The 117,485-nt window shown below is 48.4% G+C and overlaps 2 protein-coding genes and 1 pseudogene across 4 annotated transcripts; 1 reads left to right on the forward strand and 2 right to left on the reverse strand.

Annotated features, from left to right (window-relative positions):
* Positions 1-7,627: 7,627 nt before the first annotated feature.
* On the reverse strand, positions 7,628-17,643 carry NPFFR1 (neuropeptide FF receptor 1). Its single transcript, XM_043980267.1, has 5 exons — positions 17,607-17,643; positions 17,404-17,501; positions 15,109-15,424; positions 9,703-9,802; positions 7,628-8,519 (listed from the first exon to the last, which is right to left on the reverse strand). The coding sequence occupies exons 1-5, from the start codon at positions 17,641-17,643 to the stop codon at positions 7,628-7,630; spliced, it is 1,443 nt and encodes a 480-aa protein (XP_043836202.1).
* Positions 17,644-39,670: 22,027 nt separating this feature from the next.
* LRRC20 (leucine rich repeat containing 20) lies at positions 39,671-117,100 on the reverse strand. 3 transcript variants are annotated; one of them, XM_043988711.1, is made up of 5 exons: positions 116,987-117,100; positions 109,935-110,102; positions 81,782-81,931; positions 57,210-57,377; positions 39,671-42,968 (listed from the first exon to the last, which is right to left on the reverse strand). In XM_043988711.1, exons 2-5 carry the CDS (start codon positions 110,014-110,016, stop codon positions 42,811-42,813), a joined length of 558 nt encoding a protein of 185 aa, XP_043844646.1. In that variant the 5' UTR covers positions 110,017-110,102; positions 116,987-117,100; the 3' UTR covers positions 39,671-42,810. The 3 variants fall into 3 exon arrangements, with proteins under 3 accessions (XP_043844646.1, XP_043844647.1, XP_043844648.1); XM_043988712.1 differs by having other exon boundaries at positions 109,935-110,099; positions 116,987-117,080; XM_043988713.1 differs by lacking the exon at positions 81,782-81,931.
* LOC122741397 lies at positions 82,065-84,983 on the forward strand (annotated as a pseudogene).
* Positions 117,101-117,485: the final 385 nt, after the last annotated feature.

Genomic DNA, 117,485 nt, shown 5'->3' on the forward strand with positions numbered 1-117,485 from the left:
TATTGTATAATATATGATAATATATTATATAATATGTGATAATATATAACAGCCAGCATTTCTATAATACTTAAAGGTTTGCAAAGTGCTTTACAAATATTATCTCATTCCATTCTCACAACAGCTCTGAGAAGTAGGTGCTACTATGAGCCCTATTTTACAGAAAGGAAACTGAGGCAGACAGAGGTTCAGTGACTTGCCCAGGGTCACACAGCCAGTAAATATCTGAGGTTAGATTTGAACTCAGGTCTTCTGACTCTGACTCTAGTAGCACTTTATTCACTAAGCCAAAAAGTGAGAGAGAGAGAGAGAGAGAGAGAGAGGGAGAGAGAGGGAGAGAGAGAGATGTTTCTTTGACAAATGTTTAATAAAAATTTAACAAACAAATAAATGCAGATACAATAAAAGCAACAAAGCAATTACATGAATGCTAGTGTGGTAAGGAGAGAACTAGCAGGTGGAAACCCAAGAAGATGGTACCTAAGCTTCATAGTTCTGTGAGGCAGAGGAAAGAAGGGAGTGTATTCCAGGCATGGGGATAGGAAATGGAGCATCAAGACTCAGTGCCTTCGTTACTGCACTCGAGTCACTTCATCTTGTTTCCCTACACCTCAGTTTCCTCATCTATAAAATGGGAATAACAGTCTCTGTGTCTCCCTCCCAGGCTGTTTGCAGGGACAGAGTTTTGCAAGTCTCAATGCTCTATGGAGACAGTGATGGAGTGATGGCTATCACAAAAACTCTGGAGTCTGGACTAGCCAGGAGGATCCAGACCTTCACTGGGGAAGATGACCTTCCTCTTGGTCTGGGGGAAAACCAACCAAAGATGGTAGATTTATGGTGTTGTAGAAAACAGGAGACCAAGAAACACCAATTGACTTTTGTAATGAATTTTATTGACTGTAAAGTGCAACATGAAGACACTATGGGAAGAAGATGCTGTCAGAGTGAGAAGGCAGGACTTGGGGGGGTTTAAAGGGTCAGCTTGCAAAGGAAACATGAGAGTTTTCTCAGAAAGCAGCACAAATGTACCAGAAATGTTCTTCTTTGGATGGGGAGCATTTTAAAAAATCTCACATAAATGTTAGGTACTTATTTCCAAAACCACTGAACAATAGATTTTTAACTTAACACGCATTCGTTAATAGGTATTGTGGGTGGGCAAAGTGATAGGCACTGGAGAAGACACAAAGCTTTGATAAAACACAGGATTTGCCCTCCCTGGCAGGGAGTTACCACATAAACACAGGAACTATAATATATACTATTACACAATATTTGAAACAGAGAAATACAGAACAAGGTGTGACACAAGGGACAGAGTCCTTACAGGTGACTAGAGAAAGCCTCTTGGAGGAGGGAGCATTTGAAACAGATTTTAATAGATAGATAGGAACGTCATAAATAACTTGGGGGAGGAAAGGCACCCCAGGCATAGGGAACAGCACGAGTAAAACTATGGAAGCAGGATATCACAGGACATATTCAAGTGACAGTTTGGTAAGAGTATTGGGTTGGAAGTAGGTCATATGAGAAAAGGATGGAAAGGTAGTAGACACCGGACTGTAAAAGGCATCAAATGCCAAGTGAAGGAGAAGACATTCTCCTCTGTTGGGTATAGAAAAGTTGGTCTGAGCAAGCAGAAGAAGAAACAATGAGAAAGACCACTGGAGGAGCGGGTATAGGCTGAATGGAAGGAAGAATGATTTGATCATTAGAGCGATCTAAAAATGGAATATGCTGCCTCAGGAGATGGGGGCCACCCTTCACTGAAGGCCCCCAAGTGGAGGCTGGAGGACCACTTGTCAGGCATCCAGTTGAAGGGGATACTGTTCAGGCATGAGTTGGCACAAATCAACTCAGAATTCCCTGCCAGCCCTGAGATGCTGTGACTCCCTGGAGAGCTTTGAGCACAGGATTAATTAAGACCCGAAAGGGTACATTAGGGCATTCTAGATGATGGTGATGATGAAGATAAGTAAGTATGGTGTTGGGAAAAGATGGACTGGAGTGGAGAAAGAATGGAGCTTTCAACAACTTTTTATAAAGGAAGTCAGGGGAACAGGGAAAGCAATCTTCTCCTCACACAGAGTGACTTAATAGGGTCATTGGCCATTTGACAGAAAGACTAATTTACCCAAATTACCAATGGTGGTTTTTTTTTTTCCCCACAACCACCATCTGTGAACCTCTGACAGCAGCTGGGTTTTTTTGTTGTTGTTTGTTTGTTTGGGGGTTTTTGTTTGTTTGTTTGTTTTTTGCTAAAAGTATAAGGCCTGGGTCCAAGCTCTAAACTACCTTGACAGGGCTGACAAGCTTCCGTCTTACAATGACAACTGCACAGAATGGAGAGCATTCTTGGTTTTGACAGTTCAGTTCTGTGTAGTAGCAAACCATTTGCACTTTCTCCTGGTTCCTAGCAATTTAAAATGAGTACTATATGTTGTGAGGATCAAATGAGATAATGTTTTAAAAGGGCTTTGCAGATCTTAGAGTGATATATAAAGATCCTCCTCCTCCCCCTCTTCCTCCTCCTCCTCCTCCTCCTCCCCACCAAGCCAGGAAGGCTTGAATTGTGGGTTCAGAAACCCTCTGGGCTAAGTCTGGAGAGCCTCCTGCCTCCTAGCAGAATGGAAGCTCCCTGAACCCCAGGACTGGTTGCCTCCCCCCTGCACACCTCCACCTCTCTCCCCTCCATATGCAGCTCAAACTGGACCTTTTCCTTGCAGCTTTTCCTGATCTCACTGTTTTTGTTACCCTCCTGTGACCTTATACTTAACATTTTTTCTGGACATACATACATATGTACTGGTCATCCCAACTGTTAGGATGCAAGGACTGTTTCATTCTTTGTATTTGTAGCCACAGCCTGGCCAAGATAGGGCCTGAACCTGAGTCTCCACTGGTATAGGTACTTCCCATGTGAGAAAACTCCTTTTACCATTGCAAGTTGGCACCTTCTCTGCAACTCTGACTCCTGAGTAAGAACAATGAAAAACCTTTCCCAGAGTCACGCAGTCGGGATGTGTTTGGGACAGGACTTGAACCCAGGCCTGCTCTCTATCTACTACATCACACTGCCTCTCCCGTGGGAGATGCTTGATCAAGCTTGTTGATTGGCTGACTGCCTCAGTTTCCCCAGGACCTAGCACAGTGTCGGGTGTATGGAAAGCCCTTAATGATGCCCATTGGATAGAAGTGAAATCGATGACCAGGTGGGCTTAGCCTCAGGGGATGGCACCTCTCACAGGTCACTTGCCAAGGCAGAGAGGAGACTCAGTGCATCTGCATTGTTGCCCAAGCTGATGAAGTTGGGGCTCTTGGGCAGCCAGTCCTGAAGACGTCTAAGCGCCCAGGACAGCCTCTGGTGGATTTGTTATGTTCATAAAGCCCCCAAAGAGAACTGAACGTGTCCGAGGAGCGAAGTAAGGGTGCTCTGAGGCTCTCAGCCATGCCCTAAAGAGAGATCCCTCCAGAGCAACAGAAGCAGGTCAGTATTTGGGCATCCAACAGTGAAGCAGTCATTGTGAAGTCAACACAGCTCTTCCACAATGCTGCTCATTCGAGCTGCCTCCTCCTCTATCTGTATTGGTGTGGTTTCGCTTGGGGTGAGTTAAGGAAAGGGATGGGAGACAGGACGGTTGAATAGGAAATGCTTTGTCCATAGGAGCACTTGGCTTGGCTCTCTCTTGGCTTTGGCGATGAATGGACAGAAGCCCCGTGGTTGGGGTCTCTGCCTCGCCTGCTCCTCCCTCTATCCCAACTCCAATGCAGCCCTGTGGCTTCCTTTCCCAAAGAGAAAGATCTAAGCTGTTGGGTTGGGTTGACTGTGGTTTGTGGGGCTGGGGGTGAGATGGGTGGGGGCCTGGAGGTCTGTCACCATCCTGCTTTGGGCTGGGGTGGTTCTGTTTGTCCTGGGTGAAGCGGAGAGTCACTCACTAGCCAGGGCCCAGAATGAGAATAACCCTTTGTCCTGAATCAGACGCGGCGGGGATTCAGAGAATCATTGAGGCCACTGTTGGTGGAGCCACCTGGGGCCTGTGACCTTCTCTTCCACACAACTCCCCCTCGAAGGTTTCTGCCCATGAAAAATGTTACCTTAGGGAACCTGGCCCATCCCAGCCAACTTCCCATAAATACTTCACCGGAAGAAAAGCATCTTGGGGGAAAAACAACACTCGGTCTTGTTATCTTGCAAGGGCTTAGCACAATGCTTGGCACATCGTAGGTACTTAATAAATATTTGTTTCCTCCTTCCTTCCTTATTTCCCTCTCTCTCTTCTTCCTTCTTTCTCTTTCCTTCCTTCCCTTCCTCCTTCCCTCCCTCCTTCCTTCCTTCCTTCCTTCCTTCCTTCCTTCCTTCCTTCCTTCCTTCCTTCCTTCCTTCCTTCCTTCCTTCCTTCCTTCCTTCCTTCCTTCCTTCCTTCCAAATGCAATATAAGCTACCTCATGCTAGGGAATCAGTGCTAGGAGAAGCTAGTCCGATATAATCGCATGATCTAGTTTCTTTTCTTGCCGCTGTAGAACAAGGTAAGAGTGTCTGGGCAGCTGCCCAGGGCAGGGATAGTGAACCCTGGCAAGAAGTTATGACAGTTTTTATAACTGGGAACTTAGAGACCATAAGAGCTGGCGTTCTTAACCCCATCTGGTGCCTCCATTCCTAATAATGGAAGGAAATGCCAAATCTCCTTTAGAGTTTAGTGAAAAACAGAAGATGTGATTTTTTTCCCATCCAAGTTCACAGACTCCTGAAATGTATTTATATGCAGGGGCCTCAATGACCTGCTCTTGTTACAGAGAGGGAAATAAAGGCCCAGGTGAGTGACTTGCCCAAGGTCCCACAGTGAATAAATGGGGCCAATCAAGATTTGAAGCCTCGCCCGTGCTTCTGAATGCATGGTTCCCTCCTTAAGGCGGCAGGGTACAGGAGCTGCTAAAAAAAAGTTCCTCTCCCAAGCAAAGCCGCTGGAGTCTCTGCCAGGTCCTGGCTGGAGGGAGGCCTGATGTGACTTTTCCTCTGGCCTATTTTTAAAGCACTGAACCAGGGCTCTAAGAATAAACAGCCAGGACCCAGTGCTGTTTCCCCTGAAGCACAACTGTGATAGAGTCAGGAAGGAGACTTTTGTATATCACACACTTCACAGCAGGGGCTGGTGTAGGCCCAGGAAGGAGAGGAATCGCATGGGCCTTGTCCCTAATTCACAAAGAACTTTTCTCTTCCCAGCTGATGATGGGGTCACAGGATCTCGGAGCTGGAAGGCAATGCAGAGGCCATTTCATCTAACTCATCCCTGAAGAAGAGTCCCCTCCATAACATATCCAGGGAGTCATCAGACCTTCCACTGCAGATCCCCAGGGACGGGGAACTCACCTCCCTTAGTAGCCCACTCTGCTTTTGGGACAGCCCCAAATTGGTGTTTTCTCTCTCTCTCTCTCTCTCTCTCTGCAGGGCAATGAGGGTTAAGTGACTTGCCCAGGGTCACACAGCTAGTAAGTGTCAAAGGTCTGAGGCTGGATTTGAACTCAGGTCCTCCTGAATCCAGGGCTGGTGCTTTATCCACTGCCCCCCACAGCCCCAAATTGTTAGGAAGTCTTCCTTATATGAAGCTCAAGGCAGCCTATACCTACCCACTGTTCCTGGCCCTGTCCTTGGGAACCAAGCAGAAGATGTCTGAGTGACTCTCCTTCCAACGATGACCTCAGCATAGGAAGCCCTGGCTAGGCCAGGGCCTTGGGCTCATCAATGTCATACATATTAATAGTTCACATAAGAAACTAGTAGTCCCAAACTGGGGAACTTAGAGAATGGGGGTTCTAGGTCAGGGAGATGTTAGCCAAAGCAGAAAAACAAAATGGTTAGGAATCTTTTTCCAAGGGCTAAGCCCACTTTCCTGCCTCTGGAAGCAAAGCAAGGTGAATATCATGACCGGGCCTCTGGTGGGCTCCATGGTGACCAACTTTTACACCAACAAACAACCGTTCTCCAGGACTGCAGGTAGAGAAGTTGTGGGTGATCCTTCTAACTTGGGTTACCCCAAGACACCACGGGGGACAGGTTTTCTTTGACTAAATCTCACTATCCCATGTAAAGTTCTACTCTCAGACCTTACCAGGTGGTGGAGAGAACCCTGGATAGTCCAAGGCAATGGAGGTGGATTGCAAACCTGGATGGGTTTGCTGAACCTGTCTGAATAAGCTACTAAACTGAAAAGGTTCGAGTGTCGGCCCAGGGACAGGCTGCATGTCTGTTGTCTGGAGACTGGCCCAACTGAGTCCAAAGGGGGTCCACACCAGACGTCTGATCGCCAGATGTTTCAGAAATACATCTACTAGGTCCTGGAATAAGTAAAGTCTCTGGAAAAAGTAAAATGTTACCCTATGACCAAATCACAGGTCCCTGAAATATTTCGAGCAAAACTCTCTAATTTCCATTTTTTCTTAAATTTTCTCTTTCACACAGTTAAATGCTGATAAATTAAGGGTTCTGGTTCATTGAGGTCTTACTTTCTTCAAAACCAAGGCTCGATGCCCGCCATCCTGGGACTCTGATCAGATGGAGGTACAAATTCCTTGAGGCTGGGGCCTTTTTAAAAAAAAATCTTCATGTTTCTCATTGCCTTGCACATATCAGCCATTCAATAAATGTTGGTTCACTCGAGTGATACATTTTTGTTGAATTGAAACCCATCAGCGAAACCCTCCTGGGAGAGAAATCCCCTTAGAATACAAACAGGATGTCTTAGCTCAAAGCCCAGGCTGAAGATGATGAGAGCAGACGAGGGAATTTCTGTGTGTTTCTCTTTAGAGCAGACTTTGGGCACCCTCCAGGATGGATTATTAGGTCATCAGTCCTTCAGGGACTCTCCAAGGATGGGTGTGTAGGCACCAGGGCGGAAGTACTCCAGCTGGCTGACGTGGTGCCAAAACCCAGGGATTTGTAAGAAAAGGCCCAGATTCTGGGAAATGGCTGTGGACCAATGAGCTTCAGAGATTCCAGGGGAGTTAAATCAATTCCCTTTGCCTCCCAATCACAAATCTAAAAGAATAAGCAGAAACCCTACAGGATTTCTGCACACAAGCTATTGTTGGCTTTTCTCTTCCAATGGGGGTGGGGGTGAGTCTGGATGGCAGGGTCTGACAATAGCTCTCCCAGCTCTGGTTATGGGGTTCAGAACAGAGTTAGATCCCCTCTCTCCTATCTCTGGTCTCAACTGGACAGCCTGGAAACCTCAGCACATTCTCTGGGCCCCAAAGTAGGTGTCACTGGTGTGGCAGAGCTCTGATCTCAAGAGACCTAGGCTTGAATCTCAGCTCCAGTTCTGAGTGTGTATCTTTGGGCAAAGCTGTTTGCCTCTCCAAGATTCTCTGCCTCTGTCAAGATGAGATAGAGTACTTTTAGTATGAAGAGACCCAATCCAAAGGATGACACAGGGGTGTAACCTACAGCAAAGGGGCCAGGCTGCTCCCCAATAAGATACAATAAAATATCTCTTTTGCTTGAGGAGGAAAACGCTTTGTAAACTGTAAAACGCTATGGAAATGTGAGTTGTTTTCCATTCAAGTCTGTTGGCCTCAGAGTCTGTCTCTGCTGTTTCCTGCTGCCTGCTGCCTGCTGCTGCTGCTTCCCTTAGACATCCCAAGCTGGAATACTGAGGGGTACATGGGAACAGCCTTGATCCCGCAGGTCCTCCTTTGCCAGCTGGTGATGGGCCATCCAACCATTCCGCAGGGGGAAGTGTCCCATCCTCTGCACGTCACCACTCTGCCCTGACTCGGTGGGCAAGGCTGAATCACTGGGCTGCACCTCCACAAAAATTCGGTTGCGTGGGCAGCCAGCCAAGAGTCCAGCCGGTCTCTCAGTGTAGGTCTCCCTGTGATTTCCCCACTTGAGGGAGCAAAGCTGGGTCTGAAAGACGGCTTGGAAGCCTCTGCGGAAATTCCTATTGAAGTAGCCGTAGATGATGGGGTTGGCACTGCTGTTGAAGAAGGCTAGCCAGTGAGCGAAGGGGAAGATGTAGACGCTGACCAGGTGCAGCTGCTGCTCGCTGAGGTGGCCGTAGTCAGTGAGGAGCAGCAGACACCACAGAGGGAGCCAGGACAGAGTGAAGAACAGCGCCACGATGATGAGCATGTGCACAACCTTGGCCTTCCGCCGGGACACGTGCTGCCTCTCCACGGCGGCCTCGTCTGCATGGGGGTCTCGGGACTTAAAGAGCTTGAAAGCGATGCGGGTGTACATGATGAGGAGGAGGAGCAGGGGGGCCACGTAGATGTGGGAGAAGAGGACCGTGGTGTAGATCTTCCGCATGTCCTTCTCAGGCCAGGCCTCCCAGCAGGAGAAGAGCGGGTACGAGCGATTCTGGGCATCCACCATGAAGTGGTGCTCCTCCTGAGTGACGGTCAGGGTGATGGCAGATGGGCACATGATGGTCAGCGCCAGGACCCAGATGATGGTGATGGTGACCAGGGCCTTCCTTGGGGTCAGCTTCTGGCGGAAGGGATGGACGATGCAGCGGAACCTGTGCAGAGGGAGGAATGGAAACAGTTGGTGGTGGCAACACCTGAACAACAACCATGAGTGATGATCGCTCACTTCTGTATCTGCCCTTCAAGGCTTATGAGGAGCTTTTCTCACAATAACACTGAAATGGGTTAGTGCCTTTAGCATTTTGATCAACCTTAAAGCGGCAGGTAAATGTCAGCTATGATGGCAGTGGTGGTGGTGGTGGTAATGGTTGTCATCCCCATCCCATCCCCATCTTCATCTCAATTCCCATCCCCATCCCCATTTCCATCCCCATTCCCATCTCCATCCCCCATCCCCACCCTCATCCCCATGCCAGTATCTCTCCCTTAAGCTCAGAGATTTAACTGCTATTCTACTCCTACCCATTGGGAACTAGACTCAAACCCTCTACTTACCACCAAGCACACTGAAGACACTCTTGCCATGAACCCATTTTTTGGGGGGTAAGGCAATGAGTGACTTGTCCAGGGTCATACAGCTAGTGTCAAGTGTCTGAGGTTGAATTTGAACTCAGGTCTTCCTGAATCCAGGATCAGTGCTTTTATTTTATTTTTTTTTATTTTTTAGTTTTTTTGCAGGGCAATGGGGGTTAAGTGACTTGCCCAGGGTCACACAGCTAGTAAGTGTCAAGTGTCTGAGGCCGGATTTGAACTCCTGAATCCAGGGCTGGTGCTTTATCCACTGCACCACCTAGCTGCCCCAGTGCTTTTATTTTTTAATTGGCTGTCTTTCTTTTTTTGTGAAAAGACATTGGCTTTCAGGTCTGTGGGTGCCAGCTCAGATCCCATATCTACAACTGATGTGTGTATTTATCTGTACAGTTCACTCTCATTCTCTTAGGCCTCAGTTTCTGGATCTGTATCATGAGTGGGGACTATTTGTCTCTAGAGCTCCAATCCCAGGCAAGTCCCTGAACCATTTAGGGCTCCAGACAATTCTCTAAGATTGCATACTCTGGAGCAGATGCCAAATTCCACTGGTTATTAGCACTTCCTCATGGGGACCCCCCCCCCCCCCCCGTCCCGACCAAGGGAATCAGATCCTGATGAAACAAACGGGCCTTATGAAGCCCAACATCTGGACTGCAGCAGCAGTCTCTCCTCCCAGGAGAGTCGTCAAGGGACGCTCATGATGGGAAATGGTTTCTGCATCTCTGGGATGGCCACCCCACTCACCTTTCCACAGCGATAGCCACTAGAGTGAAGACTGAAGCTGAGACCGACATGCCTTGGACCAGACCACTTATCTTGCACGTGATGTTATCAAATGGCCAACCTGGGATGACAGAGATCACAGGAGTGGGGGTTTTAGAGCTGGAGGGGCCCAGACACCACCCAGTCTAACCTCCCTCCATTTTACAGATGAGGGAACTGAGCCAGGGTCATAAAGCTAGTGTCAAGTGTCCAGAAGGAAGGGAGGGAAGTCCAGAAGGCAGGAAGGAACTGGCAGGGATGGCTAATACACTGAGCCACCGGATAGGGGTCCAGAAAGTAAGCAGCGTGCTGAAGAGCACCAGCTCTGAGGTCAGAAGACTTGAGTTCAAATCCCATCTCTGATGTGAACTCCTTGGGTGACCTTATACAAGGTTCTAAGCCTCCTAGGCCCCAGTCTCTTCATCTATAAAATGAGATTGTATTAAAGGACTCTGAGGTCCCTCCCAACTCTAGTTCTAGAAAACTCTGGATTCTGAGCTGAATCAGTTAGGATGATGTTTAATAGGGATCAATGGGACCACTAAGTGGTGTAGTGGATACAGCGCAGGGCCTGGAGTCCAGAATCTTCCTGAATTCAAATCTGGCCTCAAATACTTCCTAGCTGTATGAGCCTGGGCAAGTCACATGTAAAGTCTTACCTTGGGGGTCACAAAACAAGCCAAACGAACATAGGAAAGGGGGAATATGGCTAAACAATAATTCATGAGAAAAAGGGGTCTTAGTGGCTGACAGGCTCAGGGAGAGTATGGTGTAACAGGGTCTAGGCTGCACTAGGATGGATGACACATTGTTCACAATGGGGTAGGTGAGGGAGGCTCATAGATTAAGAGGAACTTGGAAATCTTGGCAACAACTTTGTCACTTCATAGACGAGGAAAACATCTGAAGAGTGGTTTGCCTGGGGTCACACAGACGGGAAGTGGTAGAGCCAGGCTGGAGCTGGCTCCAAACCAAGGATGTTCTTGCCTCATCGTCCTCTGCCCCGAGCAGACCCTGGCTGCAGGTCGTGCTGAGCTCTGGGGCTGTGTTTTAGGGAGGGTATGGCTCGGTAGGCAGCAGAACACTGCGGGGAAGGGACCCAGAGGGACAGGCATGGGAGCTGGGCTAGAAGATGCATCCCGCGGAAGAGCAGACTTGGGGCATTCAGGTTTACAAGGGGAGGGGCTGTCACGTGGGAGAATCCAGCTCGCCCTCTGGGCTCCTATGTGCTAAACCAGGGGCTGAAGCTGCAGAGACCAATTTAAGTTGGGAAAAAGGAAAGATCTCACGACAATAAAAGAGGCTGCCGGGGTGGGGGCGGCTCAGAGAAGATCGAGGAGAGGTTTCCCCTTCGCTGGAGATCTTGAAGAAAGGGCTTCACGTTTAATTGGGAAGACTAGACTGACAGGGGGGCAGCCTGAAAAGGATCTGCCCCCGAGCCTCCCATTAAACTTGTTCCTCCTTCAGCTTGGAGCCTCAGCTAGGGCCTGTTGACATCATCAGTCTTCTTTGAAAAGGAAGGAGGGCCAACAGGAGTGAAGTGACCAGCGCTTGGTCCGAGGCAAAATGAAAGGGCATTCTTTCAGGACCAGGAAAGGAACTGAGCTCTTGGTTTGCATGAATAGTCAAAAAGCAAAATTCCCCGAAGGTCCCAGTCCAGCCTGGCCTCCCTGACTGCTTCAGAAGGAACAGTTCCTGCTTCAGGCCATTGGCAGGGCTTGTGTTACTTGCCCGGGGCACCAGAGTCTCTAGTTATGGCTCTGGCTCTGCCCACACTTTGCAGAGCACACCCCACCCCGATCCCCGAGCCTGCACCTGCCTCTCTCCTGGATTATGACTTCATTTATTTTTACATTATTATTATTTTTTTTTTAGTGAGGCAATTGGGGTTAAGTGATTTGCCCAGAGTCACACAGCTAGTTAAGTATTAAGTGTCTGAGGCCGGATTTGAACTCAGGTACTCCTGACTCCAGGGCCGGTGCTCTATCCACTGCGCCATCTAGCTGCCCCGACTTCATTTATTTTTAAGGAAAGCTAACCATGACCCTCCGGGGTAGCTGGCCTGTTCAGTGAGATCGAACCAGGCCAAATAAACAAACATGACGTGTAATGGGGTAAATAAATTGAAAGCAAGTTCTGTACACAGGTTCCCAAAGGCAAGTCTCAAGGACAAGCTGGGGAAGATCCAAACATTATTCAATGCTTAGTGCATGGGCTGAAGGGCTGAAGAGAACCCAACTGTAGATAAGATACAGTTTTCATCTCTCTGAGTTTGTAGCCTCCTAGGCAGGGCAGCTAGGCAATAAAGTGGATAGAGAGCTGGGCCTGGAATCAGGAAGACCTGAGTTAAAATTCAGCCTTAGATACTTGCTAGCCATGTGACCCTGGGCAAGTCACTTCACCTTGTTTGCCTCAGTTTCTTCATCTATCAAATGCGCTGAAGAAGGAAATGGCAAAGCACTCCAATATCTTTGCCAAGGATACAACAAATGGGGTCACAAAGAATCATTGTTGTTGTTTGTCCTTTGTTCCCTAAGAGGACCATGACATCGAGGTGATATCATGACTTGTAGTGAATTGGATTAAAGTGAGGGAGGGCTGTGCAAGGTCACCAAGCTCACCCTCTCCTCCAGAGCCATCTGGGTCCAGTGGCAAGATATGTATCAGGATGACTGGAGATGGTCCCAGATGTCTGAGGCAATTGAGGTTAAGTGACTTGCCCAGGGTCACACAGCTACTAAGTGTCTGAGGTGAGATTTGAATTCAGGTCCTCCCAACTTCAGGGTCAGTGCTCTCTATCCACTGCACCACCTAGCTGCCCCATCAAGAAGAGTCAGACTTGACTGAACAACCACAACAAAAGCCTTCTAGGGGAATAAGATGTATGTGTAGATAACTAGATTGTAAGAACCTTGAGGGCAAGGACTGTCTTTGGTTTCTTTTTGCATCCCCACTTAGCTCAGTGCCAAGCAGAACTTAATCAATGCTTGCTGATTGATTGGTCAGAGCACAAAGTAACTCAGAGGATCATCAATTTAGAGCTGGAAGAGATATTAGATTGTATCCAACCCAGTTAATTTTTTACATAATATTTTTCCAATTACACATAAAGACAATTTTTAACATCGGTTTTTTGCTTTTTGGGTTTTTTTGCAGGGCAATGGGGGTTAAGTGACTTGCCCAGGGTCACACAGCTAGTAAGTGTCAAGTGTCTGAGGCTGGATTTGAACTCAGATCCTCCTGAATTCAGGGCCAACGCTTTATCCACGGTACCACCTAGCTGCCCCCAACATTCATTTTTAAAAGTTTGAGTTTCAAATTCTCTTCATCCCTCCCACTCCTTTCTCCTCCCTAAGAAAACAAAGCAATTTGATGTAAGCTGTATATGTGCAGTCATCCAAAAAAATTCTTTCATGTTAATCATATGGTAAAAGAAAACACAGGTCTACACACACACACACACACACACACACAAAGTTAGGGGAAAAAAAGTAGATGCTTCGATCTGCATTCAGATCCCTTCAGTTCTTTCTCTGGAAGTGGATAGCATTTTTCCTCATGAGTCCCAACCCATTTATAGATGGATAAACTGAGGCCAAGAAAAGGGAAGGGCTTTGAATAATGCCTTATACATGGGCCAGGCCTGTGAGTTCATTGCTGTAAGGAGCTCCTAATAGGAAATCCCCTCCCCCCCCCCATATAGATCAACCCTCCTAGGCTTGGAGTCAATCAAAGGTTATGATCTGGGGCACATGGTCAAGTGAGTCTTAGAGACAGTGGGTGCTTAATGAATGCTTTTTAGATTGCTGAATTGAATTAGTGAGAAGTTCAGAGGCAGCTGAGAGCATGATCCAAGTTCAAATCTAGGCTCAGATACTTACTAGCTGTGTGAACCGGGGAAAGTCATTTAACTTTTGTCTGCCTCAGTTTCCTCAACTGTAAAAGAGATATAATCCTATTACCTACTTTCTAGACCTGTTGTGAGATAATATATGTGAAGCACTTAGACAGTCCCTGGCACACATTTGGCACTAAATAAGTGCTTATTGCTTCCCTCCTTCCGTTTAGAAAAGATGAATGCCTTCTTATGCTGTTAATTGAACCAGCAGTGTGGATGCTGTTCAGAATCGCCCACATGTCATCTCTGGCATGAGTGCCAGGATTGTCCCTCCCTGTCCCAGAGCCATCCTCTCCAAGATGCCCCCAACTCTGTGTGAATTCTCCAGTCATAGCAGGCTGGTCTGGAATACCCAGCTCTGAAGTGTGCGTGATTGTACCTCTAGAGGGCTCCATAATCCAAGCAACTGTTGGTGCATCACCCTTGCTCCAATGGGACCCAGCATCTGAGGTTAGATGGCACCTCTTCCTCTGATGTCTTGCTCTGGCTAAGACCAAGAATCTTACAGGAGGGGAGATTGGGGCAGGGGGACAGGCTGCAGATGAGCTTTAGAGGAAGGGAAAGGATTAACCCCTGTTACACAGCCAGTGTCAGAGCCAGGACTCAAGCCCAGGTCTCCTGATTCCAAGTCCTGTGTTCTCTCAAATGCTTCCTGTGTCAGTCAGTTAACAAGCATTTATTAAGTGCTTGCTGTATGAATTGAGTCTTGCAAGCAACCAGGCATTCTAAGGGGCAGAGAGGAGGGCTCAGACTATTCCAGGAATGAGTGACAGCAGGTGTGAAGATGGAAGATGGCAGAGGAAGTGTTGTGTACAAGGAAGAACCAACAGTTCTGTATAGCTGTATCATGGACTTTGTGAGGGGGGCCAAGACTGACAAGACTGGGAAGTTAAGAAGGAACCAAGTTATGAAGGGTCAAATGGAAAAGCTGATATTTGATCCTGGAGGTACTAGGGAGCTACTGGAGTTTATTGAGAGGGGGTGGTGGGAGAAGGGAGATCTTGCACTTGAGTTTCCTCATCTAGTTAATGAAAGGATTGCTGTTTGTCCTTCTTTCTCAAAGAGGACCGTGACATCGGGGTGATGTCATGACTTGCACTGAATTGGATTTAAGTGAAGGAGGGCTGTGCAAGGTCACCAACCTCACTCTCTCCTCCAGAGCCATCTGGGTCCAATGACAAGATAGAGATCAGGACGACTGGATATTTAAGGCAACTGGGGTCACACAGCTAATAAGTATCTGAGGTGAGATTTGAACTCAGGTCCTCCCAACTTCAGGGCCAGTGCTCTCTCCACTGCACTGCCCAGCTGCCCTCGATGAAAGGATGGGAGAAGATGGTCTCTACTGTCCCTTCCAACTCTAAATCCTGAGCCTCTGCCTTTGAGGTCAAACTCTACAGCTTCTGACCCCCCTTCGTCCATTCTAGACCTTTCTCTGCGGAGCCCAGCCCCTCACCATGCTCCTGGAGCGCCCTGCCCTCCTCACTCACCTGTGATCAGGTTGTCCACAAGGGTTGTGGGCATGCAGAAGATGCCCACCAGCAAGTCACTGACGGCCAGGTTCAGGATGAACATGTTGGTGACCGTCCTCATCTGCCGATTCTTCACCACAATAAAGCAGACCAGGCTGTTTCCCACCAGGCACATGAGGAAAATGAAGATGTAGGCCAAGATGAACATGGTGGCCACCGGCCAGGAGTGCTGGTAGTAGGACGAGAAGGTGAAGTTCCGAGGAGAGGGGGCTTGGGTGCCGTTCTCATCGTTGGCAGAGGATGAGGCATTGCCCAGCTGGGTGGTTCCCTCTAGGACCAAGGAAGTGCACGCAGGTCAAGAAGTTGGACACATGAAAAAACCAAACCAAACCTCAGGGCACATGACCTCTGTGGTCGCCATTGTATTGGGGGTCTGAGGGAGAGACATCTCACAGCCCAGAGCAGTTGAATCTCTCCCCACTTCCCAGCACAACCCTGACTGTTTAGCCCGTCCTGAACACGCTCTGCCAATCTACCCCCAACCTCTGGCCCTCTCCCTCAAATCACAGGCTCCTGGATTTAAAGTTGGAAGGACCTCAGGGGTCATCTGACCCAACTCCCCCATTTTACAGATGAGGTAGCTGAGGCCCAGAGAGGCCACATGGTCAGGGGCAGAGCACTGCTCTGATTCCATTTCGGTGTTGACCCCATCATGCCTCATTGATGCCTCATTTGCTTGGATTCACTCAAAAACCATTAACTAAGCCCCTATCACAGTTCTGGGCTCCCCAGTGTAAAAAGAACAGTGATAAACTGAAGAGCATCCAGGGGAGGACACACAGCACAGTGGACGGCCTGGAGTCTGTGTCATCCAAGAAACTGGGGATGTTTGGCCAGAGGAGAGGAGACTGAGTGAGGACTCAGTGTGCCCAGTCATTAGAACTCAGAATAGGGCAGAACCCCATCTCTGTAAGATCTCAAATTTGAAATAACAATAGCTAACATTTCTATAGCATTTACTAGATGTCAGGCACTATGCTGAGCACTTTACAAACATCTCCTTTGGTCCTCATAGCAACTCTGGGAAGCAGGTACTATTAAATGTACCCATTTTACAAATGAGGAAACCGAGGCAGAGAGGTTAAGTGACTTTCCCAGAATCATACAGTTGCGCAGTGTCTGAGGCCGAATTGGAATTCAGATCTTGATTCCAAGCCTGGTATTCTATCCACTGCACCAATTAGATGGAGTAGGCCCAGTGGTGTGCTGATAAAAGTTTAACAACCAGCTCTCAAAAAAAAAAAATATATATATATATATATACACATATACAGAGACTTTAAAGTTTAATCTGCATTCTTAACATTTCCCCTATCACTTTATTACATCTAGACAATCGACAAACACTAAACCAAGCTCTGCTTGCAGCCTGCCCACCTCCATACCTTGTGAGGAAGCTAGTAGATAAAGATCTGGGCTTAGAATCTTGGAAGAACTGGATTCAAATTCTGCCTCATATCCTTACTACCAGTAACATCCAGGTTGGGTTATTTAACATCTCTCTGCCTCAGTTTCTTCATCTGTAAAATAGGGGGTTGGACCCAATGGTGTCCAACTTTGAATCTATGATACTTTGCCCCCAGACCACGTCCCCTGCCTGGCCTGCTCTCCTTCTCCCGGTACCCCTAACTAACTCCTTAGTGCTCAGCTCCACTACCACTTTGAAATTTCTTCAGATTCATTTTCCATTGACATCTATGCACACGATGCCTCCAGCCATTAGAATCAAAAGCAGGGACTATTTTGTTTTTGTCTTTGTCTCTCTAATGCCCAGCCTGGTGCCAGGCCCTTCATCATCTAATCTAATGAGTTAATATCTAAAGTACTTTGCAAATCCTAAAGTGCCTATTATCATAATGCATATTAATAATCATACTAATCCTTGCTGAGTGGAATGAGCTGCTGCCCCCCCCCACTACAAGAAGAGTGGGGATGGGGGTGGGCATGGGGAAGGTTTCGAGTTTCCTTTGTGCCTGGATTATATGAGATGAGACCAGGGATGGGAGCTCCAGGGAGGGTGGCAAACCGTCATTTTGTAGACTAGGGAGAAGTTGCCTTGAGCATGTCCAGGGGCTGCAGGGCCTTCCTGAGATGCCAAGAAAGAGGAAACCCCCAAGCACTGAAAGAGGGGACTTCTCCCAACCTAGATGCCCTGACCCAAGGAGAACTTGAAATCCTTGGTTGCCCCCTCCCTTTCTCTCAGACTGCCCTCCTTCCCTAAAGCCAAGTGCCCTCCTGGCTGAGCTTCTATACCTTCTTAAGGGTGAAATCAGCTTTGGGGGTAGAGCGGGTCCCATCCTTTGGTACCCCCAGGACTTCTTTGAAATCCAAATGGGAGCAGACCTCAGAGGCTGCAAAGGGGATAGAGGAGGCCAGGGAAGGAGCAGGGGGTGGCATGCAGGGTGGTAGGATGGGGAAGGAGGTAGGATTCTTTTGCCAGCCCTGCCCCGACTCACCCCATGGCACAGAGCTGTAGTCATTCTGCTGTCCCATGACTCAAGTTTCCTCTTTAATGGAGAGAGAATTTCCCATCTGCAGGGCAATGACCAGTCCAGGAAGCATCTACCCCCGTTCTATAGCATGAAAAAAGAGAAAGAGATGGAAGGGCTGAGGTTAAGAGGAGCAAGAACCTGCAAAGAAAGAATTCCTATGTTCCTTTCCCTGGGGGAACTTCACAGGAACATAACAGGTTAGATCTGAGAAGGAATTGAGCCCATGCACCTGAGTGTACAGAGGAGAAAACCCAGGCCAAGAGAGACCTAAGAACATTGGTTATAGAATGTCAGAGGGGGAAGGGACCTTTGACGTTACCCTGTCCAACCCCCTCATTTTACAGAGGGATAAACTGAGACTCAGAGGACAGAAGGAACTTGTCCAAGGTCACGAGGATAGTTAACAGCTAAGCTAGAATTTAAATCCTGCTCCTTTGACTTCAAATCCAGCGATATTTTCACTATACCATACTGTTTTTTTTGTTTGTTTTGTTTTGTTTTGCGGGGCAATGGGGATTAAGTGACTTGCTCAGGGTCACACAGCTAGTAAGTGTCCAGTGTCTGATACCAGATTTGAACTCAGGTCCTCCTGAATCTAAGGCTGGTGCTTTGTCCACTGCACCACCTAGCTGCCCCCCTACACTATACCATACTAATTAAGGAATCAATCAATCAACAAGCATTTATTCGACATGGACTGTGCACCAGGTGCTAAGGAATACTAAGACAAAGACAAAAACAGTCCCTGCCCTCAAGGAGCTTAGATTCTTTTTTTTTTTTACTTTTTAAAAAGATTATTCATTCATTCATTCATTCATGTTTGTTTTTTTAGTTTTCCACATTCATTTTTATAAGACTTTTAGTTCCAAATTTTTCTCCCTCCCTCCCTTCCCTCCTTCCCAAGACGAAAAGCAATCTGATATAGGTTATGTATGTACAATCACATTAAACATATTTCTGCATTAGTCATGTTGTGAAAGAAGAATCAGAACAAAAGGGGAAAACCTCAAGAAAGAAAAAAAAAAGTAGAAACGTATGGTTCAATCTGCCTCCAGATAAGGAGCTTCCATTCTAATGTCAGAGACAGCACACACATATGTAGATGTATACAAAGCAGATACAAGGTAAGCTTTTGAGGATGATGACTGCAGCCTGGGGGACCAGGAGAGACCAATACAAGATAGTATCATAGAATCTCACAGCTGGAAGGTTCCTCAAAGGTCATCTACTCCAACCTCTGTTTGACTGGGAGCTGATTCTACAACATCCCCAATGGGTCATTTATTCTTAGAGACCTAAAGGGACAGAGCATCCTTCTGTGTGGCCCATTTCTCTTAGGGATAGCTCTACTGACCCCATAATTAACCAGTTGAACTAGGGACCACTCTCTACCCTTGAGTCTCTTAGTTCCTTGTCCTTCTCATGTTTACATCCTACCAATCCTCCACTCCTGACCATGTCCATCTACCTTCTCCCATCCAAGCTGCTAGACTGTAGCAGGAAAATGGCAAACCCATCCAGGCTGTATCCCCTACAAGTTTATGTTTTCACCCCATTTGGACTCTTGGCATTTGAGTCACAACCCTGTTTGCCTCAGTTTCCTCATCTGTCAAATGAGCTGGAGAAGGAAATGGCAAACCCCTCCAGTATCTCTGCCAAGAAAACCCAAATGGGGGTTGTGGAGAGTTAGACCCACCAGAAAAATGACTTAGCAGCAACAGCAGCAGCAGCAACCACCACCACCACAACTCCTTTGATTCTATCACACCCTCTGAAGAACCTTTTCTAAACTTTCTCTTTCCTTCTTAAGTTGCCAAATCCACACAAACTCCCACATCAGATGACATTCCCTCCTACTCTACTGAGAAGCCTGAGGCTATTTTCTCAGGCTTTCTCATCTTCTTATCTTTATTTGCTACTATCTTCTCCCTAACTAAGCCACCACTGGCCTCAGACCAGAAACCATTCCCTGGAGGACTTAATCCTTCCTGGTGGAGAACTCCTACCCTGAGCCCCAACCCTGCTCGAAATAGTGGCTCACCAGGCTCACTACATCCAAGTCAGCTCCAGTCATGTTCTATTTTATTCCTTGCTAACCTTGCCTCAGTTTCCTCATCTGTCAAATGAACTGGAGAAGGAAACAGCAAACCACTCCAGTATCTTTGCCAAGAAAACCCCAAATGAGATCGTGAAGAGTTGGACACAACTGAAAAATGACTCAACAACAACGAACCATATTCTCTCCAGGTGCCCTGCCACACTGTATATATATCCTCTCTTCTCCATCCCCCTTTCCATTTCCACTTCTGGAACCACAATCAAATAAATAGTGCCATTTTTTGGGAGGCAATTGGGGTTAAGTGACTTGCCCAGGGTCACACAGCTAGTAAGTGTCAAGTGTCTGAGGCCAGATTTGAACTCAGGTCCTCCTGAATCCAGGGCCAGCGCTCTATCCACTGCGTCACCTAGCTGCCCCTAATAGTGCCATTTTTACCAAGAAGAGGATATCAATTCACTCACCTGACCAACCCTGTAACCTTCAAAATCAAACCTTCAAACCTACCTGGTCAATACACCCTATATATCTTGTCTCCTCCCTTAGAATGTAAAAGCCTTGAGGACAGGGACTATCCTCAGTCTTGTATTTGTATCCATAGTTCTGAGCATATAGGAAGTGCTTCATAAATGCTTCAGTCCTTCCTACAAATCCTCTCCTCCATACCTAATGAACTCTCCACATAATCAGCCTTTTGTTCCAGCCTCAGGGAATGATGTGGTCCTTCTTGCAAAGGAGAAGCCTTCTAATTATGTCCCTGATCCCCTCCTCTTCCATTTTCCTTAGGAGCTTGTCCCATCCATCATTCCTTTTCTTTCATTTTTTTTGTCTCCCCTTTTCTACCGGCCCCTTCTCTGCTGTCTAAAAACTTGCTCAAATGCTATCAACCCATTATACAGACAGTAGACTATGAACACCTTGAAAGCAGAGACTGGTATTTGTTTGTTTGTTTGTTTTTTGTTTTTGCCTTTGTACCTGTAGTTCCCCCACAGAACTTGGCATATAATCAGTGTTTATTAAATGCTCACTGAGTGATTGAAAGCCATTGTGCTTGTATTCTTAGCCCTCCTGATTCCTAACTGAAGGATCTTTTCCCTCCTCCCCAAGGTCTGTGAGAGGAAGTTGATCCTGGATTTGGAGAAATGAAGCAATCAGCCTCATGCCTCAGATCCTTGCAGTCAGAGGGCCCAAGGGGCTGTCTCTAACCTCCCTTAGGGAAGGAAACTCTTCAGTTGCACAGAATAGGCATGAAAGTCATGCTAATACCCACCAAATGGATAAAAGGATGGCTTAGAAATGATTCTGTGCCTTGGGGGAGACCTTCGTGTTCTAAGTTACATAATTTTTCACTTATTCCCCTTCACCACCACCTCCTCCCCAAAACTGGTGAACTTTTATCCCCAGGACCCTGCCTCCCCACCCACCCAGGACACAATGGTGATCACTGTCATAGAAATGTCAGAGCTGAGCTGAAAGAGAGCTTAGAACATAGAACACAATATCAGGGCTGAAAGGGACCTTAGAAAAGAGAGCATAAAATGCCAGAACTGGGAGGAAACTTCGAGGATATCTTCCCTCATTTTACAAAAGGAGAAACTGAGGTCCAGTGAGGGGGTGTGAATTGTCCAGTGTCCCACCAGTCACTGAGAGGAATCTCCGGGTAGAAGGAAAGAATCAGATCTGAAGTCAGAAGCCGCTGACACTTATTAGCTCTGCTACGTTGGACTAGCACTTTGCCCCTCTGTGCCTCGGTTTTCCTATCTGTAAAATGGAGACATTCATGATTGTGTCACCCTCTTCAGACATTTCAAAGCTCTTCTAACTCTAAGCTCCTCCGGGCTGGGCAGCACAATTTCTTTCTCCCCTTAGCCCGTTATTGTCGCGCTTCCCCGCCCTCCCCCCAGTCCCCACTTCTGCAGCCTGAGTGAGCCAGAGCCTGGGATGAAACCAGAAGGGAGAGAAAGCCACTAACCTTTCATCGTAGTCTGCCTTCATAGAGCTGGGCTCCGCCTTCCCACGCTCCGCGCTCTCCTCTGTTCCAGATGTTGCTTGGGCAGAAGGATTTGGAGGCGGTGGGGTGGGGGAGGGTTCCTTTGGGAGGTCCTCCCAGTCTTTGAGACGGGGAGGGGGCAAGGAGTGCCCCTCCCCAGAGACCCTCCCTGACCTTCCGGATGGAGAATCTTTTGCTGCCCTCTTCTCTGCCTCTCTAATTGGGTTACGGGAAGAATACCATCCCTACGCAAGCAAGAAGTTTGGAGCAGGTCGGGAGACCCCAGTTACTCTTTGGCAGCAAGTGTGCAGCGCCCCGGAGCTCTTTGGGGATCCCTGCGTCTGGAGGCACCCCGAGAGAAGAGAAAGTCCCCCGCCGTCCCCGCCGTCAAGGGGCGCACTGGGCTGTGTTGGGCAGCAGGCAGTTGCCGAGCATCTGGACTCGGGATCTTGCCTTCGCCCCTCGTCCTCATCCATCCATCTCCCTGGCACCTCCTCTCTCCGAGCTGTCTTAGATCCTGCCCTGTGGCGCTTGCGGTGATGGGACTGTCCAGCACCTTCCCCGCGCTTTGACAGAGCTCACCTCCCGGGTGCACCCTCCTGGGGCTACTGCGTTCTATCGTCTGCCCGGGAGTCTCGCGGCGTGCGCTGGGTCGTACTCCGCCGCTCCCTAGGGCGCAGCAGACTGTGCGCAGCAACTAGCCTTTCGCCCGGAGAGGAAAGGGGAGTCGCGGGGCCCCGTCGTCATGGTTACCTGCACACCTGTCCGCAGGCAGATGGGCCAGCAGATGGAGGGGAACTGGTGGGACCTGCAGGATGGGCCGAACCCCCAGCAACTCCTAAAAGACTGGAGGCTTCCTGCCCACTGCCCTCCACATCCAATCCAGGGGAGTTCTGAAGACGAAGCAAAATTAAAGCCTCTTTCTTCTCCAATCCCTACTAGCCTCCCCATCTCTATTGGCTGCTGCTAGCATCTCACTCTCTCAAGGGGGCTTTCTAATGGCAGGACGTAGAGCTGCAAGGAAGATTAGAAACCATCGAGTCCAACCCCTTCATCATCCCTCCTGGGGAAATTGAGGCCCAGGCTGGGGAAATGACTTGCCCAGGGTAGCGCAGCCTAGGTCTTCTGACTCCATATCTAGGGCTCTAGCCATTAGAACACATTGCCTCATTTAAAACCACACATACACCAGGACTATATTGATGGAACTCGAGGTGGAGGGGACTGTGGACTTAGGAGAAAGAATACTTGCACAAACAAGCTTTGGAGTCAGCTTACCTGGGTTCAAATCCTGGTTCTGCCACTCATTACCTGTATGAGTTTAGAGGCATAATTTAACCTCTCTGTGACTCAGTTTCCTCATCTGTATCACAATAGCATTAGATTAAATGGCTTGAAGTTTGCTTCAGCTCTAACTTTGCAATCCCCCCCCCTTTTCTCTCTCTTATTTTTACATGGCAAGAGAATCCAGAATAGTTTTCAGATCTAAGGGAGGTGGCTTTCTGCTCAATAAAAAGGAAGGACTTTATAATTATGAGAACCCTAGTCACAAATGGAAGGGCTGCCTTGAAATCCCTGGAGATCTCCAAACAGATGCTGGATGACCACATGGTTGGGCAGGTATAAAGGAGATTCCTGGTGCAGACTGGAAGTGGATTCTGATGAGAGGCAGCAGGATTGACTGAAAAATATGCTGGCTTTGAAGTTAGGGGGTCTAGACTCAAAGCCCAGCTTTGTTGGAATTTTCAAATCTCACTTACTTTTGTGAGCTGGGAGAAACTAAGCTCTCTGGGCCTCAGTTTTCTCATCTGCAAAAGGAAGGAATTGGACTAGATGAGTACTAAGGGACTTTTCTTGATTCTAATCCCATGATCCTCTGAGGTCCCTTCACCTCTGTGCCAGGATAGGATCACTGAGGATCATAGACCTGAAAGGGCTGTATAAAAGTGGGTTATAGGAATCCAACTTCTTTGCTGCGCAGGAATTCCCTCAATCATTCAGCCTCTGATTGAATTCCACCCTGCCTCCCCCGGGGACAAGGAACTCACCTTTTGAGTAAGCTTTCTCTGCTGTTGGACAGCTCCAGTAATAAAGTTCTTATGTTCGTCTGACAAAACTAAAAAAAACAACCAAAAACCAAAATAAACAAAACAGAACAAAACAAAACACCTCACCTCTCTGTAACTTCCAACCTAGGCAGGTCTTGAGAATAATACGGAGCAAGTCCAGACTCTTTCTCATGACAGTGCTTCCAGGGCTTGAAGACAGAGCTCCTTGCACTGTGCTCTCATCTCCAAGTTAGTGCCTTTAGCCTGGGCAACCTTGGTGCCTTCAATGGCACCTCATCTGAAATTATTCCCAGGCCTTTCTTCCAGTCACCTTCTGAGGGACTCTCTCTAGTGTTAATATTTCTCTTAGAATGTAATTTTCTAGACTTCTATCATGGTTTTGCAGGTGTGGGCTGTCCAGGGCAGAGGGCATTGTGGGGCCAATGCTTCATTCATTCTGGGCCTCTCCAAATTCTTGTTAGTGAATTGCTTTTCTAGCAGCCACAACACACATTGTTGGCTCAGATTCATTTGGAAGGAGACAAACACCCCAGATCCTTTGTGCATGAATTGCTTCTTTTCATCATTTTCTACTCTCCTCCTTCATCTCCCCTGACTCTTCCTAGTCATTTTCACCCATCTTTTCTTCCTCACTCACCTCTTCCCTCAATTTTTCCTTCATATTTTCCTCTTCTTCTTCCTCCTCTTCATCTTGCTTACCTTCCATTTCCTCCTCCTCTTATTTCCTTATCCACCCTTCTCTTCCTTTGCCCTTCCTCCATGTCTCCTCCTCTTCCTCTTTCTCCTTTCCTCTGACATTTCCTATTCTTTCCTTTTGATATGGGGAGAAAGCATGTGGGTCCTTAGGATTCCTCTGTAAAGAATTACACTCTTACACAAGACCTAATTAGGAATAAAATAACAGGTTTATTGGGGTACAAGAGAAACTGACCAAGAGGAAGGTTTTGGAGAAACAAAAAGCTTTCCTCCCCAACTAGCTCAGGGAGCGCCCTTTTATAGGGTTTAGATGGCAATCTGGTGGTGGGCATTAACTTTGTCCTGATGGGTCTAAGCAGTCTGCTGGTGGGTGGTTCCAGGTGGTCTTCTCCTGGTGTGGTCTCTCCCAATGGATTACCTCATCCAGGTGCTCAGGAGGACTGGAATGCAGGGTGGTGGTCCTGGAGCTTGCTCAATTTGGTCTGGTGCCGTGTATCTCTTTTGGGTGTGTGTCCTTGATTGAGTTCAAGGAGAGGCCTACTTGATTTCTTTCTTTCTTTCTTTCTTTCTTTCTTTCTTTCTTTCTTTCTTTCTTTCTTTCTTTCTTTCTTTCTTTCTTTCTTTCTTTCTTTCTTTCTTTTTTGGTGAGGCAATTGGGGTTAAGTGACTTGTCCAGGATCACACAGCTAGTAAATGTTAAGTGTCTGAGGCTGGATTTGAACTCAGGTCCTCCTCTGACTCCAGGGCCGGTGCTCTATCCACTGTGCCACCTAGCTGCCCCCAGGCCTACTTGATTTCAAGGGAAAACCCCTGAGGTTTCAAGGAAAAGGTTCCTTGAACTCCCCAGGGAATTGTTGGGGTAACTGGGGCCCAAAATCCTCCCATGACATCTTCTTCATTTCCTTCCACCTTCCTTTTCCTCTTTTCCTCCTGCATCTCCCACTGCTATTCTCTTCTAGCTCCTCTTTCTAGCCCCCCTCCTCTAGCTATTCCTCCCTCCTACATCTCTTCCATTTCCATGTCTGAAGAGGTTGGACAAGGTGATGGACTAAGGTCCCTGCCAGCTCTAAATCCTATGATCATCCAGAATTTAAGGTTCAGTGCCCGGAGGCCTTAGAAGCCAAGAGGACTTTGGCCTTGATACATACAAAAGGGGAAATGATAGAAGGTTGGCACTTGAGGTTTTAAAAAATGCCCTGAGACCTTCAGCGGAGAGAGCATTCTTCCTTCCTTAAAACCTCAGGGCATTTTGACAAATATGACCTCCTTCATCTTCATAGTAGCTTCCCTGCGTCAGGGTATGGTTGGGCCTCTTTACTGATGGGGGAAGGCACGAAAAAAGCAGCAAGAAGCCCCAGGCTGGGGCCTGACTTCCCTTCCCTACCAAAGCACGCGCGCGCGTGTGTGTGTGTGTGTGTGTGTGTGTGTGTGTGTGTGTGTGTGTGCTTAGAGAATCATGGAATCAGTGAGTCCAGAAATGGAAATCACTATCGCTCTGAAGGCATCAACTCAGTATTCTGGAGAGATATCTGGGAATCCTGGGTCCAGACAGTTCAGAGCACAAGCACTGGCTGCTTAGTAATATACGAGTCAGAATCAGATTCTCTTGGCCTTCTTGTTTCCCCAGATTCCGTAATTGGCTGACCTTTGTTTTCTGGGAGATCACTGTTTTTCCCTGAGGGGTGGCCCCCTGCCCTAAAGACATGCTGTATTCACTCTCTACCCTGATCTTTTCCTCCAGAAAGCAACAATAATGAACAGTAGGGGTGTCTTATGCTGTGGACAGAATTGCAAAAGCTGGTGATATCTGAGCTGCATGAGCAGAAAAAGACTACAAGGGGTGAGGGGGGTGGGCAGGCAGAGAAGACAACAATAATAACAGCTCACGTTTCTAGAGTGCTCCAAATATTGGTAGCAGAGGACGGAGGGAAGGAAGGAAGGAAAGAGGGAGAGAAGAAGGAAAGAAGGAAGAGAGGAAGGAAAGGAGGAAGGAAGGAAAGAGGGAAGGAGGGAGGGAGGGAAGGGAGAAAGGAGGGAAGGAGGGAGAGAGGAAGGAAAGGAGGAAGGAAGGAAAGAGGGAAGGAGGGAGGGAGGGAAGGGAGAAAGGAGGGAAGGAGGGAGAGAGGAAGGAAAGAAGGAAGAAAAGGAAAGGAGAAAGGAAGGAAGGAAGAAGAGAGGGAAGGAAGGAGGGAGGGAGAGAGGAGGGACAGAAGGAAGGAAGAGAGGAAGGAAAGGAGGAAGGGAGGGAGGAAGGAAGGGCGGGAGAGAGGGAGGGAGGAAGGAGGGAAGGAAGGAAGGAGGGAGGGACAGAAGGAAGGAAGAGAGGGAGGGAGGAAGGAGGGAAGGAAGGAAGGAGGGAGGAAGAAAGGAAGGAAGGAAAGAAGGAAGAAAGAAAAGAGGGAAAGAGGGAGAAAGGCAGGAAGGAGGGAGAGAAGGAGGAAGGAAGGAGGAAGTGAGGAAGGAAGGGAATGAGGAGAAGGAGGGGAGGATCGAGGAATAAGCATTTATGTAGCATCTACTCTGTGTCAGGTATCGAGTGTTTTATAAATAGTATCTCATTTAATCCTTACAACAACCCTGGAAGGTGGATGTTATTATTATCCCTATTTTTTCAGTTCAGGAAACTGAGGCAGATAGCAGTAAGTGATCACAGTAAGTCGTGCAGTAAGCAGCACCGGTCATATAACAAGTAAGAGTCCGAGACCAAATTTGAACTCGGGTCTTCCTGACTCCAGACCCAGCGAAGGTTTACATGATGAATCTCAAGGTGTGGGAGAAGGAAATGACAGTGGAGGGGCTGGAGATGGTGAGCTGGCTCAATCCAGGGCTCTGCATGCTGTGGCTGTTGAATTGCCTAAGTTACACCAGCAGCCATCAGCTCCATGACTAACAGCCTGCATGGCCAGAGCGACTGCCCTACAATGAGGCTGTGAGAGAGGCGGTCCCGGTGTGAACGGCCGTCCTCACTTCCTAGAGGAGGAAGCGGCGGCTCCACATTCCAAGCCGCTCTCCCGACTCCAGGCCTGATGGATGCTCTTCACACTAAGATCTGCTGCCTCCCTCCCACGCAGCCAGTCTGTGGTAGTGAATGCAGGTGTTTGGCCCAGAGCTCTGTGCCTGCCTCCAGTCACTGTGTGCAAATTCCCGGACCTCTTTCATTCTTCTAGCTTCCGCCCCCTCCTCCCTCGGCTTGTGCTCCGTCGCCCCGAGGGCTGGTTATTGTGTGCCCAGCCTGCCCTCAACGGGAGAAAATGGCTAGTCCTCCATCTCTGCTCATGTGACCCAGACATCCCAGATGGAAAAACCCAAGACTCGGTGCCCTCTTGGCTGGCTCTGAGCATCAGCACACCCGGAGGGGCGGTGAGACGCTGAGCAAAGCCTCCTCTCGCGACTCCTAAGTCACCCCCCCCCCCGGGCTTGCCCAGCAAGGGGGAGCTCCAACACACAGCTGCTTTCAAGGCCGACCTTACCGCCATAGGCCCAGACAGGCCCACACACGGAAAGTGCTCCACAAACCTTAAAAGCACTAAAGAAGCTCAGTTATCCAAATGACCATCATCCCGGGCACCGGCCGCGGAGGAGAGGATGCAGAGTAAGGCAGAAAGCCCGGCTCGGCTCTTAAGGATCTCATCATCTGCTGACCTCTAGAGATGAGAGTCAGTGTTCATTCCAAAGGGCCCATGGCTTCCCCTATTGGGCTGCACTGATCAGGGAGAGGGGAGTTCTGGGGCTCTTTGGGGAGGTAGAAAGACTGGGCATGGGGGAGGGGGTCTTACACACTAGGCTGTGCTCTCTCTCCAGGAGTTAGCTTGGATTCTCCCCAAGTCAAGATTGAACTGATGATAGCATGGAATTCTAGAATACTTTGGGGTTCACAAAGTGCTTTTCGCACAGATTCTGAGACGGATATTGCCTGTATTATACTCCTCATTTTGCAAATGGAGAAACTGAGACTCAGAGAGTTGAGGTGATTTCTCGTAGGCCACAGAGTCAGGGGACCCCATCAAGCCACCACTGGAACTCAGGTCTTCTGATACCAAAGGCATCATCAGGTGGGAGGGAAGACTGGAAGCAGAAGCATAGGTGGAGCTCACCAGGGGGAACTAACCCCAAATACAGTCATTTCCTGGGCCAGATTAACTTTCACTCCTCTTAAATGTCATCGCCTTCCCTTTGAGGTTATCTCCAATTGATATGCCTCATTTTTACCTGCATGTGCATGTTGTCTCCTCCATTAGACTGGAAACTCCTTGAGGGCAGGAACTGTTTTTGACTTTCTTTGTCTCCCTGGTGCTTAGTGAAGTGCCTGGCACATAGTAGGTGCTTAATTAATGCTGGCTGACTTCCTGGGTAGCATGTGAGCCCCTGAATGAATCTCTGGTACCCTTGACTTCAGTGAATTGGCAGGGTTACCCTGCACACAGGACTCTGTGCCCACCACTGGCATTCACCACAGGCTCTGCAGGGGAAAATCAGGTCTGGAATCAGGAGAGCTGTGTTCAAATTCTGCTAGTGACACTTATTTCCTGGATGGCCCTGGGCAAGCCTCAGTGTGGTACAGTAAAAATCATTCTAGATTTGGAGTCGGGGGACCTGAGTTCCAATCCTGGGCAAGTCCTTCGACCTCTCTGGGCCTCAGTTTCCTCCTCTGTAAAAATGAAGTGGTTACCCTCTACAGGGCTGGCCCTGAGGCCCTGACCAACAAATGGCCTCCTTTGCCCCAAGGAACTCCAATGTGCCCATTTCTGCAGCAACCGGAGCCTTGACCTAGAATTTGCTGATATAATTGCTCCATCTCAGAGCTCATCACGATTACTAGGCATTAGTGTAATTTTCTGAACTTTCAAAGCAGCACATCTTCACTGAAAGCACCCCTTGTCAGAATTCCAATTTCTTATTTTCATCAAACCCTGGCATTTCCCATAATGGGTGAGAAGGGTACTGAGTGGTAATTTAGCCCAACCCCCTCATTCTACAGAGCAGGCCCAGGATTTGGCTGAGGTCATACAGTAGGGAGTGGCAGAGCTAGGGTTTGAACCCACATCCTTGGAGCCAAATCCAGGGTTCCTTCCTTTGTACATACAGAGTCTTATACTGAGTAGCTTGCATTTTCTCCTGGAAGATGTGGCCTGGACTTCCTCCTTTTTAATCTGCTTTATTCTCACTGTGTTCCCTTTCTACATTTGTGCCATAATTTCCTTAAGCTCACTTTTCATAGATGTTCCGCCTCCCAACCAGGAGTGTGTTGATACATGTTTAACTACCAGCTCCCCAGAGGAAAACGTGTCCATACTTTTAAGCTGAATCTGCATTATTAGCATTTTCTTCACCGATTTCTAAGTCTAGAAATCAATAAAACAACCATCAAGCCCTGACTTGTAGTGTTTGCTGATTTCCAAGGTATAAATGCTCGTACTGAAAATTGTAAAAATTGTAAATTTTATTTTATTTTTAATTTGTTGAATAAAATATGCATCTCCATAAATAGCATAATCAAAAGAAGACTGCATATGAAACTGCAAATCTTTTATGTGCAACTTTGCTGTTCCTTTTAAATATATAACTAAGTTATCATATAAATTTCTTTTTTTCTTCCTTCCCCCCAGCCCTAGAGATGCTATCATTAAACATAAATATGTACATATATGTTAAATCCAGTCTATACATACTTCTATTTATTAGTTCTTTCCCTGGGTGCAGATAGTGTTTTCCTTCATGTGTTCTTTGTAATTAATGTGGGTATTCATAACACTCAAAATGACTTATTCACTCAAAGTTGTTCTTAAAACAATATTGCTGGGGCAGCTAGGTGGCGCAGTGGATAGAGCACCGGGCCTGGATTCAGGAGGACCTGAGTTCAAATCCGACCTCAGACACTTAACACTTACTAGCTGTGTGACCCTGGGCAAGTCGCTTAACCCCAATCGCCTCACTAAAAACAAAAAACCAAAAAACCAATATTGCTGTTACTGGATACAACATTCTCTTGGTTTTGCTCATTTTACTCTTCATTATTTTGTGTGAGTCCATCCATGTTTTTCCAAGATCTCTGAGCTCATCATTTCTTATAGCCCAGTAGTATTCCATCACAATCGTATGCTACTTGTTCAGCCATTCCACAATTGACAGGCATCCTCACAATTTCCAGTTCTTTGTTACCACAAAGAGAGCTGCTATAAATAATTTTATAACATATAGGTTCTTTTTCTTCTTCCCTAAACGTTTACTCTTTGGAAATAGACCTAGTAGTGGTATTGCTGGGTCAGAGGGTAGAAGCAATCTAATAACTCTTTTGGCATAATTCCAGATGGCTCTCCAAAAAGGTTAGATCGGTTCACAGTTCCACCAAAAATGAATTAGTGTCCCAGTTTTTCCACATTCCCTCCAAGATTTGTTGCTTTACCCTTCAATCATCCTAGATAATCTGATAGGTGTAAAATGATATCTCAAGGTTGTTTTAATTTGCATTTCTCTAATCAGTAATGATTGAGAGCATTTTTTCATATGATTATAAATTGTTTTGGTTTCTTTAGCTATAGGCTGCCTGTTACATCCTTTTGACTACTCATCAGTTGGGGAGTGACTTGTATTCTCATAGATTTTCACACCATAATCTCTCATGAGTATTCCTCTGTTGCCATCACTCTAGCTGAGAGCTAGCTTTCCATTATACCCTAGCCTCCCTGCTGGTGTACTTGACTTTAAGTTGGAAGCTCTCATGGACTTCCTTAGAATCATAGGTTGGAAGGACCTTCAGAAGTCATCAAGTCCAACTTGTCTTTGAGACATCAGTCCTCCCATGGGGCCAAGAAGAGCGAGTCTTCTGTGCAATAGCTCATCAAAAGCTTGGAGACAGTTCTCGTGTCCCACCCCAACCTCCCAGTCTTCTCTTTTCTGGACTGACCACTCCCATTTCCTTTGTCTCCTCCCTACATGAAATAGTCAACTATCACTTTCCCATCCTGGTCGTCTTCTGGACACTCTCCAACCTGTCCACGACCTTTCTAAAACATGGTGCTCATCACTGAAAATGTTCCTCCAGATGTGTGCTACTGTGGGACCAGCATGTCTCCTTCTCTCCATCTTCATATCCCCATTAACAAGGGCTAAGAGTGCACTAGCTCTTTGGCTACCATGACACGCTGTTGACTTACAATGAGCTTGAAGACCTCGTCTTGTCACGTCAACTGTGGTTTAACCATAATTCCCCCATCCTGATGTTATGGACCCAAGTGGACTTTGTTTTCCATTTGGTACAGAACTGTACACAATTTAGAGATCTTGGTTTGATCATGCTGTGACTATTATCAATCAAGGCATCAAAGAGGGAAATCTATGCTTGCCAAAGATGCTTGCCACTATCACGGTGGGGTGCATTTGGTGGTTGGAGTTTCCATCCTGAGAGTTCTCCCACAAGACTCCCCTTCCCCAAAAAGCACAGGGCACTTACTTCCCTGAGCATACAAAGATGAACACGGATCCCAAGTCTGCTTTCAAAGGACTTAGTAGGATTAGAAGGGTACAATATGACACCTGCAGAAGGAACATGGTTTGGTGAAAGGGCTGCAGAACTTGAAGACACAGGGACTGAGTTCAAATCCTGACTGTCACCTACTCCTTGGGTGATTTGGGGCAAGTCATTTCACCTCTGGGCTTCTTTTTTTCTCATCTGTAAAATGAAGGGGTTGGAGGTGATACACACACACACACACACACACACACACACACACACACACACCCATGGCAGAATATGATAAAGGCAGAGGAGAGCTAGACAAAGTGTAGGCCCAGAATTTGAGGCATGATAAAGGAAGGGGTCATATTGGAGGTGGTGGTGGGGAAGGGGAGGCTCCTCCACCCTTCCTTGGCCTTCCAGTGTCACTTGGTTTGCAGGCAGATTTGACGTGGCTTATTAGTGAGTCCAACAGCAACGAGAAGGGGCAGCCTGCTCTCCTCACTTTTTAGCTGAAGAGCTTGGTAATAGGCTGACTCACTTCTGGGAACAGCTCACTACAAACCCCATGGAGGGAGGCCAAACCTACCGACTGGCTGACAAAGAGTCTGTCAACAGACAAAAGGGTCTGTTGAACTTTGCCAACAAGTTTAGCCCAATCAACTCAATGTCGTCATTTATGAAGGCAACAGACTGAGCACTGAAGAACATGAGGATGAAACAGGAAACAGGCTTGTCTCAGTGAGCTTAGAATCTAACAAGGGAGGCAAATGGCCAGAGTCCTAGATTTGAAGTGGGGGCACCAAACCTTGGTTCCTAGCTGTCACTTAACTGCTGCTGTGACCTTTGCCAAGACACTGCCTATTTGGGGGCCTGAGGTTCCTCAGTTAGCAAACAAGCATACATGCATGCATGCATTTAACCATCTGTCTGTCTGTCTATTTATTTATTTAATTATTTATTTAGTTGTCTATTTATTTGTTTATCTATTCATTCATTCATTCTTTTATTAATTTGTTTGTGGGGCAATGTGGGTTAGGTGACTTGTCCAGAGTCACACAGCTAGTAAGTGTCAAGTATCTGAGGCCAGGTTTGAATTCAGGTCCTCCTGAATCCAGAGCTGGTGCTTTATCCACTGTGCCACCTAGCAGCCCCCCGAATAAGCATTTATTAACTGCTTCCTATGTGCTAAGCCTTGAATATAAAGAGAAATTGCCCCCTCTGCAGGAGCACAGTCTAAAATGGTCAGTGCATGCAGTGAGTGATCTGTCATTTTGGTGTTGAGGTTTAGGAGTTACATGTGAGAGAGAGAGGATAGGAGCAGGATGTATGAATGTACTAAGGGTCCTTCTGGAGAGACTAGAAAATTAAGAAGATAGGGAGGGGGAATTAGTGGGAAAACCCCTGGCTGCAAAGTCAGAAACACTGGGTTCAAATTCTACCTCTGATGCTTACTGGCTGTGTGACTTGAAACAAGTCTCCTCTCTGGACTTTAGTTCTCTTGAAATGCAGAAAGAAAGTCATGAAATGAGGGTGTCACTGTGGAGAGCAAAGTTGACTCACTGGGCCTCCCTGGAGGTAAGAGGCTGCCGACTACCATGCCTTACCTATTCCACATGGGGACCGGTTGGAGGCCAGTTTACCCACTTCCCTTCGGACAAGGGATGGAGACTTTGCCCAAGGGTCTATGCCATGCTCTTCTCTACTCTTCCTTTCTGGATTAGAATTGGATTTCTTAGCTTCACAGTGTTATTGTAGGCTAATGACTCTGGAGGTAGAAGAAGAACCCCAGATTCTATTTGAAATTCTACCTTTGGAAAATTTAGAATCAGAGATTGATTAGGAAATGGCTAAACATGCTGTGGCTCATGAATGCCATGGAACATTATAGTGTTGTAAGAAACAATATGATGAATGCAGAATTTTTTCTAAAAGAAAGAAAAAAGGCCAACAAAACCACATAATACATCAAAAGAATCTGATGTTATCTTGAATGGGTGTTCCTTCCTAGTCTCTGGAGCCATCGTCCAGAGGAACAGCCCTAGTGGAAATGTTATCTGGTCACTGCTTCTTCAGGTGGTGCGCCCCCCACCTTCTTTTTCTCCTCCTCCTCCTCTTCCTCCTTCTCCCCCTCCTCAGCAGCCACAGCTGCTGGTGACTCAAACAGTTCTTACCACCAAAGTCGATGGCACCATCAAATGGCTCAGGGTCAGAATGATTAGGGTCTACTACCCATGGAAGTGACACTAACAAGGCCTCCCTGCTGCTTGACCACTGTTCCCTAAGGACCACTGGGCCTTTCCATCCACCCTGCAGTGGCACTCTCCTGCATGGGTCATTTCTCTCTGACGACGGGAGCTGCACGACAGCAGGGACTGTTTGCCTTTCTGTTTTTATCTCCAGCCCAGCCCTTGGCACATGGTAAGTGCTGATGAATAAATTCTCATCCTCTCCCTCCTTCCTTCCTTCCTTCCTTTCCTTTCCCTTCCCTTTGCTCTCTCCCTCCTTCCCTATCAGATCTGTACTCACAGCTTTGGCAGCTTGGCTGGACCAGCCACTGCTTGACCCCCAACTGGAACAGCCTTAGGAACCCACGGTCCCTTCCACACTACAATGAAGGCATGAAAGCCAAGTCATTGAAAAATTTTAAAAGGCACAATTAGCTTAATAGGGACCAGCCACTGACAGTAAGGAAAGGCACAATACAGTAAAAAATAGACTGGATTTGTAATCTGATGACCTGAGTTTGAATCCCAACTCTGTCTCTTACTACTTTGTGACCCTGGGCAAATCACTCACCTTCCCTGGACCTCAGCTTTTTCATCAGCACAATGAGAGGTTTAGACTCCAGGGCCTCTGATTCCTTTTGGCTCTAAATCTATGGTTTTAGGTTCCACAAACAGGGTCTCAATGTTTTGTTTTTCAGAAAAACACATTTTAATATATGTATATATCTATAAATATTTATAATACTGTAGATGTTCAATGACATCTTTTAAATAATAAATAATATTCATTATATTAATAATATTTATATTTAATCATGTTATTCTATATTAATAAATAATGTATATAATATTAAATAATAAATAATATAGCTTTGGGTTCCAATTTTTATCCCTCCTTCCCTCCCTCCCATCCCCCTTCCCTGAGGCAGCAATCAGATATGGGTTATACAGGTATGATTATTTTTTTATTTTAAAATTTTTATTTTTTTTTGGTGAGGCAATTGGGGTTAAGTAACTTGCTCAGGGTCACACAGCTAGTAAGTGTCAAGTGTCTGAGGCTGGACTTGAACTCAGGTCCTCCTGACTCCAGGGCCAGTGCTCTATCCACAGCACCACCTAGCTGCCCCCACAGGTATGATTATGTAAAACATTAACATATTTGTCATTTTGTGCAATAAAACTTGATTAAAAGAAAAAATGAAAGAAAGTGAAAAATAGCATGCTTCAGTCTGTTCATCAATATCAGTTCTTTCTTTGGAGGTGGATAGTATGTTTCATCAATAGTCCTTTGGGACTGTCTTGGATCATTGTATTGTTGAGAATAGTCATGTCATTCACAGTTCTTCATCAAACAATATTGCTATCTCTTTGTACAATGTCCTCTTGGTTTTGCTCACTTCACAATACGTCATTCCATACATGTCTTTCCAGGCCTTTCTGAAACCATCTTGCTTGTCATTTCTTATAGCACAATAATATTCCAACACCATCATATACCACAGCTTGTTTAGCCATTCCCTAATTTATGGGCATTACTTTGATTTCCAATTCTTAGCCACCACAAAAAGAGCTGCTATATTTTTGTACAAATAGGTCTTCTCTTTTGAGGGATGTCTTTGGAATATAAACCTAGCAATGGAATTGCTGGATCAAAGGGTACACACAGTTTTATTGTCCTTTGGGCATAGTTTCAAATTGTTCACCAGAATGGTTGGATCTTTTCACAACTCCACCAACAGTGGATTAGCATCCCAGATTTCCCACATCCCCTCCAAGATCCTATATTTTCCATTTTTGTTATATTTGCACTCTGATAGGTGTGAGGTAATACCTCAGAGTAGCTTTAATTTGCATTTCTCTGATCAATAAAAATCTAGAGCATTTTTTCATATGATTATAGATAGCTTTGATTTCTTTGTCTGAAAACTGCCTGTTCATCTCCTTTGACCACTTATCAATTGGAGAATGACTTGTGTTTTTATAAATTTGATTTAGCTGTGTATATATTTGAGAAATGAGGCCTTTATCAGAGGTATTTGTTTCAAAAATCCTTTCCCAGTTTTCTACTTCCCTTGTAATTTTGGTTACATTAGTTTGTGCAAAAGCTTTTTAATTTTACATAATCAAAATGATCTATTTTACATTTAATTTTATTCTCTATATCTTCTTTGGTCCTAAATTCTTCCCCTGCCCATAAATCTGACAGAAAAATGATTCCATACTCCCTTAATTTGCTTAAGGTATCATTCTTTATGTGTAAATCATATACTCATTTTGACTTTATTTTAGTATATGGTGTGAGTTGTTGGTCTATACCTAGGTTCTGCCATACTGTTTTCCAGTTTTCCCAGTAGTTTTTGTCAAGTAATGAGTTTTTGTTCCAAAAGCTTGAATCTTTGGGTTTATCATATACTAGATTACTATAGTCATTTACTATCGTTTAATTTCTATCTATTCTATTCCACTGATCCACCTCTCTATTTCTTAGCCGGTACCAGATTGTTTAGATAATTACAGCTTTATAATACTTTGAGATCTGGTACTGCTGGACCACCTTCTTTCATATTTTTTAAATTGATTCCCATGATATCCTTGAACTTTTGTTTTTCCAGATGAATTTTGTTATTTTTTCTAGCTCTATAAAATATTTTTTGAGTTTGATTGGTATAGCACTAAATAAATAAACTTAGGTAGAATTGTCATTTTTATTATATTGGCTCTGTCTACCCATGAGCAATTAATATTTTTCCAATTGTTTAGATCTTATTTTATTTCTGTGAAAAGTGTTTTATAGTTCTGGTCATATAGTTGCTATGTTTGTCTTGGGAGGGAGACTCCCAAGTATTTTATATTGGCCACAGTTATTTTAAATGGAATTTCTCTTTCTATCTGTTGTTTCTGGACTTTATTAGTAATATATAGAAATGCTGATGATTTATGTAGGTTTATTTTGTATCCTGCAGCTTTGCTAAAGTTGTTAATAATTTATTTGATTTTCTAGATTTCTAAGTATAACATCATATCATCTGCAAAGAGTGATAGTTTTGTTTCCTCATTACCTATTCAAATTCCTTTCATTTATTTTTCTTCTCTTATTGCTATAGCTAACATTTCTAATACAATATTAAATAAAGGTGATAACAGGCATCCTTGCTTCACCCCTGATTGTATTGGGAAGACTTGTAGGTTATCCCCATTACAAATAAAACTTGCTGATGGTTTTAGATAAATAGTACTTATCATTTTAAGGTAAGCTCCTTTTATTCCCATGCTACCTAGTGTTTTTAATAGGAATGGGTGCTGTATTTTGTCAAAGGCCTTTTCTGCATCTATTGAGATAATCATATGATTTCTGTTGCTTTTGTTACTGATATGATCAATTATGCTGATAGTTTTCCTAATATTGAACCACCCCTTCATTCCTGGCATAAATACCACCTGGTCATAGTGTATGATCCTTGTGATATATTTCTGTTATCTTTTTGTTAATATTTTATTTAAAATTTTTGCATCAATATTTATTAGTGACATTGATCTATAATTTTCTTTCTCTGTTTTGGCTCTTCCTGGTTTGGGTATCAGAACCATATTTGTCTCATAAAAGGAATTTGGTAGCACTCCTCCACTTAGTTTTTCAAGTAATTTATATAGTATTGGGATTAATTGTTCTTTAAAATGTTTGTGAATCCATCTGGTCATGGGAACTTTTTCTTAGGAAGTTCATAGATGGCTTTTTTCAATTTCTTTTTCTAAAATTGGGTCATTTAAATATTTTATTTCTTCTTCTGCTAATCTGGATAATTTATGTTTTTGTGGATATTCATCTATTTCATTTAGATTGTCAAATTTATTGGCATATAATTGGGCAAAATAGTTCCTAATAATTGTCTTAATTTCCTCTTCATTGGTGACGAGTTCACCTATTTCATTTTTGATCATAGTAATTTGGTTTTCTTTCCTTTTTCGATCAAATTAACCAATGGTTTATCTATTTATTGTTTTTTTAAAAAATAAAACCAGCTTCTAGTTTTATTTATTAATTCAATGGTTTTTTTTACTTTTATTAGTCTCTCCTTTGATTTTCAGGATTTCTAGTTCGGTGTTTAGTTGGGGATTTTTAATTTGTTCATTTTCTAGTGTTTTTTTTTTAGTTGCATGCCCAAATCATTGATCTTTTTCTCTATTTTATTTATATAAGTAGTAAATTTTCCCCTAAGAACTCCTTTGGCTGTATCCCATAAATTTTGATATGTTGTTTCATTGTCATTTTCTTCAATGAAATCAATTGTTTCTATGATTTGTTCTTTGATCCATTTGTCTTTTAGGATCAGATTATTTAATTTCCAATTGGTTTTTAATCTCTTTCAATTGTCCATTATTGAATGTAATTTTTATTGCATTATGATCTGAACAGGATGTGTTTACTACTTCTGCTTTTCTGCATCTGGTTGTAAGGTTTTTATGTCCTTATATACATGGTCAATTTTCGTGTAGGTCTCATGTACTGCTGAGAAGGTAGGTCTTAATGTTTAAACTATTCATGAAAGATTTTCTGGAAGTGCCTAGGGCACAAATATCTGGCGAAGAGGCTGAGTCAGAAATCCTTGGATACAGAGGATTTGGGGAAATGCCCTGTCCCATGAATTGGCCCAGGGAGCCAGGCTTCGCCATAAAGTGGGAGGTTGGAGACCTCAAGTCAGCAACCTTCTGCATGGCCTTGTACAGCTCGGGACCCTGCAGGGGCTCCATGTGGGATAGAGCGAGTACGTCCCTGGCAGTGATGCCAACCACTCCCCTAACAGGACCCAGTGCTGTCAAGTTGCCTTATTCCTCATGGTATGGAAAATAAGCCTAACCTATAGAATTTCAGTAGCTGTTAAGTGGGCTTAGAGAACATTCAATGTGGCTTTCTCACGTACCAAAGCCTGGAGAGGTTATTTAGCCTACTCCCCTTGTTTTCATCATATACAGATAAAGAAAATGAGGCCCAGGGAGGGGAAAGTATTTGACCAAACTCACACAGCTAACTAAGGACAGCATTTGAACCCAGGCTTCTAGAGTCCCAGGCCACTCTTCTTTCCACAGAACATACTACCTTTCTGGTTTAAAACTAATCCAAACTATTATTTTAAGGACTTAATGTTTAATCCCTTCTTTTATATTTTGGTTATTTGCATTTTAAGAGAACAGCAGAGAAGGGATAATGTTTAACCCAAAAGAATGAATCTCCAAATGGTGGAATTTCAGGCACTGGTGAGGGTGCTAGTTTGGGGGGGGGGTCTTCTGAGCCCCTCAAATGATTCCAAGTCCTTGGGGCCAATCACTTCCATTCTGGACCGAAAAAGCAGGGCATGTATTCTTCTCCAGGTGAGATTCGTTGGGGCCTGGGCTTGCAGGTCATCTGTGGCAAAGTGGGGACAGGCAGTAAGAGCTGAAGATACTCTAAAGGCAAAAGGCAGTCTGTTCTCAACAAGATCACAGTGTAATGGACCAACTTAGACTTCGGAGAGGCCGAAATACACCCCGGACCAGTCACTGCACAGGGGAAATCCACATGTCCTTTATTGCAAACCCAAAGCTAAGCAAGCACACTTCACATCACAAGTTCCATTGTTTTAACCAAAGGCTTCTCTGGCCAAGCTTTCAGACATGAGCAAGGAAGGAAGTTCATCTTCCACAGGTGAAGCTTCCCAAGTAGTGTGAAGACCGAAGGTCATGGCCTTGTGCCTGTGCACGTGAATGGGCATGCTACATTTGACCTGGAAGCCAGGGTTGGATGGTGACTTCAGTGCAAACCTTGTCCTCTAGCTCGTAACCCATGTGGTCTTGGATAAGTCATTTCCCCACAGTCCCTCTCTCTCTGTTAATCTTATGCTCCAAGGCTAGATGGGGGAGAAGTAGAACCCAGAAATGCTCAGCCATAAGGCCCTGCCCAGCCCCCTGGCCCTGGGGCCCCTCCTGTGCTGCAGCCCTGCCTGAGCTCCTTCTGGCTGCACCCGCCTCCCCTCAGTCCACCAAGTAGCCTGACTTTTCTTCCTGGCTCCTTCCCTTGACTTACTCAAGTCTTCCTGTTGAGGTTCACCTGGTGAGTGAAGATGAGAGCATTTTCAAGCTGGAGGGGCCATTGAGTTTAATCCCCTCATGCTACACAGATGCAGACTGAGGCCACAGAAATGGGACGTGAGGGGCAGAGCTGGGCCCTGGGCCAGGCTGGCTGGCTCCAAATCCATTGCCTTTTCTGCCTCACCTGTCAGACCCTGGAGATGGAGGCAGGAGAAGGAGCTGTGGTCCAGAGTGGGGGAGGGGGGCAGGGAGGTCTATGAGGCAGCAATGGGATGGCAGCCAACACCCAGTCAGCATGGACTCGTTAAGGGCTTACTACGTGCCAGACTGCGCTAAGCACTCAGGACACAAAACCCAACCAAGCCCAGCCCCTGCCTCAGGGGGCACGCATTCCAAGGGTGACAGGAACAAGTGAGTGGTGGTTTTGTTCTAGTGGTTCAGGGACAAAGGCAGAGGACGATGGGGGTGGGGGAGGGCAACTGAGGTGGGGGGCGGGGGAGACGGTTATTCCGGAGCAACTTTGTGAGGAGTGGGGAGGTATTGAGGGGCATCAAGAAGGCCAGAGTCTTGGCACTGATGAGAGTAAGTCAGGGGCTGGCAGGCTGGAAGGAGAATGTGCAATGGGAGTGGGACTGCAAAGAGCAGAGGTCTGGGACGTGCCCCCTCACCCCTCACCATGGTAGGCACCAGTAGTAACAGCCCAGTCAGATTCTCTACTACAGCTGTAGGTCTATAAAGAAAGAATGCAGGGGAAGGTGAGCTCCCAAGTCAACACAGAGCATGTGCCAATACCCCTTCATGCCTTTCTCCTCCTGAGGGCACCAGGATATGCCCCCAGGCCAAAGGTGACCAATGACCAGGATCCACTGGTGGCCCTCCCAGTAGGCCTGGGGGCCATGGGGCTAACGCTGCCTCTGGGGGTACATGCTGGGTCAATGCTTGGGGATGCGTCTCTTCCAGATCCACTTGAAAAGCAGACAGAAGGAGGCTAAGATCTGGGGGCTCTGGACGTTGCCCTTCCCGGCCTCCTGGGGATTTGGATTCAAGCAGGTTCTGAAGGCCTGGACAGCTCCCCTTTCTAGAGACCTCAAAGGGTTTCAAAGCTGAAAGGTGGTACACTTGATGATGCCAGAGCTAGGGCTCAAGGGGTCATGCAGAAGCCTCACAGAGCAGTGACAGGGGCGTGCTCCAGGGGCTGCCAGTCAGGCTTAAAGGTGCAGTACTCCTAGCGCCATCCTGCCTCGGTGGCCATCACTGGGCCTTAGGAAGGAAGATGATGTCCAGCTTGCAGAGCAGATGGTCAGGGCGCTGTCTTCTGGGTTTATGCCCATCTGGGCAGCTGTAAATGATGTGGGAGCACACCTGATCAGGGTGGAGATGATGCCGGAACTAACCACTGACTTGATGTGGTGCTTCAATGCTTGCAAGGCACTCTCCTTGTTCCTTATGCCTTCTCCCATCGCCATGCCTTTGCCCCGGTGGTGCCCCATGCCTGGAAGGCCCTCCCTCTCACCTCTGCTTCTCAGAATGTCCCCTCCTAAATGTGGCCTTCCCCGCCTCTTCCTCTAGTCCCATTGACTTAGATCGACTTTGTATAGATTGGAACATACTTCTCTGTGGACCTGGCTCCCCAGAACTTGTGTAAACTCCTGGAGGGCAGTGACTGTCACAGACCCAGAGCTGGCATGTTGGAAGGACTTACTGATGCTCACTAAGGATCTCCTTTGAGATTCACAAGAACCATATGAAATGCTAGGGAGGGATGAGAGAGGCCAGATGTGCCCTCCCAAGAAGTACCCTCCGTGTCTTCACCCTGAGGTGGGGAGGCAGCAGAACTGCCTGTGCTGTCACTTCCTGGGCCTGAAACCTGACAAGCTGAAGGGCGTGAGGGACGACCTTGCCTCGCTCCCAAACCACCCAGCAGCAGGAGAACCGTAAAAGCACATTCAGATGCAGCTCTTCTCATGGGGGCCAGTGAGGTAGGGAGGGCGAGCAGATTCCCCTCATCTCAGCCCCGGGGAGCAGCCTCGGGGCCCAAAGCTAGAAGTTCTGGGAGGAGGAGTGGAAGCAGAGCCCCTAGGACACTTCCCACTACACCCCCTGTCTCTTCCCAGAGAACCCTTCCTAGCTCTGGAGTCACCAGCTACTTCCTAGAGTGTGCTGGGGAAGAGAAGCTGACAAGAGCCTCCCTTTTAGCCAGACGAGGCCGGAGGCTTGAAGAAGACAGGGATGGTGCCCAGGGCCAGCCACTTCCCACTGGGACCAGAATCAGCCCAGAGAGACAGAAGCCAGCCTAGGCAGGCCTCCCTCCATCAGACATGCCCTTCACCACTGCTACAATGCTAACACACCTATCTCCCAAATGCTGCGATTCCCACCCCCACCCTCACACACACACACACACACACACACACACACACACACACACACACACACACACACACAGCCTTCCCTCCCCAGTCATGCCCACACCCTCCCCCAGTGACTCCACAGCCCATCCTGGTCCTCGCTGGAGGCTGAAGGCAGGCTCGGTGCCCACTGGAGTTCCCACTCAGGGCCCAGGGGCCAGGCATCTTCAGCTCCGTCCATGAAGTCCAGTCAAGGCTGAGCCCCCTACTGGGCTGAATCGCTCTGGGCTCCTTCGGGGGACACAAGAAGGTCGAACTTGATCAGGGGCCTGGCAATCACTCGCACCTCAGCATTCAGGGGGTTGAGCCGCAGGTTGACACTTTTCAGCGATGGCATGGCTGCCAGCTTCTCCATGGGAACATCTGTAGGGGGGAGAGGAGACAGGTTATCCCTGGCAAGCCCAGGGGCTGCTCTCCGGCCCCCAGGGGGGTCCGACCTCTAGCAGCACAGACACCATGGGCTTGAGCTGAAAGGAATCTCAGAAGCTGAGACAAACAACCTCCCAGAGGTGGGGACACTGCACACACTGTCAGACTTGGTCACGGTGGAATGATAGCTTTGCCGCACACTTCCTGTGTGACCTTGGCCAAGTCACCCAGCCTCTCTGGGCCTCAGTTTCCTCATCCATAAAACAAGGAGGTGGAACTAAATGACCTCTAAGCCCCCCCCGCCAAGTCCATGCTGGTGAGTTTTGCTGAGCGGGTTTCTTTTATTTTTTATGCTGTTATAAAGGATGCCTCAGGGGATGGGAAGGAGGGGAGGTGAAGATTTTGAAATGAAGATGATGTCAAAACACCTTTTCTGAGAGGAAAAAAGTGAAATGACACTTAGAGCTCAAGTCCATCCCCTTCACTTTACAAGCAGAAAGCCGAGGCCTGGAAAGGCTAAGGAGTTCATCCAAGGTGGGTGGGAGTTCTTTACCTGGGGTCTGTAAACTTATGTTTTGTTTTGTTTTTGTGTGAGGCAATTGGGGTTAAGTGACTTGCCCAGGGTCACACAGCTAATAAGTGTCAAGTGTCTGAGGCCAGATTTGAACTCAGATTCTCCTGACTACAGGGCCGGTGCTCTATCTACTGTACCACCTAGCTGTCCCTGGGTCCGTAAACTTATGGAAAACAACAAGAACAAGAACCACAAGTGGCAACTCTACTGCCACATAACTGCTTTTCTTTGTCATGCTGCTATAGATAAAAGCACTTCTCAGAAGGGGTCCAGGAGCTCCCCCACCTGCCACTGCAGTCTCTGACACACAGAGGTTAAGAAGCCTGCATTGAGGTCATAGGTGGCTGAAGAGCACAGTACAGGATCGAAACCCAAGTCTTGGGGAGGGCGCCTAGGGACAATAGCTCCCGCCCCCTCTGCCAAGTGAGTAAGGACAAGGAATTGGGCCCAGGTGTCAGGAACATCCATTAGTGGCCCAAACACCTAATCTCGATTCATCTGCCTGGACATGGCCAAGGACACTCAATTAGGGCTCTCCCACTCGGCTCTCGCTCGCCCTGCTGGTGACTGACACCTCTTCCACTCACCCACCCTGAGCCGTCTCCCCACTTAATCTCTCAGAGCCAGACAGCCCAGACTCAATAACTGTCTCCCTCCCAAAGAGCGGCTCTGATGCACACAGGGGCACCAGCGGGTCAGGACACTCAGATGGAAATAATAGAGGCAGGAACGTGGCAACCCAAGGAAGAGCTTAAAGAGACACCTCCCAGAACAGCCGAGTGAGGGCTGTTTTTGGCTCTTGCTCTCTCTCTGTTGACTGGTGGTAAAGCAACAACTCAGCCTGGCTCCCTCACTTGGGCACTGCCCCCAGGGGTGCCCTCAATCCAGCAACTGACAAATAGGGGCTGCAAGAACTGAATACCTGCCTGAGCAGAGACCAAGAACGTCAGAGCAAGAGAGGGGACCAGAAGAGACAGTGTCTGAGTTGGGAGGGGCCTTCAAGCAGAGACTGGAAGGAAAAGGCTCTAGGTCTAGAAGAAATGTGATCTAGCCCAACTCCCTCATTTTACAGAGGAGGAAATGGAGGCCCAGGAAAGTGGCCAGAGGAAGGAAGGGGGTCTCCTGATGCCAGGGTCCCACACTGCCTCTAACTCCATTCACAAAAATGCATCCGCTACTGGCCAGCCTGAGCGAGGCTGGGCTGGGAGGGAGGGAGGGGGTGAGGTTGCCCTCCTATGATCAATGGGGCCTTGAGAACACCAAGTGTCCCCCTTTCCCTTTACAGATGGGAGCTGAGTTCTGGAGAAGGGAGGGACATGATCTGCCTGAGGGCCTGTGGTCAACTCCCAGGCTCTTTGCCCTGGCCCTGATGCCCACCCACAGGACTTGGAACACAGGGTTTCCTCACGGACCCCTCTGGGCTACTCTGCCTGGCCGAATGGCTGGCTCTGCGAGGGGCTCCTGCGTTAGATTTCATCCCTTCTACGCCGGCTTTAACCCTCTGCTTCCCCTTCGCTCGCTTCTTCACATTCCCAAGCCCGCTGGCCTTCTCAGAGGTCTCTTCATTCTTTCCTTCTCCCGACACCAGAGAGGGATTTGAAACCCTTAGAGGCTGGAGCCCCTGAATTCCATCAATCAATCAGTCATTAAGTATCTACTGTGTGCTACACACTAAAGCTGCAAATACAAAGAATGAAACCGTTTCTATTCACAAGAACTTCCACTGCAATGGCGGAGACAACAAGTATGTTGTTGTTCGGTTGTTTTCAGTTGTATCGGACTCTGACCCCATTTGAGGTTTTCTTGGCAGAGACGCTGGAGTGCTTTGCCTTTTCCTTCTCCGGCTCATTTTACAGGTGAGGAAACTGAGGCAAACAGGGTGAAGCGCCTTGCCCAGGGTCACCTGCTAGTAAGGGTCTGAGGCCGGATTTGGACTCAGGTCTTCCTGACGCCAGGCCCAGCACTCTAACCACTGGGCCATCTAGCTTCAGGGAATACAGTGAATGAAAGTGAACTAAACAAAGTCGCTAAACATGCTCCATGTTGGAGTTCTGGAAAAGGGGCTTAGAGAAGTCTGGGAGATTTCATGATCATCTTCCAGGTCACAAGTTCTGAGCTGGAAAGGACCTGAGAGATCAAGGAGCCGTGCTCTGTTTTATGGAGGAGGAAAAAGAGACCCAGAGAGGGGAAGGGCTTTGGAGGATCAGGGACTTTAGAGCAGGAAGTGACCTTCAGGGTCATGCAGAACAATCCTCTCATTTTAGAGAGGAAGGGAGATGCCGAGTGTCAGATATGGGATGGGCGTCACCTCCAGCTCCACATCCAATGGGGGCCCCCAATGTACCACACAGGACATGGAGGTGAAAGGAAACCTGAGCTCTCCTAAGAGATCTGCCCCAATCACACAGGCAGTCAGTGTCTCCAGTGGGCTCCCGACTCCAAGCCCCTTGTTCTCTCCTACTATATACAACTGTGGCTGGATGACTGGCTCCTGGGGACCAGGAGGCCTAAGCTATGTCAACAACAAACCCACCAGAAATCAGGAAATCAGAAAGACCTGGGTTTAAGCCCTGCCTCAGCACTCACCAACCGTGTGACCTTGGGCAAATCCCTTCATCGCTCTCTGCCTCAGTTTCCTCATGTGTAAAATTAGGCAGGTGGAGTCAATGGCCTCTATGATTCCAGCAGCCTCAGGGCACCAACAGTACTCCAAATTCTGAGCTCTTTCCTCTGTATCAGGCTGCCTCTCAGAGATGCCTGGGGTGGCCCTTGAGTTGGATTTCTTACCTTCCCTGTTTGCGCTTACCCAGGGACTCAGAGAGAAGGCGCCAAGGATGCCCCGTGTGCAGGCTATTTTGTAGATGTACCCCATCCTTGCCCTCCCCATCCAAACGGTGCCAAGTGTGAGTTCAGTTCCGTGGGGGTGGGGAACCATTCACCAGGGATTTCATAAGCCAGACCCCAAGCTAGGACTTCAGCCTCTTTGCACTTCCATGAGTTACACCAACTGCTGCCCAGGGGTCAAAGTGACAAGCTGAGGAAGTCACTCCCACACCTACACAAGTGTTCCGTTATCACAGGACCCTGGAAGGTGGGGGGCTTCATCTACTTGTTCCTTCCCCTTCCAGTGGCTAGCAGCCCCTTTATCCCTCCTTTATCCCTGAATCATATTCAAGGGAGGTAGAAACCTTCCTCCCACCTTCTCAGCACCACTTCTGTGCAGCCTATGCCTTCCTCTCTCTCCTATTTTAACGTGTGCCCTCCAGGATCTCTGCTGCCTATTAACAAGCCCCTCTCCACTGCCCCCATCTCTTTATGCCATTGGAGGTTCATCATCTTTGCCTGTCATGGATGCCTGTGACAGGATGCTCCTTCTTAGGAGAATATTTTTAAAGAATTGAAGGAAATGCTCAATTTCAGTTAGAGGACAGTGACCGTAACCATGGAGCTTTTTCCCTCCCATCTCAGAGGCCCTATGCACCCTGCAGTCTCTCTCCAGACGGCTCAGGAGAGATGTCTGCCGCCCATCTCCAGCACAAGCATCTCAAACTCACCGAGGCCAAAGTCAAAGGCCTCGTCTTTCTCCTCAGACGCCTCCACATGTCCCGGTCTCTATCAAAGGCAAGAGCATCCGCCCAGATGTGTAGCCTTGGAGATGTCTACGACTGCCTCTCCCTCAGTGTCCATCCCACATTCAATTACTTGCCAAGTCTAAGCGATTCTACCTTTAAAATGTCTCCCACGACGTTCTTCTCCTCCCCACTCACAGCACCCCCCGCCTTTCCAAGCTTTCACTGTCTCCCACCAGGACTATTTGAATCCCTTTCTAATTGTTCTCTGCTTCTAGGTTAGTCTTAGACTCCAGTGACCTGTATGCGAATCCTGCTCCTAACACTGATTAGCTGTTTGACCGTGGACCAATAACCTGTAGAGGTTCTTCTCGTGCACAAGAAATGTGCTTTAGCCCACATGTGCCTGCATCTCCACTGCCCTTTGGGTCACCCCCAATTTTTCTTCTTCCAAGATATCAGGAAATCCTGTGCCCAGTAGGTGGTTAATGCATGTTTGGAGCAAACTTTGTTCCATAAAGCCATAGCGAAAGCTGACAACAGGACCACGCATGCTACACCGTCTGTTGAACAGACCCCAAACTGGGTGATGTCCAGGTGGAGCCCATGAAATGGCGGAGATCCAAGAATGGAATTAAAAGGCCTTCCGATAGTGTCAAACGAATGAACTCCACCAACAGCCTGCTGACAAGGAGGGGCTGAGTCACGCAGGCTTGTTTATGGAGAGAGAGGTTTATTATAGCAATTTAGGATCAGGTCATGGCTGTCTGAAATTTCTGAATACATCCACAAGGAGCCAGGATTCACAGATCAAAATGGTGGAAACGGGGCAAGAAACCACTGCTGGCTGCAAAAATGTAACATCTACTGGATACAGTGGAAAAAGGCAAAGAAATTCACCTTCCTCCTTCCAGGAAATGTCAAGAAAGCATTTTAAAGGGAAGCTCCTTTCAGTCTTTCCCTCAATCCCTGCTCTCTTCTCTCCTCCTCATCCACTGACCAGACGAACACAAGCAAGAGAGACTCTTACCTGATCCACCTAAAAGCCTGTGCCCCTATTCACTCAAGGGGGCGAGATAACAATCCTCCTAAGAAGAAGAGGAGGTCCTTTTGACTACTTCAGGTCACCTGTGCCCAGCGTGAGGATGGGGCAGGGGAGAGAGAAGAGCCATTGAAGGGAATTGTCATAAGGGAATCGCTTGGTTTTAGGGAAATTAGTCCTCAAGATGAAGTGATGATGATTTTAGATCGATGAAGCAAAATGTTAGCCTTTTCCTTACAGTTTCTCTAATGTTATTTTTTCTTTTTTGGTTGGAGCAATGAGGGTTAAGTGACTTGCCCAGGGTCACACAGCTAGTAAGCGTCAAGTGTCTGAGGTCAGATTTGACCTCAGGTCCTCCTGAAACCAGGGCTGGTGCTTTGTCCACTGCACCACCTAGCTGCCCCGCTTACAGTCTGATAAAACAGATGGAACTATGTTTTTATCACCTAGTTCTATTTCCCTTGTTCAAGGTTCCTCTAACTTGTCCCAGGACCTCTTCTGTCTGAACTCTATCCAGGTCACCCTAGAGATGCAGGTTGTGGCGGAGGCTTTGCCAAGTCAGAGCCAACCACAGATTAAAACAATTTGGAAGACTTCAAAAAATCCTCGATACTGGTTCATTGCAACAGGACATCGTAAAGGGCACAGGGTTTGTGGTCAGGAAGCCTGGTTCAAATCCCATCTTCAATGCTCATGAGTTATGTGTCTGTAGGTAAGCCACTGGACTCTGAGCCTCAGTTTCCCCATTTGTAAAAAAGGATAATGACAATTTTACTGCCTGCTTCACAGCTTTGATTGTTTTTGTCACTCTTGCTGTAATTTGTATGCTGAAAGCAGGAGCCAGATGAGTATGTGGATTCCTCGGGGAGCTTATGATTTGAAGTGAATTCACCTCTGGGTATGTGACAAGGGTGAAGCCCTGGTAACTGGCCAGAGACCGAGTATGCAAAAGGCTCTTAGCTCAGCGGTAGAAGTCCCAGGTTCTTCCAAGAGGAATACAGGCCCGAGACCTGGCTGTTCACACTTCAGCCCCTTCCTCCTGGTGGCCATTCCTCTCTGGGCGCCAGTTCTAATTCTGCCTATCGCTGCTCCACGGCTGTGCATTGATTCCCCTGCTCTCTTGGCAGGTTGGATGTCCCCAAGGCCTCCCACCTTCCTTGGGGCTGCTTCCTGGAGGGCCGATCTTAGCCTCTGGGACTGCCATGGCCCTACCTGGCTTGGTGCCTACCGTGGGCCTGCAAGCAAGAATGTGCCAGTGTTTTCAAACTAGAGGGAAGGAGCTGCCATGACGAAGAGAGTTGAGTTCATCAACTGAGAACTGCTGGGACATTAGGGTCCACGGAGTGCAGCCCCTTTATTTAAAGACGAGGAAGACGAGGCCCAGAGAGGTCAAGGGATATGTTCAAGAACCTACAGGAAGGGGCAGAGTTGGGATTCGAATCCAAGTCTTCTGGCTCCAAATTCACAGAACTCATGGATTTAGCGCAGGAAAGGGCCTTAGAGGTCATCAGTTACAAACTTCATTTTACATATGAAGAAACCGAGGCCCAGAGAGATTTAAGAGACTCACCCCCCAGGTCTTCCTGCCTTCCAATCCAGCACTCTATCCGCCACACCAACCTGCCTCTCTTTCCACTGTGCTGAGCTATCTTTTAGGTACCAAGGACAGCTGGGGCACGGCGGATAGAGAACTGGGCTTGAAGTCGGGAAGACCTGAGTTCAAATTCATCCTCAGATATTTATTAGCTGAGCAACCCTGGGCCAGTCACTTAACCCACCTGCCTCAGTTTCTTCCAGTGTAAAATGAGGATAATAAGACCCACCATGCAGGGTTGCTGTGAGGATGAAAGAAGATGATAATTGTAAAGCTCCCGGCACAGCACCTGGCACGTAGCAGGTCCTACAAATGTCAGTTGTTGTCGTCGTCACACTTAGCACACAGTGTCTGGCTAATAAATGCTGATTTCCTTCCTTCCTTCCTTCCTTCCTTCCTTCCTTCCTTCCTTCCTTCCTTCCTTCCTTCAGTGGAGATCGGGATGTGAGAGTAAGCTATATAAGGACTCCAGATGTGCCTGTGATGTTGTACTTCGGGGACTCTCCCTCTGCTGCTGAGGTTTAGCCAGAAGACTTTGTCCTTCAACTACACTGGGAGTAGGTACTACAGGGATTGTTATTCCCCTTTCACAGGTGAGGAAACTGAGGCTCCCTAGGCTCTTGATGCCCAGGCGTCCCTAGTACCGAGCTGTCACAGACATTTACAGACAGAACCAAGATGCTGAGCACATACAAGCAGTAATGTCTCTGACCTCAGGCACGGAGAAGACTCTGGCTCCTCAGAGGTAGAGGGAGGGAGCACTAGGAGCTGGAAAATCTTCAAGTACAGGCCGACAATGAACTGTATGCCTACCTAAGGCAGAAAAGGGCCCAGGCCAGCAGGTGGACTATCAGGTAGGAAACTGTTATGGTCACAACAGCTCAGGAAGCCAGCTAGTAGGTAAGTCAGGATCACAGAAAGAACACTGAACTTTGGGGCAGCTAGGTGGCGCAGTGGATAGAGTACCAGCCCTGGAGCCAGGAGGACCTGGGTTCAAATCCAGCTTCAGACACTTGACACTTACTAGCTGTGTGACCCTGGGCAAGTCACTTAACCCCAATTGCCTCACCCAAACCCCGCCCCCCACAACAACAACAACAAAGAACACTGAACTCTGCAGCCCTGGGACCCAGGTTCAAATCCCACTGGGGCAGCTTTCCACCTCTGTGTGACCTTGGGCTTCTTGATGGATTGATTGATCAGCTAGAGCTTCTTATGGGAAAAACAACAGTAGCCACAGGAGACCATATGTCCTTTGCCCCTCCTTCTCAGGCCAGCTGCCAGACTAGCACCCCAACACCTACAGAGGAGAGAATGTGGGAGTCCTGCCTTGGGGATCTCACCCTACTGCAATGTCTCTGGAAGGCATTAGCTGATGGATCAATGCATCAAGAAGTATGAGGCATAAAGCGCCTACTATGTGCCAGGTCCTGGGAATAGAAAAAGCCAATCATCTACTCTCCAGGAGCTTAGACACATAAATGTGTACATATACATGTACACACACATATTTCTCTACATACATATACATATGCCCATGCTTGCATACTTGCATGTGTACACCTATGCTAATGTGTATGTGTGTGTGCTTACATGCATCCACATACAGCCCCAATAACTCTTAGGTCATTCGGGTAGAAGTATCAGCAGCTGTGCAGGGGTTGGGGGAAGGATCAGGAAGGATCTTCTTGTAGGAGGTGCCCCTGAACTGAGCTCTGAAGGAGGCCAGAATTGGAGAAGGCAGAAGTGGGGGGAGGTTCAGAATGTCAAGTCCCTGAGACTAGGACTTGTTTCACTTTGGGGTCTTTGTGCCCCCAGCACTTCGAATAGTGCCTGGAACAGGGTGGGCACTGAATAACGAAATACTTGACTGGTTAATTCCAGGAAAGGGAGACAGCCTGTGCAACGGCAGTGCAGTGTCCTGTGTGAAGACTGCGCCAGATGGGACTCAGAGACCTGGTTCAGGCCTCAGTTCTGCTGGTGGCTAGGTGGGAGCCCCTGGTTAAGCCTCAGTTTTCCCCTTGGTAAAGTGAGGCTCCTGGACCAAATGGTGCTAATCTGGTGCTAACATTCTATGAGTAGAGCACCAAGTGCTAAGCAGGCCCTTGCAGGGCCTGGCAGCTGGAAAGGCATAGCCCAGAATTACAGAGCTGGAAGGGACCCCCACGGCCTTCTGGTCCAACCCAAACCCAGGAAAGAATGTCTCCAGTGTTGTGATGGAAAGCTGCTGGCTTCCTCTGCCGCTGAGCCAGGGGCTGGACCTGATGATCCCTAGGTCACTGGAAACTCGAGATCAGTGCTCCTCGAACCTCCAAGCTCTAGAGCTTCTGAAATAGGCCCCGCCCACTTCTCCACACCTCCTCCTTTCCCAATACACTTGGCTGAGCAAAGGAATGAGACAGGAGAGCGGCTGAGGATGATGGCAGGGCCGGGGATGGAGCACACGTATGCGTGCGTGCGTGCGTGTGTGTGTGTGCTCTCATTCATTCAACAAACCTTCATTAAGTACCTACAATACTCTACTAGGCAATGGGCATATAAGGAACAAGACTGGAAGGAAGCAGCGTGTGCTCCCATAAAGGAGAAACAAAACACACATAGAGGAGACACAAGGTCACTGGGGGATGGGGAGGGCACTGACAAATGGGTGGGCGGGGGCACTCCAATGGGTCTTGCCAGGAGCTGGAGGAATTTAGGTTAGGGAAGGTCAAGGCGGAGGCCCAGGTGTGGAATGTGTCTGGGACAGCAGAGTACAGCCGGACAGAGAGCTGCATCAGGGGGTTCCCTAGGTCTGCAGGACACACTTGCATCCATTTCAATGGGTCTATAATCACAGATTAGAAATGGAAGCAATTACTGAGACCCTCTGGTTCAACCCCCTCCCTCATTTGTCAGACCCATGAGCCTAGAAAAGGGAGATGACTTGCTTAAGATATAATAAGCAGGAGAGTCAGGATTGGAACCCAGGGCCCCTGAGTCCAAACCCACTGCTCTTTTGACCTTCGCCCACAGCCTCTCGCCGATGAGATGCCCCATCATGTGCATATCACAGACTCAGAGACCTGCTCCGGCACTGGTCAGCGAGTAGGCTGAGCCGTACTGATCAAGCTTACACATATTGAGGGAGCTCCTACCACATGCCTGCCCAATTCTGTGAACCTATCAGGGATACCTAGATACCAGCCATCCCCTTGAGGAGCTCGTCACCATCTTCAACAAGCACCTACTGTGTGACAGCCCATGAGATACAAGGAAAGGCAAAAAAGCACAGCCAAGCCATCAGTCAGGAGGAAAACCAGACGACAGACAAGGGTAACGCGCATACCAAAAGTAAAGGCTGAGCAACGGCAGCACCCACCAAGGTCGCAGGGTCATCAGTTTGGAATCAGAAAGGACCCCCCAACTTGACAGGCCCAGAAAGAGGAAAGGACTTGCCCAAGGTCACAGGGGGAGTCGGCAGCAGTGTTGGTATGTGATCCCTGTCTTCTCCTCCAGCCAGACCCAGGGCTACCCCTGTAGCATTCAATGAGAGGCACGTGGTAGAGAGAAAGGATGGGTGCCGAGCTCTCTGGAGATACTTCCCACCCCTCACCCTGAGCCTCCTCTCCTTTCAGGTAAAATGGAGCAAATGATGCTTGGATTCGCTTCTGGCCGGGGAGTGTTTTGTGAACCTTTATGGTCCTAACAAATGTTGACTATGATTATTTTAGCTGAAATAACCCAGGGAGGCTGTGCCTCCGGGCTGACTCATCTCATTAAACAGCAAGAAGAGGGACGAGAACAAAGAGAGAACCGGTAGCCCTCTGCTAGACACAAATTATATAATAGCAAAGGCATATTTGCCTTTTTTTCCCTCTCCCGCCACCCCCTCTGGAGGCTGCCTGGGGCGCTAGCTAGAGCAGCTCAGTCTCAGACTGTCCGGCTCTGGCCAAATCCCCTTCCCTTCCTGAGCCTCTGGTTCTCCGCATGACTTAAAGAACACTGTCTGGGTTCCACTGTATGGTCACTTCTTCTAAGTGCTTCCCAGTCACATTTTAATCTGGTTTGGGAGGGTGGGGACCATACGCAGCCTGAAGGTCTAGTGCTGGACACCTCTGACCTCAGTGATCTCTAAGCTCCCTTCCAGCTCTATCACTCTAGGATAAACATTTATGAAGCGCCTACTATGTGCCGGGCAATGTGCTAAGCACTGGGGATACAAAAAGAGGCAAAAAGCAGTGCCTGCCTTCACAGCCCGATATGGGTACAACCTGCGACAACTCTGTATAAACAAGGTCTGTGCAGATCCAAGGGAGAGAATCTACTAGGACCAAGGGAGATCAGGAAAGGACGGCACCCACAGAGGGTGGGGCTGGGAGGAAGCCCCGAGGCACAGATGAGGAGGAAGGAGAGCACTCCAGGCATGGGGGTCAGACATGGAAATGGGGGGAGCTGGGACGGGGTGCCGGTGTCACCGGATTGCAGAAGGAAGTGGAATGTAAGGTGGGAGAAGACTGGAAAGGTAATGAAGGGCTTTGAAGGCCAGACAGAGGATTCTGGATCTGGTTCTGGAAGCCACAAGAGTCCTTGGAGTTTGAGGAGGGGTGGGGCTGACACTGTCTGAGGGGGGCTCTGGAGGACCGTGCCAGCAGCTGAGCGCAGGAGGGAAAACTGGGGGCTCGCAGCCCTTCTCTGACTCCACTGAAGGAGCTTTTCCCCTATTGGAATCAGGTGGTGAATCAGAGCAGGACGCACCGCCCCCTCTACCCCACCAGCCAGGCCCTCCAGGATGACAAGGAGACGAAGGAGGGAAATGGCCCTGCCCTGGGGTAGGAGAGAGACTGGACAGAATGATGGTGGAAGTGCTTGGGGCTGGTGCCAGATGCCCATGGCTGATTCCCGTCTCTCCAGAAACAGGACACGCCTTCTGGCGACCCATTCCAGATTCTTGTAGGCACTAACATTCAGTCTGGTATAGTGGGTGTGTGAATCCTTGCTCTTCCTCCTGAGTTATAAGTGCTGTGAGGACAGGCATGAGGCCTTATTTATCTCTGATCCCCCTGATCCCTAGAGAAGCAGGAAGCCCCCCCCCCCAGTGCTTCAAGGGTGGCAAAGGGCTTTACAGACATCTGGAGGCGGTGTGGCACAGTGGAAAGAGGGCTAAAGCCCTAGGGCCTTGTTTCCCACCCCAGATCTGCCCCTGCTCGGAGCTGGGGCAAGTCCTTTCCCCTCTCCAGGCCTCAGTATCGTCATCTGTCCAATGAGGGAGTTGGACTAGCTGAGCCTCAACTGTAAAACTGAATCCCCATAGAGTATCTTAAGCTTTGTGCATTTGTCATCTCTTGTGATCTACGATCCTGTGAGAACAGGACTATGGGAATTCCTATTTGTAGTTTATTGATGAGGAAGCTCCAGCTCCAGCAGGGGTTGGCAGGGGTGGGGATGACATGGTGAGGGAGGGCTCTTTGTGACTCCAAGCCTGGCACTCTCCCCACAGGCCCACATCAATCAGATGTGGAGCCTCCTTTCACAGGTGTGTGAAGGAATCGCTTCCTGTGTCACTCTTGTTACTGTCGCTCCATAAATCCCCAGCTGAGGGTGTGCCCAGGACCTTACAGGCCTCCTTTGGGTTCTTCTCTTCCTGGGTTGGGGATGGCAGTACCCCCACTCTCAGGCCATGAGCAGGCCACCTCCGCCTCAGAAGTTCGCTGTCTGTCCAGGCCACTCTTTCGCACACAGTCCCTCTTGGTAACAGGCCCCCCCCCCCCCCGCCTCCCCCACCATGCCATGTTTCTCCACTTTGTGGCTATTAGCCAGGCCCCTAGAGAAAACCAGGGAAGGGTCTGCAAAGGGTTGTCTCTGTGCTTCAGATTTTCCACATGCTCCTTACTCCACCACTAGTGTGGGGGTCCCGGGGGCTCTGTCTGTGCCCTATTCTCTTCTCTCCATGGCCTCATCAGAGCCCAGAGCTCACTGATCATCTCTAGGCAGATGCCTCACAGATCCATATCAGCCCCCACCCCACCCCTGCCATTTAGTCCTGAGCTCCAGCCTCATTTCACCAAAGGCCTTGTAGACATTTCCCACCTGGCATCTCCAGCTCAACACATGCCCTGTTTTTGCCTCCTCCGCCATGAGGGCCAGCTGCCTAAAGGCTCTTCCTCCACCTCTGCCTCCAGAAGCCTCGCCCCAGTACTGTCGGTGAGTCCGAATGCCCAGCTGCTCACCCACCAGCACCACCAAAGACCGTGTTCGCTCTGCACAGCTTTGGATCGGTTCTCTGCTCTGCTCTGGGCTTTCTCTCCAGAGGGCCGAGCACTTACAAAGAACTTAATAAATGCTTGTTACTCGACAATTAAAAAAATTAACAAGCGATATTTTCTCTTTCTCTCACCTGCTGTCCTTCCCACCCCCAATGCCCAAATGAGAAAGAAAAACAAAACTGAGTGACTTGCATATGGTCACAGAGCCAATAAGCAGCAGAGTGAGGATTCACAAACGGGTCTTCTGGACTTGGAATCCTACTCCTCATTCCACTCCTAGTCCCGGCTCTCGGGCCAGTGTGCCGACACTCCACCACTATGCCTCCAGGGAGGCCTCTAAGAATTAGAGTTATCCTGTCGGCAGCCCCCTTCTTGCTCAGGCTTCGGTGTCACCTGAAGGAAGCATCATCAGCCCCATTCTGCAGTGACAGGAACGGAGGCTCAGGGATGGTCAGGGACTCTCTGAGAGTCGCACATGTGGCAAGTATCAGAGCTGGGACTGGAATTCCTGGCTGCCAGGCGGCAAGAGGCCTGTCATGCCGAGCCAGGGCAGGTAGTGCCAAGTGAGAGTCCACCCCGCAAAGCCACAGAGTCCCAGACAAGTACCCAGTCTGAATTCTGCTCAGAGCTCTTCCACTAACTCACTGGCTGACCTGGGGAGGTCAGTGCCACTCCATGGGCCTCCACATCCTCTCCATACAATGAGGCCTGTGGACCAGATGATGGGGCACAGGGTTTTGTGGTCCCGTCTAGCTCGGACATCCTGGCTGGTTTTAGTTTTTGTACAATTAATGTTAGTCATTTTCCTAATGTCGAACCCCTGCTATAAATCTATCTTGGTTATAGAAATTATACGTGTATATGTGTGTGTATATATATATATATATATATATAAAATATATATGCACACATATGCACACATGTATGTGTATGTGTGTATATACATATGTAGAGAGAGACAGAGAGAGCTGGAGGCCTTTTGCTAGGATTTTACTTAAAATGTTTGACCCAGCCTTCACTCACTCACTCACTGTTTGCTTCTTTAACTCTTCAGTGTTTCAGCTATAAGGCCTGTATTTGTCTCATCAGAGGGAGTTGGACAGAATGTGCCCAGGGGCTCTGGCTCTGACACTCTCTGATTCATCCACTCTCCTGGCGCCCCCCCCCACCCCCCCCCCCCCGGCTCTCACAGAGCAGTCTCAAGGATAACTCACCCACAATAGCATTCTCTTCTAGGTTGATGGTCTCAAGGGCCTGCAGGGCAGTGAGCTTCTCTGGGAAGTCTTGGAACTGATTCCGGGACAGATCAATCACCTTGAGGTGCTGTAGGGTGCTGACTTCATCAGGGAGGCGGTGCAGGGCATTTCCCTCCAGGTAGAGCTCTGTGATGATGTAAAAAGAGTTGATAAGATGTAGGACAAGGGGAAGAGAGCTGTTTGGAGCTCACCACACCTCTTAGGGCAGTTAGGTCATGCAGTGGATAGAGCACTGGCTCTGAGTTCAAATCTGACCTTAGTTACTTAGTAGCTGTGTAATCCTGGGCAAGTCACTTAACCCCAATTACCTTAAAACATCTGAGGCCCTGGGGGCAGCTAGGTGATGTGGTGGATAAAGCACCTGCCCTGGATTCAGGAGGACCTGAGTTCAAATTCGGCCTCAGACACTTGATACTTACTAGCTGTATGACCCTGGGCAAGTCATTTAACCCTCACTGCCCCCCCAAAAACAAACAAGAAACATCCGGGGCCTCTCCAGTTGTCCTGATACATATCTTGCCACCCAGATGGCTCTGGAGGAAAGAGGGAGGCTGGTGACTTTACACAGCTTTCCCTCCCTTAAATCCAAATCAGTGCAAGTCATGACATCACCTTGATATCACGGTTCTCTTTGGGATGAAGGACAAGCAACAACCACCACCACCCCTCTTCCAGTTTTTCTTGGATACCGAGAAGTGAAATTCCTCATGCTTGGGGGTTTTAAGGCATAAAAGCACTGAATTGGGAGGCAGCTGACCTGGTCTCAAAGTCTGTCTACTTACCAATACTGTGTCCTTGGGAAAGTCACTTCCCCACTATGGACCTCACAACCCAGGAAACCTCTGCTAGCTATGTGGTTGAGGACCTAAACTCGGATTCTATTTGTGTGACTGGACAAGGCACTTAACCTCTTTTCTCAGTTTTGTTACCTGTCAAATGAGGGGATCAGACTAGACTGGCCTCTATGGTTCCTTCTAGCTCTAAACCCTGTGACTACCCGGCTGCCCTGGCCCATCCCAGCCCAGACCTGCCTCCCACAGTGAGGACGGCACAGCCAGGAGGCAGCCGCGCCCAGCAGCTCTGTTTCTCTGGAGTGTAGAGTTCATCCTGGAGAGCACCAGCTCTTCTCATTTTCACCATTTTTAAAATAACCAAGCGCTAAGGTGGGGATCTACCAAAGTGTTATTTGATCAGAGAGCACTGGCCCTCTCTTTAGAAGCTTAATAGGGAGAGGATTGATGAAGACGCGGCTCTGCCACTGGCATTTACCACCTTTATGACCCTGGGCTCAGTTTCCTCAGCCGTAAAATGATAGTGTTGGACTGGGTGACCTCTAAAGTCTCTCTAAAGTCTCTTCTAGTTCTGTTTAAAAAATAAACTTTTATTTCTAGCTTTTAACATTTCCCAACACGTCCCCTTTCCCCTTTTATTTCTCAAACAATAGTCCTATGGTTCTATTCCCAGGTCCCTAAGACAACTCCATAAATTCATAAACGTTCTAAGTGCCTTGAGTTGAGATGTGGGAGAAATGTCTGGAGGCTGCCAAGATCTGCTAACCCCACGTCCCTTCAGCTCCTATACCAAGAGGGCCAACTTCAGTCAACAAATAAGCCCCTACTGGGTACCTTGTCCATGCTCAGTTTTGTGCTGAGCCCCATCTGGGAATATAAAAAATGTCTATGTGACCCTGCTCTTAAAAAGGTTAGAGTTCAACTAGAGAGGATGCCCCTCTTGAGACCTGGTTCCTATAGCAATTTCCCCAAAGAGGAAGTCAATGGTAATATTAAAATTACCCCCATTTTACAGATGAAGAAAACGAGGCTTAGCTTAGGTGACTTGCCATGGGTCACAAAGCTAATAAGTAGCACAAGGAAGATTTGAATGCAGACCTCCTGGTTTCAAGGATACCCCATCACAATGTCTTTTTAGTACAAGTATTATTAGCACAACATAATGGATAAAGTACTTGATTTAGAGTCAGGAAACTGAGATTGGATCACATTTCAGATTTTTAGGAGCCCCGTGTGACCTTGGACAGGTCACTGAACCTCTGTGCTCAGGGATACCATTAGCACCCACCTCACGGGGTGCAAACCTTCAAGTGTTGTATAAATGGGAGCTGTTATTATTCTCATTTTTACATATGAAAAAACGGAGGCCAAGGACGCTGGGAGGCAGAGATGAGGAGGGAGAACATTCCAGGCCTGGAGTGGGAGGATGGTTTGTTGTATGGGAGGAGTCCATGGGAATTAGAGTGCGTGGAGTCAGGAGGTATAAGACTAACAAGGCAGGGGAGACTGCAAAAAGCCAGAGAGGTAAGAGGGAGCCAGCGGAGCTTACTGAATAGGGAAGCGATAGGAGGAGGAGGAGGAGGACGATGGCCACCACCACAACGGCCTAGCATACCCACTACCCATGAGAGAAGAGCCTGGACACTGCCTGACACAGGTGGCCCCACAATCCGTCCGGCATATGAGAGTTCATTATTCCTAAGGGCAGCCCTCCCTTTTACCCAGAGCTGTGAATTAACTGAGATAAGGGGAAGCAGTTAGGCCAGTTCTATGATGTCCCTAACCTTCACTGGCTCCAATTGCATTTGGGTTTTTAATTTCCACTTCAGGAAAAATCTCATGCCCCTATTACCGTAACAGCTTCCTCCCTGGTGTCCTTGCTTTTTAAATGTCCCTTGTCCCCCAACTCGTGATGATCTATCCTATGTGTCACTGCCAAATGTCACTGCCCAGCACTGCTTTTAGCGTGTCTCTTATCACCCTGCTCGGGAGTCTGTAATGGCCCCCTGCTGTCCACCGTGGGAAGAACAAACAACAGCCGATCACGTGTCTGTGTGAGCTTTTTGTTTTCAAACCACTCTGGAGCCACAATCTCATTCTGGCTCAATCTATCCAGCCACATGCCAGACACTGTGCCAGGGACTCCTGTCCTCGGGGTGCTTCCATTCTACTGGTGGGAAATAACATCTACACAAGTCAGTAAATAAAAAGTAATTTGATCTTTACAGCCTTAGAGATGAGGACTGCACAAGGAGTCTGATCCATTTTACAGATGAGGAAACTGAGGCTCTGAGAGAAGTGACTTGCTCAAGGTCATTGAGCCAGCCGCCTGCAGAGCCAAGACTCTAATCTGCCATCTCAGCTCCTCTCCAGCTGCTGACCACTCCTGCAGGACGTCCCAAAGCAGGGTCAGATGGATCTCCTCCAACTACATGCCGTTCAGTCACCAAAGGCCCCGACGCCAGCCTGCCAACCCTTTTACTGGTCCCCCTCTCAGCACCTGGTCGCCCCTTCTATGATTTTCTCAAGCCATACCCGGCAGCACCACTCGGCCTCTGCAGAGGCCTTCATAGGTCACTGAGAAGGGCTGGGCCCTCCATGAAGGGCTCCCTCTTTTCTCCAGCTCCACAGTCTGGTCAGCCCAGCACCATCTTCCACCCTCGCTCCCTAGTCTCCAAGCAGGAGGGGGATCTCACCAAACCCTCTGTTTATGTCCCCGGCCCCATTCCCTCCCCTCCCAGCGCGGCCCTAAGTTTGCCCCTTCGCTCACCTCTTTCTTTCTCTGTTGCCTTCCAACACGTGCAGAGCTCCCCAACCTTAACAAACTCCAAATCCGGCCCTACCATCGCCTCAAGCCGCCCCTAATGCTGCTCCTTTCTTCCACAGACAATGTACTAGAGAACAGGTCCTACACATACATTGCCTTCACCTTCTCCCCTCCCATTCACTTCTTACCCTCTTGCAAATCTGGCTTCTCTTCCACCCTCTTGATTGAAACTGCTCTCTCCAAGGTCAGATCAATCTCCTTATGAGATAACGTATGTAAAACCCTTGACAAAACCTTACAGTGTCACAGGAATGTGAGCCATTGGCCTCAGGACTAAGGCCAGCGGCCCTTCCTCAGCCTCATCCTATGAGCCCCGACTGCTGCCCACGCTCTTTCCTGGAGCAACTGTCTTTTTCTTCCTTTTGTATTCCTAAAAAAGTTTCGCACAGTGCCTAGCATGTTTTTCAGTTGTCTCAGTTGTGTCCAACTCTTTGTGACCCTATTTGGGGTTTTCTTGGCAGAGATATTGGAGTGGTTTGCCATTTCCTTCTCCGGCTCATTTTACAGATGAGCAAACTGAGGCAAACAGGGTGAAGTGACTTACCCTGGGTCACCCAGCTAGTAAGGGTCTGAGGCCAGATTTGAACTCAGATCTTCCTGAGTCCACGCCTGGCTCTCTATCCATTGCACCACCTATCTGCCCTGCCTGGAACATAGTTGTTAATAATAATAAATGTTTACTGATCGATTTGATTGAGAACTCACCATTTTCTCCCCAAACCTGTGCCTCCTTGTTTCCCTATTCCTGTCAAGGACACTGCCATTCTCCCATTTACTGAGGTTACCAACCTAGGAGTCATCCTCAACTCTTTCTTCTCACCTCTTGCTCTTGTCAGTTCACCTTCCTCATCATCTCCCCCATCCATCTCTTTTCTCTACTCACTTACGGCCATTCTTGTCCAGGACCTCATCCTCGCTCAGTCTCCTAACTGGTCTCCCCCGTCTCCAATATATCCTGGGCACAAAGCCGCCAAACAGATCTTCCTAAAGCATCGCTCTGACCTTGTCACTGCACTACTCTAGAATCTTCAATAGCTCCCCAGGGCCTTTAGGATAAAATACAAACTCCTTTGCTTGGCACTGAAATCACTTCAAAACCTGGCCCCAGACCACCTTTTCATTCACCTGGGTTCACAACCTCAGGGTCATTCTTAACCACTGCCTCTCTACAACTCCCCCCCCCACACACACACTAAATTGATGCAGTTGCCAGGTCTTGTCAATCCCAACATATTGCTAATGATCTCAGTGCCCACACCACAGCCATTCTCGTCTGGGCTCTAATCATCTCTGGTCTGCAAACGCAGTAGCCTTCTAATTGATCCCCCTGAATCCCATCTTTTCCCTCTCCAATTTATTCTCCATATAAAAACCTAATTAATATTCTTGAAGAACAGGCCTCGCTATATCACTGTTCTGTTCAAGAAGCTTCCCAGGGCTCCCCATGACCTTCAAGGTAAAAGATCAATTCCCCTCTTTGGCACTTTATCAGCTTTCCCAATTAGGCTCCAGCCTAATTACAAAATACCCTGCTCCCCTCCCTTCCTCCGCCTGTACCCTTCCACCACACATGCCCACTTGCCCTTCCCCAACACATTGTTACATCTCCTGCTTCCACACACCTTCGTGGCCTAACTCCATGCCAAGAATGCCCTTTCTCCTCACCTCTATCTGTTAGAACCTGAGCTCCCTTCAAGCCTTAGCTCAAGCATGGCCTCTTAAAGAGACCTTTCCTAATCGCCCCAGTTGCTAGGGCTGCTTCTCCCCCCGCCCCCCCCCAAAAAACCCCTGCACATCGTTGTGCCTAGCAGAACATGAGCACTCTAAGAGCACAGATGGCCTTGCTTTTCTCTTTGTATCCTTGGTGCCCACAACACAGGAGGTGCTTGTTTGTTTGTTTAATGACTGAAATCTAGGCACAGAATCATAGGAGTTAGAGTTGGAAAGGGCTGAGTGATTACCCCATGATCCTCTGACTTCCAGTCCAGTAAGCTACAGCCGACTGCACACAAATCAACATCAGCCAAGCCTCCACACTCAATTACCACCACTTCCCAATCAGAGCTGTCCTAACGGACAGCAGTCCATACCGATACAAAGTCATGGTATTTGGGCTATAATGTTTCCTTACACGCCCCAGATGAGTCCCTGAGAGCCTCTCAGCCTCTCTTCCCTCCCTCTGAAGACAAGCTCTCTGAGTCTGATTAGACTGGAGATCCAATTAGGCTGGCCACTTTGTGGTCTTCTTCCTTTAGGCTCCACCACAGGGAGCCTCTAGATGTTCGAGGCTCCTCTCATCACTGTTCCCGTCAACATCTTACATCCCAGGGAGCAGGCCTTCCCCCAATGATGATCATTTCTGTTGATTATTTCTAACAGTAGCCTGAGGAGTGGCTGGCTGCCACCCTGCCCCCAGACCTGGGCCAGAGTTTTGGGCCTTCAGATGAAGAAAACAGAAAGTCAAAGGACAATTGCCTAACTGACCTGATTCAAAAACACAGGTCCGGCCCTTCTCCTGTTTAAAAAGCTTCAACAGTTGCCCTAAGATGGTGCCTCTAGAATAAAACACAAACTCCCCTTTTCGATATTGAATGGATTCCTCGGTCAAGCATCGTAGGGGCTTGAGGACTTCTTCGTGGTCTGTGAGGGTCTTGGGAAAGCTATGATCAGACGTGTGACTGCAGTACGGACCAATCTTGAACCGGGAATAGTACAGTTTAACAGCTGTCAGGAAGGTTCTCCTGACTCCCAGATATCATCCCTGCCTAAGAGCTCCCCGATCTGAGAGTCATCTGGCTTAAGAAGCATCCTCTTTTACAATGGAAAAGTACCTGATAGGGGTAAGGGTGGCAATCCTTCTCACTTTAGTAAGAATAGGAATTAGTTTCAGTATCTTGCTCTCCCTAACACCTCACTAAAGGAACATTTTAGCAACATATGGGGCATCAGGGGTGAGTGGGAAGGACGGGTCCAAGCGTGGTATATGGGGTAGTAGAGTGGTTTGTGTCACCAGAAGGAAGTATAAAGATGCTAGGAGTCTATGAAAGCTAGGGACAGAAGAGTATAGAAAGGAGTGTTAGGGTACCTAAGAAGCAGTGCAGTGGGCAGAAAAGAACTGCTGGGTTTGGAACTAGGAAGCCTGTGTCTGACTCTCCTGACTTTCTTAGTCTTATGTCCTTGGGCAAGTCATTTCACTTGTCCCTTACTTCTAGAAAGCTCTGCTCCTTCCCTTTAAGTCCCCAGGTCAGCTTGAGTGTTTCTATCTAAGGCCCTTCTCGAACCCTCCAGCTGTGAGCAGTTTCCCCCTTTACCGCGTATTTCACTCTACATGGATGTTGTCTTTGCCTGTCTGTGTACATGTGATTCCCCCCAGGAGAATGTGAGGCCCCTGTGGGCAGGGACAGTCTTATATTTGCCTTTACGTTCCAGCCGAGCACCCGGCACACAGTAACTCTTCATCGGAGGGGCCATCTGAAGGCAGCCCGGGCGGCCTCATGCCATGGTCACTTTTCCTTCCCTGCTGGTCTTCAAGTGGAAAGCTGGGGAAGCGCACTTGGGGATGTGACCTCCAGGCACTTGTGCACTCGGTTTCAGGCTGGAGTCAGTGCCCTTTTCTAACTCAGGGTAGTGGGGGGCTCTGAGTGAAACCTGCTCCGAGCTCTAAGGGAAGTCATCTCTTTCCGGTCGAGAATTCTGGGACAGACGCTGCTGCTGAGCTCTGAAGATGACAATCTGCTGAAAACTGAGGAAACACGGACATGAATATCGTTGATTCGGAGACAGGTCTAACTTATTTCATTACAGACAAGGGGGAACTTCACTATATGGAGGTTCATCCTCTGGGATTTCCCCCCAAATTTTACATTGTGGGGTAGTTTCTAGTCTGGGATTTTAGGGGGTGCCCTTTGGATTGCAAAGGGCCCCCTGGAAAGATTCTTTATTTAAGATTTATTGGATTCCTAGTGTCATAGGGATTAAAGAGCAAAAAATGTCTTTCCTCCATTTGTTTCTTTTTTTGCAGCTCAATATAAGAATTAGTCCTGCAATGGAATAGCCTTCCTTGTGAGGTAGTGAGCTGTCTGTCCCTAGAAGTATTAAAGCAGAGCCTGGATGATTACTTATGAGAGATGGTGTAGGAAGCATGCAGGTTACAGGTAGGAGGCCCAGCAGGCCTTCAAAGCCTTGTCTGGTTCTAAACCCCATGGATAACCAAAGCAGTGAACAGGGTATTATGGCTTTTTGCTGTTCCGATCTTTCTCTTCCACTCCACTCGTGATTTATTGGCTGCAATATACCCTCTTTATAAACCCAGAATAGGGAATACAGCCCATGTAACTCCAAAAAGCTTCGGGCGAGTAACAGTCTGCTATTAAACCCTTTGTGGATGGGCCTTTGAAGGACTAAAAGTGGGAGAGACCCTTAGTGATCAGTTACTCCAACTCCTGTATTTGAACCAAGAGGAAACTGAGGCCTTGGGAAAGAGAGAGATTTACCCTCTTGGAGTCCAAGCCTTCTTCTCCATGCCCTTCTGTCTAACATGACCTCCTATTTACATTAGAGAGACTGATGTAGGAGGCAAAAAAGGGGTTAACAGAAAAACCAAAGACCCAAGCTATAATTCAGATATGAGCTCTAAGTGGGATTCAGATCCCTGTTAATGGATAACTTACAAGTCAGGAAGCTAGGTTCTCATGTCCACAGTAATCAGAACCCATAACGGGAACATAAAAGGAGCAGGTCACATAACAATGATAAAATGACAGGCTATAGAAATTTAGACTAGAAGTAAAAGAAAAATGAAGATGTTTTGAAACTAGCCATGGGAATCAGAAAAAGACATGCGCAGAAAAGGCCAAATTTGTCCCCAGATTCACCTTATGACGTGTAAACCCCCAAAACACACCTCCACTGAAAAAGGTACCTGCCTCAGGGGTTGGTTTAGGACCCCAGGAACTCCAAATTAGGACAGGCCCTCCTCTGTACCTCCCTAAGGTAGAGATTATTATAATGAGACTGATAATCAATTTATCCATACTATAAATATAACTGTCTTTTCTTTCACTATTTGAGAGATACCTTTCTACTATTCTGGTTATCTCCCTGTGGTCGCTCACAGTATTGGAATAAAACTTGGGAAACCGAGTCACTGAGTCTCGTAATTCTTTTGGGACGATTCACGATCAATTTGACCCCAAATTCCATCCCACATCAAGATCTTGTGTGTGCCTGTCCTCTCTCCTACTGGAATGTGATCCCTGGGGGGCAGGGTCATGTTTTTGCCTTCCCACAGTTGTCTGTCACTGTTGATGATGACAGGGTGAAGGCGATGATGGTGATGAGGCCAACAACAATGAAGGTCATCTTTCAAGGTCCAGGGAAGAGGCCCCATCCCCAGGGACACTCTCTGAGAGACCAGGCAGGCCTGTCTCGTACTTAGGGAACACAAAGCAGCCTCCCCCTGAGAAGAGAAGTCCCTGGAGCCACACACACTACTATGAAATCAGGCAGCTGTTGCAGGCCTCAGAGCCCTAAAATAACAGTCTAAGTAGATCCAGAAGGACCTCAGAGCACGCCTACTTCAACTTTATTTTACAGAGGAGAAAACTGAGGCCCACAGAGAAGTAACCTTGGACAATTCCCTTTCCCCCTCTGGATCTCCATTTCCTTCTCTGTCTCAATCAATAAATCACCATGCATTTATTAAGTACCTACTATGGGTCAGGGGCTTTGCTAGGTATTGGGGATAATCTCTATCTGTACATATACACACATCTATATCTTTGTATGTCTGTCCATCTCTTCTATCATCTGTCTATTCATCCATCTATCTCTTCTATCCATCCATCCATCCATCCATCTATCTATCTTTAAGGTTGGAAAGAGAAGGTGGGAAGCAGTTGTGGAGGGTTCTGGGTGGCAAACAGAGGAGTTTAAACAATGCAGCTTAGGACGAGCTTGGGACGAGCTTGGGATGAGCTTGGGGGGGGGGGGTGTCTGTCCAGCTCTAAATCCAAGACTGTCCAAGTCCCCGGGGTGGTAGGTGACAGAGCCAGGACTTAAGGCCAGGCCTCCTGAGTGCAGACTTCTTTCCAAAGCACACAAGGTTGCCTTTGCAGCAAATCCGGAAGAGGAGAGGAAGTAAAGTAAAGCTGGAAGAGGCTGGGAGGGGTGGGTTTGCTGATAAGCATCTTAGGGAAGAGTCCGGTCCTGCCCTTCCCAGCCTTGGGCCTCAGACAGACCGAGATGGGCCTGGCCCTTGAAGCCTGTTCCAGGGATGGCAGGGATGCAGCGCTGATCTGAGAAGCTTCTTTCGAAAGACAAAACAAGCCTATTTCCCCGGTAGTCTTTGTAGTTTCTCCTTCAGGTTTAGGTGAAGTTTTTTATACTTGTATTGTTGGGGTTCGCCCCCCCCAGACTAAATGAATAAGATGAAATAAATAAATAGACAAATGAATGCATGAATAAAGGAAGAAATAAATAAATAACAGATTGAGCATGTCCCAGAGGCTCTAGGTGGAGAACAATGGGCTTGGGGCTTCAGCTTTGGAAGCAGCATCCCTCCCTCCTCCATCCACCTCTAGCATCAAAGGACACAGGCTACACAGACTAGTCCCCGAGCCTAGCCTGGGGCAGCAAAATTACTCTCTGTTCCCAATTAAGAGTTGGTATTGACCATGCAGGGACCTAGAAGATTCCTTCCCCTAAATACCAGTGAAGATGGTCCTAGGTCCTCTGGAGAAAGGGCAACATTTCCCCAAGATGAGGAGCAGATCTTGTTCCTGAGCCCTTCCAGCCAGGGGCTCCCCCTTCTTTCCTTTTGCAGGTAACTCAGGCTCACTTCCAAGGATTCAGTACCACACTCCCTTATTGTGTAATCATGAAAAATTCATATGATATAAGACCCCAAAGAAGGCTACAGACAAACTGGTGAGGACTTTGAATGCCAAGATCAGGAGTTTCAACTATATTATGCATGCCGTGGGGGTGAGGGATCCTAGATTAAAGCTGGAAAGGGCTTTAGAAGCTACTTCACCAAGTCCATCATTTTATAGACAAGGAAACCAAGGCCTTGGAAAGTAACTGCCCCAGCTCACAAGGCAGAGAAAGCCAGGCCTTGAATTCTTTAAAGTGTACTAGGCTGGGAGCCCCTCCAGCTCTTTGATGGGAGGAGTAACATAACTCTGGTCATCACTTGAAGAGCCCTCCGAAGCCACCTAATCTAACTCCGACAGCCGTTCTTCACCCTGATCGCAGCCTCCATTCCTTCCATCCCTCAGCACTTTCTCGGACCAATGTCCCTGCTGCCTTCACTCTGCCCTCTCTCCAACCTCTCCTGGAGAGGAAGCCATTTCTACTCTACGCCGTCTTCCGCTCTCAGGCCCTTGGCCTCGCCTTGTTGATGTCCTTCTCTCACAGACCTCAGTTCTGGATTACTCTGACCACCTGTCTCCTCCGCTCCTACTCACAAGCTGCCCAAAGAGGCCGAGCAAAGTCCCACCTGCTAACGGTCCATTGCACATTCATCTTCTTCATCCTCGTTTGGGCCCTATAATTACCCCCAACCGACTCCCTATCTCATTCCCCACAATAGCTCTTCCAATCCTTCTCGTCCTTCCTTTCTCTCCGCTGAGGATCTCACCTCAGACTCTCCTGAAAAAATGGAGACCACTCCGTGTGAGCACCATTCTCCTCATCTTAAGTCCCCCTGACATCATCTTCCATCCTCTGCAAGTCCCTCCCCTGCCCCAGTCTCTAATAAAGAGCTGGCCCCTGTCATGTGCACCTGATCCCATCCCCTCTCCTTTTTCTCCAGCTAATTGTGCCCTTCAACACCCTTCCCCCGCCCAATCGTCAACCTCTCTTTATCTACTGGTTCCTTCCTTCCCTCCTGCCTTCAAACAGGCCCTAAAAAGCCTTCACTGCATGCTACCATCCCCTTAGACTATTAGCCTCTATCTCCTCTTTGGGCCAAATTCATTGCTGCCTCTACTTCCCCTCCTCTCTCCACAGGCCCAAGTGTAGTCTGAGACTGAACTGGATTATTTGGCTGCTGTTTTGTACTTCTGGTCTCTAGTGACACTACTGCCCACTAAATCCCGCAGGTCTTTTTCTGGGAGGCTTTTGTCCAACCCCATCTCTCCCATCCTGTACTTGGGTTTAACCAGTCAATCTCATAAGCATAAGTCTCCCCTTTTACCCCAATTCAAGCTGTCAGGCAGATAATGGACTGGAAAGAGGAAAGACAGGACCCAGAGACCTAGGAGGCTGAGCCATTGGTCTAAGCCAAAAGAAATCAGGCACAGATAAGTGTGAGGGAAGAGAAGCCAGATGTGTGAAGGAGACTGCTGGGAGAGAATTAATGAGACTTGTCAACTAACTAACCGGATGGAGGAAGACAAGGAGAGGAAAGAGTCACAGATGATGCCAACGTCATAATCCTGGAGGAGAGTGGTACCATTAATAGAAATAGGGCAAATGTAAATTAGACTGGGAGCTACCTGAGAGCAGGCCCTGACTTTTGTCTTTCTTTGTACCCTCCGTACTTAGCACAGTCCCTGACACAGAGTTGATGCTTAATTAATGTTTATTGACTGACCAACTGATAAAAAGCTACTGACAGGCAAGCTCTCCAGAAGGATGGATTATCTTGAAATTAGCCCACATGGTACCTTCCCTTTAGCCATCAGGGCTGACTCCACTAAATGTTTCCATTTTGTCATCAGTAGACAAAGAACACGGAGGAAGGTCTAGATGCTGTATGTGAGATACACTTAAGAACTCTAGCATCACAACCAAATCCTGCCATGCAATCTTCAAAGCCCTCGGCCCCAAATCAACCTTAATGAGGTCCCCTCATGCTGCAGCTCTTGACTGGGCAGGCATGGTGACTCCAGCAGCAGGTGGGGCTGTTGGTGCTAAAAGAGACCCAAGTCTCTTAGACACAATCAGCAAGTACACCCTCGTCCTCCTATACTGTCAGCAGGGAACCAAAGGAAACCCAGGGTCTAGCCCTGGCTCAACACTGCCATGTCATTAACTGCCGAGGGGCCTCAGTTTCTTCATCTGTGCAATAAGATGTTTGGCCTGAATGAGTTCTGAGATCCTCTCCAGTTGAGGCATCTTATGTTGTTGGGACACTTCCGACTGTGACATCCCATGTCCTAAGGGCCCCCTGAGCTTTGACATTCTCTGCTCTATGTTAACGGAATCATAGTTGTAGAGGCCATCAGTACGAGCCCCTCATTTTGACAGATGAGGACACTGAAGCACAGAAAGGTTAAATGCCGTGCCTAAGGTCCTGTGGGGGTCAGATCTAGGACTCCCCAAATTCAGCACACTCTGGGCTAGGCCATCTGCTCTAAGACGCCCTCCAGATCTGACAGGATAATGACTGGATAACAATGAAATTCAAGTGGCATTGATCAACAGGTGTTGTTATGATCATGCGATTGTCATCTTTTTCCCTCAGGTCCTGGGCCAAGTCACTATACTGCTGGAGCTGTCTATTTAATGATCTGGAGTCGATGCTTACATGGGGGCTTAAGGACACAAAGCACTTCCCATACATCAATTCATTAGATTCTCCAAATAGCCCTGTGAGCAGGAGGCTGTAATTCTGCTTCATTTTACAGATGAAGAAACTGAGGCCGATAGAATTGAAGTGACTCGCCCAGGGTGACACATCCAGGAAGTTTCTGGGGTGGGATCAGAGCCCAGGTCTTCCTGAGTGCAGGTTGCAGTCACTCTGCAAAAAGGTCCCTTCAAAGCCTGACAATCTTTGTTTATGTTCCAAGGTCCCTTCTGGCTCTGGCATCCTCTGATCTAGATTCTTAAGACTCCAAGGCTCTTGTGGTTCTGACCTTCTCTGCTGTATGATCTGAGGGCCTGCCTGGCTCTGATATTCTAGGAGACTGCCATCCCCTGTGCAAACCCGTCAGGTTGCCCGGCAACGTCAGCCCCCCACTCTCCCCCGCCACACCCGCCCCAGGCTCCTGCCTTTCTGAGCCACCTTTCCTCATAACCACATACAGCAGATGGGCGTACACTGCTTCTGATGGCTGAGTGTTTAGCTCGTTGATCAAGGCAAATTTCAGCTAGGGCAGAAGAGGCACCACAGCACAACATGATGTCCCTAGCTCCTGTACCTCTACACCATCAATCAACGTTCATAAAGCATCCATGTGCTGGGCACTGTGCTGAACACTCGTGATATGAAAAGAGGCAAAAGCCAGTCCCTGCCCTCGGAGAGAGTCTGATCTAACGAAGGTTGACTCTGCCCTTGACATTGAGGGGCCAAGAATGACTTGGAAAGAAAACTTTGTACTCTCTGGCGGTGCTAAACAGCCTAACTTCAGTGGCTCTTGAGCCCCTCCATAGGAAAGCTGGCCAAGCAGAAATCAGAATAATCAACTCCTATTTCTGTAGGACCGTTGGGTTGAACAATCACCTCCTCCAGAAGGACGACAGCTCTTGGTAGGCAGGGGCCGTCTGGCTTCTGCTTTTCGGCCTCCTGCCTGGTCTGTACCTTAGTCTCAGAGAACCGTAAGGAGCACAGAGAGGTTCCGTGACTCGGCCAGGGTCACACAGCTCAAAGTGAAGGGTCGAAGTTTGAGCAGAGGTCTCCTGGTTCCAAGCAGAGTGCTCCTTCCACCACCCCCCACGCCAGCCTGGTGGCACAAAATCAAAATCAAAACACTTCCCAAGCACGGTTCCAAGGCTTCACGTTTGTGCCATGCTGGGAAACAAGACTGCTTTTCACTTACTCGATCGACTTTGGACACGAGGGCCTTAGGATCCATTCACCACCTCCTTCCTTTTCACCCAGTGACTTGTCTACTGTTTGCCAGGATTTAGAGGGCTCAGCAAGGCCTCTTCCTTCCCAATGCCTCTCTGACAGCTTTTGGCCTTCTTTTGCATCTCCAGTGTTTGGCACAGTGCCTAAAATATGGGAGGTGCTTCACAAAAGCCGACTAAGAGACTGACACCTTCCTGAGGAGAGAGACAAGCACTTACCCAGTGTCCACTACACGCCAGGGACTGTGCCGGTGCAGACCCTCACAGCGACATCGTGAGGCAGGTACTATTATTGTCTCTATTTTACAGATTGAGAAACTGAGGAAACAGAGGTTGAGTGACTTGCCCAGGGTCACACAGCTACTAAGTGTCTGAGGCTGGATTTGAATTCAGGTCTTCTTGACTCTAGTGCCACCTACCTGGCACCTGGCTGGTAGACAGCTGACTGCAGTGGGCACTTCCACTTGCTCTCCTCTCACTCTCTTACCTGTTACAATCAGTTTCTGACCTTGTCATTCCCCTCACTGCTCTCTCAAAAGTTACTCGTGGTCTCTGTTGTCCAGTCCTCATTCTCCCTGACCTCTCTGCAGCTCCCGAGTTGTTGATCACTTTCTTGTCCTTGACACTCTCTTCTCTCTGGGTCTTTAGGACAGTCACCCCCCTGCTTCTCCTCCCACCTGTCTGACTGCTCCCTCTCAGTCTCCTCTGCTGGATTCTCAGCCAGATCACACACTAGAAACCTCAGGGTCCAGGGGTCCCTCAGGGCTCTGTCCAGGCCTCTTCTCTTCTCCCTTCACACTTCACTAGGCGATCTCAGCAGCTCCCATGGATTTAATCACCGTGTCTGTGCTGATGATTCCCAGATCTCTTTCTTGCTCCAGTCTCTCTGCTGACCTCCAATCTCACATCTTCCAACCACCTTTCCAACACCTCAAACTGAAATGTCCGGTACACATCTTAAACTCAATATGTCAAAACCAGAACTCATTATCTTCCCCCCTGAGCCAAGCCCGCCACCTTCTTTATAACCGTCGGGGATAACACCATCCTCCTAGACCCCCAGACTCACAACCCAGGAGTCATCGGGACTCCTCACCACCTCTCATGCCCCCATCCAAGCTGTGGCCAAGGGTCGTCGACTTGACCTTCGCACCATCTTTCAAATACACCCTGTCTCTCCTCTGACATGGCCCGCGCCCTGGTGCAGACCCCTCACCTCGTGTCTGGGGAGTCGGCCTCCTGCACTCCAATCCATCTTCCATTCAGCCTCCAAAGGGATTTCCCTAAAGCTCAGGTGTGACCATGTCATCCCCTACTCAATAAATTCCAGTGGCCCCCTAAGACTTCCAGGAGCAAATACAAGATGCCTTCAGAACCCAGCCTCATCCTGCCTTTCCTGTGACCTCCCGTCCTCCCTGCTGCAGACTCTTCAGTCCAGTGACACTGGCCTGGGTCTCCCAGACGAGGGCTTCCTCTCTGGCCATCCCCCTGGAGGAATGTCCTCCCCTTTCCACTCCCATTACTGAGCCCCCGGCTTCCCCTAAGTCCCAACTAAAATCACACCTTCCACAGGAGGCTCTCCCCAACCTCTCTTACTTCCAGCACCATCCCTCTCTGGACAGTTTTTGATGTATCCTGTATATAGCTTGTCTGCACATATGTCTCCTCCATCAGCCTGTGAGCTCCTGCAGGGCAAGCACTGTCTTTTCGGACACACAGTAATTACTTAATAGATGCTTGCTAAATGATTCCAGTTGGAACGTTCCGTTGGAGCCAGATTAAAGAGGGCCTTCAATGCCACTATGCTAAGGAATTTTTTTTTTTTAGTGAGGCAATTGGGGGTAAGTGACTTGCCCAGGGTCACACAGCTAGTAAGTGTTAAGTGTCTGAGGCTGGATTTGAACTCAGTTCTTCCTGACTCCAGGGTCGGTGCTCTATCCACTGCGCCACCTAGCTGCCCCTATGCTAAAGAATTTATAAGTTATCCCACGAGCAGGAGGATGGGAGAACTAAGCACTTGTCAAGGATTTCCCAGAAACCTCCTCTCTGGGGTAGCAGCAAGAGTCAAGAATTTGGAAGCCAGAAGCGCTGGGCCCAAATCTGCTCTGTGGAACGATGCTCACTGTTTGATGCTGGACCAGGGTCAGCCCCTTCAGGCCTCAGTGAAAGGATCATTGGCTTGCCTGGTTTTTACCATCTACAGGAACGTCCAACCTCCTAGGTCTCTGCTTCCTCGTCCGTAAAATGACAGGTTGGCAGTGTGTGACCGCAAAGGTCTCTTGCATTTATTAAGTGCCTACTGTCTGCCAAGCCCAGTGCTGCATGTCAGGGACACGGCCCCCTCAGGCTCCCAGGAGTCTGTGTGCTACCTCTGGCGCAGGGGGCAGGATGGAGCAGAGCTTCCGTCCAGAGTCCAGAAGGTTCCAGGCTTGCAAAGCCTCTCGTTTCCCCTCCCTGCTTTCTGTGAGCTGCCTCTCAGCATTCTCATTGTGCTCCCTGGCAAAGATCTGCATCCTCTCCCATCAGGGCCAACGGGGCTGATGGGCACGAGGTTACGGGCCCTGTGTCTGCACATGTTTGCCCCGCACCCACAGTGGAGGGAAGTCTCCTGCATTTCAGTGAATTCTAAATGTCTGTGGTTTAGGAGCAAGGGACAGAGAGACTTCCCCCACCTGCACAATGACCTGAAAAGAGCGTAATGCCGACATCTCAGCACTGGCACTTAATATGATCTCAGCCAACTCTCTAGCTGCCCTCCCCCCCCCCCCAGAATGGGGACAGGTAGATGGCACCATAGCACCTAGAGTGCCAGGCCTGAAAGGCTCATTTCCCTGATTCTAATCTGGCCTCAGGCACTTCCTATCTGGGTGACCCTGGGCAAGCCACTTCACCCTTTTTGCCTCAGTTTCCTCATCTGTCAAATGAGCTGGAGAAGAAAATGGCAAACCACTCCAGGATCTCTGCCAAGAAAAGCCCGGATGGGCCCATGAAGAGTCAGACACGACGGAGACGACTCAACAACAACCACTGAATTACTGTGTAGAGTTTAGTGACAAGCTAATCTGAGTGAACCTGCACGATTTCACACCCCTCTTCTATCAATAATATATGACAGGCCTCCATAGAGTGAGGGGTTGCACAGGTAAACATGCAGCATGTACCAAACCAAATGTAGGGAAGAGCAGCCCCATGTGCGCTTTGCTTTGATTCCCTTTAAAAGTTAGTGTCCTGGGGCGGCTAGGTGGCGCAGTGGATAAAGCACCGGCCCTGGATTCAGGAGTTCCTGAGTTCAAATCTGGCCTCAGACACTTGACACTTACTGGCTGTGTGACCTTGGGCAAGTCACTTAACCCCCACTGCCCCGCAAAAAAAAAAAAAAAAAGTTAGTGTCCTACCTGGATTGTAAACTCCACTAACGCATCCCCTTTTGAATTGCAAACCTATCACAACTGATTTCTCTAGTTACAAAAAATTTGTCTTTAAAAAGTTGAACTCAAGGTGGATTTCAGAAAAACCTGGAAGGGACTCACATGAACTGATGCTGAGTGAAGTGAGCAGAACCAGGAGAACACTGTACACAGTGACAGGGACATGGTGTGATGATTAACTGTGATGGACTTGGCTCTTCTCAGCAGTGCGATGATCAAGACAATTCTAATGGACTCATGATGGAAAATGCCATCCACATCCAGAGAAAGAACTGGGGAGTCTGACTGCAGATCGAAGCAGACTATTTTCACTTGTTTTTGTTTTTTTTGCTTTCTCGTGGTTTTTCCCTTTGGTTCTGACTTTTCTTTCACAACATGACTAATATGGAAATATGTTTAACATGACTGCACATATATAGTCTATACCAGATTGCTTGCTGTCTTAGGGAGAGGGAAGGGGAGAGGAAGGGAGGGAGAAAAATTTGGAACTCAAAATCATATAAAAATGAATGTTGAAAACATCTTACATGTAATTAGAAAAAAATACTATTAAGTAAACAAATTAAATAAAAATACAATGCAACATTTAAAAATTACCTCTTGAAAGATAAGATAAAATAAAATAAAAGGTTGAGGTCAGCCTGAACTCAGGGCTTTGGCCTACACAACGACTATGCCTGGTATATTATGAGAAATTCCTTTTTACCTCATTTTCCTGAGCTTGCCTAATTGATGAGGGTGAAGCCTAACAAATATTTTTCTTTCAACACCTCTGCCTTGTCTTCTATCACTGTAAAAGAGGAACAATGGTATCTGAGCTGCCTCCTTCACTCTGACTGTGAAGAGGAAACAGACAGTACTTTGATTATATTGGTATTTATTAACTTTTTGCCATAGGGACTTTCCCATGGTCCCTCTCCAATTAGAAGGTAAGTTCTTTAGGAGCAGGGATTGTTTCGCTCTTTTTACTTCTATCTCTAGACCCTGGCACCCTGTAGGTGGCTCGATATTTTGTTGAATGATTGATGAAAATCTGGTTTTTGGTTAACTACACGTATTTATTAGGGTTTTTGCTTTCTTTTCCAGTAAAGAAGGGATGGAGGGGAGAGAAAAATGAGTGCTTTTTAACTGAAAAAAAACAACAACCCAACACCTTACTTAAAAAAAAAAAGAAGGGGCTTTTAGAGGGAGGGCATAAAGGTTACCTCAGAGCTATTCTTCTCAGATACGGCGTAGCTAAGACTGCCCTGGGCCTGAGAAGTAATTCTCTTCCTGCTGAGATAGGTAGCTCGGATTAGAGGAAAGAACACAGCCTGGGAAGCTGGAAGCCCAGAGCTTTCCACGCACAATCATATCTGATCCTCAGAACTTTACATGGAAAATAACCAGGGATTTTTCAGTGTGAAGGGACAGTGTGTTCCAGTGGGAAGATTATTAGGTTTGGGTTGAAACCCTGCTATTGTTACTTCCTGTGTGACCTTGGGCATGTCACTTGCCACCCCCCCCCATGGGCCTCAGTTCCCTCATCTGTCAAACGGGTGAGTTGGACGAGATGGCCTCTAAGGTCTGTCCTGGATCTAAAACAAGGGTCCTGTGACCTCTAAGGAGGTGACTGGTGGCAACGAGGGAAGCTACAGGGATCGGGCTGAAAGGAGAGACTGGAGCCAGCAAATCAACATGTCTCAGGGCTGACTATATGGAAGGCACTGTGTCAAGCACTGGGCGTACAAAGAAAGGGGTAAAAGAGTCACTTGTTTCCGAGAGCTCACAAATTAATGGGGACACAGCATGGGAACAACTATTTACAAACAAGAGCTAGACACAGGATAAATCAGAGGCCATTTTGGAAGGAGGCACGAGCATTCAGGCGAGCTGAGAGAGGCTTCTCCCCAAAGCCGGGATTTCAGCTGAGGTTAAAGGGAGGGTTGGGGACATCACGTGTTACAAGTTCTAATTAGACCCAGAAGTCAGGCCAGACAGGGGCATCATCACACGTCTCTGGGACACCTTTAGAAGAGTGACGTCATGTAAATGCCAGCATTAGACTCCAAGGGCTCCCCACTGTGAAAGCCACATCCACCTGCTGCCAGTATACACCGGCTGAAATAAGCTGAGACTTGGATCTGGGTCAACAAACTCCTAGACTTCCCATTAGGAATCAGCCGCTGTAAGCCAGACAAGGGAATAAGAAACCAAGAGCCTCTGGACATCATCGATGGCCAAGGTTTAACTCACAAAGCCAAGAGGCCGTGGCCACCTCCTGATGATTTACGTTACTTAGCCTTACTCCACACTGGCACTTGGATGGGCTTTCTCCCTTCCTATTCTGGTTTGGCCACTAAGTTGTGACTCACCAGAACCAGGGAGAGAGCCAGCCCCCCTCTCTCTGCTTGGCCAGATGAAAGAGAAAGGTAAGGTCCTGAAGCTTTCTCTACAAGGAAGGCCTGGTGTGCTGGATAACCACTTCATGGAGAATTTCCAGAGCTGGCTAGGCCCCCGGCATTAATGGCCCATCCTGTCCAAAAAGCCCATTTTGCATTTAGCAAGAGAGGTTAAAAAGGAAAATAATATATTCATCTGTTTGCCTGCCTTTTATTTCACAGACAAAGAGATTCTGGGGAGCAGATCTCACCCACAAATGGAGTCAGACAATCCTACTCTGGTGATTGCAAACTCACACAGTACCCACAAAGGCAGCACCATGTACTAGAGAGTGGGCCGGGACTGACATGAGGAGGCCTGGATGTGGGGCCTGGCTGGACACCTCATGAGCCTTAACAGTCTGAGCCTGGGGCAGCTAGGTGGCGCAGTGGATAGAGCACTGGCCCTGGAGTCAGGAGGACCTGAGTTCAAATCTGACCTCAGACACTTAATACTTACTAACTGTGTGACCCTAGGCAAGTCACTTAACCCCAATTGCCTCACCCCCAAAAAAAAAAGTAAATAAGAACAGTCTGAGCCTCAGCTTCCTCCTCTGTCAAGTGGAGTGGAGGGATGCCAGTTTTTGCCAACCTACCCCCCAAAACGGCTGTTCCCTAAGGACTTGGCAAAACTTCAAGATCTGTAGGCGTGGGTGTGGTTATTTGGCCTGCACCTTCCTACCAACAAAATGACAACTGTCCTAGCCAGGGCTGCCACCACACTCTTGGGCAGATTAGGGAGGACTCACTTGCTTGAGACTGAAATGAGGGGAGTAGGTTCCTGTTGCCATCAGCGGGCATTCCTAGGCAAGGAGAGATGCTCACATCAATGAACGAAGCCCTTGCTATCTGCCCACGCTATGTGAGGCACTCCAGAGAAACCAACTCTCCCTGTGAGCAAGGACAAGCACACTTATGACTACACGGTCCAGGCATGAGGAGCTGAGGCCTTGCACTAAGGTGGCAGCTGTGTGAGTGGAGAGAAGGGGATACACGTCAGAGATAGGACAGTTAGCATTTATGTGGGGGGAATGAGAATTTATTAAGTGCCGACTGTCTGCCAGGTATCGTGTTTAGCTCTTTACAAAGAGTATCTTATTTGATCCTCACAACAACTCTGGGCAGTGGATGCTATTATTAGCATCCCATTTTACAGATCAGGAAACTGAGGCAGAAAGAGGTTAAAATTATTTGCCCAGCATTATAGAGCTGGCATCTGAGGCAAGATTTGGACTCAGGTCTTCCTAATGCCAGGTGCCATGTTTTATCTACTGCACCACCTACCCTGCTTAAAATAGAGATTGTGTATGGGAGGTAACAATTTTAGTTGTCTCTATGGTATAGGGCAAAGCTTCTTAAACAATGGGTCTCAGGTGGTCAGGCCTACATACCTAAGAGCGTGCACCAAGCAACAGCATTCAGAGCCAAGGGAGTGGGTCCGGGAAGCCAAGAGAGAGAACCTCTCTTAGTCAAGGCTTTTATCCTCTTTGGATAGAGTTGGTTAACCATACATTGATAAGCTAATAAGCTAATTGGTTATAGCATCATTCAGTTCCATTGACTGACATGACTTGGGGGTGGTCTAAATAAAGAGTATACAAACAGGGCAAATCCCAGCATCTAGGTGAGCATCTTCCCCGGGCTAAACAAAAAAATCAATTTGCATTTCCTTTGTTCCTCTGGGCTCAACCCAGGCAGGAAATGAACTTTCTGGGGGTGAGGATAAGAAAGGACCAACTGATCTCTGGGACTCTCCTAGCAATCCATTATTAATAATTATTATCTCACACACAGATGAGGAAATTGAGGCACTCACAGGTTAAGTGACTCACCCAGGGTCACATGGCTAGTAAGTGTCTGAGATTCAGTTTGAACTCAGGTCTGCACTGTCACCTAGCTGTCTCTAAAGGAGAAGTGAACCAGCTGCTATCCCTGTGGTGTCCACCTCCAACAAAAAGGGCCTAAGTATCTCTGAAGCTCCCATAATGACTTAGCTGAAGAGCACAGGCAGACACCTCCAGAGCCTCCCCCAGGAGCACAGAACGGGTCCACATGTGACTGAGTCCAGTTCCCCACACCCTCCTTCAGCAACACATCTGCTACACGTGGGTGACCCAACTGATCGAGAATGAAAAGTCCTCTCATAGCTTCCCACCTTCCTAGCACCAAAACAATCTCTCTGGAGAAAGAATCTGATAAATGCATTAATGCTGAGATAATGAGGTTTGATGCTGCTTCTCTCTGGGCCACTGACATTCAAAAAGAGAACAAAGTCTCGAGCCAAAGGAATTAAGCTGGAATTATGGAATTTCAGACATCAGGCAGCCATGAGACAAATCCTGAGGGGCGTATACGAAGAAGGCGGGCATTTCGGGCACCCTCCCCACGACAGAGTCATCCTGAACTTTTTTTCAGTTCAGAGCCACGGGTCCCGGGTCTGACCTGGGCATTGAGCCAATCAACTGACCGTCTCAGCCTCAGTTTCCTCATCTGTAAAATGGAGTGTGTGTGCGTGTGTATTGGAGAGCATGGGGGCAGCCAACCCAGGGAGCAGCTGGACACAATGCAATGGACGTCATCTCTGGAGTTAGAGGTGGTTGTTGCTCAGTTATGTCTGACGCTTCCTGACGCCCCGCACCACATCATGCCAGTACTGCCCAAGGGGGTTTCTTGACAAAGGCCTGCCACTTCCTTCTCTTGTCGATTCGGGCGAACAGAAGTGAAGTGACTTGGCCAGGGTCACATGGCTACTAAGTGTCTGAGACCAAATCTAGGCTCAGGTCTTTCTGCTTCCAGGCCCAGCTGCAGCTCGCTGCCCCTACATGCATTCTTTGTGTAAGTTCTGTAGTTATTTACTTGTGTACATACTCTGTCTTCCCTCAGGGAATGTAAATGCCTTGAAAGAAGGGATCCTTTAACTCTTGCCACCAATCTCCAGTATCCTACGCATTGATAATCCACAAATGTTTGTGAGCCTGAACTGAATGGAGAGGACAGAGTGCTAGACTTAGTCAGGAGGACTTGGGTTCAAATCCTGCCTCAGACATTTATTCTTTGTATGACTCTGGACACATCACTTAACCTGTCTTGGCTTTCACACTTCATCTGTCAAATGAGGAAGCTGGAGCAGATGCCTCGGGGGTCCTGGCCTACTATCTCTGGTCCTCTGAATCCCAAGAACCACCTGTTCCCTGGCCCTCTCATCCCTCCCCCCAGTTTCTGTTGTTCCCTGCAAACCAACAAGCAGAGCCCTGCCTGAGGACAGAAATGCTGCAGTCATGGAGCTGAGGGTGTGGACTACAGTAAAGCAGAGAATCCAAATCCCAGCCTCCTTCATTCCTGGGCTCAGTGGCCAGCAGCAGGGGAAGGCTTCGTTCGCCCTAAGCCCCCAAAAGGCAGTGGGGAACTGAAAAGGGGGTAGCAGAAGGAGGCCGAGAGAGGCCGGCCTCCACACAGCTAGGCCCATTAAAGTGTAGAATGTGACCTAAAGTCTCAATCATCACAAGGCTCCCCCTCAGGAGGACTTCATGGGGACAAGCTGGGATGGACACCCATGGAGGAGCCTTGACATTACTGCCCCTGGGCCGGCTCCATAACAGGAAGGAAATCCCCTGATGGCCCCTCCCAGGCTGCCCCGTGGAACCGAGCACCAGTCAGATCCCTTGGCCCACAGAAGCCAACAACACGTCCACAGCATAATCCGTGTGGACACTGGCCTGGACCAAAGCTCAGGGGTGAGGGGTCAGGACGGGCTGGTTGGGTGACACCTGAGGATCATAAGAGCACCTTCTTCTCCAAGCTGTTGGGAGGAGCAAATGAGGTATGATGCTGGAGTGCTCATCCCCTGGGGCTGGCTGCCCTGAGCAGCACACCCTGCCCCACCCCGCCAGGATCATGGTCTGAAGGCACCTCGCAAGCTGCAAGCCGCAGAAGCCGAGCCCTCACCTGACAGCCCAGGAAACCCATATTCGAGCACTGACAAAGTGCTCACCTTCTTATGGAGCAGGGAGAGGAGGTGGGAGGTGAGAGGAAGACAGAGAATTTGGAACTCAAAATTTTAAAAATATATCATTAAACTGTTTTACATATAATCGGGCAAAATTTCATGAAATAAATAAAAACGATTGTTTAAAACGCTGCTTGAGTGACTGACCCAGCCCTGGGAGGCAGTGAAGGCAGGAAGTGCACCCTGGCCCGGCACACGGAGCCCCCCGCCCAACAGTGGAGATGCAGACCCCCCAGCTCCCGAGCACAGTGCCAGGCTGCCTACCTTGGAGCTGGCTGAACGTGGTCATGAACCTGCTGGTGAGGGACTGCAGCTCGTTGTTGGCCAGGATGATATGGTGGATTTGCCCGGCGACATGCCGGAGTACCTTGTAGATGCCCACGGGGAAGGAGACCAGCTTACACTCGGCCAAGTCTGGAGGGTGAGGACAGGAAGGAAGGAGACGGAGTCACCGAGAGCAGTGGCAAGCACAGAGGGAAACCCTCCCGTCCCCACCCCGGGACCGCTGGGGACCCAGGTCACACTAGCAGTGAGCAACAGGGCCAACATGAGCGCCCAAGGGGCAGTGCACAGACTACGGAGCCACAGCCACCGACCCTGGGCAAGTCACTTCACTTGTCTGCCCCAGTTTCCTCAGCCAAAGATGGGAATCATAATAGCATCTACTTCTCAGTTATTGTGAGGATCAAACGAGATCATACTGGTCAAGTGATAAGCAAAGTGCCTGGCACAGAGTCAACAATAAGTAGATGTTTCTTTCCTTCTTTCTTTCCTTTCCTTCCTTCCTTCCTTGCTGCTGTTGTTCAGTCATGTCCAACTCTTCATGTCCCCATTTGGGGTTTTCTTGATAAAGATACAGGACTGGTTTGCCATTTCCTTTTCCAGCTTATTTTACAGATGAGGAAACTGAGGCAATCAGGCTGAAGTGACTTGCCCAGGGTCATATAGACAGTAAGTTTCTGAGGCCAGATTTGAACTCAAGAAGAGAAGTCTTCCTGACTCCAGGCCTGCACTCTATCCACTGCACCCGCTAGCTGCCCACTTTTCTTCCTATGTCTTTTGATTCCCAGGGCTGGGTTCCTTCTACCACACTTGGAGACCACCTTTACACTCTAGGAAAAGAAGAAAAACAAGAATGAGGGTGGGGGAAGAAGAGAGATGAGGGGAAGAAAGGAAGCCAGAGAGGCCTTCTGCAGAGCAGTATAATAACTAAGGCAATTTAGGTAGAATGGAAGGAGAATAGCAGGCGGTGAGAGTACCAGATAACTGAGGGATCCTGGGCTGGGTCCTTCATAGCCTCTGGCATGGCCACATGTCAATCAAGATATTCATCCAAACAAGAGAGCAGTTATTAAGCACCTTCTGAATACTGGGGCCTGAGCTGGGGGAGGGGAATTGACACAAGCTTTAGTCTCTCTCTTTCTGGGACTCGGTGCCCAGTAAGGGATAAGACCTATAACCACACCACAGCATTATAAAACAAAGCATGAGGGAAGGTTTGAGAGAGAAAAAGGTCTTAGTGAGCTGGGGGTTGGGGGGAGCAGCTGTTCATGGGGATCAGGGAAGGCCTCCTAGAAGAAGCGGCATTTGATGATGAGATCTGGGCTGTGTTGTTTAAGAATCTAAATGTGGGTTCTAATCTGCCCCCCCAGTTTTGGGGGGAAACTGGCTAAAATAAAATCACTGATATATTCATCATTTTAAGGGTTTATTAAAAGATATAAGATAGTGAAGAGAAAGAAAGATTGAGAACAGATTCCTTATAGCACAGAAATGCTAGCTTTCCTCACAGCCAGTAGCTCCTCTGCCACCAGCTCTTGGGCCACCTCGGGCCGGCGACTTGGCGCAGCTCCTCCAGCTGGCTAGGAAGTGGAGGTTGGGGGGAAGGTGCCCTAGCTGTCGAATTCTGTTCATCTTCAGCATCTCCATGGGGTCTACCCACTCTGTCTGTGACCTTTAAGAGAACTTCCAGTGCAACGGCTGCACTGACGGCACAATCATAGCCTTGGACCACCTTCGGTGCAAAGCTGGAAATAGCTTCTCTTTAAATTCCATCCCTTAGTTTTCCATTTTGTTGCACTTTAGAGGAACACCAAGAAACCATAAACAGCTTTAGCAATGATGAATTTGACTTTAGTTTCCTTGATGAAAGCTTGACTGCTAAGGACATTCTGGACCAGAAAATTAATGAAGTTTCTTCTTCTGATGATAAAGCTGCCTTCTATGTTGCTGACCTTGGTGATATCCTCAAGAATGGTACAAAGCTCTTCCTCGAGTAACTCCTTTTTATGCTGTTAAATGTAACAACAGCAGAGCTATAGTGAAGACATTCACTACCATAGGAGCAGGATTTGATTGTGCTAGCAAGACTGAAATACAATTAGTACAGAATCTTGGGGTACCTCCAGAGAGGATAACCTATGCAAATCCATGCAAATAAGTGTCACAATTAAGGATGCTGCCAACAATGGAGTACAAATGATGACTTTTGATAGTGAAGTAGAGCTAATGAAAGTTGCCAGAGCTCATCCAAAGGCAAAGCTGGTTTTAAAAATTGCCACTGACAACTCCAAAGCTGTCTGTTGTCTAAGTGTTAAACTTGGTGCCACTCTCAAAACTAGTAGGCTACTCCTTGAGTGGGCAAAGGAACTAAATACTGATATTACTGGAGTCAGTTTCCACGTGGGAAGAGGTTGTACTGATCCAGAAACCTTCGTCCAAGCAGTTTCTGATGCCCCATGTGTCTTTGACATGGGGGTGGAGTTTGGTTTCAACATGTATCTTCTTGATATTGGTGGTGGCTTTCCTGGTTCTGAAGATGTAAAGCTTAAGTCTGAAGAGATCTCAAGTGTCCAGCATTGGACAAGTATTTTCCTTCTGACTCTGGAGTGAAAATCATAGCCGAACCAGGCAGATACTACATTGCCTCCACTTTCACGCTGGCAGTTAACATCATTGCCAAAAAACTTGTGTTAAAGGAACAGACAGGTTCTGATGATGAAGATGAGGCAAATGACCACACCTTTATGTACTATGTAAATGATGGAGTGTATGGCTCATTTAATCGCATCCTGTTTGATCATGCCCACGTTAAACCTATTCTACAAAAGAGACCCAAATCAGATGAGAAGTATTATTCTTCTAGCATGTGGGGACTGACCTGTGATGGCCTTCATTGAATTATTGACTGCTGTGATTTACCAGAAATGCATGCGGGAGATTGGATGCTGTTTGAAAACATGGGTCCTTATATTGTTGCTGCTATTTCAACTTTCCACGGATTCCAGAGACCCACCATCTGTTATGTGATGTCTGGGCCAACATGGCAATGCATACAACAACTCAAGAACCAAGGTTTTCCAGCAGAAGTAGAGTATCAGGATATAAGCACTTTGCCATCATCTTGTGCTTGGGAAAGTGAAATGGAATATCAACAACTTGTACATCAGCTAGTATTAATGTATAGATGCTATCTGTAGCCATTAATTGCACTTGGGGGGACCATTAACTTAATTCTTGCTAGAGTTTTAAAATATGTTTTAAGAATAGGGTTTGGGGGGCAGCTAGATGGCGCAGTGGATAAAGCACCGGCCCTGGATTCAGGAGGACCTGAGTTCAAATGCGGCCTCAGACACTTAACAGTTACTAGCTGTGTGACCCTGGGCAAGTCACTTAACCCCAATTGCCTCACAAAAAAAAAAAAAAAAGAGAGAGAGAGAATAGGGTTTGGCACAAATGCAACAATATGGAAGACTATGAGATGGGGTCACAATTATCTGTGTTCCTATGAAAACTATTTGAATATTTGTTTTATACGGATTTTTCTTCACTTTTCAAATATGCATCTAAAGATTGCCCCTCAGCTGCTAAGCAAGCATTTGTATCTTGTACAATGGCAGAATGGGATTGAGCTTAGTGTTGTGACCAGTTTTAAAATAGAAGTATATTGAAATTAAAAAAAAAAAAACAAAAACACAAATCCAGCCTCAGACACTTGACACTTACTAGCTGTGTGACCCTGGGCAAGTCACTTAACCCTCACTGCCCCGCAAAAAACAAAAAACAAAAAACAAAGCCCCAACCTGAGCTGACATAATGTGTTGTTTGCATCCCAAGTTGGACTCCCTGTGTGTCCTTGGGAGACCAGACATGTGCTGGTCAGTCTGCAATGGGCTGAGAAAATGCTTGTGGATAAGCAGACCATCCTATCTTCACAGTCTAGCAGTTCCCAAGGGAAAAGAATGTGACTTTTGCTATCATCTTGCTCCTCCCCTGGGGGGGGGGGGGGAGTGCAGATTTTGTCCTTTTCCCAAACTTAACTGTACCTTTCCCCCCTCCCAAGCCATGCCCCTTTCGGTGGAGATTCCTGATAGTTCCTCCTCCCTTTGTCCTACTGTTATAAACATGCAAACTTCTGTATGGATTGTGAACTCTTTGGGTCCACATGCATGTTTGTTTCTCTTGTAACACACCTAGCTTTCATATAAGTTTTGTGAAGCTGTGACTGCCTGTTGACAGGATTGACTGTAATTCAAAATGTCATTTTCAAAGCTGTCCTTAGCCTGTTATTTCTTCTGGACTTCCTTTTGTCCTCTTCTGTACAATTGCAAAACCATGTTTCAGTGGCTACCCTGCCCTGCCCTAGCCTACCCCTCCCTTCCCTCCCCAACCCCAACCCACCCCCCAAAATTGAGAAAAAGGAAAAACAAAAGCAGTGGAACAACACTGATATTCAGGCAAAACCAATTCCCAAAAGGCTGCATTTAGAAAAGGTCCACCTTCTTCTGCAGCTCTCTGGGCAGGTGGGGAGAATGGTTCACCATCAGTCCTCTGGAATAGCCATTAGTCACTGCAGAGCAGAGTTCTGAAGTCTTTCAGGGTGCGTTGCCTTTCCAATGTCTCACTCACTCTGTATCAATTCGTACAAGTCTCCCCAAGTTTCTCTGAAACCATCCCCTTCTTCATTTCTCATGGCACGATAATATTCCATAAAGTTTTTATGCCATAATTTGTTCAACCATTTCCCCATTCAAAGACACTCCCGTAACTTCCAGTTCTTTGCCATAAGAAAGGGAGATGCTATTTTCGTACCTCTGGGACCTTTTCCTCTTTCTGATCTCTTTGGTGTATATACCCAGTATCTATGTTACTGCATATGCAGTTTCATGACTTCTGAGGCACCGAGCCACATTGCTTTTAAGAATGGCTGGACACTTCACAGTTCCACCAACAGTGAATTTGTTTGTCTAACCTCTCACAGATCCCCCAACAACTGCCATTTTCCTTTTCTGTCATCTTTGCCAATCTGAAGGCTGTGGTAGAACTACAGTTATTTTAATTTTTATTTCTGTAATTAGTGATTTTTCCATGTGTTTGGATTTCTTCCTTCAAAAATAGCCTGTTTGTATCCTTTGGCCAATTTATCTATTGGGGAATGGCTCTTGTTTTAAGAATCAGTTTCTGGGGGCAGTTAGGTGGTACAGGGGATAAAGCACCAGCCCTGGATTCAAGAGGACCTGAGTCCAAATCCAGCCTCAGACACTTGACACTTACTAGCTGTGTGACCCTGGGCAAGTCACTTAACCCTCATTGCCACCCCCCCCCCCCCCGCAAAAAAAACAAAACGAAAAGAATCAATTCCTTAAATATCTTGGCGATAAAGGCAAGACCTTTATCAGAAAAGCTTTCTGCAAAAATTACTTCCAAGTTACTGTTTCCTTTCTCATTTTTTTTTAAGCGAGGCAATTGGGCTTAAGTGACTTGCCCAGGGTCACACAGCCAGTAAGTGTTAAGTGTCTGAGGTCAGATTTGAACTCAGGTACTCCTGACTCCAGGGCCAGTGCTCTATCCACTGTGCAACCTAGCTGCCCCCTCCCTTCTCATTTTAATTGCGTTGGTTTTATATGTAAAAAGCCCTTTTCACTTTTTGTAATAAAATTGTCTCCAAACACTCTCTCCTGCCTTCAATGAAGTCACTGTGAGCCTTGCAAAAGAGCCCAAATGTCCTTCCAAACCAGGATGGCCCTTTCCTGACCCTGCATTCCTTATTTTTCAAGAGACTGGGAAAGCTGGAATGGCATTTCTGAAGGAAAAGAGAAAGGAGGAAGAAGAGAGTCTCGTTCAATTCAAATAAACCCAGCAAGTATTTACCAAGTGTCTCCTACTGTGAAGCATCACACAAGAGAAACAAAGAGAAAAAAGAAAAGTCATGCCTGCCCTCAGAAAACCCCACACTCTACTGAGGATGGACTTAAAAGAACCTGAGGAAGGAGAGATGCTGGGTACTTAATGGAATAAAGGAAGGGCACCTGGACCGAGCTCTCAAGGAAACTCAGGACTCTGTGCAGGAGAAATGGGGAAGAAGCACATGCTGGGCACCCAGGACGAGCTGGGTAAACGGCAGTGGCAGCAACAGGCAGGAGAGAGTGTTTGGAGACAATTTTATTACAAAAAGTGAAAAGGGCTTTTCACATATAAAACCAATGCAATTAAAATGAGAAGGGAAGGGGCAGCTAGGTGGTGCAGTGGATAGAGCACTGGCCCTGGAGTCAGGAGGACCTGAGTTCAAATCCGGCCTCAGACACTTAACACTTACTGGCTGTGTGACCCTGGGCAAGGCAGCAGCTAACATTTATAGAGCACCTACTATATTCCAGACTCTGTGCTAAGTACTTTACAAATACTCTCTCATTTGATCCTCACAGCCATCCTGGCAGCTGGATGGACGCCGTTATTCCCATTTTACAGATGAGGAAACTGAGACCAACAGGGTTAAATGACTTCCCCAGGTTTACTCGTTTGTTAATTCTGTCCAAAAACTCTGTCTGTAGTGGCAAAGAAATCCCAGTCACTGTGTGTGGCCACATTTCTAGCACAGCCTGATCTTGATGAGATTATGCTCTCTTTGTAATCGCCACTTGTCTTTATAGACATTCATTAGCCAATCTTTAATGGTCCCATCTAGGCAGCAAAGTCAAGCTTACTGGCAAACGGGAGACTAAGGCAGACCTAGGCTGACTGGAACCCAGAATGCATGAGGGGGATTAATGTGAATGGAGTCCGACAGAGAAGGGCTCTAACTCCCAGGCCACTGTAACTATCATGAGCAATCTTGGTCACAGAAAAGAGGTGAAGAAATACACCTCCCAAAGCATGCATGTTAATATGCACTGAGGAGCTATGAATTTGGCCTGCCAGTCTTTTTTTTGGGAGGGGAGGGCAATGGGGGGTTAAGTGACTTGCTCAAGGCCACACAGCTAGTAAGTGTCAAGTTTCTGAGGACAGATTCGAAATCAGATCCTCCTGAGTCCAGGGCCGGTGCTCTATCTACTGCGTCACCCAGCTGCTCCCTGGCCTGCCATTCTTGAAAGCAATTGCATGCCTCCCAAATCACCACACTGTGCACACTCTTTGACCCACAGGTACTACTTTCAGGCCTATATCCCCAAAGAGATCAAAGAGGAAAGGGGCCCTATATATAAAGATATTGACAGTATCTCTTGTAGCAGTTGCAAAGAACTAGAAACTAACAGAATGCCCATCGACTGATGAATTGATGAACAAATCACAGTATGTGGATGTATAAGAAGGAATGAAAGCAGTGGCTTCAGAGAAGTCTAGGAAGACTGTGAACTGATGCAGAGTAAGGAGAGCAGAACTGGAAGAAGAGTTTGTACAATAACCACATTATAAAAATAATCACCCTTGGAAGCCTTAAGAGCTCTTATCAATGCAGTGACAGACCCCAATTCCAGAGGACCAATGATGGACCGGGTGACTCATCTCCTGAGAGGCAGGTGACAGATGTACAGACAGACAGACCTTTTCGAACATGACCAATGTGGGTATTTGTTTTGCCTGAATATCTGTTACAATGGCTTTGTTTTTTTTTCTTTTTTTCCAAATGGTAGGGGGAGACATGAGGGAGAGAAAATTAACTTTTGTTAACTGGGAAAAAAGTTACAATAAAAAAAAGAACTCTACCGCCCATATTTCATTAATGTAATGGGGGACTTTGGGTGCAGAACATTATTTGTACTATTATTACAGCTGCATATGCCAGGTGTTAGGCAAGACTTTTGTATGTTGCATTCAAGCCTGTTATCAATCTTTTGGTCACTGGTGAGCTGGACACCAGCTCGTAAACAAACCTCTAGCAGGCCATGATATTCTTGTCCTTAAATGTCATTAGTAGAGCCACCCTCCCCCCCACAGTCTTCTCTTCCTTCGTAGTTTGTTTTCAAGCAAGTAACAAATATCTTTGTTGTTGTTGTTCAGTCCTATCTGACACTTTGTGATCCCATTTGGGATTTTCTTGGCAGACACTGGAGTGGTTTGCCATTTCCTTCTCCAGCTCATTTTGCAGATGAGACTGAGGCAAACAGAGTTAAGTGACTTGCCTAGGGTCACCCAGCTGTCTGAGGACAGATTTGAAATCAGGTAAATGAGTCTTCCTGACTCCAGGCTTGGCGCACTATCCACTGACCACCTGACACCAATTCTTTACAAGGTCTATCGCTAGGCACTGAAACTACAAATTTAGGAGCCACACACACATGCATATATGTACATAGGACTTAGTCCCTGCCCTCAGGGAGATCACTGCTGTGAAGAAAAGGATCCCAGGCCCATTCTTTTCTGTTGTACTTCTAGAGCAAGGATTCTTTTTCTTTTTTTTTTTTTTCCTTTCTTTCTTTTTGCAGGGCAATGAGGGTTAAGTGACTTGCCCAGGGTCACACAGCTAGTTAAGTGTCAAGTGTCTGGAGCTGGATTTGAACTCAGGTCCTCCTGAATTCAAGGCCAGTGCTTTATCCACTGCATCACCTAGCTGCCCCCAAGAGCAGGGATTCTTAATGTGGGGTCTATACACCTCCAAGGAGTCTGTAGATAGATTTTGGGGCCGGGGAGGGGGTCAGTGAACCTGCATAGGAAAAAAATTTTATCTTTATTTTCCCTAAACTCTAATTTAAATTGAGTATTTCCTTCGATTACGAATGTAGGCAACAAAGCCTTCTTCAAAGAAGGGCTTGCTAGGCTTTTCCAGACTGCCAAAGGGAGCTGGGACACAAAAGAGGCTAAGAATTAAGACTGAGAACTTCACATGCCTGCAAGAGGCTATGGGTAGAGCAGAAATTTCTGCCTCGTCTTTACCATGGAAAACTTGCTATCTTTAGGCAGAACAATAGAAAGCAGCTGCTCAATATGCTGGAACCATATTTTAATAACAGGCTGCTTGCTCCTGGAATATTCCAACTACTCCCAACTCTAAACTACCCTGGTTTGCATTTTAAATTTTTCTCGATCCAATGCAAAACCCAAAATAGTTCGTATATGCCTATCTTTGAGAAGAGATTGGCTAGGGGACCCATCTCTGTGTGTAGTCTAGCTCTTCCTTTGCAGGCCCAAGAAATGAAGGCATAGGGCAAGTGCTATATAAGGAAACAGCTGCTAAGGAAGTTCAGATCTAAGCTACCACTTTGGGCCAGGGGAATCAAGGAAGTCCTGGAGGGCATGGAACTCTACGCCCGAGTACTGAGTTCAATTCTAGGTACCACCTTTCAAGAGGCCAGAGACAAACTCTGAGTGCCTGGTGACGGTGATGAGCTGTTGTGATACCATGTGATACGAGGGACTGAGTAACAAAATATCTGATCGGAAATGGACATGGGATCTGGTTGGGTGGGACGTTAGAACACAAAACGTCAGCATTAGACGGGACCTGACAATGCGGACTGTCAGAACTGAAAGGGTCCTTGGAACAAAGAATACCAAATGTCAGGGTTGGAAGAGACCTTAAGAAAGTATTTATTCCATACCCTTCAATCTGCAAAAAAGCAGGTAAGTGGCTTGCTCACAACTGCATAAGCAGCACACCCAGAACTCAAACTCGGGTCCTTTGTCTGCAGATCTAGTACTGTGCCCTCTATTTTTTTGTTATTGTCATTTCAGTCGTGTCTGACTCTGTGGTCCCATCTTGGGTTGTCTTGGCAGAGATACTGGAATAGTTGGTCATTTCCCTCTCCCGTTCATTTTACAGATGAAGAACTGAGGCAAATAGGGTGAAGTGACTAGCCCAGGGCCACACAGCTGGTAACTAAGTATCTGAGGAAAGATCTGAGCTCAGGAAGATCGGTCTCCTGGACTCCAGGCCCAGAGCTGTGTGCACTCTGGCGCCACCTAGCGGCCCCTTCCCTCTCTAACACATCACTTTTCTCCTTTGCCTGCACTGGACTCTGGACTCCTAGATGGCCCTAGTAGCACAAAGAATAATGATCTCTGTCATTATAATTATCATCACAGCCTAACGCCTCTGACAGGGCCGGGGCTTCATCTTTCCCTGGGAAGGGCAGGAAGGTAATCCAAAGGAAGGCCCAGTTAAAAGCCATTGTTGGGCTGAGACTGAAGCCCCAGTGGTTCAGGGGAGAAGCAGCTGACTTTAACATGCAGCCTTCCTCAAGAAATGCATCTCAGGCTCAGTCCCTATGGAGAGGTGATGGAGAACAAGGTGGACACCACGGTCAGCATCTGGTGGAGGTCACGCAGGGCAATGCTGGGCCTGTGAAGTCAAAGGCACAGAGAGAGGTCCCAGGTAGACCAAAATATCCCTGCAATTCTTATTGTAGTAGAGATCTAGAAACAAAGTGAGTGTCCCCGAACTTGGGGACACAAATATGCTGGATTACGCCTGTGACCGAAGAAACTGTGACTATGAAGAAAGCAGAGAACCCTGGGAAGACTGGTGGGAACCGACACATAGAACCCATGCCCATAGTGACTGCAAGGTGGAGCGAGGCTGTGCATGGACTAATGGGTGGAAGGGAGGGAGGGAGGGAAGGAGAGAGGTGGCAGCTCCCCCTATGAGTGGAGACGTGGAGACCACACGTGTACAAAGTCCTACCCATTGTCACCCGGGGTCATCTGTTTTGTTACAAGGGAAGATGGGGGGCAGCAAGGTGATGCAGTGGATAGAGCACCAGCCCTGGAGTCTGGAGTACCTGAGTTCAAATCTGGCCTCAGACACTTAACACTTACTAGCTGTGTGACCCTGGGCAAGTCACTTAACCCCAATTGCCTCACACACACCCCCAAAATAAAATACAAGGGAAGATGGGGTTTGGGGTGGGGGGCAGAGCTGGCAATGACTGTGATGTCAAAATATAAACATAGAAACCTGCTGAGAAAGGGGCCTGGAGACCAGAGGAAGGGTCAGGAGATACATGGCACGAGCCTGGTGAGACAGGAACGGGGTAGGGGGTTAGTGAATGATCTGCAGCAGCAGGAGGGCAGGCTGCTCCCTGCCTGGCTCCAGAAACATCCAGGGTGCCAAGGAAGTGTTCATCTGCAAGCAGTAGTTTAGCTGCCCCACCCCGAGGTGAGATGAGCAGCTAGGTGGCCAGTGCATAGAGCAATGGACTAAGAATTAGGAAGACTCAACTTGCTGGGTTCAAATCTGACCTCAGACACTTACTAGCAGCGTGATCCTGGGCAAGTCACCTAGCTCTGTTTGCCTCAGTCTCCACATCTGTAAAATGAACTGGAAAGGGAAATGGCAAACCACTTCAGAGAGTCATACATGACTGAAATGACTGAACAACACTGTAAGACTGGGTCAAAGCAGGGGCTAATGTCCTCCCCAACCACATAACCTTCCTTCTCAAGACATCTCAACAACCCACATTTATTAAGCCCCAACCCTACGCTAAGTGCCAGGAGTGCAAGAGTAGAGACTATACAGACCTGCACTTCAGGTGCTTGTGCACTGAGGGAGGGAGGGCCAAGAAGCTAAGATCGATGGGATGAGCTAAGTACAACAGTGAGTTCTGAGCAAAGCCCAGCACAAGCTAGAGGAGAGGGGAGAGGTCACCTTCCCTGGGGGAAATGCCAGGGGAGTCAGCACTGGTGTGGCTGGAGAAGGAAGGGCCAGAGACGGGGCTGGAGGAAGGAGGTGCTTTGCCCACGCTCGCTGGGCTCCAACTGAGAAGGCACCTCCTCAGAGTGGGCTCCAAACTTCCGAGCTCTCTAGCCCCCTCCCAGCCTGGAATCTTCCTGGGCTCCTCTTGCGGAGGCGCACAACTCTGTATGGGGTCAGACAACAATTAGAAAAACACCCAGTGACCCGTGACCCGTGGGTTAGAGTGCTGCTGCCATCATATCCTAAGAAAGAGACTGACAGGAGGGAAAAGCACGGCCCTCTGCCTTGTGGTCTCGGTCTGCGGTCTGGAACAGACAGGTGGCTGCCCAAAGTCCTGTTCAGAGGATTCTTTGGCCTGTGACAGAGCTCTGAGCTCACAGGCGGGGCCATCGACCCCCTTCCTCATCTGTAACAACACTACTGCATGGCTCCCCCTTCTCAAGGGAAGGAGACCTCGATCTGGGGCGGGGGGACTGGGGCGGACCTGGCTCGGCACACATTTACTCGATGGTCACTCTGCCCAGGACTGCCGGTGCCAGGGCACACACCGGAGCACCCCTGCCCGCAGGGAGGGGCAGTGCTCTAACTCCCGCAGCCTCTAAGCCTTTACACTGGCTCTCTCCTAGGCCAAGAGAGGGCTCCCCCCTCTCCCTTCCTCTTATTCCCTTCAAGATTCATCTCCCATGCCAACCTCCGTGTGAAACCTTCCCTGAGCTCTCCCAGCTACCGCAGCGGTGTAGCCCTCCCTCCCCAAACTGTCCCTTCCTTTAGGTCAGCTCCTTGGGGCAGGGAGCATCTTCTGCCTCTCCTTGTAGGCCCAGGGCCTGGTGCATAGTGAGTGAGCACTTAATAAACACTTGTTGACTCCCCTCGCTCTGGGAGAGAAAGAAATGAGGGGAAGGAGCGAGAAAGCAGTGAGGAGCAGGGCTGGAGTCTGAGCCCATCTCCGGGCTCCCCTGCGGCTAAGCCATCACCGGCCTAGAGACTGAATCATAGATGACCCGCTGTCTTGCAGCAGGAAGCAGGGGTGTCTCCACCTGGATGGAGGCACTATCCCTACGAAGGCTGGCTCTCGGCAGGTGGGGAAGGGAGCCAGCTGTTTGCAAGCAGCAGCCCAGGAGCCCCATCCAGGCAAAGCAAACAAGACCAGAGACATAGCCTTTCTCTTCGGGGCCTACAATACAATGGAGGAGAAAGGATGCATCACACAGTCAAAAAGCCCAAACCCTTAAGCACACCAGGCAGGACCTTAATGCACCACTGACAGGGCTGTGGATTAGCCCAGCCATGTGGGAAGCAATTTGGAGTTATACAAACAAGGGCTAAAACGCCCTAGAGATTCTACAGCCAATCATCTACCCCAAGAGGGTCACTGATAAAAAGCAAAGTCCCCACGTGCACCCCAATATTTAGAGGAGTGTCTGAGGTGGTGGCAAAGCTCTGGAAACAGCCAATGCTCATCAGTCACTGGGGTCCAACAGAACGAACTCTGGCCCATGAACCCCGGGAGTACCACGAAGTAAGAAACCACAAATACAATGATCGGAGAAAGCACGGATACCAAGTGACGGACTAAGAAAACAGCATGCAGAGTGAGTGAGATCACGTCAACAGAAACAACCCCACAAAACCTGCCGAAACGGGCGCCACAAAGTACCAAGAAGGAGCAGGGCCTTAAAGCAAAGCAGAGGAGGCCGATGACGCCTCCCTCGGTGCAGAGGCAGGGCCCACGCGGTGCCACGCTGCCAACATTTTTAGGGTTTTTTTCAATATGCCTATTTTTTTTTTCAAAATTGGGTTGTTGGGGTTTTTTTAAGTTTCTTTTTTTTCTCTTTTCCTTTTAAAAAATCCTGTTCTACAGGAGGATTCTCTGAGTGGAGTGCAGATGAGAGATAAAGAAGGAAACATAGGCAACGTGTAAATAAGAGACAATCATAAATATACACAGATGTATATTATATATGAACGTTTGCACGTTATTTCCTCTTTGTAACTTTACACTCTGAAGTCTGGGTGATGGGAAAAGCCAGGCTATGGTAAAAAGCTGGGACACAGGGGAGGGGGCTGGGGCCGGCGGCAGCGTAGGCCCAAGGCTGGAAGAAGGAAGAGGAGATACATCCTCCACACCATTCATTCAATGAGCCCAGACCAAGCTCCTCCTAGTGCCAGGCACTGGAGATACAAAGCCTGACATCGAATAATGCCCACCTCTCTCTGGAGGAAATCCCCCGCACAGGCGAGTAAACACAAAATAGGCCACAGGCCTTTGGGGCAGCTGGGGAGACCAGGCAGGTCAGCTGAACTTCACTATGACTCCCTGAGGTGGAGGTGAGGAGGGAGGGCATCCCGGGCATCCGCAAGAGCCCATGCAAAAGCCTGGAGATGGGAAACCCTATCACATCCCTGCAACAGCAATGCACCCGTCTGGCTGAAGCGCGGCGTGCATGAGCCTGGAAGGGGAGGGAGGAGCCAGAGTGTGAAGGGCTTTCCACATCCAAGAGAGGAGTCTGGAGTTCATCCCCAGGACAAGAGGGACCCACGGCATCTTCCTGAGGAGGGGACCGAACGCGGACGTGCCTGACTCGGTGGCACAGACACTAGGAAGGGAGGTGAGCTGGAGGGCTCACAGGTGGATGGCCCAGCCTGCCTCAGCTTCCTGCTCTCAAGGAGAGGCAGGGTCCTCTCTGGAGGCTTCCTTATCAAACATATAATCAGCTCCTCCATGTGCCGGGCACTGAGCTCTGGGCTCTGAATGCAGAGACAAAAAGGCAATGGTCCCTGCCCTCAGAAGCTGACAGCCTTGATGCAGGCAGCTGGATGGAGCAGTGGTGAGAGCCTGGGCCCCGAGAGTGAATCCTGCCTCAGAACACTTCTGGGATCCTGAGCAAAGGACTAGCCTGCTCCCAGCCTCAGTTTTCTCAACTCTAAAATGGGGAGGATATTTACCCTATGTGACAAAAGGGAATTATTGCACAAGTGCTAGAGCAGTCTGCACATGCGTGAGCTATTATTGCTGCTTCTAGCACTGTCTCCCCTTCTGGAAGCAGGGCCTGCCTACTGTCTGTTTATACCCCCAGCACTCCGAGCAAAGCTTTTCCATAGCGAGAGCTTAATGCCTGCTTTTTATTCATTCACCGCAAGCTCTTGCCAGGAATCTGCCCATAACATATGTCCACTATGATCAGAAAGGCTAATCTGGCTTGGGCCTCCCTCTGGAGCAAGGAAGGAGATGGGGGTGGTTATCAAATACAGTTGGGAACAGAAGCCTGGGAATTAGGTCTATTTACAAACTGCAAAGATGCCTCATGGACAACGTTTCGTATCCCACTGTATGTAGTATTGTTGATACACACAAAATCTCATGCTGAATGTCTCTTTCTGGGGACCAGACACCGTGATGTCATTGGTGTGGGAAACGCCTTCCATCCATGCAAGGTGGCATCTGCTCTGTCCCTCAAAGAGCTGGGGAAACACATGGAAGTTGTCAGATGTGGGCTCTGAATCACTGGTTTTTCCTAATTTTCTTTGTTACAAGGGAAGGCTGGGGGTGGGGCAGAGGGGTATGGCAGGAGCAGGGGGAGAACGTTAGAGGGTGGGGATATAGCTGGAAATTACTATGATGTCAAAAGGTGCTAAACAATGAGCACATGAAAAACTGTGTGCCAAGTATGGGGCGGGGGTTACAAAGAAAAAGCCAGAGTGAGAAAAAAAGCCCCAGAGAAGCTTCCATGTGAATGGGGGATGACACCCCAATAACTTAGCAAACACAACAGATGCAGGTGAATGGGAGGTGATCTCAGAGAGCAGCACCAGCAGCTGGTACTTACCCCAAAAGGGCTGACAGGGCCACTGAGCCACAGCCCCCCAGCCAGGAATTGAACCCAGCTCTTTTCTCCTGGGAGGCCAGCTCTGCCAGCTCTCCCAGCTCTCCCAGCTCACCAGCACACCCTCCCCCTCCCACCAGAGGCTGGCATCTGGGTTCTGCTGCCCCTGCCAGGGGACAAGTAGCAGAGACACAAGCTCATCAGCAGAGGTCCCTGGCCAGGCTGAATGACCAGTCTAGGTGGGAACTGGGTTCAGGGAAATAGAGAGAGGAGGAGCAGCGGGGCTGAAAGCTGGGGAACGTGGATGGCTTCTGCACTGCGGGAGTGCTCGGGCCGGGCAATTATGACTTTACAGCCTGCCCACCAGACCGTGCCCTCCTGCTTTGCCTCTGACAGGCAGCCTCCTGGGGAGAAGGGGGGCCCTTGTCTGAGAGTCGTGATTCAGACCCTGGGACACACCTTCCAGGCGGGAGCAAGGCATCATCTCCAGCAAGCCCTTTCCCAAGGTCCTTGGCCGATGCCCAGTGGGTCTGTGCAGCATAACCTGCAGCAGGCACCCATAGGTGCCAGCTTCTGCCTCAGCTCCTGGCAGCTCCCCCCTGCATGGCCGCCCAGCTGTCAGTGGGCTCCTTCCTCAATGTCCACCTGAGAGGAGCCTGGGGGAGGAGAGAGCCTGGGGCCTTGGGCTCCAGGCCCACCTGGCACCTCCCAACTCTGTGAACCCTGAGGCATCATGGTGGAGAGGCTGGGGCCCTGGACTCTGGAGTCAGGTTCTACCTCAGACACTCGCCAGCTGATCCGGAACAGGCCCCTCCAGCTCTCTAGTGCTCGGTTTGCTCATCTGTAAAAGGAGGAGGTTGGACAGGACGGCCTCCAACGTCCCTCTGAGAAGATGCCGGCCTGCACTGGGAGCTGCCTCCACCAGTGGCACCACAGACTTAGTCCCTCCATCCACACATAAAATAAAAAGTACAGGATTGCCAAGGAAACCAATGATAGTAAAATCAAGTTATCAAAATATTTTTAAAAAACAAGTCCACGAAAATTGGAACATTAATGCATTGTTGGTGGAGCTGTGAAGTGATGCAACCATTCTGGAAAGCAATTTGGAACTATGGCCAAAGGGCTATGGGACTGTTCATACCCTTTGACCCAGTAATACCACTACTAGGTCTGTATCCCAAAGAGATTATAGAAGAGGGAAAAGGACCCACATGTTCAGAAATACTTATAGCAGCTCTTTGTGGTAGCAAAGAATTGGAAATTGAGGGAATGCCCATCAATTGGGGAATGATGAAAACAAGTTGTGGTATATGAATGTAATGGAATACTACTGTGCCATAAGAAACGATGAGCAGGAGGAGTTCAGAGAAATCTGGAAGGACTTACATGAACTGATGCTGAATTCTGCTGATGCAGAACCAAGAGAACATTGTACACAGTAACAGTAACATTGTGTGATGATTAACTATGGTAGACTTGGCTCTTCTCAGCAGTGCAATGATCCAAAACAATTTTAAAGAACTCATGATAAAAAATGTTCTCAACATCCAGAAAAAAGAACTGAGGATTCTGAATGCAGATTGAACCATACTGTTTCTACTTTGGGGCTGCTTTTTTTTCCTTCTTTTTTGAGGTTTTTCCCTTGTATTCTGATTCTTCTTTCACAATATGACTAATTCAGAAATATGTTTAATGTGATTGTACATATATTACCTATATCAGATTACTTTCCATTTGTGGGAGGGGGAAGGGAAAGGGTGGAGAAAAATTTGGAACTAAAAATCCCAAGAAAACAAATGTTAAAGACTATCTTTACATGTAACTGGAAAATAGTAAAATGCTTTTATGATTTTTTAAAAAAAAGAGCATAAAATAAATTCACCTCCAGGTTAGAAAGAAAGAAAGAAAGAGAAAACAGAGGCTGAATTAAAAAGAAAAAACAAAACCCAAGTCCACAGATGCCAGGTTCAGAACTCCCACCCTAAGCATGACAATTAGAATTCTTGCCAGTTTGTGCCATAAAATCAGCCACTCGTTGGGCATGGGGGTATTTTCTATTGAAAGCAACAAGGCCAGTGGGCCCCTTGAGGCTTCCTCCACCACCTGCCTTCATCTTACAATCACCTCCTTACTTGATTTTACTCAGTCTTCCCAAAGACTTCTGAAACTGTCTCCGCTTGGCTGAACATGCTTGTTCCTCCCCAACATCTGCTGCTTTGATGGCACAAAATTACATCCTTGGTTTTCTTTCTCTTCACGCAGAATATTTGCATTCTGGGGCCAGTACAGAATTTTTGATGTTAGACAATTATCTATTTCATTATCTCTCAGAGACTGAATGTTTTCATTCTTTCCCTCAATACGTGTTTGCGGATGCTCCAAAGTCACCTAGGGCTCAGCACACAGTAGGTGGTGCTCAACAAAAGCTTACTGAACGATGAACTTCTACAGGTGTCATGTGGGCATTTTTACCTCCAGCTTGAAGTTCCAAAGGCTGGGGAGAGGCAGGGTGGGCCGGTCTGCCTATCCACCTGCCTTGGAAGTTGGGAGAGGGGCAGGTTGGCAGCAGCTGTGGCAATAAAGGAGAGTCAGTGGGTGGGGTTAAAGCTGGGGGAGCCCTGCCAGGCTGATAGCACACAAGTGGCTAAAGAGAACCCCAGAAAACCAAAGGAATCTCAGAGAATCCGAGGGTGGAAGGTAAAAGGGGAGCAAAGCCCCTTCCTTTTACAGGAGACTGAGGCTTCCCAGAGAGGGAAGAGACTGCCCAGGGTCCTGCAGGAAGGAGACTCCCTGCTCTACAGCTGGAAGGGATCTCAAAGGCCATCTTATCTAATGCCCTCCTTTGGCAGATGAAGAAAATAAGGCCCGGGGAGGCCAACAGCAGGGCCAGCATTTGGGCCGAGGTCTTTGGCTTTCCCACCTTGCTACTGCAGCACAGAGCCTCTCAAGCCCCTGCTGCGGGCATCAGCACAGGGGAGCATCCTGCAAAGTCATGGTCTATCTCCTGGGAGGGGTCTTCAGGATACGTGGCCATAGGAGCAACAACAGTGTAAAGCCCCAGTGAACGATGGATTCCCCACAGATGGAGAATGCACCCAGCCCCATTACACTGTAGAGGTTCCTAAAAGAGAGCTAGCACCACTCAAGGGTTCAGCCTAATCCACACAGAAAACACCAAGTGGATGAATAGCGTCTAGTGTCCAAACTAGGATATGCGCTTGGATGTACCACACACAGAGCCAGTCCCTTGGCTGGACACTGAGCTAGAAGCTTTGGTAACTGCACAGGGCTTCCAATAACCCCAAGCTTGTTCCTGAAATAAAGGCCTTCTTTCTAACATGAATGTTCTTCAGGTGATTACTACAGTCTCCAAAGAGGCAGAGGATTTATACAAAAGAGGTACAAGTGGAGCATGAGCTGGCAAACGTCACAAAGGTGGGATTTTGCAGAAGAAGCATAAGGTGCATCATCCAAAAAACGTCTTATGGGGAAAAATCAGGCCGATCATGTGACAGGAGCGAGGGCTCATTGATGGACAGACCGAACATCCCACCGATGCCTAAGGCATCCTTCTACTGCCACCTTCTTCTCCAGGCTCCCTCCCTGTCCTGTGATTTCCAATTTGTGAGTTACCCCTGTCAACCTGACCATGAATGACTGAGCCAGAGGATGCGGCCTGCAAAGCCTCGGGGTTCTAGTCGGAGGATCTGGGCTCTGCTACTAATTTAGGGTGTGGCCCTGGCTATGCCACTTTCCCCCTCTGGGCTGTTTTCTTATCTGTGAAATGGGCATGAGAATTCTTACACTACCTACACCTTGAAGGGTTGAGATGAAAGCACTATAAAAGCAGTGAGGTGGAGGTGGTGGCAGCTCCAGCTCACTGGATGCAACACCAGGCCCAGAGTCAGGAAGACCTTAGGTTCAAATCTAGTCTCCAGGCACTAGCTGTGCCCCCCTACCTGTCTCAGTTTCCTCATCTGTAAAATGGCGATAAGAACAGTCTCTCCTCCCATGGCTGCTGAGGATGAAATGGGAGAATCTCTGTAAAGCCCTCAGCACAGCGCCGGCGCATAGTAGGCCCTCTATAAATGTTGGCTAGTCCTAGCATTGTCACTAAACCTTAAAGCACCGTCTAATGCAGGCCTCGGTCCTGACCCCATGCCAAAGCGGGAGCCAGAGGAGGAGGAGAGATGCTGGCCAGCAGGCGCCCCACTGCAGACAGCAGGCAGCGGCACCGGGCCTCAGCCATCCTCCATCCATCTGCCCTCTACCTGAGTCCCACCAGCATCTGCTCACAGCTGAGCTTCTGAGACATGGAGAAGGGTACCACCTGCTGGCCGCTAGGCTGCACTGACTGTGGCCAAGAACCAGGAGGGCAAGAGGAGAATTGACCTCTGAAGCTGCCCCTCCTTGGGTTTGGGGAGCCCACTGAGACCACCTTCTCCCCTTGGTCCTGGGGACGAACACCAGCCTGGAGAGGGGAGGAAAGAGAAGCACTCACAAGGCCATCTGGGCCAACCTAGCCTTCAACAAGGGGATGGAAAAGTTCACAACATAACCAACAGGAGGGCATCTGGCTCTTGCTAGGAGACTTCTAGTGATGGGGAACTCGTTACCTCTCACTCCCTTCAGTAAGCCTAAATCCATCCCACAACAGCAGCCACTCCCTGCTCCTAGCTCTGCCCAGGTCATGGTGACTCCCTCTCCCCCAGGACCGCCAGAAGTGCCTGCCTCCACTCATCATGATCTTGTCTTGTGATTGTTTTGTGCCCGTATCTTCACCCCTCAGGAGGCCAGGAGTCCTCAACATAGTAGAAAGGGCAGTTCTGGAGCCAGGAAGGTCTGGGTTCCAGTCCTGCCACTAGCTGGGGGACCCTTGGCCGAGTCCCTTCATCCCTCCATGCCTCAGGCAACTCTCTAAGGTAACTGATTTCCTTATACGAGTTGTCAAGTGCTTCTGAAGAGGGAAATCCCACACGAGGAGCTCCCTACACCAAAGGAGAAAACAGGGGCCTCAACCCCCTCCCCCAGAAGAGAGGACAAGGCTGCATCAGCCTTCAAGAAATGGGAACTTTTACATCCCCCAAAAGAGAAAAAGATCTATTTATACAAAAATATTTGTAGCAGCTCTTTTTGTGGTGGCTAAGAATTGGAAATCAATGGAATGTCCATCCACTGGGGAATGGCTAAACAAGCTGTGGTGTGTGATGGTGACAGAATATTATTGTGCTATAAGAAATGAGAAGTAGGATGGTTTCAGAAAGGCCTGAAAAGACTTGTATGAACTGAGGTATATAGTGAAGAGAGCCGAACCAAGAGAACACTGTGCACAGAGACAGCGATAGTGTTGGATGAAGAACTGGGAATGACTTAACTACTCTCAGTAATACAGTGATCTGAGCCAATCCCAAAGGACTGAAACCTATTCCCCACCTCCAAAGAAAGAACTGATATTGATGGAACAGACTGAATGAAGCGGACTGTTTTTCACTCTCTTTCATTTTTTTCTTTTCTTCACGTTTTCTGGTACAAAATGACTAAAATTATATTTTATATAAATGTACATGTATAACCCCAATGGGGGGGAGGGGAAGGAGGGATAAAAATTGGAACCCCAAACTATAAACAAAAAATGCTTATTACTTAAAAAAAGAAATGGGAACTTTTATTTTTTCCCTTGGGGCAGTGTATGTGTGTGGGGGGCGGACTTAGGGGCTATAATTAGCCATTCTCAGAAGAAAGGAGTAGCAGGATAGAGCCACCTGGGGCCTTTCTTCCTCAGAAAGTTCCCCCACCAAGTGGACTTGTCTGCCTCTTGGCCACTGCTTGGGTTTATGAGAACACAGAGTGCAGAAAACCTTTGCCAAATTCTTGAGTGATTTTGGAATTATCCCATCTGGATGAAACCAGGAGAACTGAAAGGAGGGAAGGAAAGAGGATGTCCCTGAGGGGAGCAGACACTCCTGTGGGGGCAAGGTCCACCCTTTTTGCTGTCTTTGTACCCCCAGCACTTCCACGTGGGAGGCAAGGGCAGGACACGTGCTCTCACTGGTGTGAGGAAATTCCCGAGGACCTGAGGGTCACAGCTCAAGAGCTGAAGGAGTAGAGGCCATTGAATCCAACTGAGGCCAGGGAGATGCCAAAGGCCCGGAATCCCTCGGGCAGCAAGTGTCAGATGCAGACGGGGAGCCGGGCCACACCTAAAAAGTTTCCTGGGGCACAGAGAGGTGAGACAGGCAGAGCTCAGACTCTGGCTTTGCTGAGCGCCACACAGCTCTCTCTCCATTTACCACGCTGGCTCTCATCTTGCACAGAGCAGCAGCTTCAGAGCTGACTACATCATTTCATTTTTAAAATTCTGAACCTGGGGGCAGCTAGGTGGTGCAGTGGATAGAGCACCGGCCCTGGAGTCAGGAGGACCTGAGTTCAAATCTAGCCTCAGACACTTGACACTTACTAGCTGTGTGACCCTGGGCAAGTCACTTAACCCCAACTGCCCTACCCCCCCCAAAAAAATTCTGAACCTACCAAACCCCAAATAAAAAGGCAACCTCTGTAGGCACTGAAGAGAGAAGAGGCCTGCCCGAGAGTCACAAGCCTCTATTACATAGAGGCTGCTTTTCTTTTCCAGTCTGTACCACATCTGACATGTCACTTTTAAAGCCTTCCTGCTCCTCTGTGGGTCCTACTGGCCTTCTTATTGACATCTCTTTCATTTTTGGGGAGGGTGGGGGAAAGGGGAAAGAGCCCTACCCCTAGCTCCCCTCTCCCTTCCATTCTCTGACCCCCACCCCCCACCCCCCGCCGCCATTGAAAAAAGAAAGAAAAAGAAAGCCCTTATTTAAAAGTTGCCCAAAATCATGCAGGAGAAATTGGTGAGTCCAGGAAACTTTCCCTAGGCAGGATCTAGGATAGCTGCTATAAATGTTTTTGTACATATGGGAGCAGCTCTCTTTGTGGTGGCAAAGAATTGGAAATTGAGGGAAATGCCCATCAACTGGGGAATGGTTAAACAAGTCATGGTATATGAATGTAATGGAATACTACTGTGCTACATGAAATGATGAGCAGGCAGATTTCAGAAAAACCTGGAAAAACTTAAGTGGACAATAATATTGTGTGATGATCAAATGTAATAGACTCAGCTCTTCTCAGCAATATACAATGATCCAAGATAATTCCAAAGGCCTCATGATGGAAAATGCTCTCCAATTCCAGAGAAAAGAACTGTGGAATCTGAATGCAGATTGAACCATACTATTTATGCATTTTTTTTCTTTTTTGAGGTTTTTCCCTTTTGTTCTGATTCTTCTTTCACAGCATGACTAATGCAGAAATATGTTTAATGTGATTGTACATATATAACCTACATCAGATTGCTTGCTGTCTTGGGGAGGGAAGAAGGAAGGGAGGGAGGAAGAAAAATTTGGAACTAAAAATCTTATGGAAAAGGTCAGCTAGGTGGCACTGTGGATAAAGCATTAGCCCTGGATTCAGGAGGACCTGAGTTCAAAGCTGGCCTCAGACACTTCACACTTACTAGCTTTGTGACCCTGGGCAAGTCACTTCATCCTCATTGCCCCACCAAAACTATCTTTACATGTAACTGGAAAATAATAAAATACTTTTATGATTTAAAAAAATGGGAAAAGAAAGAAAAAGAAAAAAAAAATAAGAATGGAAGTCCCTTTCTTTTTGCTTGTATTTGTGTTCCAGTAGCACTTAGCACTGTGCTAAGGCACAGTGTCTGGCTCATTTCTTTCTTTCCTTCCTTCCTCCCTCCCTTCCTCCCTTCCTCCCTCCCTCCCTCCCTCCTTCCTTCCTTCCTTCCTCTCTGGAGCTGCCTTGGGAGAGAGGGCAAGTGTCACATCGTATCTTATGCCACATCTTATATCACCATCCATCAGGATCTAGCATCTATTCTGCCTTAGAAATGAAGCTTTTGTGTGGCCCTGGGTAAGTGACTTAATCCTCATTGCTCCACAAAGAAAGAAAGAAAGAAAGAAAGAAAGAAAGAAAGAAAGAAAGAAAGAAAGAAAGAAAGAAGGAAGGAAGGAAGGAAGGAAGGAAGGAAGGAAGGAAGGAAGGAAGGAAGGAAGGAAAGAAAGAAAGAAAGAAAGAAAGAAAGAAAGAAAGAAAGAAAGAAAGAAAGAAAGAAAGAAAGAAAGAAAGAAGAAAGAAAAGAAAGAAAGAAAGAAAAGAAAAGAAAAGAAAAGAAAAGAAAAGAAAAGAAAAGAAAAGAAAAGAAAAGAAGCTTTCTCTGGACTCCCCTGGCCTGTAGGGAGCTAGTGTTCTTCAGAAGAGCCTCCCATATGGATCAGCACTAGATTACCCATTATAATTCAGTGAGCTCTCACAATTTCACAAGTGCTAATGGCTGACAGGGAAATATGTTTTGTGTCACTACTGAGGGTATAAGGGTTATAGGATTGCTAGACTTCTCAATGGGGAGGGAAGGGGCTAGAGGTAGGTAGAGAACTTGGAATTGAAAAATGTTTAATGAATTAAAAACAACAACACCAAGAGGTTGTGATTTCAGCCTAGCCCAGGGGTGCTTAACCTTTTGTGTGTCCTGGAGCTCTGGGGCAGTGACTGGTGAAGCCCTCGGACCACAGGATTACAATTCTACTGAAATAGCTATCAAAATATTTTTAGAAACAAGTATGCAGACCTAACTGTGTGGATAGATACCACAGTATCTGGCCCAGCGCTGGGCCAGTGTAGTCAGTAATCTACCCAGGCACACAGTAAGCAGGCTTTGGGGATACATCAAAGATGGAGAAAGATACAACAAGAATGACTATCCTAAAGGAACCTGGACATTCTGGGATTCCGGAAGGGATCCATCCATTCCTTCATCCAACAAGCACTGAGAGCTTGGCCCAGTCCCTTAACCCCTTAAGCCTTGGATCATCTCTTTAGATAGGGAGGCCCCCTGACAGGAAGGCCTCAGAGTTCCCTGCTGGTGGCAGGTCTGTGGCCGTCCTATGTTCCAATGTAATCCCACCAGCATTTAGGAAGGACCTGCTGGGTGCCCGGCACGTTGGGAGGCTCTAGGGCCACCGAGACCAAATGACCAACACTCTTGGCCTTCTCGGAAGTTCTTGTGGATGGCCCTAACACATAAGCCACTGAGCAAGATGAGAAGAGAAAGAACACTCATAACGAGAGGGGGAAGGTGAAAAGTCTCCTGGTGGAGCTGGCCCGAGATGAGACAGGAAGGAAGCTGACCATTCTAAGAGGCAGAGACAAGGAGGATGCCTCCCAAGCCTGGAGGGCACCCGGGCAAAGGCCGAGAGACCAGACTAGGAAGGCCAAGCTCAGGGAATGGCAAATGGGCCAGCCCCATGGGCTGGAATGTGGGTGTGTAATAGGGAGCAGTAACCTGGAAAGGAAGACTGGCACCAGACTTCGGATGCTGACCGAGGCTCAGCCCTGCTCCACCTGACAGCCTTCAGGCATTAAAGGGAACAATCACATCCCTTCCACTGGGATCCTCACATGACATTATCTCTAGGCCCTCATGGGCCCCAGGATGAGACATTCACAGCTAAAAGGGACCTGGGAGGCCACTGACAATGTCCAACCCCAAGGGCCACTCTTGATTGATAAAGGTCAAAGGACACAAGCAGGCAGCTTTCAAAGAAGAAATCCAAAGCTGTCTAGAACCACAGAGAAAATGCTCCAAATGACAACTCATTTGAGAAATGCGCATATTGAGGTTTCTCCTGGAGCCCATCAAAAGGGCAAACAGGCAGCCCAGGCGGCCCAGGGTGGGCTGGGGGTGGGGCTTGGTTCAGCCATTCTGGAAATCAGTGGTAGCCAGCGCTCCCAGAGCACTGTGGGCTCTGCAAAGGGCCTTATAAATGTAGTCTTGGCTGAGGAAGGGGGGTGTGGTGGTGGTGGTGGCTGTTGCCAATTTACAACCAGGGCAGGCAGAGGGGAAGGGATTTGCCCAGGGTTGCACTTCCCAGAAGGGTACGAGGCTGAATTTGGCCCGGTCTCTCACCACTGCACCACCCAGCAGCCTCAAAGTAATCTGGAACCATCGCCCTCAAACTACTAAACTGCAACCTAGTCACACCCCTGCCAGGCCCGTGCCCCAGAGAGATCAAAGACAGAGGAAAAGACCCCTGGGAACAAGAATAGTGATAGCAGTTCTTTCCATAGTCCTCCCGAGGGCTTATATAATAAGCTATTATTGTGCCACAAGAGAGGGAATGTGCAGTTTTAGAGGAAGCTGGGAAGACCAGCACGAAGGCACGTGGACCAACATGAGCAGCAGAAGAAAACAATTTCTCCAACGATTATGACATTAAAAAGAAAAACAGGGGCAGCTAGGTGGCGCAGTGGATAAAGCACCGGCCCTGAATTCAGGAGGACCTGAGTTCAAATCCGGCCTCAGACACTTAACACTTACTAGCTGTGTGACCCTGGGCAAGTCACTTAACCCCAATTGCCTCACTACTAAAAAAAAAAAAAAAAAGAAAGAAAAACAACTGGGAAGGACCTGAGAGCTCTGATCAACACACGGATAAACCATGTGCTCATAGGAATGGAGACAAAGCCCCCGTCTGCCTCTGGAGAGAACGGATGGACTTGAAATGTGAAAAGGCCACGGCCAACATGGGCATTTGTTTTGCCAGCATATGCAGGTGTGTGTTGAGGAATTCGTTTTCTGGGGTATTTTAGAATTTTCTCAATGGACAGGAGGGGGGAGTATGGTATAAAAGTAAGTGTCCGCGAGCAGATTTGAGCCCAGGCCTCCCAGCTCCAGGAGCAGTCCCCACGCCCCCACAATGTGGTTCGGACAGGTCCTGATATTGTAGTCACGTGCCATCTGGCCAAGGTCCCTCTAAAGGGTGAGGCCCAGCAGGAACCATGACCTAGCGCTGCTCTGTCCTTTCCTTCTCTGCTCTGGGCCCAGAAGATCTTGTCCCTTGGCCTCCCCAAGGCTGCCCAGGATGCCCTCCACTCTGCCCAGGAGCTGGTCCTTCATCACTGCCCTTCATCTGCCCACTAACTTGTAACAAAACCAAAACGCCCTCTTCCCCGATTCACCCCCCCAGCTCTCCTCGCTTCCCTGCCAAGTCCTGACAGCCCCCGTCCCCTCACTGCCTCCACTCCCTCCCAAGCCCCCCACATCTCAGGCCACTCCAGCTCCCAGCTGAAGCCGCTCTCTCCAAGGTCAGCGCCATCTTGTAACTGCTAAAGGCTCTTCTTGGTCCTTGTTGTCCTGGGCCACTGGGCACCTTTAGTGAATTTAAAGCTCTTCACAGCCGGGCTCCCTCTCCTTCACACGTAGCCTCCAGGGTCCAGCGCTGCTCCCTTGGACGCCTCGGTGGCACGTGCCCAAAGTCCACTTCCTCCTCGCTCCTGGTCCAGAGGCTCCCTAGCTTCCTTCCGGACTCAGCCCAAGTGCCATCTCGAAATTCTTCCAGCCACTGATCCATCCCTTCCTGCCCACCATCCCACTGCTTAGAAATCACTCTACATGTTCAGCATAGAGCACAGAACCTGGCATAGTGTAGCTGTCCAATACTTTTTTGCTGAATTAAATTCGATGACCGTCCATCTCCCAAGATGGCCCACTGCTCTAGTCTGCAGAAGTAACTTTGGAATTTGGCCCTCTTGTGCTGTACGCTGGCTCTGCCTCCCTACCTGGCATCTCTCTCTCCAGCGTCATCAGCCAAGGCACAGAGGGCCCAGGACAGACTCTCCATGGCACACCCCTCTCCAGGATGACATTTACCCATCTGAGTAACCACTCCTTGACACACATTCTACATTCATATAACTGCCCACGCCCCCATCACACAGACTCCTCTTTTAGAACAAAGGCCGAATAACAACCCCTGTAGCACTGAAGAGTCCTGTGCCAGGTAAGGCAGGAATATCAAAGCCCCCAAACCCCAGACTTCTCAGTCTTTTCTAGGCAGGTCCTTATCCTGTGCCTATAGATCTCAGCTTACTGGAATGCAGGGTGAGCAAGAGATGTAGGTGAATCCTTTATGGCCAAGCTAAGGTCGGGGCTGGTGACCTAGGGGATTCTCCCTGTGCATCCCTCAGAGCTGTGAGATACATGAAGACTCAGGCACAGAAGACACCCCAGAGCAAGATAATGAGGTCTCTGTGTCACAAAGTCACCCATCCACATTCTCTCTGTTGGACTCACTCAGAGGCCAAGGAACCCTGACCGTCAGTGACTCGGGACCCCAGCACCTTCCTCCAGCCAGACCAGAATTGAGAAAATTCCATCAGGTTGTCTCAATGGGGCCTCTCTGTTCCCAAGGGTTTCCACTGGGCAGGTGCCCTGGTAAGAGACAGACCCTCTACGGGGCTGTACTGATGCTAAAGAAACCTTATAAATGGGCCTACACAGAAAGAGGAGGCAGGGAGCTAGAAGGCCAGGCTCCTGCAGAGATTAAGCCAGACAGCAGAATGTGAAGGGGAAGAGGACAGGGCGCTCTCAGTTCTTTTTATCTGCTAAAAGGCACCTTCCTATTTCCCTAAACACACACACTCACACGAACACACAAGCACACACACTCACAGCACACAACACAACACACACTCTCACACACACACTCACACACACACACACACACACACACGCACTAGCTCTGTGTACAAGGCCCAGCCTCAGACTCAGACTCTCTGGAGGAACAGCCTCACTCACCCAAAGTATCTGACTCGTTTTCCACCGTCTCATTCACCTTCCTGGCAACTCTGGCAACAGCTTCACCCATTTTCTTCAGCATGCAGCCACAGTCCTTTCTGTCAGAGAAGCACCGCCACCACCACAGCCGATCGGCCACTCAGCAAGGAGGGCTGAGAGTACCTGCTGCTGAGGAAAAAAGAGAAGGTGGTGAGGACCGAAGGCTCAACAGCAGCCAGAACCGACAGTGGCCCCAAGCCCCTGCAGGCTGCGCCGACACGGGCATGGGCATGGGCACGGGCACACACAGAGGCAGGGGGCCTCCCAGGATGCACTGGAGCCACTCACCTCCACCCCTGGAGAGTTCAGAGACTCAAGTGACCATTCACATCATCCCACTGCTCTCCCTTGGCAGAGGAAGAGCAAGTCAGGTCATACCAGTTTGCTGAGAAGAGCAACACTGGTGATCTCACCAGGCACGCTGAGCCAGGGCTGAAACCAGAGACAGCAAGATGAGAGCAAGGGCCGCTAGCCCCCTCGGGTGTGGGCTGTGAATCACCTGGCTGAGGAGGCAGGAGGGGCCTCTGCCTGTGGAGACAGAGGTGCTGATGTGGGGCACACCTCGGTGACTCTGCTGGGGTGTGGACAGAAAGGTCGGTAGGTTGAAATGGGAGGCTTAGCCCCTCTGCAGGACAAATAGGTGCCCTTGGGACAAGGCCCATTCCATTCTTCCTTCTCACCCTGGCCACCTCAGGGATGAGGAGAGAAGCCCTCTCTACCCAACTGAGACTAAATCCTTTGGATTAAAGTATTCAATCTTCCTAAATATCCTTTTAAAATGCAAATATTGTGGTGTAAACTTCAGGCCATTATTAACCATTAACACTGCAACACTGCACCCAGCAAGGCCCTAAGAGAATGGGCCACACAGCTCAGGTAAATCCCCTCAGGACAAAGGAGGCAGGAAAAATACAAGGCAGTGGGTGCTTCAGAATCTTCCAAGAGCAACCTAGGGCTTGGGCCTCTGCCCTAGGAGACCAAACTCTCAAAACCAGGGATTAGGAGAAAGAGAGGCCTAGGAGGAAATAGCCACTGAGCAGCAGGCTTTCTGGGAAAGCGGGAAGGGAAGAAGCATTTCCACAGACAGGCCAACCCTGGAGATATTGTGGGCTCAGTTCCAGACCACCACAATAAAGTGAACATCACAATATGGAGAGTCACAAGAATAAGTGGGTTTCCCAATGCATATAAATTATGTTTATGCTACACTGGTGTCTATTAAGTGTGAAATAGTATTATGTCTAAACATGCAATGTATGCGCCTTAATTAAAAAAATGCTTGTCTCATGTTGATGGCTGCTAATCCATCACAATGGTGGTTGCTGAAGGTTGGGGGGCCGTGACAACTTCTTAAAATAAGATAACAATGAAATTTGCCACATGGACTGACTCTTCCTTTCACTTGGACACTTAGAAGCCATTACTGTATTATTAACTGACTTAATCTCAATACTGTTGTGTTTCAGGGAATAGGGAGGCCTGAGGAGAGGGACAGACATGGGGAATGGTCACTCGGCAGTGGAGCAGTCAGAACATACACCTTTATCCATTAAGTTCCCCATCTTATACAGGTGTGGTTTATGGACCCCCCCTCCCCCCCCCCACCAAACAACTACAGTGGTAACATTGAAGGTTACTGATCACAGATTACTGTGACAGATGTAATAATAATGTCAAAGTCTGAAATGCTGCGAGAATTACCAAAATTACAGGGACACAATGGGAGCACAGGCTGTTGGGAAAATGGCACCATTAGACTTGCTCAACCACAGGGCTGCCACAAACCAGCCCTGGGTATGAACTGATGTATAGTGAAGACAGCAGAACCAAGAGAACATTGTGCACAGAGACAGCAATAGTGTTGGATGAAGAATTGTGAATACAATGATCCAAGACAGTCTCAAAGGCCTAATGATGAAGCATACTATCCACATCCAAAGAAAGAATGAGATTGATGGAATGCAGACTGAAACATGTTATTTGTCACTTTCTTTCCTTTTTTTCTTTTATTCGTTTTCTTGTACAAAATGACTAATATGGTAATGTTTTACGTAATTATACATGTATTACCCATATCTGATTGCTTACCATCTCAGGGAGGGGAGAGGGGAGGGAGGGAAGGAGGGCTAAAAATTGGAGCCCAAAACTATAAATAAAAATGTTTATTACTTTAAAAAACCACAACCCTGGGAGGTAGGAGCTGTTATTATCTCCTCATCTCACAGTTAGGGTAACTGAGGTTAAGTGACTTGGCCAGGGTCACACATCAAGGAAATGTCTGCAGTCAGTCAGGTCTTCCTGATTCCAGGCCCAGTGCTCTAAGCTGATGCACCAACTGTCTTCACCTTTCCTCTCCCCATTGGAAACCTTACAAGGATGGAACCCTTGACTTTGGTGTCCAATAGGGACCAATTGGTGTAATCCAAGAGCACAAAATCTTTTGGGGCCCCCTGCCAAAATTAAACTAATGCTCAAGATTCTTGCCTGGCATTCAAGCCCCTCCCCAAGAAGGCTCCATCCTACCTAGCCAATATTATCTCATAGCATTCCTTCCAAGAACTCCCAGTTCTAGGCAGACTAGGATCCTCTCCATCTGCCCAATTGCTCGATGCCCCACCTTCTAGAACGTCTTCCTCACCTTCCTTTAAAGTCCGGCTCCTTTGTCCCCTCTTCAGAAGCTCTCCCCAGCCTTCCCCCATGCCGCTCACATGCATTTTATTTCATAACTCTAATATACTTATCATGGAGCTTAGTCTGTGATGGAAGGTACCCCAGCAGTACAGATAGAGAGCAGGCCTCAGAATCCATCATCTTCTCCCTCCTTGTTCCTTGGCAGCAGGGTGACTGGGCCCCCTACCCATTCATTATCCCATTGCAGCTGGGCCTCCACTTGGGCTTTCTGCCCCACAATGATCCCTCTGCCCCAGTTCTGACTGGTGAGTTCCGCAGGGAGCCTCTGTTTTGAGGACGTGCTCGGGCCATGAGTGCTCACTCCTTCTGAATCTTCCCCAACCAGACTTCTCCAATATGGCCCCCAGTGGGCACCACCCCCTTCCCCGTTTTCTGCTCCCTTTTAGGTGTGGTCTTCTCCCTTTAGAATGATAGCTCCTTAATTGTGGGATGAGATTAGGATGGAACACGATTGTGCTGCAAGAAATGATGAGCAAGATGCCATCAGAAAGACTTATGAAAAATGCAATCCATCTACAGAGAAAGAACTGATGGTAGCTGAATCCAGATTGAAGTATAATTTTTTTTGTTAGTTCCTCTTTCTAAAGTCTTTTTGTCTGTTTTCTTTCACAACCTGACTGATGTGGAAATGTTTTGCATGACTACATATGTATAACTTATACTGAATTGCTGGAGTTCTTAAGGGGAGGGGTGGGGAGGGAGGAGGAGAATTTGGAACACAAAGTTTTAAAAATCAATGTGGGGGGGGGCAGCTAGGTGGCACAGTGGATAAAGCACCAGCCCTGGATTCAGGAGGACCTGAGTTTAAATCCAGCCTCAGACACTTGACACTAGCTGTGTGACCCTGGGCAAGTCACTTAACCTTCATTGCCCTGCAAAAAATAAAATAAAATAAAAAATCAATGTGAAAATTTCTTTATACATGTAACTTGGGAAAAATTCTAAATAAACAAATAAATAAATAGAATGACAGCTCCTTGAGGGCAGGGACTGTCTTGTTGCTTGCATTTTTCTCCCACTGACTAACACTGTGCCTGGTTTGTAGTAAGAACTTATTAAGTGCTTATTGCCTTGACTCATTCCTCAGGGACAATCCTGGTATTCTTCCCAAACCACTCCCCAAAGTTGACTTCCTGACTGTAGCTTCCCTATCAGCAAACTATCTCCCACTTTTAGCTCCCTCATCTCCACAATTCCACATCAGATCACCTCAGCAGGATGCAGGACAGACACTAGGCCCACTTTCTGACTGGGAACTGATAGACTCAATGTCCAGATGGAGACAATGTTTGGACCACGGTCAATGCAGGAATTTGTTTTGTTTGACTATGTATATTGGTTACTGGGGTTTTCTTTTTCAACGGGGGCAGATGGGAGGGAGAGAAATTTTTGTAAACTAAAGAAAATAAAGTTTAGAAAGTCATTTCAACATCATTCTTCATCCTAGTCTCTGCTCTGGTCTTAGAGGATGAGGTGCCCCTTTTCCTTACTATGGTCAACCATCTACTGGTGGCCTTGTCCCCTCCCATTTCCTCAGGTAGTTCGCCCCTTGGGTCATCACCTCAGCCTCCTCAATTGTCTACCTCTCCTTAGACACTGGCTCTCTTCCCACCTGCCTTCAAACATGCTCTGATCTCTTCCATCCTTTAAAAACAAATCCAACTAACTTCACTAGGCAAACCAGTCCTTCAGACTATTGACCTATTTATTATCTCCAGACCAGCCCAGCCCAGCCAAACACTAGAGATACATCTTGTGGCTTCAGCTTTCTCACCTCCCACCCCCTCCTCAATCCAGAGACGTGTCTGTCGTCTGTCTGAATCCTGATGTAATGGTGAGAGTGCTGAATTTGGAGTTGGAGGGCCTGAGTTCAAATCCCAAAGCTGATACTACCAACTATCCTTGGGCATAGAACAGTTGCCCATTGGCACTGGTATGGGGGTTTCCTCACTGGTTTACTGGATGAGGAACCTGAGGCCAGGGGATTCAGTGACTTGGCCCAGATCACAGAGCTAGTAAGTGTCTGAGGCAGGATTTGAACTCAGGTCTTCCTGACTCCAGGCCCAGTGCTGGAGCAGTAACTTAAGGAGGCAAGCCCAGGAAGCAGGGCAGGGAACTTCCCAGCTAGTATTCCAAAACACCTTAGGAATATACAGATATGCACACACATTTACACACAGTGAGCCCACAACACTTTCAAGCCACATTGCCAAAGGAAGGACCCAAAGGCCCTTCCCCCAAGCTGCCCATCAAGCTAGTCCTCCACACCTGGAGTGCCCCCCCCATCTGTACTCCGATCACCCATCTCCCTCTTTTCCTTTAATGCTCAATCCCCCAGAATCCTCCAAGAGGCTTCCTGTCTTGGCCAGCCACCCACCCTCAGCAGAAATCGATCTGCACAGCTCAGGTTTCTCAACATTTTGCCAGGCCCCCTCTCTCCTCTGGGGCTCCCCCAGGTGTGTATGGGGAGGGCTGCCTTTCTCTCATTCGACTGTAAGTTCCTAGGGAGGAGGACCTGCCTTCCCAGAGACTAGAACAATCTCTTGCCTTGCCGGAAGTAGGTGCTTGTCAAATATTTGGAGAATGGAATCCAGTCATTTCACAGTCTAAACTGTAGGGTATGGGCTGAGGCGGGTAGAAAATCCAGTGCTGCGGCTCTTAGGAACTGTCAACCCCGAGGGCAGAGGTTCTTAACCTTAGTCTTAATCCAGCGAACTGGTTTTTTAAAACTCTTTTGATCATTTTAATTCAATCTAATTGGTTTCCCTTGTAGTCTTCTTTAACTTTATGCATTTACAAACGTGATTCTGGGAATGGCACCATAGGCTTCACCGGACTGGGCCAAAGGGGTCCAGGACCCCCCAGAAGTAAGGGTCACATGCCCTAAGAGAAGCCTACCATCACCTCCCAGGTCTTTGCCTCTCAGAGAGCCACGGGATGGAGGCAAAGGAGCTGCCTCCAACAGCCCCTCTTGTCACCAGCTGCTCCTATATTTAGTTACTAGTACAGGCACAGGAAACTTGAGCCCCGGGGCAGCCGCTGGGAAACCCAAGCAGGCTGACACATCCTTCCATCCTTCCTGGGACTCACTGTGCGTTACAGGGCCCTACCCTGTAACAAAAAGCTAACAGACGGGGAGCTGACTGAGTAAAGGAGCCCCAGACTGGGCCGCCTCAGTTTCCCAAGCCTGGGAATGGGACTTGGGGTGGGAAGAACAGCAGTTTTTGAATCTGGGTAACCTGATCAAGGCCCTCTGCCTGAACTCCTCAGCCCCAGGAAGATCCCAACATTGCCCCCACCCCAACAAAAGCATTTCCAGGGCTCTTTCTTCACCTCCTCAGTCCAGCCAAAGCTAATGCCTTTGGGACAGCAAGAGAAAGAGGGTTGGAACCCGATGGTGAAAGACATGGGTTCCAATGCTCTCTCTGCTCTCTGGAGTCCAGCCAGACCTTTCCCCTGGCTGGGCCTTAAGTCAGAGAGGCAGCATGGCCAGTGTGGCCCCCTGCTCAGAATCATATTTGTAAATACAGGAAAGTAAAATATACAGGATTACAAAGGGACCCAAACAAATTAAAATAATCATCAATGTCAAAAAGTTCACCCGACCCCAGGCCGAGTAATGGTGGCTGGCATTTATATAGCCCGTTAAGGTTTGCAAAGACCTTTACAAATATGATCTCATCTGATCCTCACAACAATCCTGGGAGGTTGGGCTATTGTGATCTCCACTGGACAGATGCAGAAACTGAGGCGGGCAAAGGTGAAGTGGCTTGTCCAGGACCCCGCAGCTGGGTATACTGTGTGACCTTGGACAAGTCCCTTCTTGCCTCCGAGCCTCAGTTTCCCCAACTGTCAAATGAGGTAGGTGGACGACACGTCCTCTCGCCCCCCAGGCCAGGACGCTAAGGTGACGCCCTCAGGGGCTCTAGGGGAGCAGTCAGCGAGGGGTTCGAAGTGCCTGGGGTCTGCCCCCGCCCTGGACAGGAGAGCCCAGTCCCGTCCACTCCGTGCAAGCAGCCTGCCGAGATTGCAGCGCTGGCCCCGCCCCCTGGCTTCCAGGAGTAGCTGTCAGGCTTGGGGGCGGGGCCCGGCGCCCCGGCTCGCCTCAGTTCCTCCCCCGAATGGGCGGGGTCAGAGCAGGGGGCGGGGCCAAGAGAACGGTCCTCCTCCTCCCTTCCCCCCCGGTTACCCCTCCCCCTCCCCGAGATCTCCTCGCGCTGTCTACGTCACGCGGCGGTTCCCTCTCTTCCTCTTTCTTTTTTTTTTTTAGCCAGGACACAGAGAGGGGTCGCCCGCCGGGGGCTGCCTTCTCCTCCACTTACAGCGAGACTGGCTCCGGCCCCCGGCGACCGCTGCGCCGCACTTCGCTTCGCCGCCCGCCCCCTTCTCCGAAGCCGGCGGGAGGGCGGGGGAAAGGGGCGGGGCACAAGCGGTCGTGGGCTCGCGAAGCCAGTCCCCGCCAATCGGCGCCCGCGAGAAGCGCAAGAAGCCCGCCTCGACACCGCGGGCAGCCAATCAGCGCTCTCCAGCGCCACCTGGTCTGGGGCTGAAAGGAACCGAAAGAACAGTGTGCGTGCTTCCCTCCTCTCCCTCCCCTTCCCCCCACCCCCCACCCAGCAACCGCGGGTCCCTCCAGGCTGGGAAGAAAGAAACTATGGGGAGAGAGGGGAGGGGGGAAGGGGAGGGGGAGGGGGTGAGCGGATGGAGGGATGGGCAAATGGATGAAAGGAGGGATGGGGGGCGGGGAATGAAAGGATGGAGGGAGGAAGGGAGGGACGAGCGATTGGTGACTGTACGTAGGGACACATGGCGGACAACTGA

This window comes from Dromiciops gliroides, chromosome 2 (genome assembly GCF_019393635.1).
Source record: "Dromiciops gliroides isolate mDroGli1 chromosome 2, mDroGli1.pri, whole genome shotgun sequence".
Classification (NCBI taxonomy): Eukaryota; Metazoa; Chordata; class Mammalia; order Microbiotheria; family Microbiotheriidae; genus Dromiciops; species Dromiciops gliroides.

Bases quoted from the DNA above. Each gene is read 5' to 3' on its own strand.
- LRRC20 (XM_043988711.1), bottom strand. From the start codon at position 110,016: ATGCTGAAGAAAATGGGTGAAGCTGTTGCCAGAGTTGCCAGGAAGGTG. The intron at 81,932-109,934 runs GTGAGTGAGGCT...CTCACCCTCCAG, and splicing joins AAACGAGTCAGATACTTTGG to ACTTGGCCGAGTGTAAGCTG. The intron at 42,969-57,209 runs GTGAGTTATCCT...TCCCCCCTACAG, and splicing joins AGAAGAGAATGCTATTGTGG to ATGTTCCCATGGAGAAGCTG.
- NPFFR1 (XM_043980267.1), bottom strand. From the start codon at position 17,643: ATGGGACAGCAGAATGACTACAGCTCTGTGCCATGGG. The intron at 15,425-17,403 runs GTATAGAAGCTC...ACTTCCTTGGTC, and splicing joins CTGATTTCACCCTTAAGAAG to CTAGAGGGAACCACCCAGCT. The intron at 9,803-15,108 runs GTGAGTGAGGAG...CTGTCATCCCAG, and splicing joins TGTGGACAACCTGATCACAG to GTTGGCCATTTGATAACATC.